General features: G+C 48.8%; 6 protein-coding genes and 1 long non-coding RNA gene across 22 annotated transcripts; 5 read left to right on the forward strand and 2 right to left on the reverse strand.

The window, feature by feature from the left end:
• Nucleotides 1–1,973: 1,973 nt before the first annotated feature.
• ARL3 (ARF like GTPase 3) lies at nt 1,974–28,279 on the reverse strand. 2 transcript variants are annotated; one of them, XM_086751709.1, is made up of 7 exons: nt 28,147–28,279; nt 18,644–18,787; nt 17,429–17,545; nt 12,941–12,991; nt 10,823–11,008; nt 4,010–4,049; nt 1,974–2,204 (listed from the first exon to the last, which is right to left on the reverse strand). In XM_086751709.1, the coding sequence occupies exons 1-7, from the start codon at nt 28,147–28,149 to the stop codon at nt 2,167–2,169; spliced, it is 579 nt and encodes a 192-aa protein (XP_086607835.1). In that variant the 5' UTR covers nt 28,150–28,279; the 3' UTR covers nt 1,974–2,166. The 2 variants fall into 2 exon arrangements, with proteins under 2 accessions (XP_086607835.1, XP_086607836.1); XM_086751710.1 differs by lacking the exon at nt 4,010–4,049.
• A 189-nt stretch (nt 28,280–28,468) lies between these two features.
• On the forward strand, nt 28,469–35,135 carry SFXN2 (sideroflexin 2). 2 transcript variants are annotated; one of them, XM_086752011.1, is made up of 12 exons: nt 28,469–28,484; nt 29,404–29,576; nt 29,881–30,051; nt 31,120–31,218; nt 31,372–31,447; nt 31,525–31,610; nt 32,346–32,406; nt 32,478–32,544; nt 33,082–33,131; nt 33,443–33,492; nt 33,745–33,792; nt 34,179–35,135. In XM_086752011.1, the coding sequence occupies exons 2-12, from the start codon at nt 29,416–29,418 to the stop codon at nt 34,276–34,278; spliced, it is 969 nt and encodes a 322-aa protein (XP_086608137.1). In that variant the 5' UTR covers nt 28,469–28,484; nt 29,404–29,415; the 3' UTR covers nt 34,279–35,135. The 2 variants fall into 2 exon arrangements, with proteins under 2 accessions (XP_086608137.1, XP_086608136.1); XM_086752010.1 differs by lacking the exon at nt 28,469–28,484 and adding an exon at nt 28,596–28,716.
• Nucleotides 35,136–38,533: 3,398 nt separating this feature from the next.
• WBP1L (WW domain binding protein 1 like) lies at nt 38,534–97,272 on the forward strand. 14 transcript variants are annotated; one of them, XM_086751938.1, is made up of 6 exons: nt 72,422–72,559; nt 73,056–73,737; nt 74,446–74,652; nt 82,560–82,660; nt 93,341–93,502; nt 94,935–97,272. In XM_086751938.1, the coding sequence occupies exons 3-6, from the start codon at nt 74,504–74,506 to the stop codon at nt 95,669–95,671; spliced, it is 1,149 nt and encodes a 382-aa protein (XP_086608064.1). In that variant the 5' UTR covers nt 72,422–72,559; nt 73,056–73,737; nt 74,446–74,503; the 3' UTR covers nt 95,672–97,272. The 14 variants fall into 14 exon arrangements, with proteins under 14 accessions (XP_086608068.1, XP_086608067.1, XP_086608071.1 ...); XM_086751941.1 differs by lacking the exons at nt 72,422–72,559; nt 73,056–73,737; nt 74,446–74,652 and adding exons at nt 38,552–38,620; nt 47,844–47,903 and having other exon boundaries at nt 82,560–82,662; XM_086751945.1 differs by lacking the exons at nt 72,422–72,559; nt 73,056–73,737; nt 74,446–74,652 and adding exons at nt 38,552–38,620; nt 56,652–56,785.
• An 837-nt stretch (nt 97,273–98,109) lies between these two features.
• On the forward strand, nt 98,110–100,101 carry LOC147600115 (uncharacterized). Its single transcript, XR_015259079.1, has 2 exons — nt 98,110–99,362; nt 99,461–100,101. It is a non-coding gene; the product is annotated as an uncharacterized LOC147600115 (long non-coding RNA).
• A 3,082-nt stretch (nt 100,102–103,183) lies between these two features.
• CYP17A1 (cytochrome P450 family 17 subfamily A member 1) lies at nt 103,184–106,826 on the reverse strand. Its single transcript, XM_010127548.2, has 8 exons — nt 106,503–106,826; nt 105,846–105,984; nt 105,052–105,281; nt 104,739–104,825; nt 104,421–104,630; nt 103,991–104,160; nt 103,805–103,908; nt 103,184–103,574 (listed from the first exon to the last, which is right to left on the reverse strand). Exons 1-8 carry the CDS (start codon nt 106,824–106,826, stop codon nt 103,306–103,308), a joined length of 1,533 nt encoding a protein of 510 aa, XP_010125850.2. The 3' UTR covers nt 103,184–103,305.
• An 850-nt stretch (nt 106,827–107,676) lies between these two features.
• Nucleotides 107,677–111,540, forward strand: BORCS7 (BLOC-1 related complex subunit 7). The gene is made up of 5 exons (XM_086752743.1): nt 107,677–107,822; nt 108,437–108,499; nt 108,966–109,009; nt 109,445–109,465; nt 109,936–111,540. Exons 1-5 carry the CDS (start codon nt 107,682–107,684, stop codon nt 109,985–109,987), a joined length of 321 nt encoding a protein of 106 aa, XP_086608869.1. The 5' UTR covers nt 107,677–107,681; the 3' UTR covers nt 109,988–111,540.
• A 508-nt stretch (nt 111,541–112,048) lies between these two features.
• AS3MT (arsenite methyltransferase) lies at nt 112,049–116,257 on the forward strand. The gene is made up of 11 exons (XM_086752332.1): nt 112,049–112,082; nt 112,405–112,445; nt 112,931–113,058; nt 113,166–113,316; nt 113,390–113,526; nt 113,800–113,869; nt 114,108–114,189; nt 114,276–114,407; nt 114,530–114,672; nt 115,083–115,217; nt 116,055–116,257. Coding segments are annotated over exons 1-11 (1,119 nt in total). The 5' UTR covers nt 112,049–112,081; the 3' UTR covers nt 116,154–116,257.
• Nucleotides 116,258–119,131: the final 2,874 nt, after the last annotated feature.

The following is a 119,131-nucleotide window of genomic DNA, read 5'->3' on the forward strand; positions in this document are numbered from 1 at the left end:
AGGGGCTGCAATTCTTTGGTGTTTGCATCAGGCAAATGCATTAATTGCAAGGAAAAGGTGACGTTGGGATACATTTCTCCTCCTTGGGCTGACCCAGGAACCCGTGGTGCTCAGACTCTGAGGGTTCCCAATTTGCAGCTGGGGAGCCACTGAATGAGCTATGTTTAAATGAACATCTCTCCTCATCTCATGACTCCTTACTCAATCCACGCAAAGTTGGAGCTGTGTCACTTCATGTCATTAGCCATTGCTTAACAACTCACTTGAGCCTGCTCTTCTCCCACCCCGAGTCATCCAGTTTTTAAAGCAAGACTGTGCTACTCCGGCATGCGTGTCCTGCTGCGGTGCTGGAGACAGATGCACTCAGAGGGTGCTGACTCACGGACACAGGCAGATTAAAGTTGGATTGCTAAAGCAGTTGCTGTCCCAGCTGTCCCTCTGCCCCCAGCCACAGCAAAGACAGCTGAACTACAACGCAGATCAACCCCTGAACCGCTGCTGAAATGTCCTGATGTATGGGGGGACCCAGAATCAGCCCCAGATGATTTTAATCTGCTGGGCTGTAACACATGGGCAGCCAGGGGCTGCTTCACGTACGGTACAGATGTTTCTGCTGTGAGGTGGAGATGTCCAGGGGAAGGGAGGAGCAAAGAGCTGGGAGCTCCAGGGGTGTCAGCCGTCTGCCTGGGTCCATGAGTCAACTCACTGACGCGTGGTAAAGCCACATGCTTTAGTACACGCAGCTTTCCCCGTACCGCCCGCCGGTCCATCTCCAAGAGGTGGAAGGGGTAATGCAGTCCCTAGTCATTCTCTGGCCTTTCACAGCAAAGCAAACAAAGCTGGCAAGCAGGGCAGTGGGATTATCTTACCATCTGTGCGTTACAAACTGGCCCAGGAGTCACCAAGCTCGCTTCATGCAGGACATGGCTGCTTTGGCGTGCTAATGATTCCTGCTCACTGTCAGCTGGGGCTAGATCTGCATTGGCGATGAGGAGGTGGAAAACACATTCTCTTTCCTATTTCAGCAAGTGCACCCTTTTAGAGGAAAGCCAGTTTGGGGAAGAATGAATCCTCTTTTTAAAGAGTGCTTCCCATCTGCCGTTCATCAGGCTCCTCACCCTCCACCGCGGCAATCTGCAGCCAGCACCGGGCTGGGGGACCTCTGGCCCTGGGCAGCCAGCCCGCCACAGGGCAGTCCCCCGAGTCCTCCGATGGGCTAGGCAAGGCCTGCTGAGAAAGGGGGTAGAAGAATGTATTCTGCACATTTCAAAAAGGAAACCTGGGACCTGGTACCTCATTCTAGAAAGTAATTATGGACTTAATTGCGTTTTGCTGCAGAGTTGCCTTAACATCAAGGGAAAATCGACAGGGATTGTTCAACATCAAGACTAATCTCACATATGGAACTTACTGAACCTAGGAACCACGTTTTTGCTGGCTCAAGGTGAAACGCTGGGCTAAATTCTCCTTCAGCTGCGAGAAAAGCCCTAGGCACGCTCATCCTGCATTATTCCAACTGTAAAGAGCTTCAATTATACACATATAGCCCTTCTCTCCCTTCTACAGCGGTGTCGCAATGCAACAGTGCCTCGTTATGATCAAACTCCTCTTTTATGGCTATAGGAATACGTGGAATTCTTCTATCCTCATTACACAAATGACTCCTTAGCAGCTTTATTTTAAGAAACTATCCACAACTGGTAACACAACTGCATTTTATCTGTCACTGAGGGGAAACTGTGACTGACACCTGAGCGTGTCCTCAGCAACCGCAAACCCGCACGTATAGGGCAGGTCCTGTGCATCTAAGCAACTACAGAAACTCACCACTCCCTCTCCTCCACACTGAATCACAGTCTGGCTTCTGCTTACAAACTTGCTCGCTAATCAGACATTTAATACTATTTATGCATAGGGAGGAAATACGTAATTCTTTTATTGGGATAAAAAATGATACTAAAGAGCAGGTCAAGTTCCAAATCCAGCAGTAGGTTTTAACCGATGTTGTTCCCTTTTTTTACTCTTTTTTTTTTTTCTTTTAACAGCTGTAGCTGTGCACAGATGGAAAAACATTTGGTCAGAAAGCAGCAAATTAGTGTTTTCAGGCTAGAATTCTGCTCCCACCGCTCCTCCATTTCCATGCAGCTCAGAACGCTTTATTTCTTCTTAGCATTGACATTTTTGCACACCCAATTCATGCCGTCCTTCAGACAGAGAAAGGTAATGTTAGTCAAGCGAAGGGAAAAGGAATCCCCCAACCCCATCCGACCGCCGTTCTGCAAACACTGTGTTCTGCCTCCTCATCTACCCCCCGCCTGCCCTCTGCGCCCAAAAGCGCCGTGAGTAAAAAAAAACAAGTGCTTCATTGCTCAGTAGATGTTGTCACACAGAGGTCATTAAATCTTTCATCTGACCATAAAAAGTATCATCGTCTCATCACGTCGCTATGTGTAGGTCCTTTGAGGAAGGATCACTTTGCAGTCAAGGTACGTCAGTGGCAGACAAAGGCTCAGTTCCAGGTTCAGCTACAGATGATTTGTGTAACCTCGGGCAAGTCATCTTATCTTTGAGATAATGGATTTTAGGGGGCTGTTTGTTATACAGTCAGCTCCCTATTAAGAATACAGCTCTAATTCTCTGCTCAGCTGCAAGCCTTGAAGTCCAGATCCACAAAAGCCACTGCAATAACTGGATCTGGATCCTGCTCTCTGTGCCTCAAGGCCCCCACAGAAAATGCGCCCTGAGGGGTTCCACAGGGGTTCAGTGGGAAGAGATGTGGTCACATTTTAAGAGGCCAGTATACTCTTTAGGGTACTTCCACAAAAACACGTGCACGACACCTCTGACCACTGCAGGCAGGATGGCAATATGTCTGCTGTGAATACCCGAGTCGTGAGTTCACTGCTGAGACCCCAGAACGGGATAAGCTATGGAAGGGCAAAGCGACATTTTATCTGCTCCTGTCACTTATCTGTTGTGAGATGCACAGAACGGAGTGCAAGATGCAGTCTCCTCATATTTGTGTCCCGTCAAATCCCCTACCTCTACCCTGCCTACAAGATTATCTCTGCCGACAGGAAGGCAGAAAGAAGGCAGGCAAGGTTTTGTGGATGAGAGGAGAGAGGCACATCTTTGTGCTTGGAAATTGGGCAAACGTCACCTTGGAGTTCTGGAGGGGGAATTTCACTGTATTATAGTCAATGGTTATTTTTGGATCATTAAAATGATACTTAAACCCTAAGAACTACCAGAGCCTTTGGGTCAGCATAATTGCTAGCCCTGTGGCAGCAGTGTTGCTGGCTTCCTACACCCTTGTCCCCAGACTGCCGAAAGGCTGCCAAGGACCTCGAGTGCCCCAAGGACAGATGGTCAAAGGGACAGCACGGCAGGCCCTTTGGGTGGGCCAAGGCCCACTGCCGTGCCGTCTTCTTGCCCTTCAGCCACGAAGGTGGTGGCCATGTCGGAGGGGAGCTAAAGAGTTAAGAGGGAAGAGAGGGAGTCCTCAGAGCTTAATCGGAAGCAGAGAGGTTCTCACTTGAAAATACCAATTCACCTTGATAGCTGCGCTATGTGACACTTCTTATCTGAAGGGGAGCAGCAACTTCTGAAAACAGCCCTTGTTGCTGCATTAAATAAAGAATAAGCGAGCCCAGCTTGTGCTGGGGTGCACGAGGCCCTACACTAATAACACTTCTAACTCTAACCTTGGGGAGGGTTGATGTCTCCAGTTTCATTTATTTATCTCCACAGCAGAGATCAGTGTAAAACAAATTGTCTGAAATCCTCAGAGCAAATGGGAAAAGACGAGAGGTAGATTCATTTTAAGGCCCAGTAGCTTTGTGTCTTCCCCTTTCAATAACACTGATAACCTGGGTGTAAAACATGTAATGCCTTAAGCAATCAATAGCGTGGTTTAAAGCTTATCACTTTAGAGAGAGAGGGAGCCAGCGATTCCCAGCATGAGGAATGCAACGGCTTAACAATGGGGCTAGGAGGAGAGGTGTCAAACCTTTGGCTTGATTGTGTGCTTTAGAAATCTGCATGATTGCCTGCAAAGAGTAAAAATAAATAAATAACTAAAAATGCTCCACAATGATTTCAGCTTCCCCTGCCTCGGAAGCAATAATCACATTTGCACACATCATGGCATACAAGGCAAGCAGAGCTCCTCATTCATTTTGAATGTAGGTTTATTTGCTGAACCAGAACAGCTGAGACAGCTTAAAGTAATAAATATCAGCTGACACCCTCTGCTATTCAGCACAGTAATCCCAGAAACAATACATCACTGCAAAACAACAAACACGCATCCTATCTTCTACCTAATCTGACCACAACCTGAATTCACAGTGATTAAAACTCTGCCTGCTGCCATTCAGGAGCTGGGGAAGGGGAAGGACAGACCGTTTCAGCACCAGCGCGGCCAGGGTCATAAAGCAGAGTTTATGATGGGATTTACCATGGCTGGGAGCCTGGCTGCATCAAGCATATAACGAGGGCAAAAGAATGACATAGCAAAATGTAAGAGGAAAGGTGAACTCCAAACAGGCTTGAAATACCTAAGTAGGTCACCGAACATTTAAAGCAGGAATGGATTTTAAAAACTCTCTTCTGGCATGAGTTAATTGACAGGAAAAATCACATTTAATTGTAAATATCTCCCTGCCTGACAGCGATAAAGGGAAAATGAACATGCTCAGCTCTGTATGTGTTGTATGAAAAAGGTATGTGTGAGACAACTTCGTCATCTTCAGCCACGCTGAAGCTACATCCGTGGCTTCTTGTGCAACTTTACTGGGGGGCGCGTGCTCTGCAGTGTTCCCAAATGCTTTGGAGAACAGCAAATGCAATGGAAAGCAAAAGAAACTAAAAGGTACATTTGCAGTTTTTCTACCTAAGATTTTAAGCAGGATGGAGGGTTGGTAAGATAGAGAAATCCAGGGAAGCTGCTACAAACACAAAGAGCTGCTATGGGAAAGGCACACGGAAAGTAAGAAATGGTGCTTGAAAGAGTCAAGTCCACAAGGAGTCAACTGTTGTTGTCATCCTTTGTCCCTATGCACTCTGTCCCTACATCTGCATGCTTAAAAGATGGCTCTGTGCAGAAAGTACAATCCCTACAGTAACATTTACATCTTGATAGATGTCCTTGCACTGCTTTGTGCAGACATTGGCAGGTACTCTGAGGATGGAGACGGATACAATATTAGTATTCCAGCCCCAAGCCAACCCTGGGAAAACTTAGCCAGGGAAATATTTCAGATCTTTCAGCTTTGCCTCTCTTAGCCTCTTAACAAGCAGCTAGTAAACTTTACCAAAGCAAAGAGAGAGAACTCCAGGGAAGCGCAGAACGCCTCGTGCACAGAAATGATTCTTGGCACAACCCTGTCTTGCTGCACTCACGTCTGCTGTTGTGCCAAGGGAGTTGTACTCTAATGCCCTTTGGGAAAGGACTGGTAGAGCCTTTCCTGGGAGAAATAAAAAGTCCTTCGTGAGATTAGCCCACTGCTTGCTTATTCTCTGCATTATCAGCTTTGCGGCTACGTGAGTGAAGTAATCTGACTTCAAACACAGTGAACAAGTCCTTTCCACCCCATAAAAAGCCTCCCGATTTCTGCTCCCCTGCAAGCCAGGGATCAGGCAAGGCCACAAACTTGCGACCCCTAACATGACCTTAAGGACAGCAAAGCTTAATCCTTTCATGTAATCCTCTGTCTGCCATAACAAATTGGGTCAGGCAAGTGCAAAATTCTCCATCTCTAGCATTTTTTGTATGCATTATTTTAACTGTCACTTTCTTCTCCCTCTGCACAGCTAGGACTGTACCTTCATTATCTGTCATTTCTTTGCACCTCCAGTCGTCATACAGGCTGGCTTTTACAGGCTCCCGCAAGTACATTATCCATTGTTTTTTGCCTAGGTGCAAGCTCTTCTTTTGTCCTCTGAGACCTTGTATCCCTGGTGCAGCACTGTAGACTCCCTCCTCACCTAGACTGAAAAGCACAAGACCTTACCCTGAAATCTGGAAACATGGTTGCTTTTCCTCAACAAGCACCAGCTCTGCCTGCCCCAGGAGAGCTGCAATGATCAAAACTGGTTTTAAATCCCATTTACAAGCAGCCCCAGAACCTTGTTAAGATGTAGAAGATCCCCATCTAGCCTGCCCTGGCCAAAACATCTTTAAGACAAAACCTAGCTCTGAGGATACATTGCCGGGGGTCCTGTTCTGAATCTTGCCCTTATGAAAGGGCTGAATCGCAGCATCAGCATAACTGAGGTCTTGGGCTCCATTCTCAACCGGGCTGAAACAGCCAGGGAGGAGAAGGCGGCTCAGCCCTTCCCACAGTCCTTTGGGCCAGACCAGCGCTGGCACAAATTAGAGAAGCTTGGTGGCTACCCTCAGTTCCACTGCTTTTAATGGTCTCCAGGGGCACATTATGCTTGGGAGACTCTGGACACAATACGCTGCAGCATCGTTCTGGAGGACGATTCCTCGGGGCAGGCTGAGCTCCTGCTGCCTTGATCAGAGACTCTTGCTTCAGACAAGAAACGAGCTGCAGAGCACGGACTGGTCCAAAGCCTTGAGTCACGTTTAATACACACCCTGGCCCTTAAATAACACTTCCAGCAAGAGCACTGGCTGCAAAGCAGAGGAGCCTTGCCCAGCTGGCCAGGGTGGAATGTACACAGCTTTTGCACACCAAGGACTACAACTGGAGATCCGGTCACAAAACACAACCCCGAGAGAGCATTAGAGAGCCACTGTGAGGCAACAGTTCCCTTATGTTTCTCTGCTGATATTGGCCATCAGCTCCCTCACTTGCTGTACCCAGTGCAAGGATCTCTGTGTAAGCTGGTGCAGGACTTTGCTCCAGAGGTAGAGCTCAGATAGCTGTGATGGGAAGAAAAGGCTCTCCTGCTTTCCTAACTAGGGATGAAGGATAAAATCTAGACCCAAGCAGCCATTTTACCTGAAAAAGTGTTTCAGCATGAGGAATGCCACTCCACCCTCAACGGCACCATAAAGTCTGATTTGCAAGATGAGTGCTGCCCACAGTTACAGTCAGGAGGTAATGAAGTCTTCAGCTGGCATAAAGGGGCTGCCAGCTGGCTTCCAGAGGACACTACGCAGGGTTTCCAGTTAACTCAGTCACCTCTCTTCTGAGCCTGCTCAGGACATGGCTGGACCCTGTTTCCAGAGTCCCTAATGGTTAATTTTAAAAGAGAAGATGACAATATGGATTCCCTCCTTAATTAACAGTTTTATTAAATAACCCATTTCAAATAATAGTTAAATTCTCTAAATTTATATCATTCTATTAACCATAATCTAATCTCATTAACCTTGAAATCCCCAGTCTTAACTACCCAATTCTATACACCATGGTGCTAGCAGCTAAACTAATTACATGACCTTCAAACTATTTCTCCTTCATGTATTGGCATTATTTATCTTTGCTCATTGCTCTTCCTTCAAGCTATCGCAAAAATCTTCCCCCATGAACTCTGCTCCTGCATGTGCTCAGTACTAGATACGTCACCACTCCTCCTTGCAAAATCCCTCAGCAATGTCTCCAATTTTAGTCTAGCTAATGTATTCCATCAGCAGCAACGGTTAGCGTGCTCGCTCCTTGGCTTTCATTCTGAATACCTGATGCTCCCACGTCTTCATTTATTTTTCTGTCACTCATTGTCATTTCTCAAAGAAGTCCTTAAAGCAATGACCTGAGATTTAACCATGCAGAGAGCTCCCTTTCTGAGCCACTGGTAGAGATACTGTATACCACGATCCTCAAAATTATCTCTCTTTAAACAAGTTCTTCTTTGATTCCCCTAGATTTTAAGCATATTGACCTCTCCTTAGAGCCCAAGGACCGAAGACACTGTTTCTTCCTGGGCTGATCCAGCTGCAACCAAAATCATTCTGTTTAAAAGCCATCTCCCAAACCACTTTGTTCAATGAATTTCCAAGGAAAGGGAGAGCTTGGCATTCTTGCTGTCTGATTTGACAGGGCTGGAGTTACGGTAGAAGAGAAACGTAGGGGCTATTTTTCTACAAGCTGTAGAGAGTTTGCAACTTCCCTGACCTTCCTGCAATAATCATTTATGGAATAAGCTGCAGTATTTAGGGCAATGAGACTGCGGTCAACAAAGCGGGACATTATCTGGCCTGCATCTAAATTAATTTGTCTAGATAAGCACAATGAACAAAATATATAGCCCTGCAAATACTTTATTTAGCTCTTGTCTTCTGTTTTCTGGAAGTGAACGCAGAAGCAGATTTCATTTCCCTGGTAGAAGGTATTGGGCTGTGTATTTTACTCTATGGAATGTATAGGGATGCACTGTACTTCGAGGAGAAGACACATGAAAAAGGCACTATCAACGAAGTGTGCAGGCCACTCCAGAGAGCCCACAGATTAGCTTGAGAAGGAGGCATTTTCCAAAGTTCACAAACAGAAAGTGCCACTTTCTATCATTTAGTTCTTCCACATCCAACACACGTCCCTGAATTTCATCTGCCACTTTACTGCCCCTTTGCAGCCCCAGAGCTAACTTGGACTTCCATGAACTAGAGGAAGGCCTGGGGGAGGGAAGAAGGTGGCCTTTGCCTGCCTGCAACCCTCTGAACTGCAGCCTCACTTTCTGGAGCACATTTCTTTGGACTTGATATACACTGCCATTGCGGAATGCATTTCCCTCTACCACCACCACTTCAAAATAAAGATTACAGATGAAGCCTTCACAAGATTGGCTGCAATGTAGCTGAATTTGTATCTTAGCTAACTAAACAAAGGCCCTTTGGAGAACACCATCTACTAGGTTTGATTTAAACTTCTTAACCTGATGTTTAAACCTAGAAGAACTGCTGTACTGTTTCAGACCAATGGTCCATCCAGGCCAGGATCCCTTTTCTGAACACCAAGGGAAAGAACATGTAGGAACAGGATCTCCCTTTTTCCTTCCCAGTCCATGGTCCAAGGTGCTCCAAATGCAAAAGCTGCCTCCAGATCTTAGTGGGCAGTTATTCCCCACGGATGTCTTCTTCAGAAATTCACTTAGTGTTTTTCTGAACCGACTGATACCTTTAGTTGCCACAACATCCTGTGCCAATGAGATCCACAATTTAATTATGCAACTCGCAAAGAAGCACTTATTTTTATTTCTTCAAAGTTGTTGTCTGATTATTTCATTAGGAATGCTCTTCCTTTAGCAACATGAAAAATAGCATATAGTCTATCTGACATTTTTATACCTTATTTTATAAATCCTGAAAATGTTCCCACACTGTCCTCTCTCTTCCAAGCTGCAAGTCCTAATCTATTTATTATCCCTGCGTTCGGATGCCACTCTGTGCTACTGATCATTCTCGACAGACGATTCTCAAATCTCTCCTAATTCTGAGCAGATACATGGACAATATTGTTTTCTGATGAGACTAGTTAAGAGCTAGAAGAGGTTACCTAGAGCAGCTGAGGAATCTCCATGCCTGGAGATATTTGCAACTTGACTGGACAAGGCCCTCAGCAACCTCCTCCAGACTCATAGTTATCCCTGCTTTAAACATGAGGTTGGTCTAAAGATCTCCTGGAGACATGTAAGCCTAATTTTTTGTTGGACTGTATGATTCTACTGCTACCAATTTTTTTTTTAGATGGGGCAGAGGCAGAAATGAACGTCATGTTCATGGTATGGGCTCACCATACCTTTATCCTGCTACAAAAGAAATGTTTTCTGGGATGTTTCTTGTTTGCTTTCTGATAATTCTCTAGCCTTTGATTTTCCTCCCTGGCCTCTGATTAGCACTAAGCTGCTGTTCCCAACTATCTGCTCTAAGTAGTGGCAGATAATTTTGAGTCCATCATTGTATATGTATAGTTAGGGTTGTTGTTCCTCATGTGCATTATTTTGCACTTGTCAACACTGAATTTCATCTGCTATTTTACTGCCCACTCACTATTGTGGGCTGCTTCTGCAACGCTTCATACTCAGCTTGAGATCTGACTATCCTGAACAGCTCTGTAGCAGCTGCAAATAAGGTTTTACTGAATCTGCAATGAAGATAAATATCTTCACCATTCTGTTTCTTTAAGTATCAGTGACGGGAGTACTTCCCTGCTCTGATTGCGAGCACTGCAAATATTTCATTAATTCAGGAAAGCCTAAGAGTGAAATAAACAAACCTAGGTCCCATTTACATTACAAAGAGCTACTATACTGCAGGAACTGGCTACAGCACAGGAGCCCAAGACACAGCTACTACAGTTCAGCACAGGAACACAGCTCAGCCCCCTCAGTGGGTTTTTGCTGCTCCACATGCTGCCATTAGAAGTGGTCTTTGCCCCATGTGCAACTCTTGTGTTTCTTTGGATCAGAAAAATTGATCGGATTCTCTCTAGTGGCTGGGTTGAGCAAAGCGCCAAACGACATTACTAGCGAAGGTAAATCACATTTCTAAAGTGCACGCTTGTAACAGTCAAAGGAGTTAATAGAAAAAGACGATTTGTCTTGTGGAAATTATTAACCTGACAGCAGTCTCTTTAAAACAAATCAATGTCTTCATTTGACCCAGCCAAGGGGTCCTGGGTGGAGAGGTGATCGCTCTCCCCTTTCCTGGGGACGGAGAGATGCCAAGGGCCCACAGCTCCCCTTTCGCTTTGCACAGGCGATGAAACACGTGCCCCCATGTTCTGCACTGCAAGGGTTTAGCTGCACTGACCCTCCTTCACCAGGCAGCCTGTCCAGCCCCACCCTGCAGATCAACAGACAACAGTTTCTTACGATGGCCTGCTGGCACAGCAAGCCTTCTCCAAAGCCTCACCTGTACTCCCTCTCCTGAAAGAGCTGAACAAGACTGGATCTGCCAGACTCTGTCCCGGATTGTGTGTAGGTTCAGTCCCTCGGCAATCTCTGAAGCAGGGGCAGCCGTCAGCAAATCCTGCTTGTTAGCGAATATAAGCACGGGGACTCCACTAAGCTTTTCTTCATCCAAAAGCTCAGCCAGCTCCTATATCATTTACAAGGGAGTGGGGTGGGGGAAAGATAGAGAGAGGGAAAGGAAGAAAAACTTCAACCACCAGTGGTTGTCTCTAATTAGAAATATATTTAGGGCAAATGCTGGAAGAGTGTGTTCCAGTGAAATCTAGATCTTATTATAAGAGAGCAAAAATGTATACAATCATCTCTGCCCAAGGTTCAAAAGCTATTTCTTCCAATTACAGGTTACAAAAATCTTCATCTTGGTTTGAAATTAGCAGTTGCCTTAAAGGCTACAACTCTGTGTTTTACCAGTCCCTTCTCCCAGGAGACCAAAATTGATGAAACAGCAAAACCCATGTAAATTGGCAGTATGAGGAATCCGTCTTAAGTTCCTGCCTGACTGGCACTTGTACCTGAGCAGCCATTGACACCAGCCCTGATATCTTCGCTAATAATGAGTTTCAGGGTTTTGTTCAAGTTTTATACCCTACAATTCGAGCAGGAGAGGACTTTTCCCCCTAGAAATGGCAATTTCTTTTGAAGGCATTGGCTAGCTGAAGACAAGCTAGATCAGCTTTACTAGGTGGATTCTGGCTCCATATGCACAGCACACATTAGGTGGCATCTTGAGAAATGGGTCGGTTTATTCAAAACTGGGTGACTCAAAGAGATTATTTTAACAGCTCAAATCTGAATCTGCAGTGGATCAAGGATGGCTGAAATACTTCATGTCTAGGGTTGTGCAATGGCCTCATGTGAAACAAGCACACAGTCTCAAGTCACTTCTCTATGTGAACTCGTGACAAACCTAGCAGAACTTGGACCTGTAGGGACTGTTGGCCTTGCAGATAGATGAGTACATGAGATTTTTGTGGGCTCCTTATTTAGCTGGAAAGGTCTTACGCTCTCAGATACCATCCGAACATCTTCCATCCACTGGCTAGAAACTTTTGGATTAAACAAGTGCTGCTGGGGAGATGCTAAACTGCAGAGGAAATCTGACTCCATCTCCCCAAATGTTTGGTTTGGAAACCAGGATGAGAGAATGGAGTTATAAACAGAGTTGGCTGGGAATTTTTCAACAAAACAGGTCTTTCATCTGACATGGCTGATTTATTGAAACCAAAAGTGTTTGCGGAAATATGAGGTGGACCCCAGGCTGACTCTGCCTGGCTCAGGCAAGCGCTCTAAGCTTTTTCTTCCTCTCCCTCTCTTTTACCCAATGAATATCTAATTACTGATATAAAATGAAATACCTCCAATAGCAGAAAGACTCCCTCCACCCCTAGAACAATCAACAGTTCTGCTGTTAGGGTGTGTCCATGATACTTGAGAAGTGAAAGATCAAGTGCCTCCTTCAGACTGGGCAGAACAGAGAGCTTTAAACTAAGTTTCCCATTTCTGGGGGGGCTAAATCTATTGCTAGCTATTTTGGGACACTGTCACTTTCTGAATTTTACAAAACAAAGTTCAAAAGTCCTATTTTTGTTCCATCCTAAAACACAAAATGTTACAAAACATCAAAACTTTGCAAAATGGAAATCTTACTTTCTGGCCAGTCCTAGTTACAAAGCTCTTAGGTTTTTTTTCAATTACATCCAAAAGACAATCAAGTCAATATGATTTCTATTTCAACTTTGTAAATAAGAAAATAGGATTCCTCAGGGTCTTGGTTTGGCAACGTTTAAAGGACTCAGAGAAGTTTTTGCTTTCAGTATTGGGCTCCATTTGCTACTATTGTATAACTTTAATGAAAACCGTTCCATTTAAATGGAATTAGGCTACCTATTTTCCTTGTTTCACATCTACCAAAATAATCTGCATTAATGTTGAAAGGCAAGTCTCTCTTGAAATGCAAATTTCCCTCATAAACAACAAAATCATCTTCCTAACTTTTGTGAGCTAGGGACACTCAGAAGCACTGAGTTACTTCAAAGGAAGCTGGGCATAAGTAACTCACCTGACCCGTTTCTTCAAACCTCTTCCTATCTGCACTGTCAATGACATAGATCTGAAAAAGAAATGAGAAGAAAAGTTACTCTTCCCAGAAGACATTCTTCTACAGTATGCTTAAGTGAGCTGAGCCTCATAATTATGCTTTTGGGCACAAAGATTCCCGGTATTATTTATAGCAAATATTGACAAAACTCCATGACGTTCTGAAAGGAGAACCACCACCTCTTTAAAAGCTGGGGGGAGGTGGACAACCATGTGGGTAGGATCAGAAAGGAGCTGAGGGCGGTACCGGGGATGCTCTCACCATCTCCACAGCATCTATTATCTGAAGAGAACAGGAGACTGCCTGGTATATTTTCAAATGACTGGCTTACAACCTGAAGCTGAGCACAGGAGGGCGAAGCCTGCGGAGCCAGGCATGGTATTTCAACCTAGCAAACAGTACACAAGCACTGCACTGAAATGACTATGCCACACTGCCAGGATGCACCACCTCCTCAATAAGCCACCAAGGCACACAGTGGCACTCAGGGGACAGATTAATACATTGGGGACACAGAGTTCCTCTCAATCAGGCAATCTCACTGCAACCTCCTGGAGCAGGTGGCTGGATCCAGCCTGTGAGACTCCATCTTCAGCTGCCAGCTCGTCCACTAGAATGATGGAGAAGACGAGGAGCAGTTGGCTTACAAAGACCGACAGCAGAGTCCTGCCACACTCTCAGGGCTGGGCACCACATCTCAGGGTCCACAAGGAGGTCCCAACCAGACACTTGTCCCCTGGTATGGAGAAGGGTGCATCCCCCAGCCCGCAGGCTCCCTGCCTTGGGAGGGGGTCTCCACCCTCTCCAAGCAGTATGGCATATCCAGATTTCTTTCTGTAAATGCAAATGAGCCTTCTCAGTGAAGGCAGCTCTAGGTCTGCACAAGCTAAAAGGCTCCTCAAACGTCCTCCTCAATATGCACTTAATAAGACCAGCCACCTTCCTCTCCCCTAGCAATGCTATTGCAGTTCAGAGCACATGGGTGGCAAGCTACATATAAAGAAATGGGGAATGTCAGTATAACTCTCAGGCAAGAACAGCCTGGCATCCCTTTTTCATTATGTAGTATGGGAACGTTTTTGAAGAAGGGTGCTAGGACAGCAGAGGGACAGGAGTGGTGACAAACACTGAGCATTTTGCTTCCAGTCCCTGCCATTCCCCATCAGCAGTGATTGAAGCTGCTAGCATGTCATCTGCATGCTCTTTGGTGGCTTACAGGGAGCAAGTGTCAGCCTGGTTTTCAGGGAATAGATGAGCACAGCACCTTGCCATCAAGATAAATGGCATCCTTGCAGGCAGTCTTAGCATAAGACTCCATGCTTCCAGGATAATTTCAACCAAATAGCAGGGGGAGGGAAGATCTCTAGCAGCAATATCTATTAAACTGTAGGCACTCTCTTAATGAGCAGTGTTAGAGCTGTTTGAAATGGGACCAAACATGCAGCAGGAGCATCTGTATGCCAGGCCTGAGGAGGTAACCCAGCAACCTCGCAGACCTCTCTGCTGATCACTTGGGGTGTGCGGTCCTCCCAGGGCCAGGTTGATGCACGCTGACAGAGGCTGGGGACGCACAGTAGGGCTGGATGCAGTTGCATGGGGATGTATCAATAGCTCACGCACTTGGTACCACGTGATGGGGAAAAGCCCGTGGGCACAGCACGACACACAGCCTCTCCCCGCAATGCAATCCCAAGCACATGCACCAATATTGTATCAGCTACACCCGTCCTCTCTGCCCCTCCCAGGCATCCAGCCCTGTGCATCCCACCAGGGTAGGAAACACAGACAAAAAGAAAGGAAGAAGCTGCAGGGCTGTCAATTGTGCTCTGGGGTCAAACAGAACTGTCAAACGTCCTCCTTTGGGACAGGCTTAGCAACATGTGAACGCAATAGTCAAGTACTTTACTCCTCAGCTGAAAGTCAGCACCTCCCGCATTACGGTGCTTCTCTAACAGGCAAGGAAGAGCTCTGAGTCCCAGCCAGTCAGGCTTTCTGCTGCACTGCTCTGTTCCTTGCTAGGGAGCTCTTCTGCAAGATGAGAATTAGAGACAACAGTGCTCAGGGCAAAAGCCACAAAAGCGCAGCACAGAGAAGGTAAAGTATGTGTGGAGTGCCTACTTCCAAACCAGAAAGCACTGTGCCAAATAGCTGCAGGTGCCTGTCTGAATACGCAATCAGCCAGATATCCACACCTTATTTGCCTGGGTTAAGCTTCCAAATATCACAGGTGTGTGAGGCAAGACCAAGCTCTCATTCAAAGGCACCTGCATGGATTTGAATTAGCAATCACTTCCTGCTCTTTAATACTCTTTAGAGGGTCCTTTCTGCTTTGTGTAATATCGTTTAGGAGAAGATAGAAGCAGGAGGTCCTGGGAAATGTAGTGTATCTCATCTCCACCTTCCTTCTACAGCCAAGGCCACACAAGAGCCTGTTTCTGGCTGTGGTGCTCGTAACACAGTTTGCCATTTTGAACAGCCATGGAATACACCATGTTGGAGAGACAGAGCTTGAGAAAGAAATTCCTCTAAAGTTAGGTCCCTCCTTCGAGCAACATGCCAAAACAAAATCTGGAGTAAGTGGGTTGGGCAGAAATTGCAAGTGGTGGGGCTGGATGAAGAAATAACATAAGGGATAAGTTGGCTCAACCTACAGATGCACATCTGCACCAGGTTTGTCAGAGGGTAAAATTACTGGCTAAAACGGGGGTGAGGGCTGACAGAAGACAGAGAGAGAGAGTCATCAGCATATACTTGAGACCAGTTACGGAGTGTATGGACACAGCAAAGCACTGCACTATCATGCTGACAGTTCCCAGCCTGGGACTGGGCGTCAGCACAGAGTGCAGGCAGAGGAGCTCAGGTCCATGTGCACACCAGTTATTCCCTCTGAATTCACACCACTCCTTCCTCCAAACTGATTCTGCTTCTATCTATGCATTTTCTTACTCATATGAAAAGAAGGGGTTTCTCTGTACATTGCTTTAACTGGGGTGGAGGAGAGCAGGGAAAACAATTGCTTCCATCTCTTTCAGTTTCCAAATTCACCTTTATTTCTGCATCTCCCATGCAGCAGACACTGGGAAGTGTGGAAGCCCACAGATCAGCGTAGCTCATTGCCTTTGCCAGTACAGTTTTCCACATATTGTATTGTGGTTGCGCAGTCTCTGCAGCCTGAGCACCTGCCACAGCAGGCAAAGATCCCCTAGCTGCTGCTCCGCAGTGCTGATTTTGATCCGCACACCTACTGCCTCCCCGCCACATAGAGCTGCAAAGCCTGGACTCAGTGGGCACAGTCACCTCACAGCCATGCCATGTTCCTCTTCTCGATGGCCACAGAGGAGCATGTAAAGTGTGTCCTGCTAGTTTCTCAAACCCAGATCTTTTCCCTCAGAAGATCTCACCATTACTCTTTCCAAAAGCAACCAATTGGGTTTATGCTGTGGTGACTTCCCTCAAACCTCAGATTCCAAATTAAGGCTGAAAAAGGGGGATCTGCACAAGAGAGTACTGGGGGTTTATTAGTCCCATTTAAATAACAGCTTCATTTGGACAATGTTTTCTAAATCTGCAGGCACAGCCAGGCCCTTCAGGACCCTGACATGAGCCTTGGAGCAGTGTCCTATTCCTAGCTGCTCTGATCCTTCTGTGGAAGTGCACTGAAGCTCCCGACACATTAGTGAGCACGTGTGTGACAGGAGGGAGGAAGGGCAACTTTCTGAGAGAGCTTCCCACTTTCCCATGAGAGCCCTGCAGATCTTGCCTTTCCTCTGTTCCTACAGGCACCCCTTCCTTGGGGTGGGGAGAGGCCTAGAGCCCCCAGGGCAACGTGCTCTGGTATGGAAACAAAAATGTCCTGCATTGTAAATATAATTGTAGTCATCTGTAGGTAATTGGAAGATAATTGCAGTTAAGATGTCAAAAACATTAAAGGACAGTCTTACGATTAAATGACCAAAGGAAAAGACAAGGGGTCTCTCTGTGTCCCTCAGCCAGAAGCTCTCCTATTTGATTCCAGACATAGCATGTAATTCTGTCGTGCCTCAGTTTCCCCAACTATAAAACAAAGGCACCATACTGACCTACCTCTACACACGAGGCTTAAGTCACTAATGGCTCCAGAGCATCCAGTGAAAGGGGCTATAGATGGGCAAACTACAAGTTATTAATGTTCTTTCATTTGAAGGAGACTGAGATGAGAGGAAAGGAACTGGCTATAACCAGCACCATCCTGTAAAAGTAAAAACATACAACTGAATGATTTCTCCAAACATTACTGTATTTTTCTTACTGCACCCAATCAATCTTGCCATTTCACTTAGAATAACTCTTGTTACAATGGCAATGGTGTTGCTGAGGACTGGGACATTACATGACTTGTTCCTGAATTTCTGGCTGAGACCTTGGAAAGCCATTGCATGAACACAGCATTCAACTGCAGCCAATACTCACAAGGATATCAGTGTTTTCAAAATAGTTCCTCCAGTACGGCCTGATCTTCCTCTGTCCACCTATGTCCCATACATTCAGCTTGAAGCCTTGAGACTGTACACTTTTGATGTTAAAGCCCTGGAAAGAGCAGAAACAAAGCCACATAGAGCATAAACCTGAATGGCTGGAGCACATTCATAGGCAGACATTAACACTTTATATATCCCATGCCTGCAACGTGCAGCGAGATGGGCTGGGCAGCCACAAAGATGGATCGGCTGTGGGAGAGGCACTGGCAAAAGCAAACATATCCGCTAAACCATGAGTTTGCCAGTGTTCTTGGGTCAAGGGTTGATGCTGTCATTGCTATGGAGACATATGATGCAGTTAGTGCCCTGGGAGGGCTCAGCAGGGTGGGTGCAGGAAGAGAGCCGCAGATAAGGAGAAAACAAGGGCGCTGTGAGAAGCAGGATTGAGCTTGTGAAAGCTGAGTACAGAGTCCCAGCTAACACGAAGCCAGAGGTCTCAGCTCAATTCGACACGACACAGCTAATGCCAAGCTTAAAAGAGCAACAGCTGCACATCTGAAGGGTCCATTTCATCAATTAGAGCACCAATTGAAAGGCCATTCAAGTAGAAAAACAGGATGTGGCGTGGGCTGCCAACGTGCTGCCACACCACCCAGGGGACTGGGGCTTGGAACTGGGGTGTCGGGGCTGGGAGCTTTGGGAGGCAGCTACAGGGTGGGGGGAAGCATCTCCCATAGCTCTCTAGCAACCTCCTCTGGTCAACACAGGAGTGATGCTGCAGTGCTTCTGATGGGAGACATCCCTCTCCCCAACCGCGAGGCTTAAAGGGGACCAGAGGCATCAGAGAGTGCTGGAACATGCAGGACCCTTGGAGGTGGCTGGGTGAAAGTGCAAGGAGATAGGGGCCTGCCCAATGCTGCAGCATCCCCTGTACACGTCCCCTGTATGGCAAGGGCAATAGAAACGAAGTCTCATGCATGCAACCCTAGCGTGACCAAAAAGCCTTCTTCAGAACTCCATGGCACTCATCCACTTCTGCACTACGTGACAGATCTGGCCTGACGCTCTAGCTCCTTCAAGGAGCCTCCTCTTATGCAGAAAACACAGTGCACCAGGCTCCAGTAGCTCCCCCTTTTACTGAAATACTCTGTTGAATCATTAGTGCTTTGTATAATAAGGCTGGTAGGACCAGAAAGGCCTTTCTCACCTGTGTTGGTGTGATGTGGCTGATGTCCTCAGATGCCAGCTGCTTCAGGAGTGTGGTTTTGCCTGCATTATCGAGTCCCAAGAGGAGGATTCTCACCTCCTGGTCTGGGGTGCTTTTCAGTTTACGCAGGATTGACAGTAAACCCTAAATCCACAAGAGAGATTGTAGCTGTTACTTCCCCCTCCAATTCTCTCCCCCACACCATTCCATGCTCTCCTCCCTTGAAATGGGTTCTGTATGGCAGTGGATCCCAGGACACCTTGAGCCCATTCCTGCAGTCCCTATTCCCATTTCCTCTTCTACTCCTCCCCCTCACACCAATTTTGCTTCATCTCAGAGAGCAGTGACGAGGTCACAGACAGCACAAATGTTGCTCAGTGGGGTGCACCACTGGCTGCATTGCTCTTGTCACACAGCTGTTTGGCATTCTCTGTGCCAGGAAGACAGTGCTTATGGATATTATGCGTAGGAACTGCAAACCAAGTCCTTGCGAGCTCTTAATTATCTTTATCGGAGGGAAAACCCCATTAATTTAATCTCCCTCCTAGTTAACTGCAGGTTACTGTGTATCTGACATCAGTTCTTTTCACAGTAACTCCCTGATCATCTGAAACCCCGTTTATCTGTCTAAAACACGCTGGACCCATGGGGCACGTGCAGTTCTGATTCTCAGGATGTAGCACTTAACAACTATCTCAGATCACCACACATCCTCGCTAAGAAAAGCACGGTGGATTTCAGTCATTAGCCAGGCTCAGCTCTCTGAGCTGACAGTATCACTCAGGATTAGGAAACAGAATATGCAGGTCAGCTCATTTACAACTGCGCACGTTACAGCAGCACACCCAAGCTTTTGTCAGTACCACTGCTCAGAGACCTGCACCTCTCTAAAATGGCTTGAAAAAATATTCTGGATCCTGGCACATAACTGAGAGATGCAAATCACCCCACTTCCACCTGCCTCTTGCTGCCCAGCCCGGCCCCACAGGAGGGGGGCAGCTGCAGCCCAGGGCACAGGAGCAGGCTGCGCGCCCAGGACTGCCTGGGTGTCCTTGCACGTGTTGCTACGCTGCTTTGCAAGGACCGCTCCTCAGAGCCTGAGCAGCGCACACCACAGTGAGACCCAGCCTGGGGACACAGATGCTCTTGCAACTAATTTGCCTGAGCAAATCTGGGAGAGGAATACACCTACAGCCCTCTCTGGAGCCCTCAGGACTCCTGCTCAGTCTCTCCCAGACAATTCCCATGTCCCGAAGGGCAATGGTGAGGTGTGTCTCTTCAGCCCACTAAGACCCAGAGCCAAGAACAAAGTTCAAATATCAACACAAAACTGGGCCCACAGGGGCCCATCTCTCAAGCTTTTTTGTTCTCCTATTTGCAAAACGGAGACAGTGATTTTTATCAACCTGCAAGGGCGAATCAGTTAAATGTCATGAAGTGCTTTGTTGCTACGAGGAACTACACCCTCTAAATATTCCTGCTGGGAGCCAAGGACTATTTGAGCCGTGAAGGTTGCTCCTGATCCCCTCCAGATCATGGCAATCAGAAGCCTGTCCTCAAGATAAAGAGCTGCAGGATGTGGTACAACTATCACCGCTGCAACGCATCCCCTGTCTGTAGCGGTGCCCTTCTGCTGACTCCTGGAGAGCCCCAAGTCAGCCATTTGGAAACTGCCACCTTCGACCGCTCACCACACCGCTCCGAGGTGTGGAGCGTTTTGGAAAGGACACAGAGCTACAGGTTGTGATGCCAAAGCTTTCAGTAAGGCAGGATGAAAACACACTGAGATTCAAATGCACATGAGATTTCATCCACTCCTCTAAGCATTTTTGATTTGCAAGTAATTTATTGATTTTCCATTTAATTAACAGACAGCTCAAAATACATGCATGACGTGGAAGAAACAGGGAGAAGAGAAGGAACTTAGTAAAACTGGCTTTGAAGGATCTGTGTGGAAAGTTGTAGGATTGCCACTGTTGCTGTGCTTTTAAAAAGCACTGCGGAAAGCTGAGGTTCAGCAATTCAGAGCTTGTGCAGAGAACAGCAGAACTGCAGTCTTACAGCCCAGTAAGCGGGCTCGGGGTATCACCTATTTCATAAACAGTCTGGTAAAAAAAATGGGATTTCAGGCTCCGCTCAAGAGTTGTTAATCAGGAATGGGCTCTGCTTGGTAGAGGGTGCCATGCCTGCATGGTGCAGGCACAGTAAATCCCCAAACTGCTTTTAGTTGAAGTGTACAGGCCTGTAAAGTCACGTGCCAAGCCCTGAGGGCCAGATGCTCGCAGCTGGCTCTCGCCCATGGGCCTGTAGCTAATGAATTTGAAGGGCTGTGTCAGTCCACTCAGTTGCTGCAAGTCCTCCCAACACAACAGTTCATCTCCCCAGCCACACCACCCAGCCTGTGTTCTGCCCCAGTGACGGTCTGTACTGCCACTCAACTGAGGGAAGAGAAAAGGAACAGCCACAAAAACACCTCTAACACCTACTTGTTTACATGCATGTCCCAAGTACCCTTAACATCATTAAAAACCACACCTTTTAACTGCATGACCAGCAACACGCATTTTCTTTTCACCTGCAGTCAAACTTACAGTTGTGTTTGTTGGCTTGTAAATCCATGGATTTCAGCTCTGTACAGACAGACCCCACAGGAGGAGGAACTCTAAAATTCACACATTATCCCTCCTTTCCAGGGAAACACTGAATTTCCCATTCTTACGGGCTTGACCCAAAGCCAACACACACCAGCCAAAGTACTACTGCCGACTTCAGAGAGGTCTGAATCAGGCCCTATTATTTTAGTTTATTGCTTGCAGTTAAAAAAAGAAGCTGTTGAAATGCTAATCCTATTCACAGCACCACTCGCTAAGAGCAGAGCACTGTATCCCAGAGCAGATCAGGATTAGAAGCCTTTATATTTCAGAATTCAACTCTAAAATACCGCGCGCAAAGAAACGTATTACAAAGTATTGCTTATCTAGCACGGAGCAATTCTCAGGGGTCGGGAAGAGGAACAGTTGTAAATGTTAATAGAGCTTCTCCCATTGTAGACAGATGCTATTTCTGGGCTAGTATGACAGCCTATGAGAAAACGATCAGCATCGTTCCATATTCTACTCAAGTGACACTGCTGCATGGCTGATCACAGGATTATCTGGGGTAGCCAATAGAAGAGAGGATATATATAGAAATAAAAGTATTCTCTAAGGTATAAAGTAAGCTGATTTAAAAGGCTGGAAGACAAGCAAGCCAACGTGGAGAACTGGACTTTATTTCAGTAGCTGCCAGTATAGGTTACATGGGCTGTATACACTACTGAAATCAAGAGCCAAATAATAGTACTGGCTATTATGATCGTTACTATTTCATAAATACTAGTTAAAACTTGCACCTAGCATTCTCTCTTTAGTTAGTGAAGATTAAAGGTTAAGGAGAGCCATGCACAGATGGGTTTCTAACTTTTTTTTTTTTTTTTTTAATGGGTCTTATGAGCACAGTGGCTAGGAAGACAGAAAGCATTTCCTGACAGCTTAGTAGACTGGAAAAAATAACTCCATCAAGTTGCCTCCTGCATACCACCACTATGTGGGACAAGTAGCCCTTACTGCACACACACTCCGTGCTCACAAACACAACGCTGAAACTAACTGGGCTGATTAGAGTTAGAAAGCAACCCCTTGTTACTGATGGGAGATGTCAGGTAGAAAGCCATGAAATAGGAAAATTTGGTGCAAAGAGGATACTCAGAAGTAACAGGAGAGGCGCAGGCCTTTGAAGCAGGGCAGCAAACAAATGTCTGGACGCTGAGACTTAACCTGCAGTGAGGAGGGAGGATGCCCAGGACGCCTGCATCCTGGCCTGTGGTACTCGCTCACTGGGGTGTCCGGGGTGAGGAGCAGGACAAGTATCGAGCAGGATGGTGGAGACGTTAAGTGGCTGAGTAGCTGCAGTGACAACTCACAGGAGTACAAGGGCAGCGTGTTATTTGCACAAAACTAAGCAGACTGCGGCATCTGTAACGGAGAAGGGAACTGCAGATGCTGTTCAGATAATGAGCAGCACAGCATGGCAGCGTGTACAGCCTTTGGAGAAGGGCAGCCATACAGAGCAGCTCAAGGCTGGGCACAGTCAGCCAGCAACTGCTTCTTGGTCACCTCCAGGTTAAGCCAACTATGTTTTATATCAGATTGGCTTGTTTAAAAACATCTTTGTCCTTGGTGAAGAGGGTTTTCTTTATAAGCACCATGAGGAGACAGACTGATGGGGTCAGCAATGAGGAGACTACATTTTCCAGACAGTGAGTGTGGACATAACAAAACAAAAAAAAAGACTCCTGACCATTACTATGAAATCAGAGTAGGGCATTAAATTCAGGGGTGCAACTAAATGGGCAAAAGCACTCATGAACACACTGAGCATGAAAGCAAAGCTAACCATCTTATTAGCATCCTTCAGAAAACAGGGACATGTGGTTTTATAAAAGTATATCATTGCTAGGTTTAAAATACCCACTGAATTATCAGAGGACTTTCAGTTATAGCTGCATGCAGTAATCCTATTCTCTTAAAAAAAAAAAAAAAACCAAAAAACCAACAGACATATATAAAAATACAGTGACATTTATAGTCCTAGCTAAGGGTTTTGTGGGTTTATTCAGCTTTAAATCCATGCTGTATATGGGTCTTTTGAACTAGTTGATGCATGTAACTACATCCTGTACCACAGAAGCCACTGAAAGGAAGATTCACTTTATAGGCCAAAGCAAAAATTGGTTTGGGACAAACAGAGCATTGAGATAACCTGTTTAAATATTGTATCAGATTGGCAATATAAAGCCATAATGGAAAGAACAATTTCCCCTTGTGCAGAGGGCTAGATACACAGTGTATGGACAAAGCACAGCCCACAAGCCGCTGCAGAGCACAGTTGTCTCCTATTAGGAAAAAGAAGTAAACGTATTCTCTTTATTAGCCGCAAAGCTCAGATAATGAATTTAAAATAAAACCACCTTCAGTCACCAGCAATTGCTTATCTACTAGATGTGGATATTTAGCTAGAATCAAATCAATTCACCGAGATGCAATATAGCCACAAAGCTCAGCACCTCAGCCTGCTGCTGCGACCACATCTCCACCATCTCTGCTCTTCTCCCTCTTCCCTGCTGCTGCAACCGCAAGTCACTCCTCTTCACCCTCAAGGCCCTTCCCAGCTGAGCACGTTTGCCTTGGAGGTGATGGCTCTCGTCTCCTTGCGGCTTGTGATGCCAGCCCTAGCACTGCCGAGCTCTATTCTCAAACCTTTGTGCCTTTCCTACAACCGTGGGAGAAACTTTACAAAATATTCATAAAACCACCCCATGATTCTCTTGCTAATTCTTTCTCTGTCACGCCTACAATCCTTGATGAGGTTTAGGCGGCAAACATGCCAAGTTGGAACCTGTCTTGGGCTCTCCTTCCTCGTATCATTTGGTTCTCTCTCTCACCTCAGACCGACCATATTTCTACAGCGTGGGGAATTTCTCTGTGTTCTGCCTGTACAGCACCTAGTGCAGCTCTGACCCACAATTTACTTTTAATTAAGCAATATGGTAGCAGTTCACCATTTTTAAAGAGTAAGTTAAAGATAGAGGGCGCACATGATGGTTGCAGAAAGTCACGCAGGAGAAGGCAGCATGAAAGAGGGCGAGGGGCTTAGTCGAGCCAAATATCCTGCCTTCAGCAGCGGATATTTGAGGCTGCATCCATCGCCCAGGGTGCAATGCTGCGAGCTGGAGGAGGGGAGTCCTTCCTGACAACTGCACTGATTAGCTGGTGCCCTGAAGAATGACGTTTGATTACCTTTATCTTCGGCTGCAGAACTGCAAATGTCACTAATGGTCATAAAATCACCCAATCATCAAAATACAACCAAAGTTAATTAATCTATTGAGCACAGTTTATTCAATACTTCTTATTCTGGCAGAACTCCCAAAAAATCACTTGCTTGCTGCATGTCTCCACCATATGGTGTCATTCAATGCAGACTTTCTTTCCTGCATTGAAATCCAAAATTCAATGGAGTGGAGTCACCTACAGATTTTTTTCCAGCTCAAACCTACTAACATGGTTTTCTGTCAAAGAGGTTTCTTGTTTGGTATATTAACCAATACCAGCATGAATCCTCCTTTTGTAACTAAAATAAAATTCCTCTGGTTTTAGCAGATTTGAAGGAAGCATTATGCCCTGCACAGAGAAGAGCTGATGCCCAGCACCGGACAACATCAGCAGTCTTTGTCTAGTTTCAGAACTTAAAAGTCTGGGCCAGCAGCCGTCATACTGTCCTATCTGCGGAGACTTTCTCATACCAACGTTACAGCAATCAGTAAAATAAACGAAAAAACATGACACAGAACTGTCCTGGGGAACAAAAGCAGCAAGGCACTACTAAAGCTCTTGAAAGCTTTTTTTTGTTGTTGTTTTTTAATGGAGCCATTTTAAATACTGCCTTACTGCCAAAGAATGAGGGACAAAGGAAGAGTTCTGGGTATTAGGTACATCTACAGCAGACAACAGATAGATGCCGGTTTTGCTAGAAACACGAGCTCGAGACCAGGAGAAAGATGCCTGACTATGCATTTAGCTGTGCTGATATTCCATCCTTTCCACCACATCTGGCTAGTGTCAGCTAGACACTCCATGACTCAGTTTCCTCAACCGTAAAGCGAGGCCATGTTTTGACAACCCTGAGTTTGATAAAATGATGTCACCGTCAATCAATGGTTTTAGAAAAACACTGCCCATCCTCTGGCCCCGCCACCTATCAATAACACACCATCTCACTCGGTAAAGTTGTTATTACAGTGACGACAAAGCCGCAAGCGCTGCTTCACACAGCATTTCCTAAACTTTGGAAAGCTGCGTATCCTTTCATGCAGCAGTCTCCCTTCGCCCTTGCTGTGCACCCACCACAGATGCTGCTTAAAGACTTCAGTGCTACACATCCCTCATGCTACGCAGTTTTATGGCTCATCTTTCCCTCTGTGCTCCACCTATGAGCTTCTACCACTCCTGCCCCACATCTGTGAGAAATGCTGGTATGCTCTGCAGGAGGAGACACTTCCCTCTGTACTTACTCACTTGGATGAACACTGAAATAATTTAAACCTCAGCATTAACCCTCTTATCACTGGAGTTGGAGCAAGCAGTCGCTGAAGTGGGTTTAAGCACTTCCCAATGCAATCATGACATGCCAGACACACACTGCTTGCTCAGATGACAAGCAGTAAATTGTTACATCAAGCTGCCTGGATTATTTCTGACTGCTGACCCACACCCCCAGGCTGCCATAGCTGCTTTGGATATATTTGCTGGTGTTTCAGAGAGTTTCTACCACCAAGGATTATTCTGTTTTAGTGAAAGTTGAGAATCTAGTCATAATACAGAGCTCTGCACTCCTCTGCCCAGCCCAGCTAGTCCACCAGGGATCCCAAAGCACCACCCACCCTGCCTGAGAGGCCGCAATTCAAAAAAAACAACTCCCAGAAATGGAAAAATAGACAAAGAGGCAGTAAAATGTTGTATCAAATAACAGGAACACTGGAAAACACTCTGTCCGCCCTCTCCACACACAAAGAGCTTGGATAACAGCAGCCAGATCCCAGACTACACCAGCTTATCAGGACATCACAAGGCAGAAGAGCAGATTTGGCCAGCAGCAGCTGCAGGCCAAATGTGTCCCACAAAGCACTGCGCTGCTGGAGGCAGCTGCCCTCATCTTTAGAGCAGATGTCCATCCTGTGATGGCTTCAGTGTCTGGTGTGACATGCTCCATCATCAACTGATTTAAAATAGAGCAGATCTCACAGACCTTATCTCAATCTCTTGCTCTGCGGCCCAGCAGTGGGGACGCAGCCAGAATTAACTCAGTGAAGATGAGGAGCTGCCTTTGCCTCTCTCACTTGCGCCTCCTCCTGTGCTGTCCACTTGCATGAATCCATCTTGTGTCCAGAGGGCTCCTGGATAAAACACAACTTCTCCCTTGTGGAAGCTCTTTTTTCATTGCTATTTCTTTCTGCCCATGTTCTCTGCACATGCTGAACCCTCAGCAGTGGCTTCCCAACCTACTGCAGCTCTCTCTTACCATCCCTCAGGTGGCAGTCCCAACCCTTCCTTCCAGTCCTCGCTGGACTCTGCCAGCATCCCACTTGTCCACCCCAGCTACTCCGACATCCAAACCCAAGTTGTTTCCAGCACCTCAGTCCATCATCCAGCATTACCACAACCTCAATTCAGACTACACTACACACTCTCCACCCTAACCAGATCCTTCGCTGCACCCAAGATCCCAGTTCCTCCCTTCAGTCCACACTGCTCCTTCTCAAACAATTCATTTCTCCCCTCGAATGCTTCTTTCCTCCCTGGGTACTCTCTTTCTCTCATCAGCCTCAAAATTCCACTTTCCGCCCATCCCACAGTGTATTCTTATCTTTTCTTTTCAGCCCAGACTGTCCCTCATCTCCCCAGCCGCTGGCAGAAACCCCCAAAGCACACGATATCCCAGAAAACTATCCTAGCCAGCCAACGTTGACTGGCTTTTCCCAGTGACTCACCAGACTGTTCATCCCACCCAACTGGCAGGTTTCTTTCCGCCCTGAGTACTGTGCCTCAGTCCTGTCCATCCCTGAACATCCAGCCCCTTCAGCCAGGCTTTCTCTGCCACAACTGAACTCCCCTTCTAAGGCTGTTTATCAACAGCCAGCCTTTCCACCTCAGCAAGCTCTCCTATAGCTTCGTCAACTCCTGAAGCCAGGACCTGAACCCCAGAGTGGCCCGCTCCCACCTTGGCTGTATTATCCAGTGTCTCGTCACAGACGCTCCCAGATTTTCCACAGTCAATCCCTGAACATTCTCCTCCGTCCTCGCCAGGCTCCTCCGTTGTTCATTCCCTCCTCAGGCCAAGCGGGCCACTGCTGTCCTGCTACCCAGCGCTCCTGAGCAGCCAACCCTCCATCATGCCTTCCACACCTTGGCTGAATCAACTCCAGGCTGGCTGATTCCATCTCGACAAAGGCCCCTCAAGCCTTTCAGCCCCTGCCAGGACCCAACTCAACCCCATTCTCCAGGTCCCCCACAGCTCCAGCTCCTGCCAGGACCCCAGCCTCAGCAGGGGTCTCCCGCGGCTGGAGGCCCCAGACTTACACCGTCCCCAGCCCTAGCGGCATCCCTTTGGCTGGGCGCCCCCAACCCCCATAGGCCCAAGCCCCCATGCCTGACCGGATACCCCTGCCCTACCAGGCCCCCGGTGCCTCCGGCCCTCACACTCCCTCGGGGAGGGCACCCCCGGGCCCAGGCCTGCCACGAAGCCCGGCCGGGCCCGGGCCCGCCCCCCGCTACCCCACGCTCCCCTGCGGTGGACACCGCCGGCATCAGGCCTGCCGGGCCCCTCAGGCGGCCGCCGCCGGCCCGCCGCTGCCCACCGGGCCCAGGCTCCCTCGCCGCCCGCCGCGGGCCCCCCGCCCCACTTACCATCCTCTGCGCGGCTCCGGGGTTACCATGGGCAACTGCGTCACACACACGCCGCCGCTACGTACGGCGTCAGCGCTTCCCGCCGTACGTATGGAACGTGCCGACGGCAGGCGGGAGGGGCGGAGCCCGCCGCCCCCGGCTAGCCCCGCCCGCGGCTAGCCCCGCCCCTAAATCGGCACATGCGCAGGAGGAGCCACCCCGCCGGAGGGAGATGGGCGCGGCCCCTCGGGCCTCTGTGATTGGCTGAGGGTGGCCACGCCTCGGAGCCCGGAGCCGGGGGGGGGCAGGTGGGGGCCACGTGGGCGGGAGACGGCGCGCGAGGTGTCTGGGGACTGCAGGTAGGGCCACGTGGGGTCGCGCCACGGCGCGCGGGGCGGGGCGGGGCCGGGCCGGGCGGGGCGGGGCGGGGATGCCGTGCCGTGCCGTGCCGTGCCGTGTCGTGCCGTGCCGTGCTGTGCCGTGCCGTGCCACGCGGGTGCAGGGCCGTGCCGTGCTATGGGGGACGTGCAGTGCGGTCCCACGGAGGATGCGGTGTAGTGGTACGGGGGAGAGCACGGCAGCGTCACAGAGGTGCGTCGTCAGTGTTAGGGAGGACATGCAGTGCCGTGCCGTGCCGTGCAGGGCAGTGCCGTGCAGGGCAGTGTGGCGCGGCGGGAGGGTGCAGTGCAGTGCGGTGCCGTGGGAGGGTGCAGTGTGGTGCCACAGGGGATGCAGTTACCAGCGGGGACACGCGGTGCAGTCACGGGAGGGTGCGGTGCCACAGCGGGCGCAGGCAGTGTCCGGTGCGTGGGAGGCTGCAGCGTACACCCGTGGGGGCGTGCAGCGCCGCCGGGGTCCGTGCAGCGCCGTGCCGCGCACACGCGGGGGGAGGGCGCAGTGTGGGGCCCCCAGCGGGGAGCGCAGACCGGGCAGGGCGGTGCGGCCCCGGGGAGGGGGCGAGCTGCGCCCCGCAGTGCTGCGCCCCGCAGGGTCCCGCCCCAGGGAGGGGGTGCCTGGTGCTGGGGGGGCGCAGCGCAAGCGGGGGGATCCCACGCAGGGAGGGCGACGTGCGAAGCCGCAGCCTGGGTGCAGCGTTTGGCCCGCAGCAGGGGTGCAGGAGGCTCCTGGGCTCGGGGCTGCTGAAAGTCCAACTTTCCTGTTAAATATAAACCCGCCGGCGGCTCTTGCCCCGTTAACCGCCCCTGCGGCCCTGGCAGGCCCGCACCTAACGGGCGAGCAAGGCAGGATCCTTCCAAGCCACCTTCTCCCCCTGCCCAGATCTGTGCTGAAATGGCCACCGTCCCACTCGGCTTCGACATCAACGCCCCGCGCTGGGACCAGAGCACCTTCGTGGGACGCCTGAAGCATTTCTTCAACATCACGGACCCGCGGACGGTGCTGGTGCCCGACGAGGAGCTGGACCGAGCCAAGGCGCTGGTGGAAGGCTGCAGGTGAGGGGCCGATGTACAGCTGGGGCAGGAGCCATCCCTGTGCCCGTGTCCCCGACCACCCTGCGGGGCTGCGGGGGGACGGAGGCAATCGTTCCCAAGCGGGCGCACTGGGATGTAACATCTGTTGGAGGTGGTTTTGGGGGAGTTTCCCAGGCTTCTCCCAGGAGCCTCAAGCCGGGACAAGTTTCCCTTGTGGGAGATGTTTCCTTTGCCTTTCATGTTTGGCGCCCAGGGCTCCGTGACCCGGCAGTGCCAGGTGCCGGCAGGTCTGTGCGGCTCCCCTCACTGGGCTCTGGGCTTGCAGGGCCGGGCTGGTGCCGCCGGGAAGCAGCCGGGAGCAGTTGCTCTATGCCAAGAAGCTGTACGACTCGGCCTTCCACCCCGACAGTGGCGAGAAGATGAACCTCATCGGGAGGATGTCCTTCCAGGTGCCAGCGGGCATGGCCATCACCGGCTGCATGCTCCAGTTCTACCGGTGAGCTCCTGGGGATGCTGGGCTGGGGATGCAGCCCTGACAGCCCCCAGCCACTTGAGGGGTCCCTGATGGCTGGAGCATGGCCAGTCTGCCTCCTCTGGGGCTGGCTGATGCCCGAGGCGTGCCCATGGCTGCTGTGCCTGCCCGTGTCCCAGGGCCGAGCCCCGTGTCCCTGTGCCCTGTCCCCAGCACCCAGCTTGTGGTGGAAGCACTGTGGATCCTCCTGGCCCCCAGTATGGCTGGGGATGGTCTGGCTTCACCCTGAGCTCTGAGCTCAGCTCAGCTCTTCCTGGAGCCCCTGTAATTATTAACGCAGCCAAGTCCTGCGTGGCTGCTGCTCTTGCCCTGTGGACCATAACGGCCCCTGAAACCGAGGACCAAACATGCCCCCAGGGCCAGGCTGCTCCAGAGTCCCCAGCCAATGCCAACAGCCCCTTGCATTTCCCTTCTGGAATGGCTGCTGGGGGGTTGAGTGATCCTGTCACCAGTGCAGACACTGTCGCACAGACACTGCCTTTCCCAGTGGATTCCCATCCCATCCCACTCCTGTTTGCTGGACTGGTTTGCTGGTTGGTGCTGAGGTCCAGCCTAGGTAGGGGATCTCCCAGTGCTGATGGATTACCCTCTTCCCAGCCCATCTCCGCTCTCCTGCATCCCAAAGCTGACTCGGACCCACATCTCCCCATGTCCCCTCCTGCTCCACCTCAGTGTCCCTCAGACAGGCAGGAGTCCCGGTGCTCTGGTCAGAGCTACCTCTGTCCCCGGGTGCGCCCTCCTTGCCACTCCCATTGACAAAGGCTTATCTCAGCCCGGCAGGGTGGCTGCCGCCCTGTTGAGAGCTGGGTCTTCTACCCCTGTCCGAGAGCCCCACAGGGCTGAGCCCCCTCCTGTGCTCCCCAAAGCCCTGCGGCAGCCATGGCTTTGCCGCAGTGCTCAGTTTCCCTGGGGAGACACCAGGACAAGAGCATCAAGGGCATCTTAGCTGTTCCTCCACCAAGCCTGGCCATGGGCACAGGCCAGGTGTCCCTGATGGCCTGCAGGTGCTCTCCTGGTCCCTTCCCTCTGCAGGACGGTGCCTGCCGTGGTTTTCTGGCAGTGGGTGAACCAGTCCTTCAATGCCATCGTCAACTACACCAATCGCAATGCTGCCTCCCCCATCTCGCTGAGGTGAGTGTGCCCCATGCAGGACAGAGACCCTCTGTGTTGGGACCCCGCCTTATGCTCCGTAAAGAACCCCTGTGCCCCATCTTGGGCACCAAAGGAACAGAATTGATGAGTCGGTGTTTCTTTTCTTTCCTTTCTTTGCAAATCACTGTCCAGGCAAATCGGGGTGGCTTACGTCACGGCCACCGGTACAGCCCTGGCCACTGCAGTGGGACTCAACCTTTACACCAAGGTACGCCGGGACGGGTCCAGGTGGGGCAGCTGGCCGCATCCTGCCCTCTCGCACTGATGACAGCCTGTCTCCCGCAGCAAGCCCCCCCCTTGCTGGCCCGCTGGGTCCCCTTCGCAGCCGTGGCTGCTGCCAACTGTGTGAATATCCCCATGATGCGGCAACAGTAAGTGCCACGCATGACTGGGACGCTCGAGGGACGCGGCTCCTTCTGAAGGCGAGCCAGTGGCAGCCAGGCTCCTGGGCTGCTTGGTCACCCTGCCGCGGTTTCCTGTCCCAGGGGCTGGAGGGGGTGGAAGGACGGGAGGTCAGACAGGGTCTGTGTGTTTGTGGTGCCGGGTCTCTGGTGGAGGGTGCTGGGTTGGGTGGCTCAGCCTCTGCGTGGAGCAGGAGGGGGATTTTGGGCTGAGGATAGCCATTCTGGGGTCTGGGCTGGAAGATCCCTCAGACCCAAACGTCTTCTGTGTGTGGTCATGGGAGAGCCCAAATCTCCGATATCTTGGTGCTGGGACCCCCTAGATGGGGCCCATGTGGAGACCTGTGTCTGCTGCTCGGGGTCCCCTGTGGGTCACGGCACAGGCAGATGGGGTGCTGTGTGGGGACTGTCCCCCGGCCTGACTGCGGGTCCCAGGCCGGTGTCTGTTCCCCAGACGGCTGGACCCTGTTTGCAGTCGTGCCCTGAAGATGGCAGCATCGGCTGGGCTGGGGACCCGGCACCCCGGGGCGGTGGAGCCCCGTGCCCTGGGGCCAGGGCTTGTGGGGGCCAGGGCTGGGGGCAGCCAGGGCTGCTCTACCAGCACAGCACAGGGGACCCCTTGGCACTCCCTCACCCCATTACTGTGTCCTCCTCACGACTCCCTGGCCATTCCAGCCACTGCTCACCACTGTCTGTCCCGTCCAGGGAGATCATCAATGGGGTGACAGTGACAGACGGAGACAACAATGAGCTCGGCCACTCCAGGGTGAGTCTGGGGATGGGGGTCCGGGTTGGAGCACGGCACGGCAGGGGCTCACCCACTGCTCTTGCTTGTAGAGAGCGGCGGTGAAGGGCATCACGCAGGTTGTGGTCTCCAGGATCACCATGGCAGCACCGGGCATGAGTGAGTGTGGGGTGGGAGGGTGGGGGGCCGGACCAGGGGCTCCCCCAGGATCTGCCACCTCAGCCTCCCCTGCCTCAGTTTCCTCCAGGGAAGAAGAGGGAGGGTGGCCCTGCAGCCCAGGTGGCGTTTGGTCTCATCTCACTGATGGAGCTGTTCCCGCCATCCTGCCATTCCCATCAGAGTCCCCAGCCCTCCCCATGCCAACTCACAGCCCAGGGGGGACGTGGCATGCTCCCTTGGTGGTTGGGTGCCATGAGGACAGCTCTCGCGCTCTCTGGCCCCGACTCTTCACCCCACAGCCCCATATACCCTTGCCCTTGTGGGACTTTTGCCATGCTGCAAGCCCAGCAGATGGGATGGGAGCACGAGGAGTGCAGCGTGTGCTGCTCAGGTGGGGGTCATGGTGTGCTGCTCATGGATGGGGTCCCATGCCAGTGCAACCAGCCGCTGCCATGGCCTCTGGGAGGAGGGTCCTGCTGGGGCAGCCCTGCAGGCTGTCTTGTCGGGGGGACCCTGACCTCTTTTTTCTGCACGTAGTTATTTTGCCCATCATCATGGAGCGACTGGAGAAATTCCCCTTCATGCAGGTGAGCCCAATTTTCTCCTGCTGTGGTTTTCCAGTGGGTCCTGCGATGCCCCAGCCCTGCTCTCAAGCTGCCGAGATGGCTGGGGATGAAATGGGGGGGGTTGCAGAGCCCGGCTTGCTTTGCCTCCTGTTCAAGTCACTGGTACACCAAAGATCTCTCGGGTGCCGTGGAGAGGCTGCGGGAGGGTGGCAGGGGTCAGTGGCACCCCGGAGGTGTTGGGCATTCAGCCCTGTTGAGGGGAGAAGTCTCCCCACCCCATGAGCCGGGCTTGCGGTGAGGCTGAGGACTCACTCCCAGCTCTTTCCTTGCAGCGGATACGGGTTCTCCACGGGCCTCTGCAGGCGCTGCTGTCCGGGGGATTGTAAGTATCTTGCTGCTTGAAAGCCTGTGGATTCCCAGAGCGCAGCACCAAGGGGTGCTTGAAATCACCCCAAAAAAAGATCTCTTTCCCAGCAGGGGATTGCAAAGCTGCTTGCCTCTCAGCCTGGTCCTTCCCCAGTTACTGGGAGCTGTGGACCGTGAGCAGCACTTCTTGGGCTGCGATCTCTGTGGCTGGGGGGCAAAACGGGCTGTGATCCCCAGCACTAACACTTGGCTCTTCTCTGTCCCACAGCCTCCTGTTTATGGTGCCAGCAGCCTGCGCCCTGTTCCCACAGAGATGGTACCTGTCCTGCTATTTCCCGCTCCTTTGTGGGACCTCTAGACCCTTTCTCGTCCCCTAGCAGGAGAAGCATGATGGGCACCCACCCTTCAACCCGAGACAGCACCTGCCTGTACACGCTGGTGCCCTGGGCAGCAGGACAGCGTGTGCCTCCCCTGCTCTGTGAGCTCTGTGCTGGGAGAAATGGAACCCTTAGCCCCATGGGCAGCTCTCTGCTCCCCCCAGCACTGGGAGTGGTGATGCCAGGGATGGGTGGTGGGTCTTGACATGAGCCTGCAAGGTCCCAGGGACTGCAGGGGACCTCGAATGGCAATGGGGAGGGAGGGTGGCCTGGCCGGTCAGTGATGATGACTGCAGGTCTCAGTGTCTGTCCCCTCTCCACACAGCTCCCTTGCGCTGACTGACCTCGAGCCAGAGCTGCGTGACAGCATCGTGGCCAAGCATGGGGACAAAGTGACATACGTCTATTTCAACAAAGGACTGTGAATGGAGACTACCTTGGGAGCCATCACACCCCTCCGGCCCCCTGCCACCACCGGCCCTGTTGTCCCCTGAGCAGGGCTCAGAGGCACAGTCCAGCCAGATCTGCCCCCCAGCCCAGCACCATTTCTGCTGCCTCCTTCCCTTGGAGAGGCAGGATCTTGCTCTGGGTGCCCAGCTTGCAGCTTGTCCTGAGCTTCCCTTCATCTGCTGCTGGCCATGATGGCCGTGGTTCCCGTGCCTTCCTCCTCCCCTGCGCAGGAGGATCTGCCCAGCCTGTCTGAGTCTTGTGCGGTCACTGGGCTCGGCCCTGCGAGGCACCAGGCTCCCTCCCTCGGGGCTCAGAGCACAGTCCTACCTCCGAAAGCAAGTGCCCTACCATTGTACCAGGAACCAAACCACGTTGCTGCCTTAAATCACCACACTGGCCTCTTACCAAGAGCTGGATCACGTCTTGGCAGGCAGGAAGGGACCTGTCCCCTCTGCATAGGGAGCACCCCAAAGTCCAGGGACCAACACTTGAACCATGCCTTCCTTGCTGTTACATTCAGGTCTTATTCACTTTGCAATTGCCACAATCTAGGAGAGAAATAGCTAATTGTTTTTAAGCACTAATTTTTGCAGTGTACCCATTCCTCTGCACACGAGAGCAGCCGTCACCCTTGTCCTGCATCTCACTGTCCTCAGAGTAGGACCGAGGACCTGCAGCCTTGGGGGACAGTCTGCTCTGGTTCCCATGGACAGAGGGAAGGACACACAGGAGTCACAGAACCATCAGGGCATTAACTCAGGCTCTGAACAGGAACACTGCAAATGGCAGAGAGAAGGGCTGAAAAATAAAATGTGGCGATTTTTAAAAAACAGCTGCAGGTTCTGCTTTTGGCTGGTCTCTGGGTGTCTGCTTCCCTGGGCAGGTCTGGTATGTGGGTGTCATGTCTGCCTTGAAAGGGAAAGCTGTGGGCTCTGTGTCTGACCAGGCACCAGGGTGAGGGTCAGCACAGAGGCCAGGAGAAGGGGGAAGAGCCATGAGGCTCTGTAAAGGCTGGTATAAGCCCTGAAACCCTTGGGCATCTCATAGAACCTTCTCCGAGAGACTCTTGGGGCTGCCAACAGTCCTGAAGCAAGTGACAAAGGGAGGAGGGAGGTGACAGTGCTGTGCTCATGATGACTTTCATCCCATTGGGTGTCTGAAGGGATGACACTGGGTGACCCTTCCTACACCCATGGGTGCAGTTTGTCTTCGCCTGGCAGGTTTGCACAATGCTAACCTGGGTCTGCCATGGGGCCTCTCCCGCTCCCAAAAAAAAGAGCAGCTTGAGTTTGCTGCAGCCTATTCTCGGAGGAGGAAGGAGCCCCAGTACTTAGCCCAAGTCCTGGGCTAAAGTCACTGCTGGCAACCAGCTGCGTCCAGACTCTGCTTGATCCTGCATGAACATCCCTCAATGGGACAAGTGTGTTTCTAACCACCCATATGATGTGGCTGCTGGGAGAGCCCCATAGCCCAGTGGATGGTCCACACTCATCCCTCCAGCCAGGGATATGTGTCAGATCCCCAAAGGCAGCAGCATCCCCGCACCAGCTGCATGCTCGAGTGGAGACAGGGTCTGCAGCCAAAGGGCTTTTTGGCATTAACCACTCTGCTCCTACAGAGAGAGCAGCCAAATCCAAAATGTACTTCTTGAAGGGCCAAGGTTTGCTTCTGCCCAAGCTGCAACAGGCAGAGGATAACGTCTCCAACTGCATGTAGCTACAGCTAGAAAGCCGCACAAGAGCTCTGAAATAATTAATAGGCCAGTGGAAAGTAGGAAAACATGTTCAATCTTGTGTATCTGTTCCCTGGGCATTATTCGATCCCAGGTTAACGCACAATTAAAATATTAGATAAGCATATGAAATGAAACAGATATCACTCCTGTTGGGAGTGGGAAGAAGCCACAAAGAGACATCTTTGCTCTCTGCTTTTCTTAAGCTCCTTAACTTAAGCTGCTCTTGCCTTACACTCAAAACTGCTTTGAGCACTTTTAGGAAGGTACCTGTAGCAGCCTGGACTGTATTTGGGTCCAAGGTGCCTCTTGAGAGCATGGCAATGCTTGCAAAACAATGTGCCGCAGCGCCCTAGAACCGCCGCATCGCAGCCACGCTCTTGCTGTTGACCCTTCCCGTGTTCGCAGTGCGTGAGGGTCCCGGCAGGGCAGGGGGCTCTGTGGACAGTGATGCCAGGGCAGCAGCCACTTGAAGCCAAGGCTGGGACTACGTTGGAAAACCTCAGTGGTTTTATGATTTCTTTTTTCCTGTCCCCAGGCATGCTGGAGGGCTGACGGAGCAGGCGGACCCTCTGAAGAGTTATTGCCATCTCGCACCAGCTTCCCCCCTGTCCTGGGGAGTGGGACATGGTGCAGTGTGTTGCTCTTGGACAGAGGAAGAGGGTTATTCTGGGCCTGGAGGACTGGCAAGCCATCTTCAAGCCAGACCTCCCCCCTGAGCTTATAGCAGTGGATTCCCTCTTCAGATCGACATGGATTTATGCCAGCTGACAGTTTAGCTCAGCAAGGTTTCTAGGTTTCTAGGTTGTAGCTGGAATCTCCCCTGGAGGATTGAAGTCATCTCAACAGCTCATGTCACTCCCATGTTGGGAGATGGTCGCTGCAGCTGGTGCCTGCCTGCATTCCTCAAAACCACAGTAACTCCCCAGCCTGCCTTGGTCTCACTGGGGAGCAGAGGACTTGCAGCCAGGCTGCAGCCAGCAAGTCCCCGTGCTGCCAAGGGTGGCTCTGGCCAGCCCTGCCTCCATTTCCCATTGCTGCAACAGGAAGGAAACCTCATCTCCAGGAGTCAGAACTGGACTCATCCCTGTTTGTGAAGCGCTCCAAGTGTTAATTGCTCTCCAGGGATGAGTCACACTTGATCTGGGCTTGTCCCTGCTCTCGTGGGCTTGCCACCTTCTCCCTGCTGTGCCTCTAATTTCAGGGCTAGCTGGGAACAGGAATAAAGCTCCTTTAATAACTGTGCATGGCCAAAATGTCAGTGCTCCAGCATGTTTACAACTTTCGTTCAAATGACAGCCAGACCAAAGACATCTTGTTGGGCTGCAGCAGAGCCCCGGGAGGGGCTGGGGAGGCATGGGAGGCATCAGCAGTCCCAGCAGGCAGGCCTGGCTCACTGCTCCTCGCCCAAAGGCTGGTGGAGGCTGGTGAACTGTCTGGCTACAGAGAGAGGAGCAAGCAGGGTGCATGTGCAATGGGTTAACTCCTGCAGCCTACGCCAGTGGCAGGCGGACAAGCTGATCCAGCAGGGTTAGGTGTGCCCCAAGTACTGCTCTGACTGAAAAATGTCAGGGTAGAAGATAAGCTGCTAAGTCGATTAGTTTTTTTTCTGGCTTTTCTTAACATGTTATCTAAGCATCTGATAAACCTCGTCATGCCACTCCTGTGCTGCCTGGTGCACTGGGAGCAACGGTGTAGAAAGCCCCTGCCACTACCCCAGAAACATGGGCCATCTCCACTGAGCTGTGAATTAACGCTGAGTGCCAGTGCCCCCACTTCTCCCAGGGGTGCAAGCCCGGGCGAGGGACCGCTCGGTGAGGACACACTGGGACCCACCCACGGTGGGAGATCCTCTTCTCCATGCTGCTCCCGTCTCCCAACCGGGCTGGCACCAACACGTGGCTGCCCGCTGGGCGCCTCGAGTCCAGCCCTGTGCCACTGCCACCATTTTAGCACCATCTCCATGCCAAACTCCTCAGTATTCCCCAGGTCCAGGTGGGCTGTTTGGGTTTAGGGCCCTGTGGGTGCACTGGGGAGGATGCCAAGCAGGGATCACTATGACTGGGTGTGACCAGGTGAAAGAGGGATGAGTGACTGGCTGCCTTTGGGATGTCAGGGAGGCTGCAGCAGTCCAGAAGGTGCTTGCGCACCTCTCTTTTTGCAGTCCCCAGTTGTGCCCCCGGGAGTGCATTACACTGGGGGTGCAGCGCCCCCGCACCCCTCTCTAGCCAGTTCCGCCACTCTCAATATGGCAGCTCTCGTCCCGCTCCAAGCTCTCTCCCCGGTGCGCCACACTCAAGATGGCAGCTCCCTGCGCACGAACCCCGCCCCTCCCGGTTCTGCCTAAGCGACAGCACGCTAAGCCAATGGCGAGCCAAGTGGCGTGCCGTCCGACCAATAGGTGACCGGCTGGGGCGGAGCGGGGCGCGGGGTGCCCCCTCGGCTCCCGTCCCGGGCCGCAGTCGGGCTGGGGAGGCGGGGAGCGGGGGGTGGGGGGGATGGCGAGGAGGCTCCGCGCCGCCATGGCCTTGCTGCTGTTCCAGGCCCTGCCCGAGGGGCTGCCCGCCAGCGTGGAGCCTGCCCAGGTAGGGGCTGCCCCGGGGGGGCCGCCTGGGGGGGGTCGGGGGTCGTGCCGTGCTGGAGGGCTGTGTCCCTGGGGCGGGGAGGGGGCTGTTGGGGGCGCGCAGGCCTGGGGGGGCAGCGGTGTGAGCGCGGGGGGCTGTGCCCTCCAGGGTGAGGGAGGTGGCCTTTAGGGTACGGGGTCAGACTGGGCTGGCAGGGGGCTGGTGCTCTTGGGGCTGGGAAAAGAGGCTTTTGGGGGCCCACCTAAGGTTTGGGTAGCCCCCTTGGCTACAGTGAAGCTGGAGGAAATGCAGAGGTTTGAGTTTGGGGGTGCTCGTTTGTCGTGGTGATGGAGGGGTGTTGTAGGGATCTAGGTATGGGTGGCAGTGCCTGTTGGAGGTGCTTTGTAAGGCAGGGTGGCTGCAGGATGTGGAAGAAGGGTGCTTGGTGGTGGGTGACTGGAGGTTGTGGGAAAGGTGGCTATAGTGAGGGCAGAAGGCTTGGGCTAGCAGGTGCGCAGGGGCCTGCGGATGGAGGTGCATGTATCTTTTGGGGGTGGCAACAGAGAAGAAGATGGCCTCTGAGGAAACGGGACAGAAGGAGGTTTGGGATGAGCCATGGGGCAGCTGGCCAGAGGACCTGGGTCAGCAGGGAAATGGGACTTGTGTGATGCTGTACAGACCAGGTGAGCTGATCTTCCCATGGCAGGAACTGTGATGGGGAGGTTCGGTGCAAGCCTCTGCACAGAGGGAAGGAAGAGGGAGCGTGTTTCAAATGGATGATGGGAACCAGATGTTGTCTTTGTAGGCTCTGACCACCTGCTTACTACCTTCTTTGTGCCTGGAAAGGGTTTTAATTAAGTTGGTTCTATCTTCTTCTTTGCTTTACTCTGTTTCTTGTCTATGCTGCAATGTGTACCATTCAGATCTCCAGTGATGTTTTTGGGTCCCCCAGTGCAGATGCCTGTAAACCTTTCCCACCTTGATCTGTGTCACTCAGAGGACTGTACGAGGCCAAGCAACCTGTGCACGACTTGGATCTTATTGTTTGTGGAGTCAAGATGTCTTTCTCACCCTATGTAGAACATAGATCGAATATGATGACTTCTGATTTGATGTGGTGTATTACTTAAAAGGTACAGGTTGTAGTTTGCATTTGTTGAAAGTCTAAGCCAGTGGGATGCTGATCTGTGACTGTAGATCACAGATGCTGTGGGCTTCGTGGTGCTTAATGTCACAGGCGTGCAGATGGGGACTGTCCCTTCCAGAAGGGGTCCAGTGAAATACTTCCCAATGCTTCTGCAAGAGGAGGAGGTGAAGAGTTTGTCTATGACTACAGATGTTATTCCCCTTTTTGAATGTCATCCTCCTTTTCAGCGTGCTGAGAGCACCAGATCTACTTTATAAGCTATGTATTTCCCTGATGGTAGTGCCATCCCAAAGCTGCACCAAGGCTTAGATTTGGCCATTGCTACCTAGGGAGCCAGGTGCAGGATTGTGTTGAACCATGTGTTTTCCATGTTGTCTCAACTGCCTTTAACAGATGGAAGTCCTAGTGCTTGCTCTGTTTCATCTGCGAGCCAACATACATAAACTAAGCATATATAAGCACATTTCAGGTCCGTTTTGCTGACTGGTTGTTGCGGTATTCCAGCTGCAAGCAGTGGTCAGGTGGTAGGGTTATCTGTACAGAAGCTGTGAAAGTCTTCAACCCTATCCCTACTAATAAAAATACCATACCTGCTTTGAAGACTGTGAAAGACGCTTCCTGCCTTGTACAGCTTATACATGAGTCAAGGAGCTGGGAGAAGGAAGGAATAGGAAGTAGAAAAGGAGGAAAGGAAAAAGGAGGCGGGCATGGAAGCTAGGTTGCTTGTGGTATAGCTGCATACATGACTTGTGCACTGAATGGATAGGATATCCACCAGGAATAATCCTAAAATAATAAGTCTTGAGTACAATACATGAGAGTTGGGTAGAAGAGCTTTGGTGGCATATGTTTTCTTTAGAGCACTTAGATACAGATGCATGGTTTACTAATTTTCTTTTCATAGTTTGTCTATATAAAACTCTTGCGGTTTATTTTAGATCTTAAATGTAGACTCTGTCTGTCAAAAGGCTGGTATTATCTCAGTGCATATTACAGATTGACAGCTACCCACTCAAAAACGACAGTGGTAATGTAGAATATTGGAAATGAGCATGTAACAAAACTTTATCTGCTTTGGTGTTGCCTTATAGCCTGATTTCCTCAGAGCTGACGGGCTTGCAGAAGAGAGCTGCAATGGGGCAGTGCTGGACTTGGAAGATCTCTGCTCCAAGAGTTCCTATGTTTCTAGCCGAAACCCTGACAGTGTTTGCCTCTTGTCCTCTCTCCAGATCGTTGCTGCCCTTTCTGCCTCTTGCGACTGCTGCCTAATTCCATCTCTCTTGCAGACATTTGCCATGCCCTGCTTCCTTCTGCTGTCAGAGAGAGCTTATTGTTCGGGGTCCATGTCTCCTCGCCTGTAAAAACAGGCCCACAGACCTGGTGGTCTAAGGCTGGGAGGTGCTGCAGGAAATGTGTCCTCTAAATAATTCAGGAGGTGGAGCTGTACTGCCTAGCCGCACTGAACAAACATTCCCGAGAACACGCTGTACTCTGCAGGAGGGTCTGATTTTTCAGGTTAAAATAAGTCCAGGCTGCCTAGGATCTTCAAAGACCTTTCTTTTAACGAAGACTTGTCTGGGGTGGTAGATGGAGGAGAATGAAGATAATTAGCTCATCACCATCCTGAGTCCAAGTTGTTTAACTGTCTCCGTAACTATTAATTGCAGTTTCACTTGTAATTGGAGAACAAAACTCTGTTGACTGGAGTTGAAGCATTTATTAGTAGATTATGGGCAGACATATTGCAATTATGTAACAAAATCAGGATAAATGTCACAGGAAGAAGAAATCTAGCCATGTTCAGTTGTGATTGTAGATGTATAGCCTTAACTGCATACCTTAGCTGGGCACTCCCCCCTTGGTTTGAGGCAGAAGGAAGTGAGGAAATAAGAAATTAATATCTCTAAAACTGAGCTTGATCAAATTTGTAATGAAAAACTTCAAACATTATTCATTCTTCTATTGTAGTTTGTCTCTATGGGGCAGAGCAAAGGTTATTTGACTGCCTTAACTATCTGTCAGCTTCCCATGCCTGCAGCTTAATTATCACATAGTTTTCTCAACTGTTGTTTTCTTTAAAAACAAGAGATTTAAGTGAATGTTAACTATGTGACAAGTCTGAGGAATCTGTCTTTCTCTAATAAAGTGGTTTTGAGCCAAAATCTGACAGAAGCATGCTCTTCTTAAAGACCCATTTCATCCCAAATTAAAGAGTTTGCTTGAAGTACTGTGACTTGAGGGATGATTCATCGTTTGTGACAAAGAGGATGGATCCTTGCTTTAAGGAGGAACTCTGGCGTGACTGTCACTGTGGCTAACACCCCCGTAGCAGAGTTTCTGTCCAAGGCTGTGCTCTAGCTGTGACCACAGCCCTGATGATTGCACCAATATGGAGTTACTGTGCTACATTTGGGCGCTACATTTGGGCGCTTTTGGAGCATCACTTCAAGTAGTTTGTGAACGGCAAATTTTTAGTTATGCTTGTGTAAGAGAGACTCATCTCCTCATCTGTTAAATTTAAGACAACTATTTTTGATTAAGGTAATTAGTTGCAACTGCACTCCTATGTCTCCTGGAATGTACTGGGTCGTTCAGGAGGAGAGCTGCTTGTATAACCATAGGATATATTTTGTCTGCCATAATATCTTTGTCTGTGACTCTTGGTTTTTGGCTTGCTAATTTCCACAGTTTTGGCAGGAGGCAGCAGAGATCAAAGTACGGCCTGTACTTGCTCAGAGCAGGAACCTCTAAATAACTGTGCAGATTGGATTAAGGACTGCTCGTACCGTGATGATTATACCGCCACGAACTCCAGTGTCTCATCTGTATAGCATGCTTTCCTGCTGATTAAATTTTTTTGTTTGTGAGTTGCCCTCACAATTTCACACAACGCTGTGAGAATTTATCGTTGCATCTCTGCAGCTGTGCAGCAGATGGAAAGCCTGTTCTGAAAGTGTCCGATGCATCCTGGGGAGGAGTGTGGCAGTTTTCTTCAGGACAGTCAAAGCAACTCTGTGACTGGAACCTGTCACTGCCTTTCTGAGAATCTCCCTGCCACTCTCCAAATATTAATTAACAAAAATATAACGCTACCTGAAGAGTAAACTTGGGCAGCTTTTGTGGAGTCGTGCTGCACTGTGGGGGAACTTGGAAGGTTTCATCTGCCAGAGTTGTTTCGATACGGCTGGGGATTTTTTCCATCCTTGCAAGCCAGGCAGGATCAGGCCAGGTCAGCCTTGTCTGGCTAGTGGTGGCATGCAGTACCAACTGTATCCGAGTGGTGGCTCTGCTGGGGCAGTGCTGCTGGGCAGCAGGGATCCTGCCCAAAGTGGTAAGAGGAGTGGATGCACTCAATACCTGGCCACAATTTAACAACACCCTGGTTAAAACACCCATCGACCCCTCACTTGGATTCCTAGAAGTGCTGCTCCCTTAAGCATCTTCAGCAGTTGCTTTTTTTTTTTTGCTGCTAAAAGTGGGAACTGTGCACCTTTATATAGCTTTGTCAGCCTTTATTAACCCAACACTACGTTGAAGTTCACTTTTGTCTGTCTTTCTGTGATATTTGAAAGACATTAATGTAGGTAACAGTTTGTCTCTCTATGTAATCTTAAAATACATGGACATCCTCTGAGATAATGGGCAGTATATTTAGTAAATGCAAACAGCCCACTTTTTCTTTTTGCTTTTTTTCCCCTTTAAGTCATATTGGGAGGACTGGCAGGATTGGACAGACATTAGCTTGTGGCAAAAAGCTGGTGATGGGCTCATGATCTTCTGGCCTACTTCTCCATGCAGTGTTGTCTGTGCTGTGCCCTTTGGTCGTGGCTGTGCCTATACAAACGTGTCCTTGTCAGGCACATCCTGCGGTTCTAGCAACGCCGAGCTACTCGTGGCCTTTTGTTCTGTCTCCTGACAACGTGCATATTTGGTACTGGGTTTGGGGATGTTCCTCTAATCTGAGCTGCCCTGTTTTACAGGGTACAGAGTAAGAATTTGCCCTTTGTGGTTAGCTGTAAATAAATCTTCTTAGCATGTTAATGCATTTAACTGGTGACTTTATGGCTGTACATGCTCCTGTCTTGCATTTGTTTTAGAGGGTTCATGAATCCAAGATCACCGGGCAAGCTGCTCCTGCCAGGGTTGTGCCAGTGTTTTTGCAACATGCGGAAAAGGACTCGGCATGTCAGAGACATCTCAAGAACAGTCTCTAAGGCAGGGCTGGTGACAGTCTTGAAGGGCCATTAGTCATGGCAGGGCAGAAATGCTCATTGCACATTGCAGGACAACCTGATTGCACCAAATTTTGGTCTGTGCTTCCGAGTCGGAAGAAAGCAAGCACGGAGTGTGGGGCCGTACTCCTGAATGACTTCATGGAGAGATGCTAATGAGGAAGTCTGGTCCCTCCTTCCCCCTGCTGTCTTGTGTGACTTGAAAACTCACAGCTAAGAACATAGGTTTTGAGATGCCAACACCTGGGTGCTGTGGCAGCAGAGCTCTGACAGTCGATTGCTCGCGTGGCTGAGCCTGTGAACAGTGCACAAACATGCCTGAAATAACAGCTGGCTGGAGGGAACAGGCTTGTCAAGCAGGAATTGCATGCCCATACCTTGCCTGGGACAAGGCGTGTGTTGGTGTGGCAATCACAAATGATGCTGTTCTGTGATTTCGCAGGTACTGTTTGACTGCAAAGGAAGGCTCAAGGTGCTGCAGAGAACTTTATTCTCCTCTAAGGATGTGATTATCAGTGGGATCACTGCCCCCAGTATTATTTTTAGGTCCTGCTATAGTCTCTGCAATGATTTCTGAAACTGTAATGAAGCACTTTGCAGGAGGGGTTTTGCTGGGTGCAAAGTGGGGTGACACTGGCAGAACGATGCAGCAGACCACACCATTTAATGGCAGCGTGGCCAGTACTCCCTGCGATGCTGTGCCCTGAACAACACCTGTAAATAGAAAGGAGAGACTTTATTTTGTGTGGGGGCAGCTTGGTGGTGCTGCTGGTTTGCAGACCTCCTCCACTGAGCCAGAATCCATCCACTTGGCATCACTGAGTTCGGTCCAAACCAATGAGAAAAAAGGAAAAGGATGTGAGAGCTGGGTTGTGTAGATTTAGATGCAGTTTCCTGACTCTTCCTCCTTCTTCCTAAGCACTTATACACCAGCAGATTGTAAAACAAATCCAACCACTGACAGTCCACCAGCGGCTTGCTAGCAAGTGACCGCTTGAGCACGGAAGAAATCCCCAGTGCGTCAGCGGCCAGAGTTTTTGCCATTTAAAATGCTGCTGGCCTGTTGCTGATAATGGATTGCAGAGGTGTGGGTGGGTATGGTGACCAGCTACCAGTACTGACAAGGGAAGAAGGGACTTTTTTTGCCAAAAGTCCTTGAGTGGGACAGAAAGTGGCTTTAGCAGGAAAATGGATTTTGTTAATGCAAAGAAGATGGTTCACAGAAGGAGGTAAGCTTTATGCAATTACCAGTGTCTGTCTCCCTGTTATTTAATTTTGAAGCCACTGGACAACTTGAACCAAACTTGATCGGAAGAAAGATGCATAAGATTTCAACGGAATTCCTGAAAACAAGTAGGCACAGAGAGACCTTAAAAAAAGCGAAACAAAACAAAAACCATCACTGACTGAGAAGCTACAGTTGTGAGCTTATTAAGCACTGGGAAAATTGTGAGTCTGTGATTGACTGACTTGATATATGCCATAGCTTCTGGAAAAGATTCAGCTGGAGCTCACAGTTTGCTAGCCTGCAAAGTCAATCAGCCTTGTGGAACAAATTGATGGGAGGTCAGCCTTATAGAGCTCCAGTGGCTATGAACTACTTTCATTTTTCTTTGGCTGAATAGCAAATTGAAGGGGAAAAGGCTGATAAGCTGTAGAAACAGTTATGAAGTGTGTGTTTTGCCAGGAATCTCAGCAGCCATCTTGAGCTTTCCCTGTGTAAAAGGAGTCAAGCATTGCCTGTTGGAAGCAGGGAGGAAACTCAAACAGTAATGGCATGCCAGCAGATGGTGCAGAGGCTTTTTAGTGAGCAGAACTGATTCACTCTTTTCTCTCGTGTCCTAGCATGCAGATATGACCAGCAGGTTAAGTAAAACCTCTTACTCTATATGGGATCCTCTTTAAATCCCAGGTGGTGGATGATGACCAACAAGAAGCTGTGGGAGCTGCATGTCTTCTGCCTTCAGCAGAAGATCAGGCCGTTCCATTGCATGAAATGTCTCCCGTGACAGCCGTCCCACTGGTGGTGGGCAGAAAATTGGTCCCACAGAGCTAGCAACCTGCTGCAAAAGCACCTTTTAGAGCTCCCTGGCTGAGCTAAAAAAGAGTTGGGAGTGACTGGTGTGGAATGAAAGGGTTAAACAGTGGCTGGGGTCAGTCTGAGGTAGGGGAAGGGCTGGAGGAGGGGGTGGACATTGTATGGGAGTGTTGTAAAGACCGGAAAAAACCTTTTAAGAAGGCAACTGTATCTTCAAGGCTATGATACTAGGCTGACTTAATGTCATCCTGTACGATCTGAAAGACCTATACTGTGTGCTTGGAAAGCATTTGATGCAGCTACCTGAATGCATGTGAAGGTCATGACTCATGTCTGGGGCTTTTGTGTGATGAAGTCCTCCTTTCTATACTGGTTGTCTCATTCGTTGGCTTGCAGACTGCTTTTCAAACAGTGAATGCTGAAGAGGAGGAGCAGAGGGGTTTTGCGTCTATTGTGTTGTCTTCAAATTACCTTGTCGTTTTGACTTCTGTCTTTTTAGAAGAAGCAAACTTCACGAACAGCTTGCATTTGACTCTCCAGTCTCCTGTGATCTGAAGCTTAGATAAAACAGGCTTGCAGACATCTGTCATTGCTGATTGTCTCCATTTACTGACACTTAGCACTTGGACTCTGACAAAGCCTGTCTTAAATTGCAGTGTCGAAAATAAGAGCTCTTAATTTATTTTCCTCTCCTTTTTCTAGCTGTATGGTTTTCTCCTTGTCTCATTGTTTTGCTCCTTTTTCCTACCCATCTTTTTCCTGCCCATCTTATTAGAAAATTCTTGCATCTCACGTACTTGATTATTAAATATTGCTCTCATGTTTGTGGCTCATTGTTTTACTGAGTTTCTTGCTTTTCTACTCTGTCCTTGTATCTCTGTACTTCCCAGAGTATGTGAGCATACTAAACCACCAGCGAACGGTTAGGCTGTGGAAACAAGAGTCGGGAGTTTTCTTCTCGGACCCATTTTGTGCTCTTAGTCCTGTCCCTTAACTGCAAAGTCTGAGGATCATCCTGGCATTACAATATGAATTCAGAAAGGCTGGAGTGATTTTGCTCTTCTTAGTATTGTTTTCTGTTCTGAAACCTGTAGTCTGCTTTCTCTAGATGGACTAGCTGAAGAAGCAGTCCTTTATTTTCAGCATGCTATGTATTTATTGGGAAGCATTGTGCCAGGAAAACTTTAGATTAAGGGACCAGACAAATCTGTGGTTGCCTTGGTTCACCTTTGGTAGCATGTAACTCCAGGCTGATGTGAAGTGTAAGGGCTTGCTGAATTCCTTGCAGGGACAAAGCCAGACAAATCCCCCCCCCCCCCCCCCCCTTTGGTTTCTTTTCTGTGTTGTATTATCTAGCAGTGCGTAACAAGTGTGACCAAGGGATTAAATATATTCAGTGTGTCCTAATAAAACAGGACTAAATTTGTCTATGTAAGCAGTGAACATTTTGTCTTTGGCTTGAGAACGTAGAGATCTGCAGGGAAGGAAAACAGCACTAGACAAGATGTTCACAGTGGCCTGGCTGGGTGCTGTGCCACTTGCATCTTGATCTTCTGGAACCAAGCAAATGGAGGAGGTATTTGTGTCCATGAGATCCTCTGCCTTGCATGGGTGTACTCTGAAGGCAGAGTGAGCTGCTGCTGTTGATGTGGCCATTACCATGCTGTTAATACAGGGGAAAAAAAATAATTTTACACATTTGGAAACCTTAAGTTCTAGTGGCATTTTACAAGTTGGGACAGAATCTTAAATGAATGACTGTAGATTTTGTTTATTTGTATCCTTGCTACGAGAGCTCTTTTTATCACTAGCTCTTCTCTTGCACAGGCACTGCCTGCCAACAGTTCTTCTGAAGGCACTTTCCTTTCCGTCAGCACAGGGTGCAAGGTAAAACTTGTTTATGCTTTTAAGTAATGTCTTTAATTAAAGAAATAGGCTTTAAAAATACTGCTCTTGTTTAGTTTAACCATTAACTTGTTCATTTACAGGTCTTAGGCTGCTTCTGTGTCTGTTGGCTTTTTCCCTGTCCTGACAGCAGGCACCTTGTATATTCTACAGCGATAAGGGCTCTTGAGGGTGATGTGTCTTCATAGTTTACTTAACCCAAAGGATTAGTGCAAAGGTAAACGATCAAAAAAAAAACAGTTTTCAAAGGAAATGTATTGAGTTTAGTTGTTGTTGGGATTTTTTTAAGGTGAATTTATAAATACTCTAAAAAATAATGATTTGTAAAAGCCACAGTGTGCTGCTGAGTCCTTCCTTTGACATGAGTACTTTTGGCAAGAAGTCTTCAGTTCTGATCCTTAATACCACATGGTATTAAGAAAGTAATTTCACATTTATAATCTAAAATGGGGACATTAAAATGGTAAATGTACTATGAACTGTATTTTTTTGTATCAAAATACTGGGAAATTGTGTGGTACCAGGTGTATAAGTACTGTGTAATTCAGCTCTTCAGCTGGAGGTCTGGATAGGAGTCTTCAGGTCTAAATTATTAATTGTTAGCCAAGAAACTCCTGGTTTTCTTCTGCAAGGTTTCGGTCCAAAGATTTTAAATGCTCTCAAGTACTATGGTCAAACTTTACCTAATTGTTGAGATACAGTTTTATTGTTCCTGGCTTCTTCTGTACTTGAGTGGGGACTGTTCTATTTTTCTGGAAAGCATTACTGTAAATAATCAACATGTGAAAACACATGAGGATCAAGCTGTTGTGCACCTCACAAATTCCATGTGCTGTGTTTACTGCATAGAAAATGAATAGTCCAAGTGAAAGCTTTTCTTTCTTTGTGACTCTCAGTTAATTGGTTCTGTAGTCAAGTCAAGAAGTTGAATTTCTTGTATCATGTTCCCCCTTGGAGGCAACAACAGGCAGAGATGCAGACTTCGGACTAAACCAGCAGGTTCAGTGAGCAGAGATGAGAGTGAGCTTGCTGAAATGCAAACATGGAATCTGAAAAGGGAGTACAGAACCCAAACTAGCAGTCCAAACTGTTTTGATAGCTGCATTTTGGCTTGAAAAATCCTCAGATGCTTAGAACAGGATAGTCTCTTTTGTAGACCTTTGAACTGCATACCGAAAACTTCAGATGGCCATAAGCCATGAGAGCCTGTTGTGCATACCTTGGAAAGTGAAGAGGAGAGGGAGCCCAGAGCAGGTTGCCAGCAGGTCTTATCCGTTGTGGGATGTGTTGGGCGGGGAAGCCAGTGCGAGTGGCTTCCAAGTGCCCCTGAGATGTGGACGTCAGTACACAAGCTTGCCTTGCTTTCTTTGGCAGTGGTAAATTTGACTACCCAGCAACCCAGCTGCTTGGAAGGCTCAGACATCTGTTTTAAGTTCTTACAGGATGGGATACTTTTTAGAATACTCAGCCTTTCTGTAAAGTGTAAGATAATCTAACGTGTCTACGGAGGACATTTTATATTTGCACACTAAAAAGTCATCCTCCATTTCCAAACCAGTATGTGTCTTGCATCTTTTGCTATTTTATGTTGTACCTTTAATTTAGGTGATGAAATTAACCCTCTAGTTTGACTTCCTAGTTCCTTAGTGCTAACCTGGCTCTGTCCCCAGGTGCTTGGGCTTTCCATACAGCAAAAGCCTTTCTAATAATCCTCATGTCCTTACGCAAAGAGGGAGCAGGGTACTTCTGTGTGGGTGGTTGGTGTTCATCTTTGCATTTGTTGCTCTCATTCAAGTGAGAGCTTGTTCAGTTTGTGTCAATAACACCTTTGAGCCTCTTACTTAAATGAGAGGTCTGCAGAAAAGACCTCTTTAAAGTGCCCTGCAGGGTTATGCTGCTGCATGATAGTTAATGCAAGTTAATAAAACCATATTGGACTGGAGACTGTGAATAGTTTCTGAAGTACAGTTCTCCATATTGTAGTCTGCAGCAAACATGATTTATTCTCAGCTGATTGACCTCATGTGGACTTGTGTCTGTGTACGTAGCAGCTGAAATCAGTGGTCTGAGCACTAATCTGCAAGTTGCAGACAGTAGGTTATTATTTAGTGAAAATGTTCTGCAAGCCTCTTGCTGCAGCATTTTCATTCAAAAGGTCACTTCCGTGAGTTTGTGTGCAGCTGAATTTAATGTTCTTTCTCAGCAAGGCAGGCCACACTCGAGAGTGCATAATTACAATAAATACAACTTTGTTCTCAGCTGAAAAATCCATCTGAAATAAATTTTTCCAGCGCTTCCAAGAAATGCTTTTAGTAAGATAAATAAAAGCAATTCTTGCAGATTTCACATTCATTCAGCAGGAATGTTGGTGGGTGTAGGGTGCCTCCACTTAAGTCACTCATCACAGTGCCTTCTGGGCTCTATCAACTTGTACATTCAATAGCTGGCTAAGGGTAGTATTTGCAAATTTGGGTTTCTTGCAAACCAAAAACCAAGTTCATTATTTTACTCGGTTTGAATCCTGGTTATTACTTTGGGTGAAATTGTTCTTAACAGCAATTACAGAGATTTCAGTTAGACTCTCAACTTGGGCATACTTTAAACAATGCTTTGATAGGTGCATCTGGTTTTAGGGACGTGCATGTATTTATACAAGCTTTTGTGGCTTTTTTTTTCTGGTTGGCACTTCTGTGTAGTCAAAGTAGATTTGTTTTCTTCTGAGTTCTATTTCGCAACGCTGGAAACACGGAAAATTCTCAGCCTAAATACAGAAGGAAGGCTAAGAAGCACACACCCCCCTCACCCCCCTCCCCCGAGATTCTAAGCAAGTACTTAAACAAAAAATCCCGCTCTTTGCTTTCATCTTTCAGGAGGCTGAGCAGAGCGTGAAATACCCTAACTTACCTTTCTTTTAACTTTTTGTGCAAGTATGGCAGAGGCTCTTCTAGTTGATCAGGATACTGCTGCTGGTGGAAGCTGAATCTTTGTGCAGTTTCTCTGGGTCCATGAGCAGGTCTGGTTACCTTTGAAGTTTCAGAGGGGCTCTACAGGGTGATCCTCAAGTGTCTTTGTGCTTTCCCTGCAGAGACTCTAGATAAATGGTTTCCAGTCTTCGCCACTCAAAACTGTGACAAGGTTTGGTTTGGGAACTAACTGGTAATATTGTACGGTTGGTTGTTGGTGCAAGGTCGTTCTTCTGCAGGGCTCTTCTGTGAGGCTACAAGGGAGAAAAGACTCGCATGGCAGTGGTAAATGGTAAATTAAAGATAATGCAGCCATTCTGCTCTTGCCGTGAATTCGAACAGCCCTGTGCTGTACTGCTTGGCATGAAGAGCTGTGGCACCTGGTATCTATCTTGTCCTGCTTCCTTTTCATTTTGATGAGAGGGAGGCATGGAGACCTTTCTAAAGGAAAGAAGAGCCTGATGTCTGCGCCGAGAAAAGGTAGAGGGAGGTCACTGAAATCTGATCACTCAGACTTCTTTAAATGGAAGTGATAATGGAAGTGATAGTCCTGAACCTGGGGAGGAGGGGTGGAAAGTCACTTCTGCTTCCATTCATGGTCTGTGTGCTAGGTTAGATATTCATCTCTCAAAGATTTGATATCTCTTCAAGCCCCAGTGGGTTTCCATTGACACTGGAGAATGATCAAAGGGAGAATGTGCTCTCGTCAGTGGACTGTGGGCTGGTACCTTGTGGTCACGTTCCATATCGATCTGGAGCTGATTTCATCAGCACTTAGATCATGACAGTCTGGTATTCTTTCCTCTCCTTTCTTGTCTCCTTTATTCCTGCCACCCTGTTCCTTTTCCTGATGCAAGTCTTTGTGTTGTCTTTATTTTATCTGTTGAAGTGATCAGGAGCTGAATACTTGGTACTTGCTAATTAAGCTTCTTTGGCATCGAGAAGGCCAGGGAAGCTCACTTAAACTAATTGTTTTAGAATCTCTCTAGGCATGGTACGTGCAAACATGATTTATTTTTGAAGGATTGTCTTGAGTTAGAAAATCAGCTCTTGTCCTAAAATGATGACACACATTCATCAAAACCTGAATTTCATGTGGGTTGTGTAAACATGTAATTTAGGTTAGGTCTGGTCATTGGAAAATATGCAGTACTGTTGTCCAGGAAGTTACAGTGCAAGAAACGTGGGGAATTTCAGGAAGTCACACTAACTGTATCTCCTTGGAGAATTGCCTCAGAAATCCTGACCTCTGCATTTCTGCTATGTGCTTTATATGACGCTAGCAAAGACGGTCACTTAAGCAGTTGCAACATTCTTGTGTACATGTGTTTGCATGACATTATGAACTGTGGAAAGAATAATGCTGTACTTCCCAAACCGCTTCCCAGAGACTCTCCCTCTGCCCCTGCACGTGGCACACGAGCCATCACTCTGATCGTCAAAGCGCTGTCTGCTTCGACCCATGCCATGTTTCCTGTGGTCACATCACAGAAACCTTTTGCTAAGGGTCTGTGCACTTGACTTTCTAGGGGTGATGGCTGGGGTGCTCCCTGACAGCTCTGCTGTTTGCCAAGCCACCATCCAGTGTCGGTGTATAAGGCTTTAGTCTGACCCAGATACTCTGTTCCTATCTCCATCCGCTACAGGTTTCCTATCAAGATGTTAATTTTTCTCTCCTCTTTATCAACCCTGACAACAGTTGTTATTTAAATGTTGCTCAGTATTTTCAACACGATTTTGGGATGACTGCTAATTCCTTCAACCCGTTGTTTTGTTTTAGAATTTCTAATCCCATTTTCTATGACTAAGTTCAGTTGCGTGGTTTCCACAGCGAGGATTAGGGTTTACTGCTATAGGTACGTCATTCTGCCTTTGAAGCTGCTTGCTCATGCTTTCCTTGGCAAGCTCTGGCAGACATGCTTAGCAACAACAGAGATTGTATCTTTTTGAAGCTGCAAAAGGGTTAATCAGAAGTGTGTTTATGAAACCAGGTTGCTTACCCTTGCAAGCCTTTGCTGTGATCTTTTTGGATGCTTTTGGAAGATTTATCACCTGCCTTTGTAATTTATATTACTTTTTTTTTTCCTTTCTTGAAGCTATTTTAATGCTATGTATGATATTGTTAAAATTAACTATGATAAGCAACTCTTCTTGGCAAGCCCTAAATTGCACACCTTTTGGATGCAAACTGGAGACGTGACTGTCCTCATGTGGACGGCATAAGGTTTTTGGCTGGTAGGTTCAGGGTGGTTGAATCAGCATAGGGCATCTGAAGTACACCTGTAGCTTCCAAACAAATCCATCAAAAGGACTCGCATCCCCCAGGCAGGCAGATAGTTGTTTGTACAGATGCTTTTTCTTGAGATCCTTTTTGTAGGATTGGTCACAGTTGTGTTGAGTTCTTATGTACGCAGGGAGAAGGGCTGATGGCAATTCAAGGAAGTATTATTTTTTTATCAAGGAGATTAAAGGTATTGCTATTGATCAGGAGATTTCTTTGTATGGAGACTCTCCAATGAAATGGAGCACCTGCGCATATGCATTACTTCTTCAAAAGAATTAAACAGGATCTACCCTATGATGGGAATTGTTAATTGTCCTTTTGGCTCTATCTGCCTCTCCAGCAGATGTACCATTGTGAAATTTTTACAACCTAATAAAATATTAGAGGATGCTTCACTTCAAGAGGAAACTTGATGGCTGCTTTCAGCTGATGCCTCTTTGAAACCAGGTGAGAAACATGTGCTTGCCTTACTGGGACTTGCACCTACTTCTCCAGGCATGGCACCAGGGTATTGACACAAGGTTCACGGATTGCAAAGAGCCTGAATAGTTCTGGTAGGGTAGATGTTACGATGCCAGGCTCTGCATATTTGGTATGATGCAGTTGAAAAGATTGTGAAAATCTTAGTTTTTAATACATTGACTCAAAGTGGAATTATTTGTGCATTTCGATAAAAATGTGTCTTGATTTTTTAATTTTTTTTTTTTAAGTGCATTTCTAAAGCCATGAGGGAGACTCTTTGGACTTGCTGTGTTTATCCCGATCTCATAGTGAATGCTGAGCTTTGCAAGTACTGACTTTTAGTACAAAGTTGCGTGTTGTGTACTTGTAATATAAGGATCTTCCAGGAACTCATAGGAATCTGGTGGCTATTCTTTGTATTTTCTTTGTTAAATCAAATCTAGTATCTTTTATTTCTGAAGATTTCATTTATCTAAGATTTTTTTCTTCCCAGGAAGTATAATCTCCTGAGATTTAAGTATTTGCTGATGCAGATCTCTGTGATCACAGATAGTTAAAGAACTATTGAGTGTCACATCAGTAGATCACCAGTTCAAATCTAGTCCAAAGTGATAATGGGCATTTTTATACTCCTAATGCCTTTCATCAGCATTTATGTTTGGTTGCTTCAACTAAAAACAGAGCATTTGCTATTCAGAATTATGAATTCAAGTGGAGAATAAAGACTAGAAGCAAGTTTTTTCTATAGCAGAAAATCCTATTTGACTTATGTTGATATCTACATACGCTTGTCAGCATACAAGCTGCTTTAGAAGGAGTAAAGGTAACATCTTCCCAGAGGAGTGTGTAGTTTGCAAAAGATGTAATGCAGAAAGGCAATGTCACTTAGCAGAGATGTATATGCACTAGTCAAGTCTGGTATTTTTGGTGTGTTTTCCTATGACTTCTAAATTGCCAGAGCCTTTGAAGAAAGTGTAGGAGTACATAGACTTTGGAGGGAAAGAGATTTAGAAATTGGACGTGCAATGTGAGAGTCTTTTGAATGGCAACTGAAACACTTTTGGATGAAGTACTTCTCAAATTCTTCCCGGCAGCTGCTCTTCTTAAGAATGATGGTTGCGGTTTTTTTTCTTGTTTCTTCTAGCATTCATGTCAGGATCTTTGTATAAATCTTCACTTCTAAATATGATCCCTAATTTCAGGTTTCTGGTCGAGAAGCGTGGACTTCAGTTGAGAGTAAAATCTAGTACTTACGATCACTCATTGGACTGTACGTTCCTCAGTCTGTAGAGAGCTTGAAATGGTTCAGTTCAGCCGCATGGGCTTTAGCAGCTTCATGGTTCCTCCTTGCTGATTCATTATGCTCAAGTTGGGAAATCCTTGCAATCTCTTTTAGATGTGCTGGGATATGGAAAGCCTTGTGAATTCCTGCATTCAGGAGCTGACCTCTTGCACGCTGGGATCTGCCTGCAACTGCCTCTTACTGCCAACCTTTTCCTGAATGTTTCCTGAGCGATCTCTGGCTTGTTTCAGGGATCAGCTTGGCAACGTATCAGGAATCAATAGCTGGAGTCCTTCAGGAAAGAAGTTGAAGATGCTGCAGTATGAATTCTGGTGTCCTGGTTGTTAGAATCTGTTAGCAGAGATGTCAAGATGTGAAGAAGATAAATGTGAAAGCCAGTACAAGTGTTCTCTTTCTTTGTGCTCCTGAGTTGAGGAATTAGGATCTGAGTTGGCTTCCCCACCCTGAAGGCTGTTGCATAGCTTCCCATTCATCTCATGCTGTGGGAGACTGCTGGTGACTTTTGTCAGTATTTGGAGATAGAAAAAGTGGGTTGCGAGGTGTCAAGGCAGCAAAAATGATATTTAATGACATGGAAAAAAACCCAACCACCTGTAGAACTTGAGTTATCACTGTGTAACTTTGTGTCAGGGATTACAGTCCTGTGGGTCTTAAAAATATTTTTTCATATGTATATACTCTGAAAAGGGACTTTGGTCACTTTGGTGGAGGTGGAGGTGGTCTGAGTGGTGGAGGTCTGAGTTCTTGGCAGTTTAGGAGAAACTATGAGATCACTCATTTTTCGTTCCTGATGTCGCTTATCGGTACTATTTTGCTGGTTATCTCGGAGACTGTTTGCAATATAGTTATGACTTCCTACTTAGAATATTCTGTTACAGTCAAGTATGTCAGAAGCATTGAGCACATATTTCTGCCTCTCTTTTGATGCTGATTTTAAGCCTCTGACTGCTATTTGGCTTGTAACTGATTTCAGCCAGAAAAAGCTGAGTCATGACAATATTGGCAAGTTGCAAGGAAAAATTTAAATCTAGTGTTTACTTACTATAGTTAACAATGAAATCGTTCTTTATGGAAAATTATTAAAATGAATTATGCTTTCAGTCCCTTAGTTATTGCGTAAGAGTAAAAGAAAATAGATACCTTGATTTTTTTTTTTTTTTAATATATATTTGATCTAGGACAGGGGGTAAATAAAAAGGAAGTTGCCACTGTTTTACTGATAATTATTTGAAGATTGGCCCTAAAAATATGGTTGTCATCAACAATTGCTAATTTTCACAAATGAGATGACTTTGTATTGGTTTTCCATCATTACAGGCAAATAGCTAAATCATGGGATGTCTATTTCTGAAACCTGTGATCTTTTACTTAACTTAGACATGAATTCTGGTTGTTTTCAGTGCATATACAAACATTAATACACTGAACTAGCATGGGAAAACATGTCGAATCTTTTGCATAGGGTTAAGTAATAGATGTTATCTATAAACATTGACTCTGACTCCACTTCTGATATGGTAAATTCTATTCTTATTCTTCTGATGGAAAATGAAAGAATAGAAAACAGTGATTTTGCCAAAGTTGAAGGCCAGTATAGTTTGAGAATGGACCACAAGTTATTTGGAGTCCCAATTCTGTGTTATATAAAGGCTGTCATTTGTTTTGCAAAATACCCCGGCTAATGTTAAAAAACGTATTATCTGTCTTTTTGAAAATAGATGAAATAGATTGCAGAAGAACACATTTGTCAACAGGAGGTAACCATAAACTTAGGAGGAGTGCAGGCATCAAGCACGGCTAAACAAGACTGCAAAGAATAAAGACAGAACCTCTCTCCCTCGCTTTTCAGGATGTAAGTGGGACCAGAGAACACCTTCTTTCGCATGAGGGTTGAGCAGGCTTTTCAAACCCCCTTGGTGTGTGTGGTATCTTAATAGAAGTCTCGGTGCTGGGCTTTTATGACACAGACTGCGAGCCGTGTTGAGTGAAGCTGCAGGTTGTCACCAGGTCACAGCCCTGGGTCTTCCACTCCCAGTGTCAAAGGAGCATTTAGATATTGGTAAGATTTGATGTAGGGCAAATCGAACAGGAGAATTTCAAGGTGTCCCTGTGTGGGTTTCTGTCATGCTGCCAGATATGCTTTACTGAACGGTTGCATGCAATGATGGACCTTTTGTGATTGCATTGATCAAGATAATACCGTGGGTGTGTTCCTCATCCAAGGGGAAAAGTGAGGTCAGTAGGAATGAATGTTGTGCTGCAGCTCAGACTGGAAAAGAGATACTTTGGTGTACTGAGAAGAATACATCTCTGACTTCTGCTTTGGGGTATTCAGTCTAACATGGCAGTCTTAATGTTATGTGGTGGGTGACTTTCTTGTCTTCTTTGTTGGGCTGCCCTACTTGTTCAGGTGAAGGGCAGTTCTGTACTTTGTCCTTTGCTTTTTCCTCTGGCAGAGGATCCTTTCCATTGTCCCAGTACGTGAGCCTCAGCCTTGCCCTCTGTCACCTCTTGGCTCAGAATTACCTGCTGTGTTGCAGGAAAATCCTCCTGTCTGCTGCATCTGCCAGTAGCCCTGGAGGAGTAAAACAGAGATATTCTCTTAACTCTTCTCTTCGCTTTTTGGGTTAGGTCTGCTTCTTTGCTCAATGAGTGAAGAGTATTTCCTGTCTCAGAACATGTGCAGAAGTGGGATGACTGCTCTCAGAAACTCAGAAAAGCGAATGTTGGCATACTCACCATTTCCCACATCTTCTATACTGACATTCCTTGTAAATTGATGGCAAAGCATATGATCTTTCTTTTTTTTTTTTTGGTCTTGCTTCAGTTTAACTTTTCTTATGAGGTGTATTTCTCATCAAAGGATATTAACAAAATCTTTATCTTCTGGTTTTACAAATTTGGCTTAAAAATTCATAGCTTGAAAGTTGGCAAACACTGCCTTGGTGTGTAAACAGTGGGGATGGAATAGGGGAAATAACTTGGCCGTTGAAAAACTACATATGGGAAGGTCACATGGAGCTTTCAGTGTTTTATTTGTAATTCTGCAAAGGCCTCTTCTAATTTGAAAAATAGAAGACACCAAATAGTGGCTTCTGGAAAGTGAACAGCTAGATTTTTCCATGAGTATTTTTAACACAAATATTAACTTCAGAGATTATAACACTCTTTCCTTCTTAAATACTTTTTTTTAGTCTTCAGGATGTATAACTGGCTAAACTAACATTGCAATGAAAACCTTAACTCCTGCAGCATCTGGCTTTTAAAATTCTAATTGTGAAGCTGTAAGAGTTGTTTTGTTTTCATTTAGGAAATACATACTGAGTTTCCAGAAAGGTAACTTGATTTACAATAAGCGTACCCAGTGGGAACCATATGCTTTTCACATTTGTCTTTTAATGAAGAATTAGAAGGTTTCTTTCAAATCTCTTTTCCAGAATGCTAGTTTTAACCATTAACTAATGTTTAAGTAAGAACCGAAACTGGATTTTCAGATTTGGCTGTATGTATGATCAGACATTTCCAAACACAAGTCCTTGGAATAATTTTACTAGTTGATAATGCAACCATAAGTTTTATGTCAGCTTGATTCTGAGCAGTGTTTTGCTGATATCAGTATAAGAGAACTGTATTATGTGAAATTGCTTGAACAAAGCTAAAGGAAGAGTGATAGAAGCAGTCTGCCTGAGGGCTCTAGCATTCTCCTTCTGCTCAAATTGCTGAACATGGCTAACTCTTTGCAGAATGGCATTCAAGGTTACATTTGAAGTCATGAGGTTATAAACAGTCCACAAAATATTTTACATACTTCATATTAATATTCCTCTGAAGATCAAGATTCCCTGGGGAGAAATGAGAATATGCACGGAAAATATTCTCAGTTCTTGAGGTCTATCCACAACTTCCTAGATCACTAGAGATCAACTGTCTCATGAAGAAATTATTATAAAACAAATTTTGATAGAGCTCTGAGTGTTTATATGTGAGAGGAATATACTGGGTAATGCCCTTTCTTCTACTTGTGAGATTTTAATACTTTTGCTGTCTGGCTGAGATGTAGATCGTGACTGGAAAATCTTTCTGACTCAAATTTGGTGAATTTATACAAACCTTCAAGCTCAAGAATGCTTTGGAGTCCCACGCTGTATTGAGAAAAGACATGGCAAAAGTGTTCAGATCGTGCAGAATGTCTGAATCTGTGCTATTGAGTAGAGAGGAGTCCTTTAACTTCTGTTTCTCAGTAAGTCTTATGGGAGGGAAGTTCTTGACCCTTCTTGAAGATGACAGTGTCTCTGAGAGATATGACACACTGTGTTTTTTTTTTTTTTTTGCCAAGAACAAATCTGACTCTACTATGCAAAAGTGGCTGGTTTGTGCTAGGCACAATCCATGTAAAGTGGGTCTTCAGGGGGACTCTGTTGTACATGTGAAAATAGTCTTGTCTTTTGTTCAGGTATTAGCATTTACTGCCTTTACTGAATGCTTGGCATCTACGGTGGTACATCAACAGCATGTGTGCCTGTGTTTCTTGCTTGTGTGGGCAGCTGACCTAGGGCAACACTCTGAAATAAAACAAAATCTCTAGACCACCAACTTGTCCTTCGGAAACTAATCTTATTTCAGATTCCACTATTACTTTACGAAATCTTGGGATTTATAGATCTGACAGGATGGCTCTGGCAGAGTTATCACATTACAGCAAGATCTGGGTTCTGTGTCAAACTCCTGACTTAAGTGGTGTTTCTCATGCCTGGGGATGCAACTCACAAGGGACATCCTTGACATCTGCGTGCATCCAGATTTCTTCCAGATCATCTGGATGGGAGACAAAAAGTAGAATTTTTGTCTACCTGACTGAGAATCTGATGAGAGCTGCTGTAAGCAGGAGATACTTGCGAGCCAATTGCAGTTTATAGACTAGGAGCCACTGGTGCATCTTTGTGCTCCTGGAGACTTCAGGACAGAGCATTTTCCATGCATTTTCTCAGTTTTTGGAAGTCTGGTTATCCCTCAGGGTAGCTCAAAAGCTAGTTGCAGACAATTTGACAGCAGTACTTCACGCTAATGAGGAAGCAGCAGGGTTGTGCTTCCTCCAGCCTGCCTTGAAAAGGAGAAGTACAGAGGCTCAGCTGTTCAGAGCTACATGACTGTAAGGCATAATAATAGCTCAAAGACTTTTCTCTAACTACTCAGCTCAAGCATATACTAACTGCATATTAGAGAACTAAACCTTGTCCAATGAGCTTGATCGATAGCAAAGCTGCTTGGTGCCCCTCTGTTATTGATCTGGTTTCCAGCTTGAATCCTTCAAGCATCTGTAAGGGTCTCTTTTGGTGCACAGTGGATGCACTGCATACCACTGGTTCTGCTGGCTCACTTTGGCAGATACACATTCCATTTCACTAGTGAGTTTCTACATTTACAAAAGATTGCTTCAGCTTTTTTGATTGAAACTTTGCTTTGAATTTCCCAAAAACTTTGGGACATTTTTGACAGTCACTTGTTTTTCCTCATGGTGACTTCAGCTCAGCATGAGCTCAGACTTCAATAAATAGTCGTCCGCTGTATGCTGACACTTTAAAGGATAAAATCATGCTGTCAGTTTATGCTGAATTCCACAAATGTGATATGTGTTTTAAGCAGTCTAACATTTTTCTTTCTCATACCAGCCCTGTATTTTAAAGGGATCTTGAGATTTGTTATGATCTTCATTATTTTTTTTTTCTGATCTTAAAACCATCTACTAAATTCAGTCATCTAAAACTGAAGAGTCAGTAAATATTTTTCTGTTTATGTAGTTCACCTTTGGTGTAAGAATTGTATTGCGGCTAGCAAGGAACACACAGAAGCTTAAGAAAAGGTTTTGCAAATACAATGTTACATGTTAGGAAAAAGAAAAGGATTGATCTAAAATATAATAAGGAAAGGGAGTAAACAGTAACTCAGTAACTGGTATATAGACTGAAAGGGTTTGGTGTTCTTTGGGTTCTTGAAGAAGAAAAAACCAGGAAAACGCATAAACTCCTGATTGTGATTCTACACATATTAAAATGAATACTAAATATAAAGGGGTCAAATTAAAGGAAGGGAATAAGGAAGAAGTAGTTAGAAAATGGTGAAGTGCCCAGCTTCAGCCTCTAGTAAAGTACTAGAATAAATCCCTAAAGATGATATAAGCATCTGTAAGGCAACAGGAAACCAGCTGTGTGGATTTACCAGGAACAATCTCATGGGGGGAAAAAAAAATAATTTGTTTGATTCAGTTGATGTTTTATAGACCAACCTGAATGAGGGTGCACATTGGTTATGGGATGCTGAGCAGAGATCTGTGTTCAGGATTAAATAGCAATACAGTAGGTTCATTAAGTGACTGGAATATATGCTAAGGAGTAGTCTGTGTTGGTGATTGGGGTCCTGGAGGGGCTTGTTCTGCCTCTGTGCCGTCAATTGGGGAGACAAAGAGAAAGCACTTGAGATGCAGATGGAGAGTTGTGTGTGTTTCTGAAAACAGGAAAATAACTTGAAGAAATACTCTAAAGCTTATTTTCACTTTTCCTGAAGAAAAAGTGCAGAGTGCTTATTGGATGGAGAGAGTCAAATAGAGGGAGTCTGGGATTTTGGGATCTGTCAGAAATGGAGTACAGTTGTTGAAAAAAACAAACAAACAAAACAAAACAACCACCAAATCTTTAATGATGTAGAAGTGATGACAGAAGTGTCCTATACAGGTATTTCGTAACACTCCATACTAGTAAGTGACGTGCACAGTTTTGGATCTGACATTTTAAGATGTGTTTAAATTACTGGCTGAAAAGAGGAGTAAGACTACAATTTATTCCTTGTGGTCTATGAAAACAGACTTCTTTTGTCTTCTGAAAGCAGCTTGTAGAGGGATGGAACAATTTTCCAGGTGAGCTAAGTTATGAAGATGGCTGTGATCTTTTCTCTTGTTTTTAGTAGAGAAGAAGAAGAAATTACTGTTATATCTTGCACGAAGGCCTGAACTAATGTTAACAGGAAAGAATATTCTAATTTTTGAAGAGCATTGAGGATAGGAGCATACTGCCTGTTGAGGCAGTGGGAACATTAGTGACTGCAGTTGTCTTAAAAATAAGTTTGAGAAATATTGATGGTTTAGGTGCAGTGAATCGTTCCCAGAGCAGTTTGACAGGGTGACTTCTTGAGAAGCCTTTCAGCCTGGGGCCTCTGTGTTTGCATCTTTAATCTTTGAATAGCCCTGACATTTTAAGCCTGTGTTAAGGAAAAAGTGCTGAAAGGAGGACAGTCCAATGGCCAGTCTGTAATTAAATCCATAATTAGATCCTCCTCACAAATGTTGCTGTTTGTCCCTAAATTCTTTATGTATTTTTACCTGGAAGATGTCTCTTTCAATGGTCTGATGACTTTACAAGTTGCAAGCCGGGCCTCTGCAATTAATTTGGTGGGCAGTTTTCTCACTTGTTTCCAGGAAAAGACAATTGATCCTTTGTTTCCAAACTACCTGCTTCAGGAGGAACTTACAATGGGTCAGAAGTGAGTATTTCTAAAAATGGAAAGTATTTCCTTGTCTTAGAATTTCTTCATTCAGCAGGCACCCACAGGTCTTTGAGCTTTCTGAGCACTGACATGTCATGTCTATTGTTCACCTTTTGAAGAAGAAAATAACTGGCTTCCGACAGTTTGGGATTTTTAGTTTTTAAGATTTACTACTTTACTGTAGTAATGGTAATTAGCACCAATTACCTTCCTGTAAAAAGGTAAGATGTCAATCAGGTTTTTATTTGTTTTGATTTTTTTTTTCTCTCTTTTTGCACAGACTTTTTGGTTTCTGCTATGGGAGAATTTAAAGGAAAACAATAGTTGCAGAAGTAAGAGGCCACTGGCAGTGTGATCTAGAGCAAATGCATGTCTGGAAGGCAGACTTCAGGAAGGAGAAAGCAAGCACTCAGTCTTCTCTCTTTTCTGCAGCATGTAACCTTGCTGCAGAGGAATGTGTGAAAAAGGTTAGGCAGTGTGGGTCACCCTGTCCTCCTTCAGCCAGGAGAGTGTTTGCTTTATCTGCCCATGCAATAACAAGCACTAATGGAAATTACAGCAGTTGGGATAAGATAATACTCATAAAGGCAGGTTATGGTGATCAGCATTTCTTCCTGAGATAAAGCTGAAATGAGTTTTTTAATTACTGGGCATTGATCTATATGAAATAAAGCTTGCTTATGCAGACAAGGGGCGTATACCTTGCCCATATACCTAAGGGGTATACAGATACTACGGAGGTGGGGGAGTGAAACAGTGTGGTGCTGAAGGCATCTGCCCTTGCAGTAGCAAAACCGCCTGGCCTGCAGGTGCTGAAATAGAAAAACTGGCTGTGATTCTGGGTGCCACTAGTGCTTTTAATGCTTAAGCAAAGTGCAAACTGCGTAATGCGCCGGCCGATTCTGAAACACGACACTCTGACATCGCTTCCTCCCAGCCGCCTGTTCCTTACATAACTGCTGGCTGTCCCAGGGTCAGCCTCCAGATGAGCTGAGCCCAACAGGAAATATTTGGGTAACTGGTGGCAGTTCTGCTAGGCATAGAAAGAATAACAATTAATTTTATTTAGAGTCCAATGATTGTAGTATCTTGAACAACTTTTTGGCATTCTTTCCATTTTACAGTTAGGGAAAATAGCTGCAGAGAGGGAAAATGCAGCAGGATGGAGGAGCTGATGATGGAAGGCATTGAATTTTTTGCCCTGTATGCTTAGATCAAACTAACTTTATTTGTACCTGCCAACCTACATCTGTGACCTCTCAGCTTTATGTCGATCATGCTTTCTGAGGGCTCTTCCATTTCAGGCAATCCCAAAAGCTCTCCCCTCTGGTTGGCAGAGCAAAGTGTGTGGCCTTTTGGGGAGCTTTTCTCCTCTTCCTGGTAAAGATATCGGCCAAAGCAGAACTAGTACTACAACAGGGGAGAGATTAGGCTTTAAGGTCTTGATACTTTCTGCTGTTTTCACAGACATGGGTAAACTCAGCTTGAAACTGCACTTAAACCAGCACAGTGTATGGTTGTTTATTCCTTATTTTTGTTTACTCATCATTTCAAATGGAGACGAGTTCATATTTTTCTTCCAAGTACTTGGAGACATCCTAAGCAACATAGCAATTCAAGTTAGAAAGTATGAGTTTGTGCTTAAGGTGAAGTTTTCTGAAGTGTTTTTTTTCCCCTAAAGTTGCATGTTTGACAAAGTTTTTAACTGTGGAGGTTAAGATCTGATAGCTCTCATAGAGTTCTGTCTAGTGATTTAAAAGTGATGTCTTTAATACTGTTGTGCTGTCATCTTTTAAATGCTTGTGGTATTGAGCGTTCTTAATAGTTAAACTTGTGGTTTCCTTTAATTCTTCGCTTTGGTTGTATGAGGATATATGTACACGTGATATTTAGGGCTCGTCATTTTGAAAAAGGAGTCTTCCTGTCTTTTTGCTAGTCGGACCATGCTGCGTGGAAAGGCTTTCCTTGTGTTTGTGCCAGGCTCTAACCACAAACTCCAAGCCTCAGCCTACCTGTAGCAGTTCAGATGAGTTTACTTTTCTGCTAGATAACAGAAACCCTGTAAAACTCTAGATACTGCACAGCCCCTTGGGTTAATTCACAGATTTTTAATTTTGGGAGTACTGTACTGTGATCCACGTGTATTTTCTAAGAGGAAGAACACTCAGTTAAACCAGCTGTTTGTGGTTTGTGTACCATAAACCCAATCATCTCTGCAACCCAGAACCCACCTATTGATGTTGATGTAGGTCCCACGGCAGGGCCTGGAGTGTAAAGTCCAGGGATAATAGTAGAAAAGTGTTTGAGGCTGTACATATATAGGGCATGTTTGAGTACATTTCTTTGCCTCAGCATAACCTATGCAATATTGCTCTGCTGTGTAACATTAACCATAATATCCAGCAGTGTGCTCAGAAAGAGGCAGCTGCTGATGTCTCTTTATTTTCCTAAAGGATTTCCCAGAAAATCTGTTCCTCTCAAGAAGGGTATGGGCCACATAGAAGTGGTGCTCTGCTGGAAACAGAAACTTAATTTGCAGAACTCAGTAAAAGAACCTCTTTCTTGTAAAATGAGCTGAGGAAAACAAGACTGCTGGTATTTTGGGGGCTTTTCTAAATTTGTTCAAGATGTAAACTTAAGCTCAGAAAAGACCAATGAACTTCAGAAAGATCTGACCAGGCTGTATGAATAACAGATCCCCTGGCAAAGTCTTACATGATGGGAAAGCCATTTTAACCAGTTGTGTACCTCTTGTCAGGTTAACTAACTGCACCGTTCCTGAAGAAAGAGCTGAGCATCTTTGGGCAACTGGATGCCCATTTGACTCCGCTGTTTCTGAACAAGCTGTGGTTTTTAGGTTTATAAGAAAAGTAGCAGAGGTTAACATCAAAGTACTTCCTAATTTGCAGGGATACAATCACCTCAAAAGATATGCATCTGTACATGTATGATTACCTGTCACATGTGCTATCTAGTCACATCTCTGGGTATTTCCCACAGTCTGCACTGTGCCTCATGTGTGAGACTGGATTTTATCTAAACAGTAGCATTTTGCAGTGGCACTTGTGCGAGTGCAAAAGGGGCAAAAGGCCATGACCTTTCTTGGCTTTTGTCTTCTTGCTTATAGTGATGTGATGCAATTTGGCTGATCCTTGAACAACTTCTCCTGCTCCAGACTTGTCTTAGGTATGTACATCTTGGTGATGAAATGCCACATAGCTGCCCTTGTCTTTACCGGGTTCTCAGTTTTTGTGATTGGTGCTTTTTAAACACTGTGTGACTAAACACATTTGCAGGCTGAGAGAGATCAGGCCCTGCTAGATCTGCAGGGGGCTTGGTTCTGTTGTAGCTGGGCCCAGCAGTGACAGTGCTGCATCCCAGCTAATTGCTCCATGTGTATAAGTATCCTCCTCTTTGAGGACTTCTAAGTTAAGACAGCCAGCTGTATATTTGCCTGTTACCTTAGACTCTGATGAAAAAAAAATCCCTCTCCTAGGACTCCACAGGGTTGTTTGGAGCAGCATTATCCCGTGAAATTTAGAGGCAATAGAAGAGTAAGGAAGAAGAAAACCTTAAAATCAATGCTAGTCACCCCAACACTATTGCTGTTAGCTTTGGCAAATCCTGTCTCAACAATAAAGGCAGCTGCCATTTTGGCATCAAGACAGGCAGACTTGGCATCAGCCCTCTGGCACCAAAAAAAGTGTTTTGCGGGAGCTGGCACTAACACTGTGAAACAAGGGTAGGGCCCAAGGGAAATGCCAAGCAGACATGAAATGAGCACTAAAAATAGTGAGTTGCTGTCATTTGGAGAGAAAACAAATAGCACTTCGAAGAGTAGGGATCTAAGATCTCCATCAAGGTTGTGCAGGTAAGCAGCTTTGGGACAATGCTGTCTCCTATGATGATGTGACCAAAGGACACACAGAGGCTGTATTTTTGGTACCCACATGGTACAATACTCTAAAACTAGAACAGATGCTTACAGTCTTGATTCGACATTTGGGGGATCTTGTTACTGTCTGCAGGCTCTGCCTTCTTCCCTGTCTGCAGCAGATCGTCTCCTCTTGAGCCGTTACCAAAGTCCTGTTTGCATACACGGGCATAAGCAAACAAGAGCTGTAGTGCCAAAAAGCAAGGAGCTAGGCTGGTGTCCCTGTACCACCCCGGACACACTAGCCCTGCTGGAGACAGTCGTCAAATATTTAACAGCTGAGCTCCCCCCTCCCTTCTCCTCCTTCCCCTCCCAGCAGGCTCAGAGAAAGCCGAGTAGGCTTTGCAGTGACTTCATTACCCACTCCAGACTAAAACTGAAGCCTGACATTGATGCTCAAAACCTGGGAGCACTAACGGGACAGAATTGACGCTATCTCCACTGAAGCAGTTAGTGTAACTTCTCAACAAGGCAATTTCAACTCTTTAGTCCTCCTCTGCCTCAGTGGCAAAGGACTTTAAAGCTTTTTGAAACCTCTGGGCTTGAATGGCAAGCCTGGGTATTGAAACAGTGGTCATACAAAATAGATGATGCAAATAGCCTTGGGCGTCACAATTACATTGCCTTAGCCACAACTCAGCTGCTGTGAAGAAAAGCGTGCTGGACCTGTGGCCATAATTTTCTCCTCCTTGAGGAAAAAGCAGTGGGAAACAATGTCACTGAGGGCTGGAAATTTCAAGCTATGCTTAGCAAAAACTATTTTGGTCTCAGAGGAGAAGCGTGGACTTTTCATTGCCACCACTCACCCACCAGTTAAACAGCAGAGTGGGTAGGAGTGATGTGGCCTCTTTTGTCTGCTCTGTTATTGGATGGGTGTTGGACAGGACTCCTCTTGGGTATTTCCTCCACGTCCACTCCTTGTCTGGTCCCTGCCCCTTCTTGGGTGTTCTTCTTATAATAGCTTAATACAGAAAGCAGCTTCAGAGGAGAGGTTGCTTGCTTTACAGAAGTGCAAAGGAAAGAGCTTTACTGCTGCTACACCCACATATGAAAAGTGAAGAGGAGGACAGGCTTCTGCGGAAATATCAGGTGTCAGAGTGGGCAGAGGCTTCCTCTACCTCTCCTTTGGTTCAGGGCTCATGCATGGCTTTCAGGTGGCGGATGTGGCACGTATTTGCACTTGTCTGCTGGGCCGACAATTGCTGTTCAAGATTCAACTGGAACAGGATTTGATTGGAATCAAGTGTGAGCTGTTGCCATTGGGGCTTTGCAACACTGAGCATATTCTGAAGTGCACAGTCGCTTCCTCCCTGGTCAACTAGTTACTCAGAGACAAAGACAAGTGACTGCAGTGAGGTTAAAATGCTCTGTCCCTGTCTGCTTATCTTGACTTAGTAAGCTGCAAAAGTTTTTTGCACTTCTAAACTACTGAGCTGACAGAAGTAGTGACAGGTTGCAGGGAAGAGGGACCTGCCCAAAGACAGATTCTAACCCCTGCAAGCCCTTGTGCTTCATTGCACATGAAAATTTACTGATCCAGCAGACTGGTTGCAGCACTGGCTCACAAGTCGGTTCCAACATGTGTGGTGTCTTTTCCTGCAGTTACTCTTTACTCTCTCTAACAATGATTAAGGTGATTTGGCCTGACAAACATTAAATGCAAGTGACTTCAGTGTCCTTGTTTGGTAGGTGAACTGCATGCAAATTGGGGGACCCACTTTACCCCACTCCTAAATAATACAATAGTACTAGACACTAGGGATCAGAAAGGTTTGTTTTGGACTATGTGTCCTCTGAGCAATAGAGTAGATGCTCTAGGTTCTGTAGGTACTGGGAAATTACCAGACTAACTTGTTCCTGTTTGTCCTCTGGAATCTGTTGATGACGTTCTTTGTAGGCAGTGCCAATGCTGTACATTACATGAACCCAGGGCACCTGCTCCTCATATTGGAAAGTCACCATGTTCTTGTAATGATGGGGCTGTTAGGATGAGGAAGTAGCCCTTCGCTCTTCAGGAATCAACAAGTGGGCAGATTTTGCAGGCAGGTGGCCAGCCAAAAATGGTTTCCAAACAGATCTAGCATTGCATCCCTATTCCAGCATTGGTGATCTCCCAATGCCTCAGGCTGGTTTTGCTAGCGAACAAGTCCCTTTAGAACATTTGCTGTCAAGGCAGATAGAGGTTGATTGTTTCTGGATGTTGTCTTATTCTAGAGAAATAGAGATGTGCTTTTATGCTTTTTTTGTACGTTTCTTTCTCTTTTTTCTTCATTCCCAGAGTCATCTCCAGGATGCGGAAAGATAAAGTCACCCTCATTCAGGTTGCTACTTTCACACTTTGTTTCTAGTGCCTGGTAGGCTTGTGTAGTCTCTGTTGTAGCACCCAAGGCTGTGGGCCGACTAATGAAAACAGATAGCTGATGCTCCAGGGATGCTTCTGTTACCAACATGAAAATAACAGAGTGCACTGGGGCAAACAGAAGAGTCATTAGATAGAATTGTTCTAACTTTATGGTCAACCTCTCTATATATAGCTGCAGAACCATGGCATTAAAGTTTAATTGAGGGGATATTACACAGCACCCTTATTTAGTCTTCAAAACCTCTCCCTGCCTAGGACTATAATAATGGAGCAACTGAGAGTGGCCTTGTGCTTCAAGACTGACAGATTTGAGCTGCACAACTTCAATTTTTGTTCCAATCGTGTTGTCATAACTGGATCATCTAAAGGTCAAGCTGTCTCCTCAGGGGGTATCAAAATTAATATTGTATCTTGCTGGGTTACTAAACCTGCTTGCAAGCATCTCCCATCAAATGTGGGAAGCGACTCTAAAATGCCCCGAACTACTTCCGTCACCTACTTGAGTTCCATGCTAATATCAGCAGTCATGAGGCACAGTCTGTTGGGCTTGTGAAGGTATCAAGCAGCATCTTTGCTTGACATAATGTTTGAGGCAGATGGCATGTTCAGGAGAGCAGTACTACAGGATGATAAAGCCTAGAGGTCTTTATTCCATCTTTTTCAAAAGAAACTTGCTCACCACTATCCTGTACTGGGATCCACACTGACATGCAAAAAAGAGATGGTTGGTGGCTGCCTAAACAAGAACATTTTCAAAATAATGTAGGTCCCGTAATCTGTCCTGACATTAGCCCAGACTTTTCAGAGCCCTCAGGAGATTTATCTGCAGAGAAACTGTAAAAACTTGTGTTTGCTCTGTTGGTTTTATCTCGGATAGACGCACTCTTGTGTCATAGATGGGTGGCCTTTGCAGATGTTAAACTCCAGGTTTGTATAAAGGAAGTGAAACCCGTGCTGAGCCTGCCTTAGAGCTGCTCTTGCTTTCATTAAAACAATTATTATTTCAGTTTGTTTTCCCCCAAGTGGAGAGCAGTAGGAAATTAGAAAGGTCTTCGAAATGGACAATGAGCAGCTGAAGGCTTTGGGAAAAAAAGATTTTATGTTAAGAGGACGGGGAAGATTGATATCTTTTATAAGAAGATAGCTAACAGGTACAGAGTAATGAATGGGTGAGAAGATGGATGGGGACTTCTTTCCTGCCTGCTAATAATATGAAAGTCAAATTAGAAGGTGGTGAATTCACTCCTGATGAAAGGAACTATTTGTTCACAACCACTGCCTATGAAACTCGTTGCTGCAAGACAAAGCATTGGGGCAATGACTTACGAACTTAAAAAAAAAAAAAAAAGGAGAGAGTAAAACAATAACAGTTGGAACATCCAAAGCAATTGCAAAGATTAGGATAATCTAGGTGTTTTGAAAAGGCTCTAAATGTATTGGTTAGGGTATTATAAGGATATGAGCTAACTTGTCCAGCTCTTTTTTTGTGGTTTTTTTTTTTTTTTGCCCCTCTCCGGGGCTTTTTCCACAGTCACCTATAGCAGGGTTTGTGGAGCAAACTGGCTTCTGTCACTGGGAGACTGTAAGAGAGGGTCATTGCTGCTGCTGCAGTTGAATGTGGTAATGCATGCTTGCAAACCACCTTTTTGTGTCAGTCTTTCCAGGATTGCTAAATTCACACATAAATTAGGATGCTTTTGCTTTTCTGCTAAGTTACTGCCTTTGATAGTCCTTCACAAGTTGTCTTAGATCTGGAATGACGCTTCGCCTTTTGAGTACGTGCTAGGGGAGAGGCGGGTGGTTAAAGTTAGATTCCTTCTGACAGTAGGGATTTAGAAATTGCTGCATTGGCTCAGCCCTGGGATCTGCCTAGTCCAGGGCTCTGGATAGCAACAGCCAAAATCAGATATTTCAGAGGACAGCATGAGGCCACAGAACAGATTACTAAAAGAGAAAGCTGCCCTTTTATATCACTGGTGTTTGTCCACAGAACTGGAAAAGCAAAGGTTGAGAGTTTGTTTTATCCAACAGCACAAAAGCTGGAAAATCCCATTGGCTGGCTGATGCTAGTTAACGCTGATGTTTTGTATCCTCCAGGAAATTATTTATGTGCCTGTTTTCTCTTAGGAAAAACAGATATGTGCTTACCTTAAATGGCAAATTTATATGGTGGCTTTAAGTTGGTGTAAAACAAAGTAATACTTCTGCATAGTCTCACAGCCTAATTGTGTAGAGGGCAGCCACAGTGGGGTTCTTGTTTGGGAAACAACACCGGGCTGGGCTGGGAGGAGGCAGCAGCAGTGGTCACAGAGGGGTTCTGGCATGTGGAAAATGGGTGTCTTTTTCTAACACTGCTGCAAGCTATCTGGCTATCCTGGGGTGAGTCTGTTCTAGTGGTTTGGCTTTTTTGTTTTTTTTTTTTCTCCTTTCCTTTTTCTTAATCTTTTTTTTTTCCCCTGCTGTGGCAAAGTAGCATTTGTAAGAATTACATGTGGTTTCTCTCTCTCTTTTTTTCTTCTCTCTGCTGCTCCCACGTGGGAGTGGCAGTAGTGTCCCAGTCCTGTGTCGTCGTCCCCCGTCCCCCCCCCCCTCCCCCGACAGACAAGGACAGCTGCTGATGAAAGAGAAGCATGAAAAAAAAGAGATTGCTGAACTTTCGAAGTGGAGGTAGAAAAGGGAGTTAAATTTAGATTACCTTCTGCAGTGTCATCTCCTACACCGCTGTGGAACTTGCTGTACTCCTTGCTTGGGAGAGGACAAACAAGACATGCCATCGTAGGCACCAGATGATAAATTTGTTTATAAGGTTTAATTGTCTCTTGGCATGAAAATGTGAAATGAGGTCCAGTAAAATGAGAAACCTTCCATCAGGGCCAGTCACGTTTTTTTTTGGGGGAGAGGTGAATTAAAATGTCTTCCCATCACCTCTCTGATTCTGGAGAGGCCCAGTCCTGATCCTACTGAAATCAGGGGGGGTTGTTGCTGTTTCTTTAGTGGGACATCTGTTATCTGGAGGGGCTGAGAGTTGAACAGTGCTGTAAGAGTTGCTCAGAAAAAAATGGAGTCGTGGTGGTAAGCAGAAGGTGGCATGGGAGTGCTTTGGATCTCTGAAGGCTTTAGCCAGGTACCTGGAGTCTGGAGGTGCTTGGAGAAACCATGGTGGTTGCTCCTAGGGCTCCAGTGCTGTTCAGCAAGCAGCATCAAACTTAGCTTTCTCCTCAAAAAGAGCTTAAATGTCTGTTTTTGCTTAGCAAGATTTAATCGTCACTGAGGAGCTGTTGGCTGTTGCCAACGTTTTTAATAGACTCCCCTCCACGTGCAGCACCCAGTTAGCAGGGAGGAGAGCGCTGCTGCTCCTTCACGGCTCCCTGCCAGGGTCCCACACGGCAGCGCTGCCCAACAGCACGCAGCTCCCGGGTGCAGCGAGCTGCCTGCTCTTACCCAGCAGCTCTCTTCAGGTTCAGGGCTTTTTTTTTTTTTTTCTTATTTTGTTTCAGAACTGCCCGACCTGATGTCATTTCCCTCTCGCAAACACCCCGGCTGGGCTGCGTCTGAGATATGTCACGGGGAGTGGGAGGAGGAGGAGGGGGAGCCAGCGAGTGCGTGCAGTGTCCCAGGACCCTGTTTACTTAGCATTCCCAGCCGAGGAAGCCCTGGTTTAAATAGCATCGGAGGAGCGGGCTGCCCACAGCAGATGAGGAAATGGTCACTGTGGGGCTTTAAGTTTTTGCCTTCCCATGTGCGGGTGCGGAGGATGAGCCTGCAGAATGCCTTTCCTCCTGGGTCTCAGACAGGTAACTGGCTTTGGTGTGGTGGGAGCTGCTCGCTCAGGTGGAGGACGTGACTGCTTTTATTTTTATTCCCTCCCCCACTAAGGAAATGATTTCTGACTTTCCCAAAACAGAACCGCACAAACAGCGCTTCCCCACCCATGGCATTTGATTGGGGAGCGCGGTAGCATGAGAGACGTGTTTTATTAGCGAGGAAGGAGTAAAACTGCGAGCCGGGGAACGAAACTCTTGTGGTTGTTGGAGGCTTTGCGGCAGGGTGGCTCTTGGTGTCGTGCTCCTGTGCGGTTTTTATTTGTTTGGGTTTTAGGGTACTTTCCAGAGTCCTTAATATGGAATTGTGTTTACATTGCTTAAAAACATGCCAAACTTGGAACCATTTTCTTGTGCAGGCAATATTTTGAGCGTTAAACTGTGGTGTTGTGTTTGTTTTGTTTGGTGTTTTGTTTTGTTTTGGGTTTTTTTTAATGATATATTTTCATATACCTCATGTCTGACAAAGGTCACCAAATGGAAAATGGCAGTGTGCTGTGACCCTCAGTTCGGTGACTTTTAAATTGTTCTGGGAGAGTTTGAGCTTGAACAAGAAACTTGTGATAATTTAATAGCTGGTAATGTCGAGTGGAATGAGAAACGGTAGCAACTGCCCAGCTGCTCCCCGCTGGAGGAGGTGCCAACTATTTGTTCCTAGGCTCGGGAGAGCAAACCCTTTTTTTGGTCTGGGAGGCACGTCCGTGGGGGAATCTAATTGTAAACTCTTGCTAGCACTGCTGGGATCTGTAATCCACAATAAATAGATATTGCATGATATCAGAGTGCTGCTTGCAGTTTCTAATTTAGAATTAAACATTCCAGAGCAGACTGTAGCATGTTCTATACTACCTGCTTTCAGTTGTTTAGAAACCGAGGCGAAAGGACTTGCAGCACGCTGCTGAGTAAACACTGCTGTCTCTCTTTCCTTATCAGTTCAGTTTTTGGTGAAACGCAGCTCCCCTCCTCCCTCCCACCCTGCTGAACTGAAAACAGTTTTACATAAGAAACTACCTCTAGCACAATGACCTTCTGTAGCTGAATGCAATGGCTATCATAATAGTTCAGTTGTTAACACTCGGGGCAAAGAGACTTTCCCTAAAAACCTCGGAATCCAGGAGGGACGTTTGGGCACGAAGGCTGAATGGCTTTAGGTAACTCAGCTTGCGGTGAGACATAGCTGGCTTAAACGGGGAGATTGCTCAAGTCTCGTGAGTGTGTTTTTCACTAAAGTTCCTATTTCTAAACGAATCTTTTTGGTTTAGAGAGGTGTTTGGGACAATTGAGGTGCGGCATAAAGTGTAAAACCAGAAGTTAGGTGTAATTTGGCTTAATTTACTCAAACTGCGAACATTTGTTTATCTCAGTGGGCTGGATGGTTCTTTTTTCTCTGCTTGTAACTTTTCGGCATTGACACAGACATTTACAGGAAGCAGAAAAAAGGTGTTGCCTCAAGAACACAAGAGCAAAGCTCTTGACTATTTTTATCCACTGATGAAGAATATAGTGGGAAAGAGCTGCTTGTGCTGTTTGAACTTTTCTTAGTTTCAATCATTTTGAGTTTTAATCGTTTTTAGACAAAAAAAAAAATTCTAAATATTTGTGATTGTGTCCTGCGTGCAGACAGTATTCAGAAATTTCTTTTTCCACTTCTAAAAGAGCAGGGAAAAAAAGGGTTGTTAGTGCACAGTGCTATTTAATAAAAAGTGTGGGAGGAATTCAGAAACATCTCGTCACGCATCCGCCTCTATTGTCTCTTGTGTTTGCACTCGGACTGTAAACACTTGGTTGTCTGGGATGCCCTTTGTTGTTGTTGCTCCCGCTCAGCACAGGGGATGCTGATCCTGCGCTGCACCTCGCAGGCACGGGGACGAGGTGCCGAGTGGGGTGCCCTCCCGTTAGCTGCGTGAGGAGGACGAAATGGTGGCGGTGAGAGCCCTGGCTCCCGGGACAGGCGCCCCTCCTCGCTGCTGCGCCGCATTGAACGACTGGTTCCCCTGCATCTGCCTTCACTTCTTCTTTGGGACCCAGTGGCACTGCAGCACGGCAGATGGACTGCCAAGCACGTGGTAAAAATAGGGTGGTAAAAATTGGGGGGGGTTTTGGTGTTGCAGTAGGGATGATGTTGAAATGCCTAAAATGCTAGGTCAGCTCTATTTGACATCAGTGCAACGTGGGTGTTTAAAGCTCCCGTCGCAGGAAACAGGGTTGCAGAGGATCTCAGCTTTCAGTTTTAAGTGAGCATTTCCTCCTAGGGTTGCAGGTGGAAGCTTGAACATGTTAGTCTAGTTCCCTGCATAAGTGTAAAAAAAAAAAAAAACACAACAAACCAAAAACAAACAAAAAAAAAACCCAAAAACCAACCAACCAAAAAAAAAAACCAACAAAAAAAGAAGGTTAAAATGTTAGATTCCTAACCTTTCCAGTTTTAATTTCAACTGCCTGAGGTTCTTGGTGTTGTCAACTGTTTGGTGGTTTAAAACAACAAAACGCAAGACAGCCTCCTCAAAGCTGTAATTTCCTAGAAACGTCTATCTTTGATGTGAAAGGGCTGGGACTACAGCTGGGAAGCTTCTAGCAAGGCGTGAAGGAAGTAAACACTTTCACGTGGCTTTTAAGATGTGAATGTGCAGTTCTTGGAGTCTGAAAGGGAAACTTGCGATAAAAATGAAACCACCGGCTCTTACTGAAATGTATCTCAGTGTTCACAATCTGTGAGAGGAGAGTGTTCCTTTAAAGATTGTTAGAGTATTTCTCCAAGATAAATGGATGCAACAAACCAATTTGTTCCTCAGATAAAGGTTAATAAAACCTTGGAGGCTCTGCATCCACTGGGGGTGAGGTGGATCTGCTGTGACTGATTAATCACAGTGATTTAAGTATAATTCTCCTGATGCTGGCATTAGTGAAGCAATAAATGTTGTGGGTTAGAATTTGCGTTTTGGAGACTGTTGTGCCTGGGACAGCTCAGAGGCATCGTTCCTCCTCCAGTTATTATACTTAAAGTATTTGGATGTTTGTACTTAACATCTTCCCCCCTCCCCCGCCCCTTTCAGCAAAACAAAATTTGTGGTGGATGTCTTATAAAGAAATGTCCAGACCTGATTTATTTCCTGGCCTCAGTTGTCTGTCAGAGGGCAGGCTTACAGAAATTTGTCCCCTGTTGTACTAGCAGGCGCTAACACCCAAGGTTCCAGTAACTCCCAGCAATCAAAGCCAATTACATCTTTACCAAACTTATGTGCTTTTGTTAAGTTGAACCCACCAAAGGCATGGCAGATGGTAGATTTTTTCTTTTATGTTCCAAAGGACTAACAAGTGTAGTATTGAAGTGTGGTATTCATGAAGACAGAAGATGACTGGAAGCTTTGGTGCACGCTCAGATGAGTGAGCTGCCCTGGTGATCCAGGGTTCCCCTGTGGTTCTGCCTGTCCATGCTGCAGTCCCACCTGCTGTTCTTCTCTGAAAAGATCTAGTGATTTTTTTATTTAACATAAATTTTGGTTAGGAACTGAGGGCAGCTGGCAAATGAGGAATTGTAGCAAACCCTATGGCAAGACTTGGCATTCCACCCTAGTATTTTCAGTAGCAATTTTAACTTACTACCTCTTGAGTCTCTTATCTGACTCATCTTCTTTGGTAGCTTTGTGTTTGCATTCTCATGAACTATTGCTGATGAGCTTGGCTCATCAACACCTGGTGATAGTCTGATAAGTGAGTTTGAGTAGAAGCCAAGTGATAACTCCTAGATACTGAGTGTCAAATACAGTTTTTGCAGTTGGTTGTTTCTAATGTATTTTAAGATACTGATAATTACTTCCGTTGCTTTATTCTAGGTGCTTAAAGAATATATATGGTTCAAATACCGATTGTGAGTTACTCGGGTTTTTTTAAATACATTTTTCTCAGGATTGTGTCCCATGCTTAAATCCATCCTGCTTTGTTGTTATGGGTGTGGCTGGGTACTGGAAGCAAGGGACTGCTGCCTGCAAGTAATGAGATTCGTGAAGTAACTAGGTCAGGATTTTTTTTTTTTTTTAAATTATTAAATAGGTGCTTATTACCAAAATCCCCTATGACACCTGTGAAACCAGAAGGTCTGGAGTGGTCACAGGTTGAGCCTGAGTCCTGTTAAAACCAGTAGTGTCTTGCCCTCTGGCGGATGCCAGCTTGGCAGTCTCCCTTCAGCCTGCTACTGGGCTTTTCACTGTGCCCCACTGTTTGTATGCCTGTTACTCAGTTCCTTACCTCTGTCCTTCCGGTATTAGTCCCCATCTCTTCCAGTTCAAATAGTAATTTGCTGCGTAGTGCCTTGACAAATGCTGTACCAAAGTTTGGAGAGAACAAGAAATTAGAATAGGTCTAAAGTGCTGGCTATGCTAGAAGAGAGGAATGGCATATAACGTGCCGCTAGCAGATGCAAGTCACATTTCAAAGTGTTTTCCAGAGTGTCTGGGTATTACCAAAGTTAGGATGAATAGATAACTCTTGCAGGGTGAATGACACATAGAGGCCATATAAATGCAAGGTGCTCATATTTAGGGTAATGGAGGCTGAATTTCTGTAGAAAGAGGAGATAGAGCAGAAAGCTAAAATGGTTATTAGATCTCTGTGATATCAACCACTGCTGATATCTGGTTACCTGGTTAATGCCAGCTGAGGAGTCATCTTTTGTAGGTGGTTCACTGCCAACTATGCACTTTTGAGCGTGGGCTGTGGTGTTTGTTGCTGCAGTTGCACATATTAATTTTCAGCTTGGAAAATAACCACACTGGTCTGGAATTTGGTTGTCTTCGTCTTTCTCCTTTTTGACATAGCAACAGTGTTCCCAGGTTAACTGCTGACTTTTGAGAGTAGAAAAGTGTGAAGTGCCTTGATCCTGTTATTGTAGTTATTGTATTGACTCCACTGTCAATCAGTTCTCATTTCCTTCCATTTCCTACAGTGGCTTCAGACACATAAATCCTAACAGGTTTAGGAGCATTAAACACAACCATTTAGTACAGAAAAACTTTACAAAAGTGGGATAAGGAGGTCTGATTCCATCCTTTCTTGCAGCAAGGAACAGTTCAGGCAACCTGAAGACCTCCATGGAAGCCTCCTGTCTTGATCATGTGTCAGATTTTGACCTTTAATTTGTCATGTAGACCTGCAGCAAAGGTCCAATACTAAACTGGAAGGTGAAGTAAATAATTGGCTTTTTTCCCTGGCACTGACATTTAATATTTGCAGTAGCTTCAGATATGACAACATATGGCACTGCCTTGAGTTCTCTTATACGTATCACTACTGGATATTTTGAGGATTATTTGTAAAAGCACTTGACAGCAGAAGTGTGCTACTGGCAGAGTTGGCAGCACAATTGTGGATTTATCACAAATGCCAAATATCAACAAGAAGATAAGTTTTACCCACCGCCCCCTTTTTTTTTTTTTTCAAACATAGTTGCTTTATGAAGTTTATGACAAGTGAACACTAATCCAGAATGCCACATCTAGAATATGAAGAGACTCTCCAAATGCACCGAGATGAGGTCTTTCCAACTCAGCTGGTTTAATGAGAAACAGCCTGCACCGGATTTAACAAATGGGCTCTGTTGGACCATATGGGGAGAGAAAACATATTCCAAAACTGCAGAACCTTCTCCTGAAAGCTCCTGGCTTTGAGGTGGGCATCAGGGATCCAGTGAGTGCAGTTTCTCAGATCTGCATCAACTCTTAGCACAATGCAAAGGAGGCAGTGATGCACATGCAGCCTAGAGTACGTGCTGCTTTACAGGGCAAAGCCAGTCCCTTGAAATTAGCTGGAAATCTCCTAGGCTTTGCAGGTGGGAGATAACAGATAGCATGTTCAGGTTCTTGGTTGCAAAACAGAAATATTCTACTCTAATGGAGTTGAATGCTCTTTGAGAGCAGACCTGCGTAGATGCTGCTTAGTAATCCTGTCTGGAGGCATCTACAATTAGCTGAACAAAGGCTGGTGGGGAGAGATGTGCTTGCCTGGATAACAAGAAAACAAGACTGTCCTTCAGCAGGGAAGCCTGCATTGGAATGTGATAGCCACTGGCTATTGGAGAAGAAAGTGCTTTCAGAAACCCTCCCCCTCGTTTTCGTAAGACTACCTAAAAAATCAACAAAACCTCTTTGTAGTGGTTCGATTTAAAAGTCCGTGCTGCTAAGAATGATTAAAAATGGTCATTACAAGCACTACTTGAAATGGAAGCTAGAAACAAAGGCAGGTCAATAAAACGTGAGTGCTCCAACTTTGCCTCTATGAGATTTTTTTTCTCCATATATACTTTTCTTACCTGTAAAACTACTCTTTTGGTCTTGTGCATTGTCCAAGCCTGATGGTGTGAAAGAGGAAATGGTGTGCTTTCTCAGCACAACCACTTGCGATGCTGTTTCCCGGAGACATTTAGGCTATAGATAACTATATTGCTGGTATGTCTTAAGTAGTTACCATTTGGCAGGTAGGAGGTAGGAATAATACAACACTGATGGTATGGAAGGTGTGGTCTGGGGTTTCACTAAAAATTGGAGCCTGATTGAAGTGCTTGGCGGTAGGCAGAAGATTCCTACCCATGGTCCCTGTCATGACCTGTAGTGATGGCAGTGCATAACATCTTCCTTGGCTTGCAAAATAGTGCAAGGAACTGTACAGTAGCTCGGTTTTTCACAGCAATGTGTCTTAAGTGGGGAGAGGAAAGGAGACTGAAACACTCAATCCGAAGGTGACACCTGTAACATGTCCTGAAACAATGCTGTCCTTGTGCTGGAATCTTTGCCTAGTAGACTTTTTCTGAAGATTTGTTGCCTTTACGTTTTATCTCTTTCTCTGTGCCAGGCTGAGTAATCTAGCATTGGAGGTAGCTGTGCTCTGAGCAGGGGTCAGGCCATGTGACCTTCTGGGATCCTTTCCAGACTAAATTATTTCTTGGTTCTGTGAAACTGTTTGGAAACAAGGGTGACAGTTCTGGGTCTGACATGTGGCACCAAGTCTTGACGGCTCCGTGTTACCAGAAAACCATCGGTGACTGGGCTGGCAGAGGGCTGCAGAAAGGCTCCAGGAGGAGCTACGTGGACTTTGAGGAGCATGGCTGGTGGCTGTCACTGCAAGGACTTTGAAACTTTGGACCTTCTGAACTGTGGGAGCCAAAAGCTAAATGTGATACTCTTCAAAGGTACAAGCGGTACCAAGGAAGATAACTTCTCTTGGTCAGTGTGTTAAAATAAAAAAGGCAAAAACAAAAAAAGCAGTAAGATTTGAATTCTACTTTAGATGGGAAAGCAGGATGTTGCTTGAGACTTTATCTCCAAAGGCAGGCAGGAACAACCTGCCTAGCTGCGGAGGATCTTCTGTTCAACAGATGCACCCATCCCCTCATAGGCCTGTTTGCTGGCTGGGCTAACAAGAAGCAACCTTGGCGCACAAGCATAGGGCATTGAAGAAAGGTCATTTCAAATATAATAAAATTGGCAAGGAGTCAGTTCAAATGAAAGGATAATGTGATGAAAGTCTCTGAAAACAACTGCTGCAAGTTCTTAAGAGGTAAAAATACAGTGATGTTGAAGCTTTTACAGGTTGCTGCTGCCAAAAGACAGTGATATGTTCCTTATTGCTACTCTTTGAAGCAGACAACACTGAATGCAACAAATTTTGGGGGAGTAAATATAGGGGTCCAGGACAGATCAGTGTTGAGATCCAGAGGAGTTCCTGAAATGGCACTGTGAGAGACTGTTCTTTAACCAACTTCACGTGATTGATTTACTGGTTCAACAGATCACGTTGATTTTCATGTGTCACAACTGCAGACCTCAGCTGCTCGCTTTCTGGCTTGTGCATTATCAACAGGATTGCAATTTTGCAATGGGATCTTAATTTCTCAATTCTGTTGATGTGAGAGCCAAAATCTATGCTGTTTGTCAGTTGCATTAACTCTGCAAGGCCAACAAAAATGACAAGTGTAAATAAACTAATAAGAACAAATAAGAGAATAGATGTGTCATGTTCCTACTTGTTTTACTAAAATTACAGTTTTTGGAACGAATAGCATGTCCAAAGCAGAAAATGCTGTGCTAGTTCAACAGTGTCTCCTAAAAGTTGCTGTCAGCTGGAGATGGAAACACCTCCTTACCCTATAGGAAAATGTTGTGTCTGCTACTGGCATGCAGCATCTTAAGACAAGAATAGAAAATGTTTTCTTTAGCTACCTGCAATAAAGCAGTTTGACTGGTCTGTTCAGCAAAATGTTCTTCTCTTCCTGGAAGCGGGAGGCAGGTACCCCTCCAGCTTGTTGCCTCTGTGGATGAGTTTAAAGGAGATGGCCTGTTGGTGGTTTTTAGAGCCTTTTGTGGAAACCGTGATTCCTCTGGATGGAGAGGAAGCAGTATATCATATGCTGAGTTCTGTTTGCTGAACCGTGCCCTCACACAATAAAAAAACCTTTGGAAAGTTGCTGTGACCTCTTAGGAGAAAAATGCAGTGTGGGATCTTTTCTGTTGAAGGTTAGGTGGTAGGAAGCTATTCTACTTTTATAAGTTACATTGCTGCTCTAATATGGGTGCTCAGGTGAGGGACCTACAGGCCCAGTGTTGGGGAGGTACGGCTCCAACCGGGGTGCTGCGTGGTGGGAGAGTGCTGGTGCTCCCACAAATTGCCAAATAGGCTGAGTCATCTTAAGAACTTAGTGCAGGACTCTTCTGCATTGGAACTGCTGCCTTACGTCACTTGTTCAGTGAGGTGGTCCATCATTTGAAATGGACCTTGTGTTTTGCATGTATGGTGACTCCGTAGAGGCTTGTGAGAAATGTGGTCATGGTGCACTCATGTGAAATAGAGGAGTGGTGCAGTTCAGCAAGTGTTGGGATCCACCAGCGTGTGTTCATGTAGCCGACTGGTTCAGTTTGCTGCTCTTCCTAGCTAGTTGGGTTTTGTTGGGCTTTTTTGTTAGGGTTGTTTGTTTGTTTGTTTGTTTTTGAAAGATGATACTTACACAATGAATTCTTTCAACATGACTTTCAGGATAAACCTCCCCACATTTTCTTTGCCTTATGGTAAATATTAAGTGAAAGAAAGAGAAAATTTTAAGACTTCGTTACAGTTTTGTTTGCAACATCAATACTTTTAGTTAAGATCTGTTTATTTCTTAAGAATCTATGTAGTGTCTTCTAGCTTCCAGGTTGCCCCAAAGCCAGTTAGAGGATGTACACATGACAACCTGTAAAATGCTTCTGTTTTCCTGTGTTTTGTACTTTTCCCCACCCATGTTACCAGACTAGTAGGAAAACATGAACTTTTGTGGAGCAGTGCACCATGTGGGAGGACTGAGGCCTCGCCCCGTCGTCCTTTTCCATCTTAAGTGTCCTGAGGACCTGCTGGGTGATACATTACAGCTGATTTGGCTTTGCTCCTGGACTACTTCGCTATTCCAGGAAGAAGTTTTACAAGAATGCTGATCTTCTATAAAGCACATGGCTAATTATGACGGAATCATTTTGGATTTGGATCTTGCAAGAACATACAGTAATTATCATTTAGATCTAAATGAATCCAAGCAGTCTCTTCTCTAAATTATAATGTTCTGTTTATGAATACATTTCCTCCACTTGGCAGTAATGCAGTGATATTGTGTAAAATGTGGAACAAATGACATCTCTTCTTTAAGAGAATGCCTGGCTCCCACAATGTGATAACTTTTAATGGAAAAGGAAAGGGATGATGAGAAAGCGGTGCTGACTAGATGCTAAAGCAATGTAACTCATGCGTTTGGAGATACAGGTTTTTCTTCTGAACAGTCCTTTTGTGGTTTTTTTTTTTGGTGATTCTTAGCTTTATTTCAACCTCTTTATGTATTTTAGAGTTTCCCAAGACCATAACTTGTGACTTTTCAAATGCTTACAGATCATTGAGTAAAAGATTACATTTACAAAAGATACTGACAAAGCATCTTAAAAGTGTGTCTGTTTAATTTTAGGACAAAGAAACCTGCATGGGTGTCAACAATCAAAGTTACATATGTGAAACGGGCCACTGTTGTGGACAATCCCAGTGTTGCAACTACTACTATGAACTCTGGTGTAAGTCCTTCCATTTTGTATGGCTTCCCTTCCTAATCTGCATGGCTCTCATACCATACTACAGATCTGGCTTGTGTCCCATGGGGTTTTGTATTCAGCCCGTGTTGTGCGTTGCCATTGCATTTCACTGCAACACAAACCAGAGTTGACCTGATGTGGCAAGGGAAATAGGGTTGTTACAGTGGATGTTGCCTGCTTTTAAGGAGTAATGGGTCATCTTGCCACCTTCATAACTGGAGATTTGTTGTTTTGTCTCTCACCGATTTGGGCAATGCTGAGAGTACTCAAAATAACATATGCAAGTGAGGAAACCGCTTGAGGGAGAAATACGCACAACACTAGAGTTTGACACTCTCAAACAGAGAATTAGTTCTGTATCTTTCATCTTATTGGTTTAGTTCTTTGCAAGAACGACAGTGTAAATCTGATCTGTCTTTCTGAAGCTGTCCTTTCGAGGACAGGGGCCAGGATGTTTATTCTCTTCATGACTCCTGTTTGGAGCACAGCTCCTTGGGTGGAGGAGGTCTTGGGCAAATCTTGTGGGCTGACAGTGGCTGAATACTGTGGGCTGTGAGGCACGTACATTGCCCATTGCAACACATCTTATCTACTCTTTTCCAAAATCTGGGATTTAAGGCTACCCATGCTTCGAGTGAGTGAGTGAGTATACCTGCTAAGTCCCTTTAGATGGCAGCAGGCAGGTCGAAGCAGGTCAGCAAAACTCTGGTAAAGATATATGGAAAAATGGGAAGTTGAAAGGATAGGAAGGTAAGAAATGCTGAATTTTAAAGGCAAACTTTTAGAGTTCTGATGGTGTCTTCCTGTCTTGAGGAGGAGCACAAAGGGTTGAACACTGATGTTGACATACTGTTGTACTGCCAGGAGCCTAGGCTGAGAAGGTGTCTTTGCTCCCAGAATTTAGAAGTGTGGAACTCTGAACATTGTACCTCCACATTAGAGACTGGAGATACAAAATACCGTTGGCTGTGGTAAGAAAGTAGCTTTTATGCAACTGTGCTATCTACCTGATCCCTCTCTTGTGTCCACAGTTTCACTTTTTCAAAGTAGCCTGTGTGTAGAAATGTATTATACATACAAAGAGTGTCACTTAACCTGGATCCAAGGACATGAATAGCTGACACTTCATCCCTTAGTCTAGAAACACACTTTTACTTTCCAATTAACCAGTGAAGCATGGAGGATGTGGCTGTAACTTAAACAGGACTCTAATAGACTCTTTCAAGACACGTGCATCAGCCTGTAGTGGCTGGCTGTGCCGATACTAATGGAAGAATCTGAATGTATTGCAGACCTTTTACAGCAGCTTTATCTTCAGAAGTCTCCAAACAGTTCAAGAAACTATTCTGGCCTGGGTGGGCAGCCCCATGGAGCCTAGTAGGCTGAGAAGAAGGCATGAATGTGTGGCTGCCTTGGACTGCCTGGGTCAGATCATAGCTGTCGGCAACACAGGCAGGACAGATGGCTGGAACTTGTTCAGACTACATGGGAATGCATGGACAAAGCACAGTGGGGAAGGTCAGACCTGGTTTTGGATATGTGTGGGTGGGAGTGTAGAGAAAGGGGTATGTATGCAAGGGCTTAAGGACTCCGTGGCAAGCAGGATCTAAATTGAGCAACAGCGTGGAGTACAGCTGCACACTGGAGCTTGTTGCACAGTCGCCGTGTTTCTCCCATAGACATCTTGAAAGAGAGGCTTAATTGACTTGCATACAAACAATACAAGCTGAACAATAGCCCCCTGCCATTTTAATGGAACTATTTTACTTTAACTGTCTTTGCTCTCTCAGTATGGCACAGACTTTTATACTTGGCAATGCCTGGCTGCATCGTAAAAGTTCTTGGAAGATAAAACCAGATTTTGTTAGAAGAAAGCAGAATATTTCAGACTTCTTTCCAGGGCAAGCACACAGGTCACGCTGAGCTCATGGGGTGAACATATTAGTGGCACACACTTCTGGATGGTTCTTCAGGAGGAATGGGTTTTGGTGTTGAGATTCACATTCCTTCTGCCTTGCAGAGAGCATCATATACCACACTGAGATGAAGGAAATAATGCAAACGTGAGACCTGTTCTTCTAGGCTTTCTGCAAATTCAGGCTAACATCCAACATTGATTTAAAATTGGTTAATGTTTTCAAAGCTTGCTTTGCCATGACGAATGTTAGAAAAAGATTTCGGAGATTGGGAGGGGAGACACAGCAGGGGGGCCATGTCCTTTAAATTTAAGAAAGTTTGTATTCTAGAGCTTGCAACCGCAACTCCAGAACTTATCTGCTGCTCCAGGAATTGCGGAATATCTTTGGTAGGTGTGTGTGGTGAGGCACTCTTAGGACCTTCAAGGTGAATAGCAGTGATAGTGTACGTAAACAGTTTAGCGCAGTGAATTGATGGTGTGGAGAGCAACAGCTTTACATGCTTAATAGATTAACTTTTTGAAAGTTAATAATAACTTTTGGTTAATGAACAGTTAAGTTAGCACCTTTTAAGTATGGCTTCACGGTTGTTCTGTGTTTTGATTTTAACCAGTATATGCATGTACTGAAGTAGCTTTTGAGAATTTTCTGTTCCTCTTGACCTTCTCAGACCACCAGTGCTATTGTGTGCCTGAAAACTGATCACCTTGCTAGTCCTATTGAATTAAGTCCTCGATTATTTACCACCACAGCTTCTTGGGGAGAAGAAGCAGAGGAGGGTGGCATTTGAAATGGAAAGAGAACTAGTCTGTATTTGCTGGACATGCCTTCTGAAATGTGATCCTGTCTTGGGCCACTTGGAGTTTTTCCTGTAAAAGATCTTTTTCCTCGTTTAAGAATTTGAGGGAAGTTTGTCTTTGAAAGTGGCTGATCTCAACATTTCTAGACAGCTAGTAAGGTTGCAGTAATTATAAACCAGTCTTTGAGGCTCGTGGGAAAGGATGCAAAGTCAAGGTGGTATTTTGTTAAGGGGCGCAGTGGAGGACTGAAGAACATGATATGCCAAGCAGGTGGACAGTCTGTGTTTAAAATTAGATAACGGCCTGGTTCACATTCCCCACCCATCTCTTATTTAAAAAAAAAAAATAGTGCCCTGTTGCCAAATAATAAAACTATATCTAGATTTATATATGTAAGTTCAGTAGCTATGTAAAGGTCTGATTGGTTCTTAGCTCAATCTTGGTAGCTGGTAACGTGGCGGGGGAAAGTGCAATATGTCTTAATTTTCTTGGAATAGAATTACAAAAAGTAAAAGGGAAAAGAAGCAGCTTTACTGCTGCATTTCCTCGCATGGGGAAACGTGTTTGTTTGGATGGTAGTTGAGCTGGTTCAACATTTTAGCCTAACAGTTTCTTTGGGCTCCCCAGAGAGCTCATAATCCCCAAGGGGGAGATTGTGGTCTTGGGAGAATGGCAGCAGCCGCTAGATTTTGCTTACTAACAGTTTTTTCTTCAGGTCTGTTATGATGTGATTGTGATTTGCTGGAGTTTTCCAACGTTGGTCTTTGCCCAGGCCTGACAGGTGTCTTACTGCTTAAAAATTCCAGAATACCACCTCTCAAAATACAAGAGAGAAGGTAATGGAGGAATGCAGTTCCCACATTTTGCAAACTAAGACTTAAGTCTCAGATGTTCTGGATTTTCCCAAGTTTATGTGTATAGCGTGGACTGAAAACCAAATCCGGATCTCCTGACATCCATCCTTGTGTCTCTCCTTGCCTGTTGAGGACCAGCATGAAATTAGATGATTCCAGGGGCTCTGAACACAACAAGCAAAGCCATAGAAAGTATTTTGCATGGTATGGTTGGAAGGATAGCATGCTGTGCTTCAGGAATTGTGGAGCATGGAAACAGGCAGCTGCTCAGTGCATGCAGATGATTTTGGTTGTAAGATTTCAAAGTTAGAGGGCTTAGCCCTGGGGTCATTTAGGTACTGTACAACAAACCTGCACTGGCAATGAGTAAGTATTCAGATGTTGGATGTGCCTATTTTGCATCGTTTTTGCTGCTTTAGCAGTGATACTGAGTCCCCCTGTTTCTGAAAGAAGAAAAAAAAAGAAAAAAGATCTTGACTGGGCCCTAGTGGAAGGGTTGTACAGGAAAAAATGTTCTGTTTGCGGGCAGCACAGTTGATGTTTTTGCTGAATTTGAACATTTTGCTCATCTCTGCACGCTTCCCCTTGGAATCTCTAGACAGCTCTTTTCCCCAAAAAGCACACTGCCAGAAAATTTTGGCAGAGAACCGGTTAGTTGCTAAAACTAAAGCAACTGCTGTACCATGTACATGTTCCAGGTCAGCTTTATAAGAGGAATTCATTTCCAAGACTTTGCTGCAGTCTCCAAAGGCCTCGGTCAAACACCACATCAGTCCTGCGTTTTCTTCCTCACCCCGTGTTATCTTACCCTTCAGTATAACCACGTCCTTTCTCAAAGAGGGATTTGCTCTCTTCCTTGCCTTTCCCCAGCCTCCTACACGGTTGTACTTGCTTTCTCTTTCCTACGTGTATCAAACATCACCTTTGACTGCTGTTACTCCTCAGCTGGTGCTTCAGCAGTAACCTTGCCATGACCAAGCCTAGCTGAGTGTATAGGGCAAGCAGAACATGTGTCACAACCATGCAGAAACTCATGATAAATAGGGTCACCAAGGGAGTCATTTCCTGATTTCCTTGCACTTTTTGTAGCCTAATCCAGACAGCAAAATAATCTTAGTCTTGTTTTGGTGTGGCTCAATAAAATTCACAAATCCGAAGAAGGCAAGCTGTCTTGTATAGTCTGTGCAGATACTGACTTTTGCCCCGTATGGCCTGCTTCCACCTGCTCAGTGTTACACAGCAAGGAAAGGCAAGAGAGCTTGCTGGTGCTGTTTCCCCCGCTACGTTCTGTACCTCCAGCCCAGCTCCTCACCAGGCATCCAGATCTGTTGGTGCAGACTGTTCTCCAGATCTTGTTCCCAGATGTTCTGGACATGGTATCAGCTGGATGTTCCCCCCGATCTCTGTTAGACCACTGTTCAACAAGCATTTTACCAGTGTTGATGTCTTGGGAGGAGTAAATCAGCTGGAATTCATTGGACTTACAAAGGTGTCTTCTGGAGCACAGGAGCGACTGCTCTTCAAAGGCTCCCTCCCCAGGAGAGAGGCGTAAAAACAGTGTCAGCAGATTTACTGCCTCAAGGTGACTCTCATTGCAAGATAAGAAAAGGATTTTTCTGAAACCTGTCTTTTTCCATCTTATCTTGTGGCAGTGGGTGTACCATGTATACTGGACACTATTCTGAAAAGTAGAAACCAGCTGCAGTTAATGTCCATCTCCTTTTGTCTGAGTTACCAGCCTGGGAGCAAGCGAGCAGGAGTTGGAGATGTTGACTTCAGCTCTTTTTTCTTTTGCCATTGTACTCCACAAATACTGAGTAACTTTTTCCTGCAGTGTGGTCAGGCTGGCGCTGCAATTCCACTGATTTAAACTGACATAAAACTGTCACTGAAAGTCACAGTCTTTCCCTTGCTGCTGTTGTGTTTGGCAGATGAGTTCCAACCTGCTCTGGTTTTCTCAAACCAGTTCAAAGCACAGTGGCACACAACTTTGCGCTGGCACGAGGAGGGGTAGAGGAGGCAGCAGAAGATATTGACTCGTGTCGACAGGCTCGTGCCTGAAGTGGCAGGAGACGATGCAGTCTCTGTGCCAAGCACACTGTTAAACCCAAGTGGAAAGTACCAAAGTTGTGGTACCAATTAAATCTCTCTCCTATTTTTGATGGTAGCGTTGGCCATGAAAGGCATTTTTTTTCAGCCACGGCTGACTGTGAGGCCACCATTTGGGACATCACTTTTTAGTCAATGAAATTGTCCCACTTCTCCTTCTGTTCAGAACCGGGTCTCCTGGAGCCAAAGCTATTACCCAGATGCTTGTCAGGCAGACACAAAATCACTTTGCAGTATGTTTTGGCTTGCTTTTAGGCAACTTCCTGCCAACAGAGTGATGGCATTTGCCCAAGTTTACCATGAACTTGAGGGCAGATTTCTCTGTTCCTACCCTTGGAACGCTCCAGAAACGTTTTCCATTTCACACAGGATAAAAGGAGCTTCCCTCAACAGGGATGCTGATGGCAGCATCCCAGGCAGCAAACACAGTACAACATCGGACTGAACATTACTCCCCACTTTTTCATGAGATGGGAGTGCTCTGGATTTTTTTTTTTGTTCTTAAATTATCTTATTCTTAATTATTCTTAAGTTTGGGCAGAGCTATGATCAGTGTCCCAGGAAAGTTTTTCTTGACACTTTAAGCCTGGTGTGTTCTTTCATGGCTGCTAGAAAACATCTGCGGTGCGTGCCCATATGAGGGGCTCCCTTTCCCAAGGAAGCTGTAAATATAGCCGCCTTCTTGTTCTTAGATATTTCCTCTGGTTGCAAGAGATGACTTTCATGGGAGGTAATTCTGTTCCGAGATCTTTCTGCAGCTCCCATTCTAACTCTCTGAGCTTGGCGCTCATGTAGAGCTTACAGCTCTGAACCTGTCTGATGTTGGGTAAAAGGCTGGTGCTTTGTTTTTTATTTTTATGAAAGGTTTTGATACTCTGGCAGGGAAGTATTTTGGCAAAACTGACCTCCTTGGCTGTGTCTGATTCACCCTTTGGTTGCATCATTATCCACACATTGACATCACCAGTGAATCTGACAGAAAATACAGCAGTGCTTCTTGGGACTCAGCCTTTTTTGAACTGGAGAGCATTTCAACTTCGAACACTTCCATAAACTAAGAGCAAGTCTGAAATTGGCTTCCAGTGTGACAGTCTTCTGGTGCATGTTTAGCTCCAAACTGGTGCGTCACTTCTGTTGGTGCTATGTATCAGCAGTTGTGTTCCCAAAGACCCTTTTTGCTTTCTGTCTGGCAATGTTGCCCTCAGGTTGCCATAAGCTTTTGTTTCCGATGGTCACTGCCAGCTTGGCTGTGGGAAATACTTTCTTTCAAATGAGACATTTAATGGCAAACTTGGCTCAGTTTGCCCAGTGTCTCCCAACCTTCTCTTCTTTACTGGTGATTGCAGCCGTAGCTCAGCGCAGTGCAGCTGAAAACCAGCTTGTGTCCGTGTGGGAAGGAGGCACATGTTGAAGAGCACTAGAAAGGCTTTTGGGGACAGTGAAGGCAACTAGAAGCCCAGTTTTACTTGGCTTTTAGAGACCTTTTAATGCCAAACTTCTACTGCATTTGCATATCTCGCCCATTTTCAGCACAAGGCAAAGCCAGTACTTGCTTTTGCCATGAACGAGGTGGTGGCACGTACCGCTACTGTGTTCACCATCCATGTTTCCTGCTCATGTAGTGTTGTCTTTGGGTGAATTTGAAATTCCCCTCCTTCCTCTCCTGCCAAATGAGGCACTGGGTGCGTGGGCCAGCGCTCTGCTCGGCTTACCTCCGTGCTGCTGGTGTGCAGCCAGGCATCGCCAGGTGTGCAAGTGCAGAGCTCAGCCCTGACATCTTCACTGTTTGCTCCATACTTTGAGCCATAATATTTACAATTGCACTTGGCCTTGTACGCGTAGCTTTATTCCAAATAAATGACCTTACCATGTATTTGCTAGGCTTTTACAGTTTTTCTGTTCTGCAGCCGAAATTGCAGCTGTGCCCAGACTCCTGGCTAAGGCATTTTGTAGGGCCTTTTATGGAGGCCCTGGACTCCCAGCACTGTGCTGGGCTTCCAACCAGGCTGCACCCACTCCAGCTCTCAGTGCTGACACCACTGCTCAACCAACAACCAAGGAGTCCCTTGAGTGCCTCAGCACCTCTGAGGGTCCCATCCTGCTGCTTCCTGTGCACTGAGAGTGCTTTCAGCCCGGCAGTTGTGTGACAAGGTGGGGGCAAAGCCGTTAAAGAGGACACTGGAAGCCAGGCCAGCAAATGGCTGTGGTGGGCACATGCTGCTGACCTCCTGTGATCGTCCAGGCAAGTCTCTGGGCTTGTGCTGAGTCAGGGGTTGAGTAATTCCTAGAAGCTCTAGGAAGTGTCAGCAGTTAATGAAACCAGGCCGTAACATGGTATTAGTGGGTTCTTTTTCTGGAAATTCCCATGAAAAACAACTGATCTCATCCACTTGTGGTTGCGAGTGTGCATAGACCCTTTGCACGAGAATGGAGGTGGTGATCCTGGCACCGTGGCCAGATTGCAATCCAGTAAATTATGGTCTGTTTACTTAAAATGCCACCTGTGGTTTCAGTAGGATCCAGCATTAACTTATTATCCTAAACTGTTGTATGCTGTTACTGCCTCTTGTTTACAGAATGGCCACACATCTTCCCAGGAATGGCTGAGCTTGCTTTGACCCCTACTCTGAGCTTGTCCATCAGTTTGTCTGCAAAGCACTTTGGGATTTTATTGGAATGGGTAGAGAAGTTTTCTGAAGAACCACTTCTTTAGTCTTGTGGATGCAGGCTTGGGTGGGAGCAGTTATTCCCTGCAGAAAAATTCGGCTGCTACAGCTGAGATTGCTTAACAATGGCAGTTCTCCAGGACATTTTAACTAACTAAGTGCTGCTTGCTACCATTGCATCTGGAATCCTTGGGAAAGGACATGATCAAATGTGTTAAAAAGCATCTGTTTTCATAACTGTAGCTAAAATCCCTGGATAGCCGGGTGTAATTTTCCATTGTTTTTGAACACACGATCATGGACTGCTTTTTGAAAATCAGGAGTACTTGGAAGATGAACTGCAGGCCTGTTTCAGTGCATGGTGGCATGCTGTGACAATGACCTGGTTTTGATGAGTGTGTTCTTGCTTCCTCAGCAAGAAAGAGCCAAGGGACCTTCTCTTAGCAAGAAATAAACTGTATTGGTGGGAGTCTTCAAACTGTGAGACAGTGGTTGCAAATACCTGGCTTTGGAGGGAAGGGTGAACTAGACCGATCCCTTTAGTTTATATGAAAAGGCTTTTTTAGAAACAGGAGAGTGTTTGGAAGGCAGTGGACACTTTCTCAACTTGATTTGAAGGAAGTGCAGAGGGCAGCTCGAGTTCTTTGGCCTTTGCTTCTCTGGAGTGAAGACAACAGTCTTCTCTCTGCCCTTCGTGGTACAGCTGAGCAGGCTGGCTAGAAAAACTGCCTAGGAACTTTGATTTCCAGCCAAGCAAAAAAAAATGGAGCATGTAACACCTTCATTGATAGTAAGTTTTGATAAGTTTGGATATAAGATGGAATCCAGTTCATTAGGGAAATAGATTGTGCAAGGAAAGAGAGAGATTTCAGTTTACCATGCCCAAGTACATGGAGAATTTGGGTTACGACACAGGGAGGTGAAAGTCCCTGCTCAAAATGCTTAGAGGCACGATATGGCATATCCAGTTCACTTACAAACAGCCCAGTGCAGGGCTCTGAAATGGGTGGTATGGGTCGATTGCACTTTGTTCTGAGCCAGAGCAATAGTCCTGTCATTCTTCAGATTCCTAAACTGTTCACCTTTCCCCACCCAGCTCTTAGCAGAGAAAACATTGACAGGGGATGCTGGAAACATCAAAACATTGTAAAGGTGGGACTAGAGGTTTTTACTGGGGAGAAAGTAGCAGTTTGATCTCACAGGGCAGATGGCCGTGCTGAAAATCAGTTGTAGCACGAGGAGTCTTCATTTTGTCTGTTTGGGAGTAATGAAGAGTGGCAGAGGTCTTAACTAAACAGAAGTGGTGTTTCTAATGGGGGAGCTCTCCTGGTATCCTTAGCTGCAAAAACTGAGTTTAAAAAAGATGGAGATTATGGACACCTCTGGGACAGGTAGAGCTGTGGGCTGCAGTTGCAGGAGATAAAAGCCTCATCTGGAGCGAGTGAGTGTTGTAGCTCTCTGAAGTGTCTCAGAAACATTTTTCTGGTGCATGGAAGTGTGGAAGGGGGATTTACGGAAAGGAGAGGTTCTTCCACACATTGGAGGGAGTGGAGAAAATTCAGGAAGTGCTCTCTTAAAATTCCCTTTTAAGGAGCAGTGTACGTACGGTACGACAGTGCACAGAAACCAGCCATGACCGCAAACGGAGCAAAGTTAGGTTTCTTGAGGATTCAGAGTTGGGGACTAGTTTAATTCAATTTTGGATAATTTAAGACGCTGAATACAAAAATAAGTTTTAAAAATATTTTGAGACATTTATGTAAAAAGAGTATGTTTTTGTTAAGCATAACAATGAAGGATTTGGGCTGGGAATTAAAGAGCAGTGCAAACAAAAGCAAAACATAGTGCTTGGGGTTTTTCTCTTCTTCTGTGGTCAATCTGCAGAGTGTCTTTTGTATCTTAATTGTTATTTTCAAACTGAAGTGGCTGTGGGAGGCAAGTTCAATGCTATTCACAGCTCTGCTCATATTTTTGACTGGAAGAAATTATATCCAAGGGGTGGGATGGATGGTAGGGGGTGAGCTTAGCTCTGTCTTCATATTTCATTCTCCTCCAGAGCTGTGCCTATTGAACACACTCCACATTGTACCAAAGTGTGTTCAGAGTTACCCAGTTTGGTCAAGGCTTCCAGAGTAGCAGTCACCCATGCAGATGGGTCCACGTCAAAGCCTCCTGACACGATGTATACCTCTGCCTTTAGAGCAGTGCGGGGTTCAGATCCAGGCTTTCTGATGATCTCCACCACCTTTGTAGAGTTTCCTGGGATTGGATGTGGCTCTTGTGCTGTGGTTAACGCTTGCTCTCCCCTGCTGCAGGGTTTTGGCTGGTGTGGACCATCATCATCATCCTCAGCTGCTGTTGTGTTTGCCATCACCGACGCACCAAGCATCGTCTCCAGGCCCAGCAACGGCAACACGAGATCAACCTGATCGCTTACCGGGAAGCCCACAACTATTCAGCCCTGCCGTTTTATTTCCGTATGTACCTCACATCATTTTTGCTGCAGGTCCTGGGGAGCAGGGCAGCAGCGAGTTTCCCATGTTGGGTGGAAGTGAGGAGCAGTGGTTGGGCTCAGCAAGAGGTGGGGGGGGGCAGCTTTGCTGCCTAACCTTGGGTTGTAGAGAGGGGGTGATGTTTTTCAGCTGCTGGATGCATTTAAGCCCCCTTGAGTCTGGAGTTAAACCATGCCAGCTACAGCACCTTCACACCCACGCTTGATTTGGCTCTGTGAGTGCAGTGATTCCCTGGCTGTTTTTCTGGGAAGACTCTTAAAATATCTTGTTCAGGACGTTATGGATGCTCCTCCTTTCCAGTCTGCACTTGCTGCTGGTGGGACTGAGATGTGGGAAGTGGCTTCACGAAATTTGGTCACACAGACTGGGTGGAAGTGGTGCCTCAGCAGGGACCATGCTGGCCCCCACCCTGTGCTGCGGTTCCCAGATGACACTGCTGGTGAGCAGCCCTAGGAATTTGCATGAAGTAGCTGTTGTCCACGGCTCAGGGGAAGTACAATTGCTTTGTTCTCTCCTTCGTGCCCTGCTACACTGTGCTGGAACAGTGAGCCTCGGACTTTTGACTGGAGGTATCACAACTGAATGGACTGTTGAGTTGCGTGTATGAACTTGCTTTACTTGTTAAACTCTTCCAGCCACGTCTGAAATAATCCCCAGCAGCGCTTTCCTCCTCAGCCCCAGGAATACGCAATTGCACATGGAAAACTGCAGTGCAGTGCTCTTTTTAACATTTCCAGTATTTGAGTCCATTCTGTCCGTAAAAAACTAAATCTTTCATAGATTTGAGGGGCTGTAAGTACAATAAGCCTAACTCTTTTGTCAGTACTGCCAATTTATTCTGACCACACCAGAAAAAATGAATCCAGCACTAAAACAACAACCAAAAGCCAGGATCTTAAGTTCCTTGCAGGTGCTCATGCTCTTCCTATTTGCTCAAAGCTTCCTGAGGGGAAGTCTTATTCTTGAAAGTGGAAACTCAGCTGAGAAGCCAGTGTTGGAGAGGGCTGTTGAGTTGTTTCCCAGGTTGTTCCTTCCAGCCAGTGCAGACCATCCCTTGGTGTGGTTTATGGAGCTGTATTGGGGTACAGGATACAGGGCAGTGGCAGGAGATTCACCTGGTAGCCCGAAGTGTAGACTTGAGAGCCAGGAGATCAGGCTGCTGTTCCCAGCTGTGTCTGTCTCCTGTAATGGTGCCCTCCTGTGCCGCAATTGTTGCTTCTCTAAGACATGACATGTCTCATTTGGGCCAAGTTTTGGCACCCCTTGTCAAGCCCGTTGAGCTGTCAGTGGGAAGGTGCTGGTAGATGACAAATGACATACTGACCTGTATTAGTGACTCGTTTCCTGAGATAACCTGTTCATGAAATAACTTCTCCTCCTTGCCTCTCACTTTCAGGGTTTTTGCCAAATTATTTACTACCTCCCTATGAGGAAGTGGTGAACCGCCCGCCGACCCCCCCGCCACCATACAGTGCCTTACACCAGCAGTGCGTCCCAGCAGGCAGCAGTAGCACAATGCCGGACACGCCAAGAAACCTGCAGCTGGCAGCCAGCAGCTCGGCAGCACCCAGCGGCAATAACAGCAGTACTGACACCGGGTCCCCTGGCCTGGGGGACCCTGAGCCCTCCACCACCACGCTGGTCGAGCGAGCAGTTGCCAAAATGCAAAGCGTCGAGCCTGGCGGTACCAGCACGGGGGCTGAGCTAGTGGAGAGGGCCGGTCCCGATAAGGATACGGAGTGCAAGGAGGAACTGCTAAAAGGTTACAGCTCCGAGAGCTTAGAGCAGAGCAGCGCCATTCCCGACGCAAAGGACAAGACGCCGGGCAGGCAGCGCCGTTTCACTGGCGACTCGGGCATTGAAGTCTGCGTATGCAACCGGGGCCATCATGACGACGACCTCAAGGAGTTTGACGGGCTCATCGATGATGCTCTGGACGGACCTCTGGACTTCTGCGACAGCTGCAGCGGCCGCTCCCACGGGGATGAGGAGGAAGGGCTTTTTAATGCCGCGGAAGAGCAGCACCGTGAACACAGCCACCACCACTTGCCCCGGCAGCCGGTGTGTGTACTCTTGAACACAATAAATGAGCAGGACTCTCCAAACTCTCGTACCAATAACTCCCCCAGCTAAGGTGGCAGAGTGGAAGGGAAAATCGGGGGAAAAAAACAAAGAAATAAGTGGAAAAAGAGGATTAAAACTTTAACAGGAGGAAAAGGTGATACAACCTTCTTTTTTAGTTTAATTTTCTTTCTCCCCCTCCAAATATAATTTGGGGACTAGTCTCCAAAGGCCCGGCTTGCGGGGGACGGGTCACTCTGGGTTTTGTTAATCTTGTCTGTCCCGCTCTGCGAGGCAGGGACTGATGTTTCTCAATGAGACCTTCTAACAAATGGAACTTTCCCAATGGTGATTTTGGTGATGGTTATTAGGAGTTTGTTGGTTTTAGTTTTCCAAAACACTGCTTTATCTCGCAATCAGTAAAGCTCAGCAAATCTCACCCTGGGAGGATACGAAATCACCATAAAGCTTCAACCTCCAGGTGTCTTCCCAGAAGCAAGCAGCTTCTGACAGTGCCGGCAGTCAGTAGCCCAAGAGTTCTGGTTTGATATAGTGCCCTTGAGGCATTGGGGATTTATATTAGTTTTAATTTTTTTTTTTTTTTTGTGTTAAGTTTTCCCGAAGCTGGTGAATGCCTGAACACATCAGCCCTATAATCTCTGGTGCTTCAGTGTTTAAGACAGCAGGTAGGAAATTTCCCACTTGAAGCTGGTGACTGAAGGACCAGTTTCTTCCAGAAGGAGTGTTAGTCTACCGTAAGCAGTTTGAAAAGAAAGAGTTTGCAGAAATTTGCCTTTATACGTCATTTTTAAAGACGAGTATATTCCTTCAATGCCTCCAAGAGCACAGTTAGAAGTAGAATCCAGGCAGCTGGGCTGCCTTCCAAGTACTGTGGTCTCCGAATGACCTTTTCCTGGTGTGCTGCAAAAGGGCTTGGCTTTATTTTTTTCCTTTTTTTTTTTTGCACCCCGAGAGCAGCACACTTGAGTTAAGATGACGAAACAGAACAGGGCTCTCTTTGGCCAGCGTGCCTTCAAGCTTCAGCGATGCATGTTGAACAAATGGAGACGAGAGCTCCGTCCATTGCGAAGGGATGACTTACCATGTAGATGTGGAAGACCTGTGCAGTATTTTTTTTTTTCTTTTTTTTTGATCCAAAAGTTTGGTGCGATTCTAATGTTGACCACTTAAAAGAAATGAATGTCTGTTTTCGTTTTCTTTTTCTTTCCTTTTTTTTTTTTTTATGGTGGCAATTGGCTACTGTATAATGTCTGTGAGCGTGTGTGTGTGACTGCAATCCATGCATGCGAGTCCTACTGGTAATATGAAACCTGCTGTAAGACTGCAAGAAAATTTACTGTAGCTTTGCTTTGATAAACGGTAGAGATTTTCTTAGTGACAACCCGAAGGAAAAAAAAAATACCGAAGAGCTGAAACTAACATTCCCTGGAGTGCTCATGTGGAAGAGAGCACAGTTCAGACTATATATCTTGTTCTCTTGTTCTCGGGTTTTCTCCCCGTCCCTTTTATAATTATGGTCGTCCAGATCATTACTGTTATGGGGGGGAAAAATAAATTGAAAACTCAGACATACTCAGATTTAATTGATTGAAAACCAAAATCAGTTTTAAATAAGGTGTAAGCCGAAATATAATGCCTTTTCTGATAACTTGTCCATGTGTACGTGTATCATTTTGTGAGTTAAGAACAAGATTTGTCTTCAGTTTGTGGCTTTGTTTTGGTTTTTTTTAACTGAAGGTATGTAGCACTGTGCTGGATACAGATGACAGAGCAAGACAAGTGGTGCTCATTTCAGTGTTTTACCCACGTGTTCGAGGAGAGCACTTTTAGCTTACAAAGTTGAGGAGAATCTCACTCCTTTGCCCATCACAGCCGTTCTCTTCCATAGAACAGCTGATGAAGATGGCTCTTCAGTTTGTGTCTTAGGGTGCTCTTAGGAATGAAGGCCTTTGGTTTGGATTCAGGACACCTTGTCCCTGGATGCCTGGAGCACGAGTGGTAGCAGAGAGGCTGTGCGTGCCCCAGAGCTGGGCTGGCTGGCTGTGCACTGCGGCTGCCTGGGGACTGGTCACTTCCAGCTGTGTTCACCGACCACGTGAATCTTTTGAGAAGAGAGTTAAAGATCCCCAGTGCCACCCCTAGGAATTCTGTACGTATTGGCGCCTGGCTTTGTTCCTCACACCACAGAGAAAGCTGTTAGTCCTTACGGAGTGGGGTTTTACTGCTGGGGACAGCCCTGTGCCAGTGGGAGACTCTCTGACAGCATTTCTGTTGGCATAAGGAAAAAAATGTCTGTTTGCTTTCCTGTCATCCCACTGAGGGTGGTGGAACCCCCCACTTCTTCTCTGGACATACAGGTGAGTACCAGTAAGCTGAGCTGATGTTTCTAATCTTAAAAAGTCAGGGAGAAGCAGCAATGTGCCTGTTTCATGACTCCTGGAGCTTTTCCATGCTTTTAAAGACCATAAGGAAACACAGAGTGCACAAACTATGTCTCTTCAGCTCACATGTGCCTGAGGAGGAGCAAGACTATCGGTGTGGCTCTCAGTGCTTCAGGCTTCTAGACCCGGACTGGGGGAAGCTGGTGTGGGGAGAAGTGGATCAGGGCAGAACACCGGGCAGGTCAGCTCCTCGGAGACATCCCGGCCGGTGCCTCTTTGTGGGGAAAAAACATGGGCAGGCTGAGGACTCCCAGAGCTCCAGCTTTGGAGCCTTAGAAGGGTACTTGGTGCTCATGTCTGTCCCTTTGTAGAAAGCTGACCAGGCCCAAACAGAGCTCTTCTCTGAATGGACGCTGGGGGTGTAAAATGCTGGAGATGTGAGGACATGGGCAGGTGGGCGTCTGTAACACCAGGGCACCAAAACCCAGATATTTCCAGCTGTTAGAGGCGAGTGTCTTACGGGACTGGTGAATACATTGCTTCAAAACTGAGTTGCAGACAGGGCGGCACGACTGAGAGCAAATCAGTGTCAATCCACGTGCTGTAAGTGTTGATGCCAATCTATTTTTGCTGGAGTCAGTGCAGTGCTGCTTACACGGCATGTTTTCGGCTGCTGAAGCTGGCTCTGGGGGCAGGGACCCGGCAGAGCTGGGATGTGTCGCCTGGGGACAGGCGCTGCAGAGCAGCCTGCGCTGGCTCAGCAAGAGGGTCCCCTGGGGAGCAACGGGGATTCCTGGGACCAGTGGGTACCGCAGCGTTGCCTTGGGAACTCTTTGGCTCTGACGATGCAAACTGCCCTCTGGGAACACCCACGCAGTTTTCCTGCAGCGATCGCCGCGTGTTTGTACAGCCCAGTGGATGGGTGTTGGCTGAAGAGGGGGAGGAGGAGGGAATCGTGTGTCTTGGTGCTTGCCGGCAGCCTGCTCCCGGAGCTCCTACCTGCCTAACCTGGGGGTAAGGAAAGCCGAGGTGAAGTTAAGCGTCTGCGTTACACGTAGTCACGGAAAACTTCCTGGGACAGGAAATCTGAGCAGGCCTCCAGGAGAGAAGCAAAATCAGCAGGCTCCACTGAAAGCATGAGGCTGTGCCACCGGGCTAGGGGAGCTCTGAGCTCCCCGGGTGCCCCTCGCTCCTCGGGGATGTGCGTCAGTAGCGAGAGCCCGGAACACGCTGCTTCCTGCCCCGCGTGGGCCGGCTCCCACAGCCAAATATCCTCTTCTCCACACGTCCCGTCTGGACTCGTCCTGCCGTGACGTGCTTCTGGCAGGGCTTGGCAGGGAGCCGGGCATGGTCCTGCTCTGGTGAATAAACTCCCCTTGCCTCTCCCTCACCCATCCTCCCCGTGCAACACATCCTGGGGAGGATTTTTCCCATTAATCTTTTTCTTTTGTTTATGTAGGCGAAGCCTAGGTCAGGCTAGGCGAGGGGCTGGAGGCAAGCCCCACAGCATCCCACACCGGACAGCTTGGGAAGGACGGGATGAATCGCCTTTCTTCGTCAGAGCTGTTTACCCCTCTCCCTCGCAGCACAGATCTGTTTTTATCAGATGGGACTGGTGCCCGCACCGGGGGCCGTCGTGGTGGTGGTGCAAGCTCTGCAGTCTCTGCACCGGGGGGGTCACAGGCTGATGGGTTTTTTTCTCGATTTGTTTTCAGCCGGCGAACAGCTGTGTCCCGAGGTTTGTGCTTACTCAGCTCGCCTGGCGTCCTGCCTGTGCTGGAGCCCACAGGTATTTTGGGCATTGCCCACTCCTCCTGTGCTGGCCTCCGCTCTCTGGAACAGCCCGGGGCCATCTGATGCCTGGTGCAAAGCGAAGCCCCTCAAAGTTGGAGGGCTCCTGAGCTGAGCCCTGTAACGCAGCTGGGTCAGCCGAGTGCTGTGGGCATGGCTGTGCCCCCCAAAATGAGTTTGTGCAATGGAAAGGCTCGGGGTTGCTCTGCCCGATCCACTTGAGTCCCGCGCTGATGAGCTGCACCTCTGCTTTGTGGGGTACTCGGGGTGTGTTGTAGGAATGGCCATGAATAAAAAAACTTCAGCCTTTCCATTGTCACCAGTTCCTCTCTCTGCCACATGGAGACATAGCACCTGGTTCCCAAACCCCCCAAGCTGTGCTCCGAGCCCTTCGTCGCCACTCTCCCTGTGCAAAGATACTGAGTGGCCTCAGAGGGAGGGCAGGGACCCAACGCGACTCAAGCTGTTACAGCAGCAGCGTTATTTTGGTGGCAAAAGCCTTGACATTCCTGGTGGCTGCCCATGCTCGGCTGCAGATGCTGAAGTCCCCTCCTGGCTCTTCCCTGGGCACGGCTGCCTCATCCTCTCCATTTTTGGGTTGCTGGGCTGCCCCAGGCCAGGCCTGCATGAAGCCAAAGGGCTCATCCAAGGTAGTGTAGTTGTGTGTCTTGGGGTACCCCAAATTCTGCAGGGAGGTCAGGGAGGTGGGAGGAGAGAGGGAGCTGCTGCGGGCAGCCCAGGTGAAGCTGTCTGGTGGGGTCAGGGAGTTTGGGTGCAGCGGCACGGCCCGGAGCAGCTGTCAGGACAGAAATACCAGCCGGATGATTCAGCAGCGTCTGCCCATTCCCAGAGTGGGGAGCAGCCATGCCGGCGGCTGTTTACCAGCTCACAGGGTGCTGGGCAGCTGGTGCTGGGTACTGAACCCCCCACGGCGGCATCTTCTCCCGGTCAGCCGGCTGGGAGGAGGTGGGCTGGGGCAAGGGGCAAGGATGCCCTGGAGCGAGGCCAGGCTTGGTGTGGTGGGGTTGTGGCACATGGCTGGTCTCCAGGCCCAGGCATGGAACGTGCTGGCCCTGGCAAATCGGGAAACCCAGCTGGAGCGTGAGCTTTGTGCAAACGTCTCTGGTTTATAAACATCCAAAGTCCCCATTTCTGCCTCAGGGCGCACACCGGCCTTGAGCGCTTGCTGCGAGCGCCACGCAATGTGTCTGCAAGGTGCTGGCCCTGTGCTGACTCTGGCGAGCAGAAAATCCCTTCCCTTACTGAGCGCAAACGCAGCCCCTTGGCAAAGGGGCGCAGAGGTGCTGGAGGTCCTAGGCTGATGCTCCTGGAGGCACCGGGATGCTGGGGTTACTGGTGACCACTGGAGAGGAGCCTCCCCACTGGCCCATGCTGCTGGGTTCAGGATCTGGGCCAGGGGAAGGACCAGGCTGGCATGGAGGTGCCAGTCCCTGGGGAAGCCCAGAGCACTCACTCTGAGCCCAGTCCTCCTTCACCCACCCAGCTTCAGCCGGTGCTGGCAGAGGTGGAGAGACTGGAAACCTGGCAGCGGAAATGGCAGCGGGCAGGCAGGGCAGTGGGAAGGAGTGTGGGGCTCAGCCCTTACAAGCCAGCAGAGACTCCACACAGCAGGAACAGGGCTGGGTTCCTGCTGTGCTGCCCTCTGCCCCACTTTTGATGGGTGAGGTGCACAAATCACCCCGAGGATTGCCTCCGGGGCAGGCGTGTGCCTGGCCATTCTTCCTGTAGCTCCCCAGTACCACCCTGAGCCCCCGCAAGAATGGACTGGGAGGAGGGAAGATGCTCCGAGCGCGGTGCCGGGCTCCAAACGCATTTCCTTCGCCGCCTCCCTGCTATGCCACGGCATGGGCTGATGGGACCCATGTGCCATCAGCTGCCGAGCAGCAAGGAGGCTGAGCAAAGGCAAAGTGCTGGTGGTTTGAAAGCAAGCGTACCCTTTAACACGCAGAGCAGAAAGTTTAGTGGTGGAGAGGGTTTGTGTCATTTTTTCTGCCTGCTGGCAAGAGAGAGAGCAGGGGGAAATAGAAAGCTGGGGGAAGGTGGAGGTGTGCAGGGCTGGGGTTGTCGCACCGCTCTGCAGCCGTGCGGGACTTTCCCTTCTGTTCCAGCTGCTTTGCCTCCGGGAGCCTGAGCCGCAGCCGTGTCGCTATTTAGTTAAATATTAAGAAATCGAGTAATAGAGAACCAGAAACCTAATTGCACACTGCCCTCCATGGCACAGCACATTTTAGTGAAAGCAAACTCGGCTCCTTGCGTTATGGGAAGGTTATGCTGCTCAAAGTGACGGCCATGATCCAGCCAGACGGAGCATCGGTGCTGGGGACGCTGTGCAGGCGGGAGATGCCACGTTGCTGCACTGTGAATGTCAGCAGCCCCCGGCTCCCTGGGGCCCACACGCTGGGCCTTGGGGGCTGCAGCCAACCTCAGCCCACAGAGTCTGAGTGCTTCTGGGTGCTCCTCTGTGTCCCTGAGGGATGTGACCCCCAGCTTTTGGCTGGAGCTGGGGCTGCCTGCGCCTCCCCATGGCAGGTCACACATGGGATGGGGTACGACAGCCCTGGGGCACCGCAAGGCGATCACGTCCCATCTGGAAGGGGCTGCATGCATATGTTCATTTATGCGTGTGTGCATACAAGCACATGCATGCAGAGGGGTGTGTGTGTCAGCAGGCATAAGTGCATCCCTGTGCTTTTGTGTGCGTACACATGCTTGTAAGCACACGCGTGTGCATGCACCCGTGTGCATATGCCCACACGTGCCGGCAGCGGCATGTGCCTGCGTACCATGGGAGAGGAGGCCAGGCAGGAGCTAAACCTGCAGGAGCTTCCAAGCTGTTTCCTTCTTTTTTCCTGCAAGGAGCAGGAGCAGGCAAGGGTCCCACTGGTGGGTACATGCTGTCCCAGGATGGGGCAGGGGGAGGCAGGACAGGGGAGCTCTCCCTGCCCCACAGCGGGCTCAGCCCCCAGCCCACACTGCATTCATTCTCTATGCCCCCAGCAGGGAAACTGAGGCAGGGGCCAGCCCTGGTCACCCACCCAGGGGCGGAGCCACCAGGCACAGCCTGGGCAGCCCTAACCCCCAAACTGCCCACCTATCGCTTTACCCCCTTTACCTGTCTGGGGTTAGCCCTTCTACCCCCACCACCCGTGCCGGTGGCTGGTCTCCATGGCTCATGGTTGTTTCTGGGTGGCCCCCCACCCCATGTCCCTGGGCAGGCAAAGGGGCTGTCAGTGTTAGCAGCCGCGCAGAGGAGCCATGGCCTCCCAGCTCAGCTCAGTGCTCCATGGGGTTGTGGGGACACCATGTCTCAGGCACCTTCCCACCTCCCCCTGCCCTCTGTTGCCTGACCAGAAAATAGCCGGAGCCGTGCTGCACTGGGAACAGCTTTATCCAAACAACCTCGCACCCATGGAGCAGGCGGGGCAGAACCTCCACGCTCCTGTACCATCCCACCCCATCCCACCACTGCTCAGGATCCAGGGCTTGTCCCCATCACGAGACCACTCGCCACGCGTCCCGCAGCCTGGCCTTCACTTGAAACTTCTGCACCTGCAGCACGACGCCAAACTTGCCCTCCAGCGAGGGCAGAGGCTGGTCCTGGGGGCACTCGAGCGTGAACCTCTGGAGCACCCAGGCCAGGAAGAGGAAGAGCTCCATCTTAGCCAGGACTTCGCCCAGGCAGACACGGATCCCGGCCCCGAAGGGCAGGTAGCTGGGTGAGGGGGAGTGGATGTGCTGGCCCCGCTCATCCAGGAAGCGGCCTGCAAGGGGAAGGGGCACATCAGCAGGGATCTGTCCCTTCTGCCTGAGACCTGTGCGAGTTCATCACATGTGTGTCCCTCCCATGAACAGCAGAGATGGTGTGAATGCCTCAGCTGGCGGCAACCTCCCACCACCAAGCCTCCCTCGGGCTCAGCCTAGCCCCTCTCCAGCTGCACCCACCCCACTGTCCCCTGCCCCCCACAGGGAGGTGCGTGAGCACGCAACCCACCGGGGTTGAACTCCTCAGGCTTGTCCCACTCCTTCTCATCGTGGTGCACAGACCAGAGGTTGATGACGACCCTGGCGCCCTTGGGGATGGAGTATTCCCCGATGCTGCAAGGCGAACACAGAGTGAGACAGTCGCTCCCTCCCATGATCTCTGCCCACGTCCCAGCTGTGGCCCAGGGGGTCTCACCTGGTGTCAGCAAGGGACACGTGCGGGATGAGCAGGGGGGACACGGGACGGATGCGCAGCACTTCACTGATGGTGGCCTCAAGGTAGGGCAGCAGTGGGCGGTCGCTGAGGTGAGGGTGACGTGCCACGCCGATTTTCTGGTCCATCTCCTCCTGGATCTTCCTCTGGACCTGGGAGGGGAGCAAGGGCTGGGTGGGAGCCTGGGGAGGGAGCTGACCTGTGCACGGGGGCTCCCCCTGGCAGTGGGGTACACCCAGCATCACCAGCATGTCCTGGCAGGTTGTGGAGGGGAGAAGTAAAATGCCCACAGCCTGATTCTGCTTATTCACAAAGCCTGACATCTCTCTTAGCACCTGCCTTCCCCAAATCCCCCCACCATGTCCCTGGTGCCAGAGGGAGCCCAGGGCCCCCACCCCAGTGCAGACCCTACCTCGGGGTAGTGGAGCAGGTAGAGCACAGCCCATTTGAGCACAGTCGTGGTGGTCTCCACGCCAGCCCCAAAGATATCGCCCACTGTCATGAGGAGGTGGTCGTCCGTCAGCTCCAGCCCTGGTGCTGGGGGGCTGCTGTTCTCAGCCCTGAGCCTCACTTGCAGGAGGGCGTCCATGAGGTCCCTCACGGTGTCCCCGCAGAAGGCTTTCTGCCAGGGGACATGTGTGAGCTGGGCTGTCCTGGGCACAGTCCCCTCCACCCCAGCTCCAGCACCCCTTAGCACCCAAGCATCTCCTTGTCTTATCCCCACTGGCACCTTGTGTTCGGTGAATTTCTGCTGGAGCAGTTGGTCCCGGACCTTGAGGCATCTCTTCAGCAGGGCCAGGTCCTTGTTGGGGAAGATCTGGGGGAGAAAAGCCCCGTTACAGCAAAGGGCTCCAGCTCAGCCCAGCCTCTGCAGGCCCCCAGGCAGCTGCTCCATGCCCACCAGAGTACTGGCTCTTGTAGAACACAGGGACAGGGACTTTTCTAACCCCAGGGGAGTCAGGTAGCCCTCTCCTGCAGGACATCCCAGCTCCTTCCTCTCATTCAAGGTGAGAGGAACACGCGACCCCCATGACCTTGCTCACCTGGAGCCAGGGGAAGATGTCCACCAAGCTCTCCTTGGCCACGGTGTCCACGATGCCCTGGCTGTACTCCAGCATGGCCTCGAACTCAGGGTCCCCACGCCGGTATGAGGAGTTGAAGCAGAGGGAGCAGACCACGTTGGTGACGGCCCGTGTGAGCTCGGGGGCCATGTCCAGGGCCGTATCCTGTGCAGCGCTGAGCGTCTCGCACAAAGATGCAGCCTCCTGGCAGACTGGAGTGTAGAGAGGAGGCAGGCAAGGGGGTGATGGTGAAGCTGAGGCAGTGGAGGGGACAGCTGGGGGCTGGGAGGAGGGGTCCCCCCACTCAATCAGGGCAAACAGCCTGCAGAGAGCACCCCCTAGCCAGGGCTGAGCCCCAAGGAGCTGGGATGGGTAGAAGGGACGATGCTGGGTGCTGGGGAGGAGCAAAGAGGATGGAGATGGGCAGGGAAGTCTCCGTGTGCGGCTTCATGCCCCTCTTGGATGGAGCTGGGAGCCTGGTGGGGCTGTGAGCTGGCTCCATGCCTCAGTTTCCCCAGCTGTGAGTGAGGGGAGCCAAAGCTCAGGGCGGAAAATGCATGGGGAGAGGCGTCAGTAAAGTACTGGAGGTGGAGAAAGAAGGGCTGAGCTCTTGCTAGGCAAACTTTGGGGGTGCTGGAGGGGTTTGGGCTCAGCCAATGAGTCGTCCCTTTGTCCCCAGGGTATCAGGGCACAGAGAAAGGAAAAGTCCAGCCAGGATCAAGTGTGGGAGGGAGATAGAGCCAGGAGGGAGCTGGGGGCCAGTGGGGGTCACTTACTGATCTTCTCGAGGGCGAGCGAACCCTCCCCGAACATGGAGAGGGCGGCGTGCACCAGCTTGCGTTGGAACTTCCAAAGGGGTCCATAGCTGGCGAAGGCGATGTCCTTACCCCCCCGGGACAGCAGGTCCGTGGTCACCTGTGGGACAGGCAGCCCTGGGGTCACTCTGCTGCAGGGTGACCCATGGGTGCCATGTTTTGGAGAGGGGCAATGCCGGGTGGGTGGATGATCCTCTCATCCCAGGGACAGTCCAGAGGGCTGGCAGTTAGCACTGGCTTGCAAAGCCTGGCTCATGAGCTTTGCTTTCCCCTCTCTGAGGACTGATGGAGAGGTCTGGGAACAGATGCCAGGGTTAGGGGATGGGATGTCCAAGAAACTTAGGAGGTGCAGGGAACCTGGTGGTACCTGACCCCACGTCCCCATGCCCCGAGATGCAGCCAGCCACGGGGAAGAATGTGCACCCTCGGGGTGGAGGATGTGCAGGATTCGCCCTGGGGAACAGGGCAGAGAGGGGCCGCCCACCCATCACCTTGCTGTGAGCAGAATGGGGAGAGGAGATGGACCCTGCTGGGTGCCAGTGCCTCTCTTGGGAGCATCCCCCGCCTCGCTCCAGGCCGCAACAAGAGGGGGTTCCCCGAAACCTGCCGCCAACTCACTGTGCGAGGCCGTCCAGCGAAAGCCTTCCCCTTCTTCAGCAGCACCTCCCTGGCGTGCCGGTAGCTGTTGACCACCACCACGTAGTGGGAGCCCATCCAGAGGGCGTAGAGGCTGCCGTACTGGCCCTGCAGGCGCCAGAGCCGCAGGTGGAGCTGCGGGTGCCCGGCCAGCTGCAGCAGGCTCCCCACCAGCGGCAGGGATGGCAGGCTCCGCAGGCGCCCCGAAACCGTCCCTGTCGCCGATGCCGGGGTGGCTCGCCAGCGTGCCAACCCCCAGGCACAGAGCAGGGCCAGAGCCAGCAGCAGGGCACCCAGCAGCAGCATGGTGGGGCCGGCTGCAGGGCTGCGGCAGCACGAGGGGCCTTTATACCGGCTGCGGGGTCGTCACCTTGACCCCAAGGAGGGCTTGCCGCCTTATCAGGGGAAGAGGAGGGCGGGAACTGGGACCTGGGCCCCTGGCCAGCTCCAGCAGTGGGGGGCGAGAGCAGTGGGGCCATGGCCGCGCCGGGTGGCCGCTGGGGAGCTGCGTGCAGTGGGCAGCGGGCCAGGGGATGCCCAGGGACAGATCCGTTCTTGGGGCTCTGTCCCTGGGGCCCTGTGGCAGGTGAGGGGTGCGGGGGGCAGCTCAGCCCTCGGGGTCTCCACTGGGTCCTGTGAGTGCAGCTGGGGACTGGTGGGGCACTGGCGTCTGTCCCCAGCCTGGGACCCCCTTGACATGCTCGGGAGGGGATGGGCAGCACAGGGCTGGGGGCACTGGGCAGCCCTGGGCAGCACTGAGAAGCACTGGTGAGCACTGGGCAGCACTGGTCAGTACTGGACAAGCACTGGGCAGTGCTGAGAGGCCCTGGTCAGCACTGGTGAGTACTGGTCAGCCCTAGGCAGCACTGGTCAGCCCTAGGCAGCACTGGTCAGTCCTGGTCAGCACTGGTCAGCCCTGGCAAGCACTTGTCAGTGCTGAGAAGCCCTGGTCAGCACTGGATAGCCCCGAGCAGCACCGGTCAGTGGTGGGCAGCCTCGGGGTGTCCGTCCCTGGCGCGGTGTCCGAGTTTAAGGCGTCCTGGGAGAGGCCATAGGACAACAACCGCCCCTCCGTGGCCCCTGCGCCTTCCCGAGTGTTCTGGCCCCCGGCGCTCGCCGTAGCTCCCCCGGCGGGGCAGGGCGGGGCGGGGGCCGGGTAAGATGGCAGCGGGGGGCGCGGCGGACGCCCAGGCGCGGTTCGGCCACTCGGTGAAAGGGCTCCTGACCGAGAAGGTGACGAGTTGTGGCACCGATGTGATCGCCCTCACCAAGCAGGTGCTGAAGGGCTCCCGCAGCGCCGAGGTGAGCGGCGGGCGCCGTCGGGCGGCCGACTGACTACAGGGCCCGGCGTGCAGCGCGGCCGCGAGGCCTGCGGGGAGCAGCTGGGGACGGCGGGCGTCCCGGCTCGGCCCGGTCTGGTCTGGCCAGGCCAGGCCATTCCTCACGCGCCCAGGGCAGTGCCTGTCGGGGCGTCGTCCGGGCGGGGCAGCGCGGCCGGGGAACTGCGGCCCGGCCGAGCTGCGGCGGCTGCTGAGCGGGCGGGCGGGCCGCGCGGGGCATGCTGGGAGCTGTAGTCCGGGGAGCATCCGTGGGGCTGGGAGGGGATGGGGACAGCGGGGCCCGGGCTGCGGGCATGGCTGGTACCGCCGTGGGGCTGCTGGGCCGCGAATGCCAGCACCCCCGGCCTCCGAGTGCCCCTGGCAGCGCTGGGGAGGCGGTGGGAGGCAGGGGGCTGCCTTTACCCCCTGGCGTCCCACGCTTTCCCGAAGCCTGTGTGGGGTGGGCACAGCACCGCGGTGTCACCCGGGCCCCCGGGGTGTCAGCCTTGTGTGCAGGTCTGCTGAGCAGCCATCACGAATGTCTCGGGAAACACAGGGCTGCTGCCTCTCAGTCTGATCTGTGCATTTGTCTTTTAGCTCCTGGGTCAAGCTGCTAGAAACATGGTGATGCAAGAAGATGCCATCCTGCACTCGGAAGATGTAAGCTGTGTTTATCTGCTAGAGCAACATTGTTTCTAGTGGGCAGAAGGAGAGGAAGGTTGTAAGAACGGAGATGCAGACATGTTACTGGAGCCCTGAAATGAAATACGTGAGTTCAGGCAGCAGGGCTGATGGCCAGAGTAATCTGCTGCTTCTTTAGACCCACGTGTGCTGCTGGCTTTCCGGCACCCTGCAGCACAAGCCAGCCCTTAAGCTGGGCCATCTCTACCAGAAAGCGTGAGGGTCCGTAGGCTGAAACAAAGCTCTTGGTGTCTGTGCCTGTCACTGGGAAAGAAAAGGGGAGTGTGCCACAGCTGACGGGTAGCAGTGGTGGTGTTTTGGAGGCAGTGCAGTGGTACAGTGATGGCCGTGCTGGAGGAACTCCCTGGGGCATTGGGACAGCGTGCCCTCTGATTCTACTGAACTGCTCCCATCAGACATTCATTCTTTGTCTTGTTCTCCACAGAGTTTAAGGAAAATGGCCATAATAACCACTCATCTACAATACCAGTAAGTACAGGACACCACATTCTCTGTGGGGAGCTGAGTGGATCCCTTGATCCCTTTCCATTCTACTTAAAAGACTTTGCATGGAGCCCACTCAGACAAATCCCTTTTGCTCCTCAAAGCTGGGCAGATCGTGGAGCTGGGATCTTCCAGCCCTCTCCAGGTCTGCTGTTACAGTGTAGGCTCTTTTAGGGCGGGAGCTGAGATTTTTGTTTCCTGTTTGCCATGCATTGGGTCTCCTGTGGGAGTGTGTGACACATCTAGGGCTAAGGGCGAGAAGCCAGTGCTGCTGCTGTCCTCTCGGGACGTAATCCAGAAACACACTGGGGTTTAGGCCTCCTGAGCCCTTGATCAAGTCCCTTTTCTTCAACACAACACGCAACCTATTGCTGAGATTTTGTTTTTCTAATGCTCTTTTTGTCTTATTTTCTCACTTAGGCAGGAGGCAATCCAGAAGAAGTGAGTACACAGCTGAAGGAACACCAGGGGGACATGGGAGACGCGTGTAGAGGTTGATGGAAAGGGACGAGTGATGGAGTAGAGTGGGGGAAAACACTGAAAGATTTTTGCAGCTGCCTTTGAAGCAGATGCTGGCCCAGCAGGCTAGTGTTTCAGTAGTGTAAAGAGATGGGAATTTGAGTGAAGGAACGGCTTATAGCAAAACTTCAGTTTGTTTCATTAACATGATCGAGCCTGTGAAGTGTTTTGTGATGGGGGTGGAGATAAGGGTGGAGTAGAGCAGAGCTGTCCGCTTATGGGTGCGCAAAATGAGGTTTGCCTTGTGGGGACAGGGAGGGGGGCTGGGATAACCCAGGTTTTATCTTTTCTGTAGACTCAGTGCTAGAGCTGTTCTAGCCCCTTGGGCATGGGCAGCACAGTGCAGCCTGGGGAGCAGATCTCACTGTGAACCTCTTCTTGCTTGTCCCCAGCGTTGAGCAGTCATCAAACCTACAGGACCAGCTGAGTCACTTGCTGAAATGAAGCGTAGCCGGAGGCAGAGGGACATCTCGACTGGCCCTGAGGGCAGCCAGGCATCGTTTCCCCTGCAGACCCCAGGGTTCAGACCTACATCTGGGCGATGCTGGATATCGGCTGGAATACGTGTGGAGTTCCTGTTTCTGAGCACGTGGGCCCCTCTCGCATGCCCCCATCCACGTCTCTGCTCCAGAACGCTCGCCTGCTCACCTGCACCTACCTGAAACTTTACTCCCCCCCAAAATTTCTGTGTTCACTTACTTCCCGTGTAGCGTGAGGTGCTCAGCCCACGCCAGCACCCCAGGCACCTGTGTCATTCAGCTGATGATCACTGGCTGTGTGCTTGAGGTGGTTTGCCAGCCCAGCATGTGGCATGTGATACTACTGGCCAAGTTGTGTCTTTTATGGCCACAGGATGACTTTCCTTCCTGTCTCTAACCTCTGCTCAGTTAGGAGCTGTCTCCTGTGGAACAATGAATGAGTGCTGGTCTTGCCTGCCTGGGACCAGCCGTTATGGAGCGAGGGGTTTCATACGAAGTTGTGTCCACACCTCCCCAGCCTCACAAGAAATGCGTAAAACAGAGCTGTGGGTTTTAAATACGAATGCCTGCAGTTTGACCCTGGTCCGTATTTAGATACAGAGGTGGCACAGACTGAAATTTATTTAGGGCGTGTTAATCAGTGGAAGCTGGAAGTGCCTGGGTGGGCGAGAAAGGTGCTTCAGCGCGGACTGAGGTGCCAGTCCCAGGCCAGAATTTCTGAAAGTGGGCATCTGGGCACTCGCCTCTGTCAGTGGTCCAGCTGGACAGGGTTTGGCCCGCATCCTGCTCGGAGGTTATCTTATTTTCCACTCTGCCGGAGTTTGGAACGTCATCCCCTTGCCAGCCCATCTGCACTGCCTTTGGCCTTCGGCTGCATTCCTCTTCCTGGGCTGCTGCTCCGGCTCTTGATGCAGCAGCCTTGGCTGTGCTGTGTGTTTGTGTCTGGTTGGGAAGGTGTCCAAAGGCCAGGCCGGGAAGCAGATGGGAGACCATCACGAGCTGGTGTGCTCGGTTCTGCACCCCTCTGTGTTGGAGGGCTAGTGGTGGGCTCCTGCGCGCTTCCTGGAGAGTGAGATTGGGCCCAGGCTATAAATACTGCTGCCCTTTTTTTGTTCCGTCAGTTATCTGGAGCACTTGGAGCACACGGGAAGCACTTGTTTGCCTGAGTGTGCTTTTCATCGGCTGATAGGACAAGGCAGACTGAGAGTGGGCATCAGCCTGCCACATTCCTGTTGGAGTTGTGCAGCAAAGTGCTGCAGGGATTTGGCAGAGCTTCTCCTGGGCTGGATTTCACTGGAGGCAGCGTCACTGCCTGTTTGGGTTTCACCTGGTAGCACCCCATCTCCTGTGTCCGCATGAAGGTGCCATCGCTAGCCCAGGGAGGGACACCTGTGCCTTTGGGGGGCGGTCCTGATCCCTGGCCTCGCAGCTGCATTTGGGGAACAAGGGTTTTTCCTGAGCTGCTGGAGGAAATGTGACTCACTTGCTGGGAATAAAACCTGCCCTGACTGCCACTGAGCTGCAGCAGAGTCTGTGCTGGGGGGGGCCTGTTTGGGATGGTGGGTGTCTGCCCTACAGTATCCGCCGTTGTGCTTTGCCTCTGGGGGCTTCTTTGTAGATGGAGTGTGTCTGCTGCCGGTGGCTTGTCCCCTCTGCCAGGTCCTGTCTTCTGCCGGGACTGGAGCAGCCCTGGGGCATTAAAGTTGGGGTTCCCTGCATTTGAGGTGAGCAGGGATGGGGCTGTGCCATGGGGGTGCAGCGCTTTTGTGGGGGGAGGCGGCAGGGTGGGTCTTTGGGGGTCTGTGTGGGCAGAGGCAGGCATGAACTGCGGGTGATGGCAGCGTCACCCCCACGGGAGCAGGGCCAGCTCCCGTCGCTGTGCCTGGGGCCCCGCAGGGAGGCTGAGGGGCCATGTGCCTGGGATCTGGGCCAGGCGGGAGCCGGTGCCGGGGCGGAAGCCAGGCCTGAGGCGGCGCAGGGGGCCGGGGCGGCGCAGGGTGCCGGGGCGGAGCGTGGGCCAGGCAGGGCGGAGTCTGGGTGAAGCGCTGCAGCGGGAGGCAGTAAGGCAGCCAGCGTCTTTGCTGTGGGGTGCTGGGGGGCACCCCCTGGGGCCAAGGGCTCTCTGTGAAGCTGGGCAGGGGAAGTTTTTGGGGGTTTGTCTCTCCAGGGCAGCTGGGACTGGGGTTTTGGGGAGAAGGGGATATTGTGAGGCTCCATCAGGAGGATCCCACTAGGCTGCAAGTTTGGGGGTCTCCCTGGGTACTGCCAGGGTGGGGACAGAGGCAAAAAGTGCTCCCATATTCAGAGAATGAGAGGGGGTCAGGGCCTTCGAGATGGCCTATTGCTGTGGCGTCAGGCCCCAGCCCCACGTTCCCGTTGCAGTGGCAGCCCGCTGTGGAGAGCAGACCCACCGGGAGGTGCAGGTGAGGGGCGTGGGTGGGAGCTGGTGGGGGGACGGGGTGGCTGGGCAGGGGGGCTGAGCCCAGGCCTGCCGCGGTCAGACGACAAAGCTCGTTTCAGGGCCCAGATAAAAAGGCTCTGTGCGGTTGGCTGCTTTGGTCCTGTTTCCCGCAGGGGTTGTGGGGCTGAGCAACCCCACGTTTCCCTGCCCTTGTTCCCTGTGCCCCTCTTGGCTGGGGAAGCAGCAGCTGCAGCCTGCAAAGTTACTGCAAATGGGAATCAAATCCCCTACTGTGCAAACACGTCTGGGTGTGCAAGAAAGGGCAGCCAGGGTGGATGGGGGCAAAGGGATGCTTGATGTCAGCCTAATTTTTATCTGGGCGCAAATGAGAGCACCAGTGCTGGAGGACACCAGAGGCATGTACAAGCTGAGTGCAGGCACAGTGTGTGGGGAGATCCCGGGGCGCAGCGTGCTGTAGTTTGGTGGCCTCTGCCCTTCCCATCTCAGGATTACTATGGCAAGGAGCTGCAGAAGTTGGAGGACCTGAAAACCAACGCTTGTGTCACCTCGGCCGGGCCCCTTCCCAAGATGGTGAGGGATGCTCTGGAGCGTGTCCATGAGGAGGTGGTGGCCAGGTAAACCCCAGGGTCTCTCCTCTGCTGCTGCCTCCCCGTGAGCTGCAGTCCCCCAGACCCCCATGTTGTGGGGGCACTCTGCCCGTCTCAGCTCGGCATCCCTGCAGGTACTACGGCTGCGGTCTGGTTATCCCCGAGTGCCTGGCGTCGTGCCGGATCCTGGACCTGGGCAGCGGCAGTGGGAGAGATTGCTACCTGCTGAGCCAGCTGGTTGGGGAGCAGGGCCATGTCACTGGCATAGACATGACCGAGGGCCAGGTACAGCATGGAGCTGGGGCTTCCCCTCGTCCCCCCAGCATCCCCCCGCTGTCAATTCCCTTCCTCCTCCCAGGTTGAGGTGGCAAAGAAGCACATTGCCTACCACATGGACAAGTTTGGCTACCAAAAGCCAAACGTGGAGTTCCTTCAGGGATACATGGAGAGGCTGCGTGATGCTGGGCTGGCTGACGAGAGCTACGATATTGTCATGTAGGTACCACGCAGGGCACTGCCACCCCTGCTCTTGCTGCCATCAGGGGCTGCAGGCTGGGGCTTGGGTCCACATCCCACCGAGTCGCTCACTTTGGGAGCACACGTTAGGAAAGGGAAAATCCCAAGGCAGAGTCTGGGCTAGAACCTGGAATACAGAAACTGCCTTTTCCGTGGTCAAATCGGCGTCTCCAAATCCCGCATGAAGTGATGGGATGTGTAGCAGCTGGTGGGGCTGAGCCTGCAAATGAGCCTCAGCCTCCTCCTCCCCAGCTCCAACTGTGTGATCAACCTCACCCCGGACAAGAGGGCTGTGCTGCGGGAGGCCTACCGCGTGCTGAAGGTAACGCCAGGGCCAGCGCCCTCAGCGGGAGCGGAGCAGGGTTGGGGTGGCCCTGCTGTTGGGGTGCCACTGGGATGCAGCAAATGGGATCCAGCGAGGCGGGGATGTGGGATGGGTCAGGGGAGGGCAGCTCTGCAGAGGGTCCTGAGCAGGGCAGCATTCAGGGGTGCACAGTTCTCCCTGCCCCTTTTGTCCTGTTGCTTCTCGGGGTCTCCTTTCTCTCCTTGCTGCCTTCCAGCCTGGAGGAGAAATGTACTTCAGCGACATCTATGCCAGCCAGCGCCTGAGCGAGGCCGTCCGGAAGCACAGGGTGCTGTGGGGTGCGTAGGACTCCAGGATGGGGGTAGCATAGGATGAGGGGATTGGACCTTTGCCTCCATCACTCGTGTCCATGGTCTCGTGCCAGGGGAGTGCCTGGCAGGAGCCCTGTACTGGAAAGACCTGTACAGCATCGCCGAGGAGGTGGGGTTCAGTCCCCCACGCCTGGTCACCGCCAGCCCTGTCACGATCGGCAACAAGGAGCTGGAGGGCATCACTGGTGAGGGTCCAACGAGGGAGCATCGGCTCCGGGCAGCCATGGGGAGCTGCGCTGGGATCCCAGGCTCTGCCTGCTCCCAGCCCGGGTGCTCGGTGCCCAGCTCACCAACCTCTCCCTTGCAGGCGACTGCCGCTTCGTCTCTGCGACTTTCCGCCTGTTCAAGGTGCCGGGTAGCAACCAGGCCAGGCCGGGCCAGGTCATCTACAACGGTGGGATCGTGGGGCACGAGCGAGAGCTGGTGTTTGATGCCAGCGTCACCTTCAAGGTGCGGGGTGGAGCTCCCCAGGAGGCCAAGGAGTCCTAGTCTGCAGTGCTGGGAATGGGGCAGAGCTGATGAAGCAATGCTGCTCAGCAGCATCTTCTGTGATTTTGGGAGTAAGCTTTGGTAGAGGAGGTGGTGGGTGGGAGCAGAGGGGCTGTATAAACCAGGGGAGCTGCAAACAGGGATGGAAAGGGAGCCAGACCCCTGCATTGCACTGGAGTGGAGGTGGGAGCAGGACATCCATGATGGCTTCACAAGGGGGTTTGGAGCCAGCTGCTTGGTTATCGTGGGTCTTTCTCAAGGTTTCAGGTGAGGCTGTGCCCCTGCTTTTGTCCCCCAGCCTTCGTCTGACTGGGTAGCTGGGGTCCCCTGGGCCACGTATCCCAGCCCTGTGACCCTCCCTCTGTCCCCAGGAAGGAGAGGTGGTGGATGTGGATGCCGAGATGGCTGCAATCTTGCAGAGCTCTAGGTTTGCAGAGGAGTTCCTGATCCGAACTGGCGAGGCCAACACTGCTGCACCGCAGAGCTGCTGTCACAAGGGAGTGAAGGTTGGTAGCAGGCCAGCTCCACACCTGGGTTCAGGGACAGGGACATGAGTGTCCTGTGCCATCACAGCTCCCCTGGGGCATCAAAGCGACTATGGCATGACAGCAAGAGAACTGAGTCCTTCTGGGCCAAGCAGGAGCCCATGGAACACTGGGGGTTGTGGCTGATGCCTGAGTTTGGGCAACTGCACCCTAGCACATGTTGAAGCCCTCCAAAGTGGGGGGTCTGTGTTAACGACCAGGCGTGAGAGCCCCTTGCCTCCCCAACATGTCCATGGGGGCTGCCGAGGCTGATGGCTGGACCTGCTTGATCTTAAGGGGAGATATCCTTCCTCCAGGAGGTGGCTGGGGAGAGCCTGCCCCAGGGAGGTGATGGCCCATCCCCACAGCTCCTTTCTCCCCACTGCTATCCCAACACCTCCCAGCTGCTGATGGGAGCTTGGCCCTGGCTGCCAGCCCTGACCCTGCAGCACAAAGCACTCTATCTGCTGGAAGCCTTTCTTCTCCTCCCCTCGGTGGTCCTTCCAGTCTGCAGTTGGGCCACGAGAGGCTGGGAAGTGGGAATAATCGGCACACAAGGGAGATAAAGCCCTGCAGCTGCGTGTCCCTGAAACTCAACCTTGTACTTGGGGAGGGGGAGATGTTCTTGGGTCCCTGTCCAAGCAGGACGCATTTCTTAGATAAAAGCAGAGCTGATGTCCCAGAGAAGCTCTTGGCGTCCACCCTGCAGCAGGGAAAAGCAGCTGGAGTGGCTTGGGAGCTACCCCAGCTATGGGGGTTGCTATTCCCTCTTGCTTCCCCCCAGCCTGATCCTGCCCCTGGTTGTTCTCTGCCCTCCAGGAGAAGATCTGTGATCCCTTCGAGCTGCTGGAGAGGCTGGCAGCCCTGGGTCCTGCCTGCCGTCCAGGTGGCACCTGTGGCCCCTTGGGGTGCTGCTGAGTGGCCAGCGATGTCCCATGCCAGTGGATGCCAGTGGGGCAGGAGGATGTGGCCCCAGGGGCGTGCGACTTCCACTGGAGAGCAAATAAATGTCTGAGCTTGAAGGCTGTGTGCTCATGTATGGGGGCTGTGGGGCCTGTGGGGTGCTGTGCTTCCCTGTCTGGTTGTGGTGAGGACAGGCAGCTGTCCTGTGGGTCCCCTCGCTATGGGGCTGGCAGCAGCCACATGGCTCAGACACAGAGGCAGGGACAGTCTCTGTGGGAAAGGGGTCGTGGGTCCCCATGTGTGGGATGGCAGGTCTGGCGTGGGTTTGGCAGCAGCTGCGTGCTGGTGTCAAACCCACGGAGCAGACGGAGACGTTTGCAGAAGGCAGTTTGGCAGAGCAGAGCGTGAAAGGAGGCCCCAGTGCCGCGCGGGACCTGACCCTGTGGCATGCACCCCTGTGCAGGAGCCCAGATCCAATCTGAGGTCTTTGGGAGCAGACAGCCCAGATGCAAATGCCTTTGAGAAGCAAAAGACACAACAATAAGCAGCCCAGTTCCTTTTTTCCTTCTTTTGATCTCCCCACGCTAACCCTCCACATTCGGGGAACCACGAGCATCCAACAGGCAAATTCTGTGCAAGCTCCCAGCTGTGGGCTGAGCTGCTCAACGAGGCTGCTGCAAACGAGCATCTCCCCGGGATGGGGGGCGAGAAGGAGCAGTCACCTCCCAGGGCCCAGCCAGGCCTGCTTTTCCATGAAGAACTCCACATGGCACGTGGGGTGCAGAGGGATGTCCCCATGATTTGCATTCAGGATGCCCCAAGCGCAGCTCCCCGTGCCCTGTCTCACCTGCAACCCCGCAGCCTGTTCAGGAGACGGGGATTTCTCTCCCTTCCCTTGTGCATCGCTGCTGAGGTTTGTATTTTTCCCCGGACTCCATCTAGCGGGAAAGCCCCGAGTCCTCTGCAAGCATTGCAAATGCAGTTTTGCAGGGAAGTGCAGCAATTCTGGAAAGCTGGGAACCCGTCCGGCTGCGTCCCGCAGAGGGTGAGGAGTGAGGAGTGAGGGCGTTGAGGCTGCGGTGGGAGGCGATGGGCTGCACTCCTGCCATCCTGTGTGAATCCCGCGGGCCCTGGCCCGCAGAGGCTGTTTGGGAAAGGCTGGGGGCTGCCGAATGGCAGTGGTGTCCCAACCCTTGGGTGATAAGCTGAGCTTAGAAACGAGAGACTCTTTCCACCCCTGCTCTCACACTGATTTTCTAGGAGGGACCAAATTTTCCCTCTCTAACATTTAAGCAGCATCTCTCTGTAGCAAGGGGGAAGATAAAGAGCAAAAAAAAAAAATATATATATTTGGGTTCCAAAAGAAAGGTGGGCAAGTGCCAAGGATGCTCTGGAGTAGCAGTAGCGATGGCTGAGGAGGGTCCAGGTGGTGAGGAAGCATTTCCAGAACATCTGGAAGGAAAAGCATGAGTGGTCAGGTAATGCCGGGCTGACCCCCGGAGATGGGGAAGCCAGAAACAGGAGGGAATGGCCGGGAGGTTCAATAGCTGCTCTTGTTCTCTGATGGGAATGAAGCTGTAGAATACCCCTTCTTGGGTGACGTGGCTAGAAAAGGCAGTTTACCATCTGTCTCGAGGAAATACAAAATGGTTTCTACTCGTGGATGAAGCTTTCAAATCCCTGGTGAATGCGGCTCCCTGCAAGAGCTGTACCAGGACAAGGAGCACTCATCAGGCCTCCAATGTCAACTCCTGACAAAATTTGGACCATTACAAAAAAATGAGGATTGTAAAAATAATTTCAAGATTTGAAGGATTTACTAAGTTCCCCGGAGTGCTTAACCTGTCCTCTGCCATCAGCAAAATAGGGGAGCGATTAATTCACAATTTAGAGATTAAATGTACAAGTAATGCCTTAAATATGGTTTCCAGGAAAGTCGCCTTGCCAGCCAGACCATGGGTCTGACCTATTGGGTGTACAGCCATTAGTAAGTTGCTGGGTTTAGAGCCATGCCATGATTAAAAAAAAAAAAAAAAAAAGAAATCCGTGGTGTTATCTGGAGTCAACAGGGCATATTCTGGCTGGTTTCAGGTAGGGCTCCCTGGCAGACCAGCCTCAGCGCGGGTGTGAGCCAGCCGGTGAGAGGAGCTCTGAAATTGTGTGGAAGGACCTCACCGATGGGACCTCAGGAAGGACCTGCCAAAAACCCAACCAAGGTGCAGTTTAATCCCTCCCTGCACAGCCCTCCTCCGCTGTTACTTACAAAGACTTTCTGAAAGTCCCCAAACAGCCCAGACCCAGGAGGTCTGCAGCAATTAGCTCCTGCTATCAAAGAGAGCCTTCCCAGTGGGATCGGAAGAGCAGATGGGGTGGGAGGTCCTACCTGCAGACCCCTTCATTAAAAAGAGATGAGTCCCTGCCGCGGCTTTTCAGCTTGCCTGGGGAGAGAGGCGCCCAGAGAGAGGTCCCCTCCGTTTGCATGCGTATGGAAGAAGGTCACAGCTAAATGCCACTGTGTTTGCATAGCACTAATTTTTTTTTTTCCCCAAATTCTCAGCGTTCTGGAGAGGAAGCAGCTGAGAGAACTTTTCCTTGCTCTTGCCTTTAATTTTGAGCATTAGAGTAGGGGGTCCTCACCAGGACATGGACGTGGGGTGTCTGCTCTGCTCTGTCATCTGTTCATGCACAGCCTTGGGGTATTCAGCCCCCAAGCCACACAAAGAGGGGGTCCTGCAGCCCCGTCCTGCGTGAGGAACCCCAAAACAATCTGTTCAACACCCTGCCCTGGGTGCTTTGGTGATTGTAGAGATGGGCCAAATCCCCTTCTCCCAGTGTGAAGCTCTGCAGCATGGGTGCCCTGCCTCTGCAGGCAGGGAGGGTGCTGTGAGGGCGGGACGATCCACAAATTGTGGTGCCCTAGTTCACCCCACAGTGAAAGGGAGGTGATCCCAAGTCCCTGCTTGCTGTGGTTAGCAGGCAGTTGCTGCGGCCCA

This window comes from Chlamydotis macqueenii, chromosome 7 (genome assembly GCF_036417535.1).
Source record: "Chlamydotis macqueenii isolate bChlMac1 chromosome 7, bChlMac1.mat, whole genome shotgun sequence".
NCBI lineage: Eukaryota > Metazoa > Chordata > Aves > Otidiformes > Otididae > Chlamydotis > Chlamydotis macqueenii.

Coding starts and splice junctions, on each gene's coding strand:
- AS3MT (XM_086752332.1), top strand. Junction 113,527..113,799: donor GAGAGCTACGATATTGTCAT/GTAGGTACCACG, acceptor CCTCCTCCCCAG/CTCCAACTGTGTGATCAACC. Junction 113,870..114,107: donor AGGCCTACCGCGTGCTGAAG/GTAACGCCAGGG, acceptor GCTGCCTTCCAG/CCTGGAGGAGAAATGTACTT.
- BORCS7 (XM_086752743.1), top strand. CDS start 107,682: ATGGCAGCGGGGGGCGCGGCGGACGCCCAGGCGCGGTTCGGCCACTCG. Junction 108,500..108,965: donor CCATCCTGCACTCGGAAGAT/GTAAGCTGTGTT, acceptor TGTTCTCCACAG/AGTTTAAGGAAAATGGCCAT. Junction 109,466..109,935: donor CAGGAGGCAATCCAGAAGAA/GTGAGTACACAG, acceptor GCTTGTCCCCAG/CGTTGAGCAGTCATCAAACC.
- WBP1L (XM_086751936.1), top strand. CDS start 72,277: ATGTCATTTCCCTCTCGCAAACACCCCGGCTGGGCTGCGTCTGAGATA. Junction 72,560..93,340: donor TCCTCCTGGGTCTCAGACAG/GTAACTGGCTTT, acceptor CCCCTGCTGCAG/GGTTTTGGCTGGTGTGGACC. Junction 93,503..94,934: donor AGCCCTGCCGTTTTATTTCC/GTATGTACCTCA, acceptor TCTCACTTTCAG/GGTTTTTGCCAAATTATTTA.
- ARL3 (XM_086751709.1), bottom strand. Junction 17,546..18,643: donor GCCACATCACACCAACACAG/GTGAGAAAGGCC, acceptor TGCTCTTTCCAG/GGCTTTAACATCAAAAGTGT. Junction 12,992..17,428: donor TTGAAAACACTGATATCCTT/GTGAGTATTGGC, acceptor TTTCTTTTTCAG/ATCTATGTCATTGACAGTGC.
- CYP17A1 (XM_010127548.2), bottom strand. CDS start 106,826: ATGCTGCTGCTGGGTGCCCTGCTGCTGGCTCTGGCCCTGCTCTGTGCC. Junction 105,282..105,845: donor GCTCGCCCTCGAGAAGATCA/GTAAGTGACCCC, acceptor TCTACACTCCAG/TCTGCCAGGAGGCTGCATCT. Junction 104,826..105,051: donor ACATCTTCCCCTGGCTCCAG/GTGAGCAAGGTC, acceptor TTTCTCCCCCAG/ATCTTCCCCAACAAGGACCT.
- SFXN2 (XM_086752011.1), top strand. CDS start 29,416: ATGGCCACCGTCCCACTCGGCTTCGACATCAACGCCCCGCGCTGGGAC. Junction 30,052..31,119: donor TGCATGCTCCAGTTCTACCG/GTGAGCTCCTGG, acceptor TTCCCTCTGCAG/GACGGTGCCTGCCGTGGTTT. Junction 31,611..32,345: donor ATCCCCATGATGCGGCAACA/GTAAGTGCCACG, acceptor TGTCCCGTCCAG/GGAGATCATCAATGGGGTGA.